The following is a 144,179-nucleotide window of genomic DNA, read 5'->3' as shown; positions in this document are numbered from 1 at the left end:
GAAAACCAGAAGACACACACTGGGCTGAGACTGTGACATTTTGCAGTGTGCAGGGTGGAGTACAGAGAAACACAAAGACGACAGTGACATTTAAAAAATAATGAAGGAAGGAGCAGCTCTCTCTGATGTGTTTAGTGAAGCATCTGCTAAGGTCCTGGGGTGTTGAACAGACACACATGCCTCGCCCTGCGCCCACGATTCCACCCATGCACTCAAGCCCAGCAGGTTTTGAGGTAAATAACGCCGGACGCGCAAGTCAGCCGTCGCTGCGCATTTTGCATGAAGCCTAAACGTTGAAGCCCTCTGGTGTTTTGACTCACATGCAAGTGCTGCCGCGCTCCGATAGAGGAGAGAAAGGTTAGAGGACAAGAAGGTAAAAATGATGACACTTCATGAAATTACTCATAGGAGCTAATGTGTGTAAATGAATCCATGTGTGTATGTAATCATAATTGACATGATGTTAAATAAAAAAGTCCAAATCACGTGACATCTGATAGGCTATTTGCTTGTTGAGTTGAGCAGAACAAAGCTTCTTCCAGTTTAATATTATATCATCAACTTTCAGGTTATAAAGGCAAGTTATTCTTTAACACTTCAATGACAGATATTAATGAAAAGCTCAGAGGAAGTCTACCAATACTGATGATCCCACAATTAACGGGGTGATTTGTGAGACTGTTACCAAAAAAGTTAAACATATTCAGAAATTAGGCCTTAATAAAATGATCTAAAGAATGTGAAGATGTCTGCCTGTGTTTTCTCAGTGAGGACAGCAGACTGACTAGCTAGCAAAGCGCCCATCACATTTCATAATACAACTTTGTACCAAGAGATGGCAATGCCATGCAATACATTAATCAACTTATTTTAATTTTAAGTATTGTTCTAACCTCTGGTCGTTCACTTCAAAGAATTTCACAGTAAATGCAACCACAGCAGACGTTTTTGACATTTGAAAATGGATTGGGTTTGTTTCACTGGGTGTATATAAAGACAAAATAATCCACTGTGACTGTATGATTCCTGAAGAGCAGTTTTGAAGCTCAGAGCCTAACTCCCAGCTAATTCAAAAATATTTTAAGCAGGTCAGTTAGATCACCCTGTACACTTCCTTGTGGTTCCTAGAGTTTCAAAAAGCACAATGGGAGGTAGAGCCTTCAGCTATCAGGCTCCCAGTTTGGCTATGGGAGGCAGACACCCTCTCTGCTTTTAAGGTTAGGCTTAAGACTTTCCTTTTTGATCAAGCTAATAGTTAGCTTCTCCCTCAGTTATGCTGAATTAGGCCTAGGCAGCTGGGACGACCCACTGAGAACCTGTCCTCTACTCTCTTCTCTCTCGCACCAAGATCCTGTCCTCTAATTTCTTTTCTCTCGCACCGAGATCCTGTCCTCTGATTTCTTATCAGATTTCTCCTCTGTTACTACTCATGCATTTGTGTGCTACTACTGTATCCCTCTTTCCATCTTTGTGTCAGGCAGGGTAGCAGGTAATGGTGGTAGGACCCAAGTGCAGGACGGAGAGGGCTGAGGCAGGAGCAGGCAAAAAGGTATTTAATGAAAAAAGACAAAACCAAAGCTGCAGACGAGGCAGGAATTATTAACTTGATGAAACAAAAACTTGAGCTACACACGACGAGACAAAAGCTATGACGACATGAACGACAAGAAACAAGAATCATGGCATGAACACGAGGCATGAAACAAGTACAACCTAACAGTGATCAAAGGGGAAGGCAGGGCTTTATATACACACAGGACAGGAGGGTGACGAGAAACAGGTGAAACCAATCAAGGCGGGGAAGACAATCACAAAGGTGGGAAAATACAGGAAGGAACACAAGACAGGAAACCAAGAACTTAACAAAATAAAACAGGAAACTGAAAAACATGAAACATGAATGAAAATTCAAAACATGAACACAGGAAATCAAAACGCAGAACCATGACACTCTGTTTCCCTCCCCTCCATCTTCTTGTGGGTGTCTCTGGCCTGGAGTTATGTGCTTCTGACCTGTGGTGCTGCATATACTCGTCTGTTGTCCTGGTCTCATCAACCTGCCCAGTCTTCATGGCCTGCAGCTATCCACTCCTACTTGAATGCATCATTCTCCAAGCTGCTTATGATAATGCTAATATTCCATCATCATGGCAGCTAACTCAAGCAGATGGGTCCCTCCAGAGCTTCTGCTCCAGGATTCTTCCTTTTTAAAGGAAGTATTTTTCCGTGCTACTGTCTGTGTTTGTTCTGGGTGTTTCAGGCTGGGTTTGTAAAGTGACTTGAGACAATTTGTATTGTTATTGATGCTATATAAATAAGATTGAATTGAATTGAATACAGGTGGGCCGACTGGCCCAGCGCCTAATTGGTGGTTCTAAATTGACTGTAGGTGTTAGTGTGAATGGTTGTCTGTCTCTCTGTGTTAGCCCTGCGATAGACTGGAGACCTGTCCAGGGTGTACCCCGCATCTCGCCCAAACACTGAGTTTGTTCAGGATTGATCAGCTTTTGGAACAAGCGGGTCGTCCATAAACCAGAGGGTTGGTGGCTTGATCCCCGGAACGTGCCACATGCCGAAGTGTCCTTGAGCAAGACACTGAACCCCCAGTTGGTCCCAGTGCATGGCACCGGAGTGTGAATGTGTGTGTGCTTACAAATGCATAGATGTGTATGTGACTGTAGAGCACATTGAGTACCAATAGGTAGATTGGCGCTGTATAAAAACAAGATCATTTACCATTCATTGCTTCGCAGTCTCTAGTTTTACGCATAATAATTCCTTGATTCTACAATCCGGATCCCTTCGGATCTATCCTGGCAAAACCAAAATCAATTCTCAGAATATGAGTCTGGTAACGGTCATTTAGTTTTCACTATGGGGCATGTTTCAACCGACACAAATATCTGTATGCTTTCTGGAGAAAACTTCAGCTTTTATTTTTTTAAATCTTATAGTCTCACACATGCTATAAATATCTGCATACAACACACAATCTAGTATTTTATTCCAACAACACAACCCAGCTTTCTTTGTGCAGTAAATGTGTCGCTTTTCAGTGTTCAACATCCAATCACCACATAATGTCTGCATGAAAACCGCACAAAGGAGCCATTTAAAGATCTTTCAGATCCATTCAGACCATGGTTTAATAGTCACCTGGGTTTGAATAAAAATGACAAATGAATGTCTTCCCAGTGTTGATTCACGAGATATGTTTTTCCTTTCCTTTAATGTCACAACAATCCGACAAAGAAATAGCTTTTCTGGTTGTGTTGGTGGCTGGCCTCCACCCACATTATACTTTGACTCTACTGTATGCAGGGTTTGTATGCAGAGGTCACACAAAAAGTCCAGGAACATCTCACTGACAATCTGAATCAGGCAAGTATCGTAACTGATGGAGGAGAATGGAAGAATTTGGTCTTTTCCTTTCAGCTCACTCTCCCTTCAGATGTGAGAAGGATCTTAACTAGCTCCACTATCTCACACAGGCATTTTTATGATTCTCAGCAGCTTTATTCAAATCACATTCATTTACAGTCACATAAAGGGGGAAAATTAAACCAATAACTCACGCACACAGAAAGCCAATGCATGCCGCCTCATATGGAAATCAACAGACATAAACGCACAAGGCAACGCGACACTTTTTCTAGATCGGTACACACACCACATGTCAAACGGGACGTTAAATTGAGCTTTCAAAGTTTACACAGACTTGAGTTTTCTTCCCGGAATAACCACATTTTTCACACAGAGCCAAACTCCAACATGGGAGGGTCTCACAGCGGGGACCTGGAAGGATCCAAAAGCTGCTTTTGGAGCACTAATCTGAAAAGCCTTTTAGCGTCCCAGTGCCCATTAGCAGCATCATTCTCTCCAGGAAATGAGCTGGAGGGCGAACACAGAGCTGAAGCAAAAAGGTTGCTTGTTGTTTTGTTTCTTCTTTTCAGTGTTTTTTCATGAATCACAGATGTTTGGTGGCATGTCGTTTAAGGGTCGTCTCCCCCGCTGGTTGATGTTGAAGACAAACTTCCATCTGATGTCCTACAGACCACATCAGAAACGCTCCAAATATCCCAGCAGGAGGCAACTTGTGCGGTCTAGATTTATCATCAATGTAGGTAGACTCTGGAGTCACTTTGTGGAAAGCTTCTAGTCCCAGCAGCTTGGTCGACTTAGGTTTGGTCGACTTAAAGAGACACTTTTCAGCCACGTGTTTTTGTGCTAAACAGTTTTTCTCACCTTTTACATTACATTTTATTCACCAACTACACATTCATCTGTCTTTTTGTTAAGCACCTACTTCTGAGATCACCATTAGCATAATGCAGGGTTTTTCAAAACTGCCTCTGGCTGCATCGAAGGTCCTTAATCTGCGTATACAACAGATAATAACACAGGCACCAGGCACCAGCACGTCAAGAACAATTTTATTCTGCTGCTTCCCTTCAAAGCTAATAGTTATCAAAAGGAAAAGGTCAAGGATCTTTCAGTAAACACCGTATTGATCGCTAACAAAGCCTCCTCTCTCTCGCGCCATTCAAAACGTGGGTGGGTTTTTTTTTTGTTCGTTAGGAAGAGAGAAGAAAAGGCCAAGAGTATGGGCCCCCCTGTCAGCTTTTGGCAGCGGTGCTAACCTTTCAAAGGCACGAACAACGAACTCTTGCTCTTTCTGTGTGCCCCTCTGTCAAGACGCTGTGGAGCGTGTCCCCCACCTTTGACACAGATCCCCTCCGGATGACGCAGCGAGACTTGCTTTCATGTTGTATGCCTTCCTGCTTCGAGTGAATCTACAGCGCAGGGCCCACATGACATGAAATTCCGCATGGCATGCACCAATTGTTCATCTGAACAGATTTTTTTTTCTTTTACTTGTAGACATCAGACTACCCATCAGACTGAGCTAATTAATTTTCTAGAAACTGAACTGACAAAGTTTTCCACTTCCTTCTTAAGTTTTCCTAACACTGAGCATGGACGTTACTTATTGAGAAACTTAAGGGACTCGTGTCACTCTGAGTATGGCCAACCGCTGCTCCTTCGCATCGAAAGGGGCCAGCTGAGGTGGTTCGGGCATCTTGTTCGGATGCCCCCTGGGCGCCTCCCTTTAGAGGTTTACCAGGCATGGGGGGGCAGACCCAGAACATGCTGGAGAGACTATATAGCAGGTCTGGCCTGGGAATGCCTTGTGATTCCCTGGGATGAGCTGGAATGTGTTGCTGTGAAGAGGGACGTCTGGAATTCCTTACTTGGCCTGTTGCCACCGTGACCCGACGTTGGATAAGCGGATGGAATATGAATAAAATGAATTAATGAATTAATTACACAGTAGCTGCTCTACTATACTGATTTTATTCATAAACATCATTGGAGAACACTGAGCTGGAACAGAAAGGAAATAATCTGGTGATCAGCTCCTCATATTTGTGTAACAGTCCAAACAGGACTGTCAGGCAGACAGGCGGCCATTAGCATATTAGCAACCAATCAGGTTATAAACTTTGATATTGCTGGTGCTGGGTGGGAAGAAAACAGGATGGTTTGCACAGAGGGAGGAATAAAGGAGGGAGCAGGGAGGTGAATGAAGTAAGTGGGTGGCAAAACAAAGGCGAAGAGAAAACATGCTTGTTTATTGGGACAGGACTGTATAGCTCACAGGACACCTATCCAACAAGCTGGAGAGGTGGTGAGCAGAGAGACACGAGGTAAACTCACAGGCCTGCTGGCGTTCAGGAAGAGGGGAGGTGTGTGAGAAGACAGGTGGTAAACAAGAGCTCGATAAGCCGGCAGGGAAACAGGTGTTCGGGGACAGCGGCATCATTTTTTTATTCGCATTTGCATCTTATAAATATTTGATAAATTAATAGTTTCCTCCATCTGGTGTGTGTTCTGGGCTGTTGCTTCGGTGTGTGGATGTTCTCTCCATTCCTGTAGGTGTTGAGCAATCTGCATGTTGATTTGACTGACTGACTGACTGACTGACTGACTGACGGACGGACTGACTGACTGGGTGACTAAGTGACTGTGTGAAGTTGCAGCACTCGCTCACTGGGGTCCTCTTTAGAAAGCAGAGAACGTGAAGACGGTCTCTGATTAGAAATGTTTCCTGTCAGTGATAATCCGCTAATTTGTGTACACCAAACAATTAAGAGTGGGAGATGACTGATGAGTGGAGCTGTCAGTCAAACTGTTTTATTCACACATTTCACAGAAAAATGCTCATACCACCAGCAGACACTTGTCACTAAAACAGTTTGTTAATTAGTGTGCGAGGTTAGATGAGACGGGGAGAAGAAAGCCTCTTTTTGGAGCCTCCTGCTGTGCTTCAAATGTGCGATGTGCCACAGCTGGAGTTATCAGACCCACTTTCAACTGCCCTGCTTTTGCTTTGATTTTTGTTTAGACAGAAAAGGCTTTTTTTCAAACTGGCAAGATCAGTTGGGTCGTATCTTTACGAGCCCCGAGCTGAATATCCATGTTAAACCCTTGCTTCCGACGGCATTTGCGCATTAATCTTCCAAAATCTCTTACAGGGCCTGTGAACCGCCGCCTTAAAATGATCAGCAACCGCTGCGGCTTCTGCGTGTTAAGAAAATAAACCAGCCCTGTGATAAAAGCAAAGAGGTAATTAAAAGAGCTAATAGATGTTATTAGCTATTCATCTGCTGCAACTGCATTCAAACTTCCCCTGGAGGAACAGCGATCCTCTCAAACAGGAAAAGTCTTTTGAAACAGGTAGTGCGCGCGTCGTCTTGAATGCCAATTAGCTGCGACTGCTTGGTTCTGTGCAGCTCCTCCATGTGAATCATTTGACAACAGAGTAGCCGTTTTCCACGGCTGACTAATTTAACACAATGCCTGTGAGGGAAGCAGACAAGGGGCGCCACCAGGAGAATGTCATGAGTATTTGAGAAAGGTTAGACGGAGAGGAGAGCGTGTTGCTATCATACACACCATTCATCATCACTTTTATACCCCACGGTCACACAGGGCCCCTGCAGGTGTATATTTGGCTCTGCACTACACTGATGTGTGTGGGTATCAGGGTGGATGTTTGTGCTTCTTTATACTGTCTCACAGTCCTCTTTAGGAAGACCACAGCTTCCGTTCATTCAAATGTCTAAAATGTCTCATAATTTAGTTTTTTTCCGAGAAGTGACATCTGGTTCTCAGTCATCCAGGCCATGGTATATCCAAAAACAGCATTTAAATAGGTACATCTGTGGTTGTTACCCATCAGAATGACTTGAGTTGACTTGAATGGATATAGGAACAACTCAAAAAACATGAAAAACAGCACAAGGTGTTGACCTGGCCTCCAAATTCACTAGATCCCAAACTGATCAAGTATATGTGGGATGATCCACAGAGGCCCCTCTCCTCAAAGGCCCCCACTAACAACATTATGTTGCCAGACACCACAGGACACCCTCAGAAGGCCATTCTCTGAGGAGTTACAACTTTTTTGGAGGCAACAAGGGAGACCTACACAATATTAGGAAGGTGGTCATAATGTTATGCCTGGTCAGTATGACAAGTGACCACATTGTTCTCTGAATGAACTCTGTGCAAGAGAGTAAATTCTATAAAGTCACCAACCAATCTTTCTGGAAAGTGGTCAAAGTCATCATAAGAGAGAAAAACCAAGACAAGACACAGATATTTGACCATCTGTCAAAAGGGATGACCTCATCCCACCAATAAATGATAGCTTGAGTTAAAAATGCTTTTTTTTTCAGTCAAAAACTTAATTAAGATTCCTAGATAGGGTCTCTTTTGATCAAAATCATTTTCTGAAGTATTGGAGATTATGAAAATGAGCTATGCTAACTTTTATGTGTTACGATACAGTTTGATGATTTAAGGTCGTGACCATTGGCTGTATATAATATGGACATCGTGTCCCTACCTCCTTGCATTTTCCTGGGGATACGGGCGACACCGTCTTGCAAGTTTGAAGCCAGAGTCTGTGCAGTACAGTCAGAGAGTGGAGCCACGCGAAGTAACTTCCTCCAGACTCACTTGCGTTTTTGTTTAATTGCTCAGCTCCACCTCCACCACTTACAAGGAAATGTTGGATTATACACTGTACTTATTCAACTCTCACGGTCTTACAGGACTGCTTCATGGAGAGGTTGGCATGCCAACTGGTAGTCATCATGATGCCACATCCTGTTTCTATAGCAAATAACTAAAACGAAACTTATCAGAAAAATAGACGCTTGAGTATGCATCAACATTATATTAACTACCTATAATGACAGAAAACATCCTTGAAAAAAAAATATTTGACGTGTATTTTAATGTTTTAGTTTGGTCTGGAGTTTATGGATGAAAAACATCTCTTTGTATGGCTGTTCAGCTTGGAGATCATCTAGACTGAATAAAAGTGTAGAACAACTGATCAGCATGATTCAGGAGAGGCCAGCTCTGTCTGACGGTTCTAGTGCCTCTTAACTACCTAGTCCCCTGCTAATAGTAGCTTATTGGGTTTTCCAAATTGAATGATGAATTAGGACGACTGTCAGAACGTACTGTAGGTGTGAGCTGGCTATTGTTCATAGTCTTTGTGGTACGTTGGAGTGTGTTCTGGTCCAGACACAGGAGACGTGAGGCGGTATTGCCGTTCGTTGCTGGTAGTTCTTTAAAGTCAGATTGGTGTGTGTGGTCTTCATGTTTGTCAGTGGATGTCCCATTCTGTATCTGTTTGTCTAATCATGTTTTCTTCCTTCTTTAGTTTTCTTTTGTGAATATTTGTTATAGTGCGTGAGTGTATGTGTGTCATGTGCAGGTTACTTGCCTAAGATAAGTTTCTGTTGGTGTGTGTGGAGGTTCCAAATCAGGAAAAACAGGACAGGTACCTTTTTCCTGGTTTGAAGTCATACAAACTGACCGGTGTTTTTGTGTGTACCAACATGAAACTGGGAGCAAAGTCGACTTATGTAAACACAATTCAATGTTCTCACTATAACGGCCACATTTCATAACGGGTATGCAGCTAAAATGATACAGTTAAGGAGCAGCGAGGCAGCTAACATGCATGGATAAACTAATGAGAATGCTAACGAAAGGCAGAGAGCCATGTTTACATGTTTCAAGCTTTAATTAATTCATTATTGTTAGAATCTTTTATAGAGAGAAGATTTCCACACAGCACAGCTCCTTTTGTTAGGTAAAAGAAGACGGAAAAGAGCCAACGGACCGCAGCACGTAGAGGACATGTCGATAAGGAGACATAAGCAGCTCTTGAGGTCCATTTCCAGGACTAATCTTTGTTCTTCAAATCAAACATAAAAGGCAATTCTCCGTGTTAATGAGCTCAATCACTCTTCCTAAAAGCTTCAATAATTTATTTGCTCCCAGATCGTGTGACATCCATAATGAATAACACCCACAGTGAATTATTTACACAGTCATCCTTCGTGGCACAACTTACTGACTGACACAGAGTCACCCTGTGTGTCTGAAGGGCTGTGTGTGTGTGTGTGTGTGTGGGTGTGTGTGTGAGAAGCTCATACCGACATTTGTCTCCACAATGGGCTCACAACTAAGAAGTATGGTAGTGACATCCTGCTTGAAGGAGAACACTACATAAGCTAATTGCAGCAGTTAGTGTGTACTACCAGCTCCCCCATCAGCACAAAACAGGGACATACACACTGAAAAAAAAAAAAACAGAAGTAAAAACTTTAAAGCAGGACATCAGGACTGCCACAATTTCCGGAAATACGTAACATTTTGGAAGATGCAGCACAGATAAAATATAATCCGTACACACAGACTGAACGTTATCTCTGCAGAGCCAAAGTCCACATTACATCATGGGCTCCAACTGGAAGTTTTGAGACGTTAACCACAGTATTAGCCAATCCTGTAAACTTCACCCCCTACAAACCGAGTCAATAAATTCACCTGTCACAGCCTCCCGCCTTCAAATCTGGGGCACAGGAATCCAAATTCAGCGGTCATGGCTTTGAGGGCAACACTGACATGGCTTTGCTGGCTAGCAGGTAATCTCAGTGTTATGTATGTTTGTCTGAAATAAAGAATCCCTGATGCAGCTAGAACATGGGAAGATGTTACATGATCAGTGTTACATGCAGCGTATGTGTGTGCGTTTGCTTGCAGTCTTGTCCTCCTCTGCAGCTCAGGATGAAACTCTGGAGTGCAACTCACAAACTCCACTCTGGGAACATCTAGCAGCTACTCTCAAGGCAAACAACTAATGCTTGTCCCTCCAGATACATACATTTGTAATAAGTTATGTCACAATTTTCCTTCTTCTGCGTCACATTGTCATGTAGGAATAAAGTGTTCTCTGTGTGATATTAACCAAAAGGTGGCAGCAGAATGTGCCGAGAGCCAGCCCTCCAACTGGAGTGTGGGGCAGACAGCTGAACTGCTGCTCTACATGAGGAATCTGACTGAGTCTCTGCACAAACACCAGCTGAAAGGTAAGAGGATGAGCCCGAGACATGTGAGCCTGTACGTATGTGTGTGCACTTACTGTTGAAGCAGTTTAAATTTTTGAATGTGAAAACATCTACCAACATGAAGTTGCAGAGAATATAAATTGACATCTTAATGTTTCCATCATATATTTGTGTGCTTGTGGTTTATAGGTTGTGTTTGTCACTTCTAGCTATTTTGGAGGGCATGTCTTAGATCAGACCAAAAGCCAGTTTTCTTTTTGGTTACGATGTTGCTTCAGTTATGATTCTTCATCAGAGCCTTAAATAATTCAATCTGCTGTTTCCTGTCTTGTTCCAATCAATCAGGGCCACTCATTTTAGTTCAGGGGCCACATAGTGCCCAATTTGATCTCGAGGGGGCCAGATTAGTAAGATAATAGCATATCTACAACCTACAAGTAACTCCAGATTTTCCCCTTTGATTTAGTGTAAAGAACATGTACATTATGAAAATGTTTAACATTTAATGAACTACCCTTTTACAAAACATTCTATAAACAACCTCAAATTTCTTATATTTTATATTACTAGTGCAGTGCCTGTCGGAAGTATACGTATTCCTATAGTGGGAGCCTACAGGTGCTGTGTATGAGGATTAGTGGAAATATTAGAGCGGAGAAAACCTATTTTACCGATATATTTTACATTTCTTATCCAAACAATGTCAAACTTAGCAGTGCACATCTTCGTGCCCGTAGCGAGACACCTGCCCAGTTTCAAATCAATCGGGGCAACGGTTCGCGAGATATGCGTGCCACAGACAGACAGACGGACAGACACACACACACACAGACGCTTCTTGATTTATAGATAGATGGCGGACTACATGCTAGTTTTCCTGCCGGAGAAGATATTGAGCCTATTAGGGTTACCAGGGCAAAATATAATTTCTCCTTGAGTTTGGTTTCTTCTAAAGCCGATTTGTTAACAGTGCTCAAGATTTGTGCGCATGCTCCGCCTCTTCCTCTCCGTTTTTGGTGAATTTCTGAAAGTGGCTGTTTTTGATGCCATGGCAACCGGAGTAGTGGAAATATTAGAGCGGAGAAAAACCTATTTTACCGATATATTTTACATTTCTTATCCAAACAACGTCAAACTTAGCAGTGCACATCTTCGTGCCCGTAGCGAGACACCTGCCCAGTTTCAAATCAATCGGGGCAACGGTTCGCGAGATATGCGTGCCACAGACAAACAGACACACAGACAGACGCTCCTTGCATTATTAGATAGATATTTATCCTATATCTCTTATAAGTAAGTGTAATTTCGACTCATTGCTGCTGTTTGTTGTTTAGTTCTGGGTCTCAGAGTTGTGCTACGTCCAGACCGCTTACGAAGATAGCGCGACCCCTAGTGGAAAGATTAGAAATAGCAGTTACTTTTATTGAAAAATTGCAGTTAATGTTGCAAATTCATCCTGCGGGCCATCGAGTGGACCCTCTGGTGGGCCGGTTTTGGCCTGCGGGCCGTATGTTTGACACCCCTGCTTTAGAGGAACCGTTTTTTAACCCAGATAGCGTGGTAATAGCAATTGATTCAATTAGCAAGTGTAGCCTGGATTTCAGTGATGCAGAAACAGACATTTTATACTCATCATATTGTCACACTCATTGTCCAAAGTTACTAAAACTAAATCGCTCTTCAGACAGAGTCCTCAAGGAGAGAGCGCATCAAAATTACCTCATCTCTCAAGGCACTTTAAGTCCAACGCTAAATGAAGTGGACAAACAGCAGGTTTACGACATACTGAAGACTCTCAAGATGAGATGTTGCTTTATAATGTCTACAGATGGACTTGAAGGCAGCAACAGCAGAGTGGCTTTTTGTATAACCCTGAAATTGAGTGAATAAAGAACATTTTCCCTGCACGGCCGATTTAATTTAATATGGATTTGAAAGGGAATAGAAGGGAAACAAGACACAGAGCACACACTCACAATGGGCATCTAACAGTTAAAATGTTTTACGATCCTCATTTATTAAATATTCACCGATTTACAGAATGCCAAGGCGCAGAGCCGAGGAAATGCCCCGAAGCTGAGGTGCCAAGCAATGGAGGGCTGGCATGTGTCACAGTTGCCAACAAGCGCTACTGCAAATCTCTGTGCGACCATGTAAGTGGTGCACACTATTATTTTTTTTCATCTGTTTTCATCTAATTAATCTTTGCAGAGAGAAAAGTGGGTTGAGTAACAGAATCTGAGTCTTCTTTTACAGGGTTACGATTTTAGTTTTCTCAGGAGGACACGTTTGTTCGACGAATGCAGCGAACAGACGGGATATAAGTGGCAGAGCCAGTACGTTGGAGGGAACAGACTGGCTGTATGCAATGGTAACGCTGCAGTTTATTCATTATCTATCGCCGTGCAAGCGCTGCTGATCAGCAGTGCAGGAAGCCAGCTATAAAGATTCAAGCCAACTTCAAATGAATTTTTCTTTTACTCTGGGAAGTTGTCTAATTACATTTTTATGTTACACAGCCTGTTTAAAGAACATCACACGTTAAGATATGAAATTGAACTAACTGGTTCGTATCTCCTTCTCTAGAAGCATCTGTTCAGGTTTCAGGAACAAACACGATGTATTTTCCCAAAGACTGCTTAACGACGAAGACCAACAGCCAGCTGAAGGAGAGCGTCTTCAACAGTTTTACCGATGAGCTCAGGAAACAGGGCATAGAGGGAGAGCTGCAGTATCTCTGTCTTGTATGTGGAGAGTAGAAAAAAGAACCTCAATAAATGTGTTACTGAAACTGAATGACGTTCTTTGATGGTCTTTGCGCTCCAAATACACTGTAAATTCTAACATGTGATTTAATCAAATAAATTTAGAGGTCCTAACTTAGTCTTTGTCAACCTGTTGTCTACATTTACTAAAAATTAGTTGGCAGAGATCTGGGATCGAACAGTTGGAACAAGTCATTGTTTTTAAGTCCAGTCCCCTTAGAAACAGTAAGTTTTTGGATAAAGAGCTTATTTTCCCCCCAGCATATGGACATGCACAGATAAGTTCACTTCTACTCACTGCCTTTTTACTTGTTTCATTTAAACTTTGAGCAGAAAATGACAAATGAGTTAAGCCAGTGGATGTTATCCAAGCTTGTCAAATTATTTATGTATTTAGTGCATTTGAAATAAAAATAGTAGAAAATGAAGTAGAAAACTGAGTAGAAAATTAAAGAATGCACAAAAGACAAAGAACATTCAGACCAAGATGCAGTCTATTTAGATCATTTGAATGGGCATAACTGCAAATTTAAGAGTGAATCAAGAGTACATCTGATGAAACATAGTCTGCCTCAAACAAGGCTGTGAATACCAAGGGGCCTCTGGGCTTTGGTGTTCTTCAGGATTTTGTTCAGAGAGCATCTGTCCTTGTAAGGGACAGTCTTGGTCCACAGGTTCAGAAAGTCCTTGTGTAAAGCCAGTTCCTTGAGGACCATCTGCACATGTTGTCTGTTAAGCATTCCATGTTTCATTCAGAGTGAATAATGAATTAATGCAGCTCTAAACCTTGAAAAGTCAGTTTTTAAAACTCAGTGGCCCACCTCACTTTCAGTGCAACGTCTAGAGACATTTTGGAGACAGCCGTGAGGAAGCGTCCAGTGGAGCTCCTTCCAGCTGAGAAGGTGTGAGCTGCTCCAATGTTGCCCACTAGATGGTGCAGGTGTGGTGCCATGCTCTCTCTTACAGCAACAAAACGATGACTGAGGACAGACAAAAACAGAAGCATGAGAGACACACAAATCAAGTGACGATGGTTTACTTCACTTCAGTGTTTCTACTGATAATCAATGCAGCCTCTTTACTCTTACCTCAGCTCAGTGTTCAACAGAATGCTCACGATGCCACCGTGTCTGCAGTGTTCCACCATGACATCAAGGTCCAGATTGGTCTGCTGGCGAATGAAGGAGTTTGTAATTTGTGCCAGTTTAAGCAGCAGGGCTCATTCTGTTCCCTCCTCCTCTGGGTCCATGGCCTTCTGGAGGTGAACCTATAGCTCTGCTAAGGTGTTCATTGTTGCAGAATCAACTGCAGAGCGTAGGGGTTCCACCTGTACAGGAACAATGAACGTCATGAGTTAGTGTAAACACTCATAGACACACATAGAAACTGCATGAAGAACTGCACCCCATAACCATGAAGTGTGTACAATACCTCCTCAATGAGGAGCAGACACACTTAATGTAGTTTTGTCTTCAATTGCCTCAGAGTGGTACTGGGCCGGAGCTTGAAGGATTTTCAAACTGTCCACTTTCTTCATCCTGTTTATCTATGTGAAAAGAATAAATGAATCAGACTAAACGTGACGTCAGGAGCAAAACAAATGGCACCAACACAGCTCAGGTTTACACTGCTTCTGAACATGTTGAAAATTAAATGCTAAGTGTATAAAAAGCATTTTTATACTACATGTAAATCTCCTCACTAGAATTGAAAGGATGTATGAATGTCACACTGAAAGGTTTAATATCCAAACAGCTAGCTGTAATGTAATGTAACTGACATAAGATCCAGCACCCCCCCATCCGGTACAACAGACTGCTGTCTAGTGTCAGTGTCTTACCAGTCGTCTGAGGAGAGCAGTGTGAAGCAGTGTGACAGACTCAGGTTTGGTCAAAGTCTTCACAGTCTTCAGCCTGTAGTCAGGCTGGTTGTCTTCATTCTTGTTGGACAGCAAAACACTACTTACTCTCCTTTCACCTCAGTTAAAACACTGAACACAATGTTGCAGCTAAATTGTTTAATAAGAAGTTCAAGAAGAAGACGAATAAATGTTTAACTCTACAGCTTGTTCTACAATTATTCAGGAAAGGCTGAAAAGAACTTACCTGCTGCACTGACAACCTTTGCAGGGTGCACAAAAGTCTGGGGCTGTCTTTTGTTCAATGAAAATAACAGTTGGAGGCGTCTGTTGAGATAGTCAAAATGGTTCTAACTGATGTTCCTACAGCATGTTTACTCAAGTAAAAGTAAAATGTAGGTGATTTGTGATAAAGTAACTTTTCTAAAGACATGCTTTGTTCAGAAAAGTAGCTTTACAAGGAAAACTGTTTCATGATGTGACTCCATCAACAGACACTAAATAACATAAAAGAAACCTCAAGTGTTTCCACTAAAGAGAGTCCTCATCAGTCAACAGTACGTCTTCAGAGGAACCATCCTTTTCTTTTCAGTCTCGCCAACAGCCTGGCAGTCAAGACGCTCTGCTCCTTGATGCAGGAACTGCTCGAGGAGGACATGGCGGGATGGATGAAAACTTAACAGTGCGTTCCAAAAGACAGTTGCCCCTCAGCTCAGTGGATATGTGGGACTCCACAGATCTGAGGCTGCACTCTGAGCTAAAGGAAGACCTTGAGGTCTCATGTCCGTCACCTGCCATTAGAGCCTTCCTGCAAGCAAGGGCAGCCACCTGATTGCCAAGAAAGACTTGGACCCAGAAGTCTACTGCCGGCACAGACGGACTTGTAGGTGATGGCCTGTTTGTGTCTGTTGAAAAGATTTTGAAATAGTTCATCACTTGTGTGTACTTTTTATGTATGTTTACTGAAGTGCGGTAAATGTAGCTGATGTCTCTATAGTAAATGTTTTAAACGTGTTTTATTGTTCAAAGTAAAGTTACAAGGAAGCAATTCCATGATGAATAAGTGTCTACACACAAGGGTCAGTGTTGTTGTCCTGCTGGACTATGTGTTCTCCATCAAGGAGATGGCTGAGATGGCTCTAATCCTCCTGCCAGTTCTCTGTTGTGTCTCGTAAGCTGTGGTACACCACCTTTCCCGGAGTTAGTAGGGTAGTTTGGATGCTATCAGCCTTAGGTTTGATGGGATCTCAAGTTCCTCTAAATACTGTAAATCTTGCATCACATTACAGCATCCTCTCAAATACATCGCGTATGCATGCAGCATTCTCCCATCCTCAGCCTTAATCGCTGTCCAGTTCAAGGCCTTTTCCAGGTAAGCTCCAGTAACCTTCATTTCATTCCCAAAGTGCTCTTTTAAAAGGTGTCTTGCTTCACTATAGCCCCTGCTCCCATCCATGCGCAAACAGCTGCAAACCAAGTCTAGGTCAACCGGAGGTGAACTGCTCAAGATAGTGGAGTCTGTCCTGATTATTTTTAGTCTTGTCTTCAATCATGTGTTCAAATGCATGGATAAAAGACTGATATTCCAATGGATTACCATCAAACAAAGAAATCTCTCTTGCAGGCAACAGAGACAGGTTTTGCTGTGAGACAATGAGTTCTGCTAAGTCATTTTGTCTTTGAATAACGACATCCAAGTTATCATGAGCAGCATTAACAACCACATCTGAGTAATCCTGTGCAACATGAGTTATGGGGCGATTATGGTTTGCAGTTTCAGTTTTGTGTTTTTCAGTTACATTCTTGATTTGAGGTTTATTTTCTGGTGTTTTGGTACCCCTTGTAGGTGCAGGTCTGTGGAGACTTAAGATGGTTTGGTGAAGTGGGGTTTTTGGTATTGCACCTAGATGCACAAATTCTACATTGCTCTCCATTGTTTCTGGTTCATGATGAGAGTCATAATACTCCTCCATGCCATCACCTGGAGCTTCCTGATCCACGTCATCACTTTGAAGAATTTTTATTTTAGCTGCTGATGCTGCGAGGTCTGCCTCCAACTCCATTTGCTCCATCTTTGATTTCAGTTTTGTTTCCTCCGGATGCAAGATGCGTTTTTCTTTCAATGCAGCAGCTCGAGCCATTGCAGCAGCCTGCTCTGCCTTGGCCTTTTTTAACTCTGAGGAGACTGAGGAAGTGGAAGACCGTGTTTTGTGTGATACATTAATGTATCAACTCGTGACTTCTAATCAATCATTTTTTCACCATAGCATATTTACCATAGTAATAACTACAGACAGTCAACTCTAATCTATCCTTTTTTCCTCATTTGCTGATCCGAAAGATTAGCTGAATTGTGAATCAAAACTGTAATGTCATCCAAATTGTGAATTTTGTGATCCACGACATCTATTTTAAATTCCTATGGAAATCGAGTTCTATTTTAATATCTGCTTCACTCCTTTCATTTTGTGTCATTGTATTTTACAGCCACTTATGCAGAGGCCAGGGTAAAGCTACATCAAGCTGAGTATACATCAGACCTGACAGACACCGAAGATTGCTCGATAAAGAGAAAGTAGGTGTTTGTGGGGGAATACAGATTAAAGGTCATTTCCAAAATATAGAGGCAGTAGGTATGGTTCAACTTATATATCTTCATATTAACCTCTCTAGGGCAAGGTCAAAACTCTTCCAGAGTCAGAGGAAGCAACTAGAATCAAGTGAGCAGTCTGATTGAGGAAATTCCACCCACTACCCCTGAAAAACTCCTTGGGCCAGCAGCAAAGAAAATGACCAGCCGGATCACCAGCCCCACTGCCCAGCGAGTTGCCTGTTCCACTGTCCAGCAGGTCACCAGCCCCACTGCCCAGCGAGTTGCCTGTTCCACTGTCCAGCAGGTCACCAGCCCCACTGCCCAACGAGTCGCCGGTTCCACTGTCCAGAGGGTTGCAAGCCCCAGTTGTGAAGCCATGTTCTCTAAACTTCTTACAATTGCAGAAGAAATTAAGGAGACCCAGAAGGTTCATGGTAAGATGCTAAATGTCCTGCTAAAGAAGCAAGATGCATCAATGATGGAGGTTCCTGATGGAGTGGTCTTCCCGCTGCAAACTCAAACAGATGTTGAGGCTCTCGAGGAGAAACTGGGGGACCGCAGTATAATGTCTGCTGTTGTAAGTTTTGTTTGTTTGTTTTTTACTTTTTTTCAAATTGATTTTCATTAGCCTACAAAATAAAAATATAAGTTACATTACAGTAAATTACATAAAGGCTACAACTTCAAATGTTTAGTTGACTTTCTGGCTGAATTTTTTAAATCTTTGAAGGTTATTGTATTAGCAATTGATGTAAGCCTTTTTTTCTCCTTTTGGCTCTCATCCCTAGGTTGCCATGGTGGCAGATATAGGGGGCACAAGTGTAGATGATGCAACGAGGCGAATGATGAAATACATTCTGTCAAACGAGCTGGCATTGGTCTATAACATGTTTGGCCTTCACGGGAAAAATAAGTTTAAGGACTTGCGTCTTTTCAACGTTGTGTATGGTAAGTAAGTTAGAGAAGTTAACATTCTATCTGCAGGGATTAAAGTTCTCAGTTGCCCCGATGGATTTCCGTCAGCTGGAAAAATCAAAGTAAATTAGAGGAAAAACGTCTCACGAGATGAAAATGCAAGGAATCTCTTTGTACTGGACTGCACTATTTTGAGAACTGCTCATCTAATTTCTTTGGTAATAATACTAAAGTTTAAATAAATATATACATATAAATAGCATTTGTATTTCAAATCTGAAGCCTGCATTGTACCATTGAAGCCTCAACTAATGTGCATCAGTTATTGCTTTTAGTGCATATTGGCATTTTAATGTGAAAACATGTTTATCATTTTATTTTATGATTATTTGTACACACCTCACAAAGCTATTCTATATTATGATTATGAGGGAGTATTATATTAAAATGTTTTATTAAGTTCAAGTACTTCATAAATAGTTTCTTAAAAATTTCTAAAAATCCATAATCACCAGCTCCCCCCGTAGGCCATCCTGTCGCAGTACACTCCCTATCTGTACCATCATATCCTCCAGCAGGCCTGTTCTGCCTTTATTTAGACGACCTTTTAACCATGGTCTACTCCGCTGTCCTCCACACAGAGGCTCTGGTCGCATGTTCAACTACAACTTTTCAACTCCTGACTCTATCCCATCCATCTGGTCCTGCTCACGAACTGCAACTTCCTCATTACGTCATCACAACAAACGACAAGTGCACCTATCAAATCTCCGCCCCCTTCCTCAGTCCTCACAACCTATCATGAAGCAACGTCACCTGAAACTGGCTCTGCTCAACACCCGCTCACTTAACAATAAAGGTCTCATTCTGAACGAATTCATAACTGACAATAACCTGGATTTCCTCTGCATCACTGAAACTTGGCACAAACCTCTGGACTACTTTTCTCTCAACCAGACCACACCGACCGGATACACCTACATGGACAAACCCCGATCTGAGGGGCGGGGAGGTGGTGTAGCAGCATTCTACAGGAAGGACATTAAAACATCCACCATCTCCATCCCTGCTGCTCGCTCCTTTGAACACCTCACATTCAAACTCTCTGGTCCCACTCCTCTGGTCACTGCCATCATCTACCGCCCTCCCAAACCAAACCCCTCCTTCCTCTCTGACTTTTCTGACTTCCTCACCCAGTTATCGGCCATCTCACCTTCCGTTCTTCTTCTGGGGGACTTCAACATCCACATTGACACTGACTGCAAATCTGCCACTGAATTCCTGGAACTGCTACACTGCTTCGACTTCACTCAACACGTCAACTTTGCCACCCACAGCCGTGGTCACATCCTGGACCTGGTCTGCTCCACTGGTCTCACCTTACATCACCTCTCCAGCGTCAACCTCAACATCTCTGACCACTTGGCAATTATCATGGACATCAACATCCCCATTCCCACCGCTAAGGACAAACGGACAATATCTTTCAGAAACCTCAAATCCATCTCCCCTTCAGCCCTTTCTGCCTCTCTTGCTAGTAAAATATCTGCTTCCCCCCCTCCGTTAACTGACAATCCCTCTGACCTCACCAAATTCTACAACGTAACACTCTCCTCCTGTCTCAACCAGCTAGCCCCCATCAAAACTAAAACTGTCTCCTTCACCCACTCTGCCCCCTGGTACACTCCTGAACTACACAAAATGAAATCACAAAAACGACAGCTTGAAGGACTTCACAAGAAAACCGGTTTAACTGTCCATCTACAAGCCTATACAGATTACCTTCAGCAGTACAAGGATGCTCTCAGTACTGCCCGATCCACCTACTACTCTCACCTCATTCACTCTGGCTCCACCAACCCCAAGGCTCTGTTTTCTACAGTAAATAAACTCCTCAAGCCCAGCGACAATACCTCCAACTCATTCACCACTGACAAATGCAACTCCTTTCTCTCATTCTTCCAAACAAAAATCGACACCATTTACAACAACTTGTCCTCCTCTCCTGCCCCCACGGCCTGCACTCCCACTCCCTCACCTGCTCCTCCCCTCCTCACCTCTCAGCCTCTGTCTCAGTTCTCCCCCGTGTCACCAGGGGAGCTGCCCAAAATTATGATAGGCATGAAAACCTCTACATGTGTTCTGGATCCCATCCCATCTCACCTCATTAAGGACTCTTTACCAGCCATCTCCACACTCATCACAGAAATCATCAACTCCTCCCTCAGGTCTGGCTCAGTCCCCCGTTCACTCAAACTGGCTGCTATCACCCCCATCCTCAAAAAACCTGGACTCAACCCTGACATCTTGTCGAACTTCCGGCCCATCTCCAATCTCCCCTTTCTGTCCAAAATACTGGAGCGTATTGTCGCCACACAACTCAAAGCCCACCTCTGCTCAAATGACCTGTTCGAACCATTTCAATCCGGTTTCCGTTCCCAACACAGCACCGAAACAGCCCTCCTGAAAGTCACCAATGACATCCTCCTCTCCGCAGACTCCGGCCAGCTCACCATCCTCATCCTCCTGGACCTCACTGCAGCTTTCGACACCATAAATCACACCATTCTCCTCTCCCGCCTTGAGTCCTCCCTCGGCATCACTGGCACTGCACTCTCCTGGCTCAAATCATACCTCTCAGACCGACAACAATTCATCCACATCAACAACTGCACCTCCTCCACTGTTCCTCTGTCCCAAGGTGTCCCCCAGGGATCGGTGCTTGGTCCTCTCCTCTTCATACTTTACCTGCTCCCCCTTGGCAACATCATTCGCCACCACGGTCTCCATTTCCACTGTTATGCTGATGACGTCCAGCTTTATATCTCCACCAACTCCATCACTCCCGCCACTCTTTCCACTCTCTCCAATTGCCTCGCTGACATCAAATCCTGGATGCAGATCAACTTCCTCAAACTAAATTGTGACAAATCAGACCTAATCATTATCGGCCCCAAATCCCTCAACAACACCACAGACAGTTTCTGCCTCACCATCGACAACTCCACCTTGTCTCCATCCCCCAACAGCCGCAACCTCGGAGTCATCTTTGACAGTAACCTCTCCTTTGATCATCACATCAATCAAATCACCAGAACTGCCTTCTTCCACCTCAAGAACATTGCCCGACTCCGTCCATCACTCTCCTTCTCTGCTGCTGAAACCCTCATTCACGCCTTCATCACTTCCAGAATTGACTACTGCAACAGCATCCTCTATGGCACACCATCCAAAACTTTAAATAAACTTCAGTACATCCAAAATTCTGCTGCACGTCTGCTCACCCACACCCGCTCCCGTGATCACATCACTCCTGTCCTCCAGAAACTCCACTGGCTCCCAGTTCCACAGCGTATTCAGTTCAAAATCCTCCTCCTCACACACAAAGCCCTCCATAACCAGGCCCCTTCCTATCTCACTGACCTGCTCCATCGCCACAATCCATCCCGCAGCCTCCGTTCATGTGACGCAAACCTCCTTACTCCACAACTCAAGACCAAGCATCGAACCTGGGGCGACAGAGCCTTCTCTGCAGCTGCCCCCTCCCTCTGGAACTCTCTCCCCAAACACATCCGCGACTGTACCGACCTTCCTACCTTCAAATCTCTGACAAAAACACACCTTTTTAAAATTGCTTTTAATGTTTAGCTCAGTTTATTGTGTTTTTGATGTTATATTTCACATTGTTTTGCTAATTTGATGTCCTTTTTATGTAAAGTGTCTTTGAGTATCTTGAAAAGCGCTTTTAAATAAAATGTATTATTATTATTATTATTATAATGATTATCCATCATACTCTTCATACTTTTGCCAATATGGCCCTGAAGTTGGCCATTGTTTAATTCTAAATGGTGTTTGAAGAGAATATGTTTTTTAATGTTCATAGCTCATACTGTCAACCTAATTTGTTTTACAGAGGCTGTTAAGAAGAAGTCACTGACCGCACAGGTGAACCAGCAGGAAGCAGAGAGGGCACTGTCGAAATGGTTCACTGGGGCAAGAGACAGAGGAGGACGAAGGGCATCCAGACAGCCAGTGCCAAATTAAACAGTAGTAAGCAGTGGTGGAATAGGAGTTCAATTTGTTTTTAATACAGTTACCCTGTTAAAATATTACTTAGTTACAAGTAAAACTACTAAAACAAAGTAAAGAACTTCAACTTTAACTTCAAGACTATCTTGTAATATTGCATTGTATTTTCATTACCAATAAATCTGTTCATGATTTTGTTGGAAAATATTTAACTGAAAACCAGAAAATATTCACAAATAAAATGTTGAAATCAGAGAATGTGGCCATTTTTTAAATTAGAGTCTGACTCAAACTGGTTGGTGATTAATCATTTATTTTTTGATTAATTGTTGCAGCTCTAGGTTGGATGCTTATTCAAATTGTACTCAGTACTCAATTAGGATGTTGTAAGGCAATATTTGTATGTGTACATCTGTAAGAGGTTTGTGAAAGCATGTATCATTTTAATTGAAAATTATTCAAATCCTTTCATTATGGTCAGTGGAGTAGCATAGACCAGGGATCTTAAAGCTGGGACCAAGATGGGTCTTGTCTATTTAACCCAGTTGGAGCCCACCTAACACCTAGTGTAATCCTGCCTTAAACCCACATGGTCAGTTAGCATGGGGCCAACATGGAACCCGCGCACAATCCCATATGGGTGTGATCTGAGAATCCCATATGGGGCCCATTATTTAGCCAACTTTCTACCCACATAGGCCCCACATAAAAATGTTGGCTGGGATTTGATATGCTGTCCAGTGGTCCAACTTTGATTGTGCAATTTCTCTTTTCCATGTCTCAGCATCTTTCATGAAATAATTCAGGTTATTATTCTGGGTTCATACCAGTCATAGTAATCATTTTCCTTTTCCTCCTCTGATAAGAGCTCTTGCACAGACTTGTGAGCATTTTTAAATTCATCCACAGCTCCTTTAAACGCTTCAAATGTGTCACTGACTTTATCAACATTCCCAACATCAGTCATCAAATCCTTTATTTAATTTGTCCTCCTTGTGCATGCTCCCAATCTGCCTCTGCGCAAAGCAATGCGTGATTTCAACATGTCCCCAGACTCAATTTGCGGTCTCAGGTGTGTCAGACATCATCACAAATTACCACACACATTCCTTTAATCTCCGTTTAATTCATCCTTAAACATCCTTCCAACATCCCCGTTTTATTGCAATCCACATCTGCAATCCACAACTTTGTCTCCCATTGTGTTCGATTGTTTGTTTGCAGCGCAACGCCGCATTCATTCATAAAGTCGATTTTACTCACAGCCCGCCGGCTGCTTGAGAAACAATTATAATCATCTACAATAGTCATCATTATCCTTAGCATTTCCAAAACACAAAGAATCAATAGGCTCCAACAGAGAGTCTCTCCAGAACAGCAACTTTTTGGGCTTCCTGCAAAGTTCCCCACCACTCTGCATATCACATTAATGCATCCCTCTTAGCTTTGTCAGCTTTGTTGTACATCCGTATTGCTTCAGTATCTCGGCCAGCGTGTTGTAGTAAATGTAGTAAATGTTAGCGTATCGGTAAAGTACATAGTCCATACGGTCGACCCATAAAAGCTCAAGCCACAAGCATTAGAGCACTAAATACTAAAATACGTTAACGGAGATTCCTACACAAAGACAAAGTAACACTGTACCAGTTAGCAGACAACAGGCAGACAACAGAAAACTTACTAAAATATAAATGACAACACCACGACAGCTAAACACCAGTCAGTTAACATATACTAACATACAGACAGACTGAAAGTGTCCGTTAGCCATATAACAGCAGCATGTTTAACACTGCATTAGCATGCTAGCTTAGCCCCGTGGTTAGCTCCACTCTCCACCGTATAGTAACCACCACGTTAGCCCTGCTATACTGGTTTTATTCTGGCATCAATTCAAAGTGTCGATAACAGCGAATTCAAACAATATACAGATTACGTTAAGAAACCATACTGTGGGCTGTTAATCTCACAGTGTTTTAGGAAAAATAGCGTATTGGCCCCAGTTGGTAAAACAGTCTGGGGAAAAGTGTTTGTAACAAAACCGCAAGTTTTATAGTTTTATTCTAAATTCTTTATTATGGCTTGGAAAAAGTTAAATTCATATTTCTGTACGAATGATTTCTGATAATACATCTGAAAAGACATATTACATATCATTTTAAATAAAACTTAATTCTGGTTGACCCGTGATTTGGAGCCATTCTTCATTTTGGCCCTCATTCGAAATTAGTTACGTATGTCACCATTGTTGCACTTCCTGTGGGTCCATTTTTTTATTTACATTTCCTCGCAGAAAAATCGCCATGAAATAGTTAACAAGCACAAACTTTGAATACTTTCCCTCAGTGAGATCAGTGTGTGACTAGCAGGTTCAGATCCACTAGTTACTAAAGCAGGACATGGAATCCAGGAGCATTCTGTTTTTGTTTGATTCAATTGTAAACATGTTCAAAACTAAATACTGAATTTTTGAACATAAACACTTGTGTATCATCTCCATGACTGATTGGAATGACGGAATGAAGTGTGACTGTTTATGTAACCACAGTTTAATAGTTTGAAATGCACATTGTTTTGTAAGTAATTGTTTATGTTCAGGAAAAAATGTGTGTTGAGTGTTTGTAGCTGTCAAGTTAATAGTGGGGACAGATTCACACCCTGAGTCTGATGGCTGGAGCGTTCATTGCCGTCCAGGCCATGCTGCCCATCACCACTGCTAGAATATTGGAATTATGTATAAAAATAAAATGCATTATTAAACGCATTACAGATAAAGCATTTATAAACTAATGTCTATTAATGCAGGGGCAATGCTTTATAAAGCATAAAGTATTTAGGTATTTACTGCTTTATAATGTGTTACCAAATAAACTAGGTAGGATTTTTGAAAAACAATAAAATGAACGGAAAAGCAAAACAAATGCAGATGCACACACAGAGGCCACAGAGAGTGACTTAATTATTTGCTGTTTTTTAAATCAGGATGGAAACATGTGTATCACATGTAAGGTTTTAGACCTGAACCCAGTTGAACACTTACTGTTGATTTTGGACAAAGATAGTCCTCTTCTGAAGACACTTAAGTGAGAAATGTCTTTTGGAAAAGATGTGTTCAACATTTCAGTAGAGGTTTCTGTCCCTCTGGAAACTCCTCATCTGATGTTTAACCCACGTAGTGGATGAAGTTTTACATGGTTTGCAAGGTTTACACCATCCTTCGCAATGTGATTAAAAGATCCCTCTGATCAGGACAGTCTGTTCTGACTGAGGTGGATACATGCAGCACTTTTATTGTCATTATCAGTGGAATACTAACGTCCATGTAAATGGAGCCATTGTGTCCTCTAGAAGCTGAAGCAACTGATCTCACTTAAGATTTCTGACATAAAAGGAACTTACTTGCAATTAAGTTGACAATGATTAATGTGGTTATTAATAATACAAAAATATCTCCAATAGCAGCTTTTAAGCTGTCCTTAGTCACTCATTATGATCCTGTCTTTGGTGTGAAATTAAATGTAACTAAACAAGGCAAAAAGCTAAATATACAGCAGAGCAGGAGCAGATATATGGCTGCAGTCTTGCATTCACATTAACAAAAGCATGGATCCCCCTGCAAGTGCTGGATTGCTGTCTTCGGTGCTTTCTGTCTTACTCCATTTTACTAATAGTCACTCATTGTTTTTATCCTTGATGGTAAGGCGTGAACGAGAGCAGCAGTTTAAATGAGGTTAACCACTCTCCAAATGGACTGCTTTGTCTGCAGTTCCGTCTGCTCCCCCTCCTTGCCAACGTGTCCAGACGCAGCTAACTGAGGTCAAGGTTAAAAAGTCAGAGTGAGATTGCAGGATCTCATTAGGTAGCCATCGACATTTCACGTCATTCTATTAGGAGACACTCTAATCAGAGAGCGAACGACCCGCGGAATGACCCTCTGGTGTAGGCCGACAGACCGTCTAATCGCCAATTATGGAAATAACCGTCTGTGGGCTGAAGAATTAACAGAGGTAAACTGTAATGTCACAGATCTGCCATTAAGTGGCACCAGAAGAAAATGTCCTCTTTTTCTGTCATGTTTCTTGGTGTAAACTCACTCTGACACTTCTCCATACACGCATTGTTTGGTATCTTAATCATCCCTAACACCCATCGTTTGTCCATCAGTCGTTTTGCATTACACATCGAGAACCTCATGTGAATGTATAGACGTCCACTTCTCCAATGAGAAGATTTGACAGTTCAACAGTGCTTTTATTTTATCAGTCTAAATTATGATTATTGAACATTAGATCATAGTAATACTACACTTTGAACACTAGATGGCAGTATAAACTCACTTTTGAAAGTATTTTTATGCTGGTTTGAACAAATGAGTTACATTTAAATAGAAGTAACTGTAATTTAAGCAATGTGTCCTCAAATTGTAATATTCTCTCTGTGTGTTTTGTTTGAGGTCTTTCAGAGAAACTCTTCATAGTAACTATTAAATCACAAATAAATGTATGATCTCAATATGTTTCTTCTTTTTCTTTCTCCTTCTTCTTTCCAGTCTATTCATCTGTTTGTTTTTAGACAAACAGTGATCCAAGGTAACCTTCATGTATCATCACTGTGACACTCCTAATGCTCCTCACCTCCTCGGCTTCTGTCCAGGCTCTGAAAATAGGAAAAACAAAACCTGAATGAAGGTTGACAAAAAAAAAAAACTGAAGCACGAGGAAGAATATCAGTTGAGTTTTGACCCTTTTACTAAGGCAGGGATTTAGCTGTGCTCTTTTTTGCTCTGGACTGCAAACACAAAGTACAAGTACAATATGGAAAAACTGTGTCCTAATTAAAATAGTTTTATTAACCTGAATAAAAGCCAACCTACCGACTGCAGGAGATGTATTTCTGAGCTGAGGGCCTCTCGCACATGCTCGAGGTCTTTATGTGTTTCCAGCTCTTTCCTCAGCCTGGTAAACAAATAAAAGCCACGTCAGTCACAAACAGCAGTGGGAGGAAAGGACCATTTGTAAAGAGAAGCTTCAACAGCATATATTTCAATCTCCTGGGATTTTTCTTTGTTTGCTTTGCTACGTTCAGTTTTACCATGTCTTTGTGTTTTATTGCTGGAGATAAAACTGATAAAACATTTGCAGTGGTTCAACTTGTGCAACTTCACAGCCAGAAAACCCTGGATAGTTTTTTAGAGCTAATATCTGGGAGGGATTTGTTATAAGCTACTATATCAATGGACTTTATGGATTCTGCTTCTGTTCCCTCCAGTATGTAACCTTCATGGCACAACTGTTGACACACACCAGTAAATGAACCCTGTCTGAGGCAACTGTGGTGTGACAACATTAAGTGGATAAATTTAAGGATAATCCAAAATAAATACATATACACATCTGTGTGATACATGGCATGAGTGAGGAGGGGAGTCTCTCTGTGTTTTAAAGAGCAGCACAAACACTAATAATCCAAAAATGTTCACCAGCCTTTTAAACTGCAGTCAACTTTGCTTGGTCCCCACTATTGTGTATTTGTTTATCTCCCCAGGGACCTGCTTAACACAGGTATAGATATAAGGAAGGCCCCAAGGGACATATTAGTAAGCAGAGAATGAACTGACACCAATAAATCAAGTGTAGAAATTGTCTCTCACACTGAAACCATCCACCTGGAACGCTCTCTTTAAAGTATGTGGCTGCAGCAAAATAAAGAGGAGGAGAGACAGATGCAGGGGGAATGCATCAACTGAAGCATCAGCTTCAGTAATGTTGAACACACATCATACTCTGGTTACAAGCAAACTACTGCAGCACATTTACTGGTCAGACCTGGTATTTAGCTCATCTTTACTGTAGTTTGTAATATGACTATTGTGTTTACACTGCAGCTAAAACTGGAATAAACTGAAATGTTGACTATATAAAAACACAGACTTTAACTTAAAGGAAATGCAGATTTTTCACATTATCACTCAATCAGCAGTTCAACAACGATCTACTGTACTTCAACAGAAAATAAAATAATTATAAAGTATTTGGTTTTATATGTATTATGAAAAAAATAAATCACACAGTGGTGTAATAAAAATACGGGAAAAACACCAGAGAAGACTGTTGTCCTTTTAATATATTTCCAAAGCCTGCCTTTATGACAGTAAAGTAAATCTTCACAGTATAATTTCATGAACATACAATTGTGTTACTCATTTCAGTTTATTTCTGAGAAAACCATCACATTTCGATTCACGCTAGACGGCGCCTGGGCTGTGATTGAACCGTTACGGCAGATGCGTGAAGGATCTATACGGAGCTACACATGAATCGAAGACGAGCTACCCCTTTGCTTCTGTTATTGGAAGTAAATGAAACAATAAAAGAGCCAAACTAAAATTGCATTTTTCAGTCTGAAGACCAAAGGTGGTGTTTTAAACTTGACTCTTCTCTGTAAAACTTACAAATCAGATTTTTAAGATGAGTGAACTGTTTCAAACAGAAATGTAGTGTTTCTCAAGGCAAAACACTAATTTGGCATTTTAGATTTGACGGCCTCTGAAGGTTTTTATTTAATGAGACCTAACAAATAATGTAACAGTAATATGTCAGTGAAGAAAATCCTACATGTACAACTTTCAAACATGTAAATCCTGAGGTTGAATATTTCAGTTACCTTTCTATTGTGCGACTGTGGACAACCTACACCAGCGGAGACCCCGTTCTGCACACTGAACACTTTTTAAATGACTGTAGCACTCATTCAAATTGACATGCATTCAATTTCCAACAATCAATAAGCAGAGAGTTAAATATGCGTTTTAAAGAGACACCGCAGCGGCTGAAGACAGGATTGATGGTTTCAGTTCAGAATGGATGATCATAAGAATGACTGAGACGGAGGCCCTCCTCTCCAAAGCTACATCCTCAGCACTTCCTGAGGCTAATAAGCCCCGGGGTAATGAAGGGCCTAGTGTGTTTAACGAGGCTGATGGATGAACAGGACATGCTACCCACATGCATGATTTAAGCCAAAGCTGACAGAGGGAGGATGGACTCACAAAAAGGTAACATAAAGAGGGAAAAAGACAAGAGAAATATAAATAAAACTGATGAAAGTCAAGGTATTTCGGGCACAGAAAGAACATCTTTGATTCAAAACTGGAATGAATGTGTTTTAATATGAGCTAATACAATATATTGTAATATAATTGTGGAGTTTTGTTACCACTTCACATGCATAGCATTGTAGAGAAGACATTATCCAAAGTAGTGGCATCAGCAGCAACAATGTCCCTTCCTTCCTGGAACACTATTGATCTCCATCCTTTAATTAAATAAAGGAAATCTCTTTGTGTAGAAACATGGTGGATCAGCACTCGCCAACCCGTCATGTTTCAATAGAGGAGATCCCCAATTCATATTCTACTGTGATGAGCACAAAGCTGTTCTAGATGTCTTTAGTGCTGGCTGCTATTCCCTGCTTGAGCTACAATGCTACATTTCATGGAAATGACTGCTTTATTCTTAGACATTTCTCCCACTCACAAGGACATAGACTTACTGCTACAGTATAATTAACTGGTACTGATAGGTTTAGCGACAAACTTGATGAAAGACAATTTAAGAAAAATCTGATATAATGAATGAAAGAGCAAAAAAAAAATCTTTCCATGTGTTTCCACTGAGGCCATGAAAAGTCTTTTAATTGTTTTAAGGATGGAACCCGGTGAAATACCTACTGGAGATGTTGGACAAAGACTCATCATTAAAACATCGTTAAAACACCAAACCAAAACTTGTGTTCATCCATCCAGTAGAGCACAGGTGTCAAACTAAGGCCCACCAGAGGGTCTAATCTGTCCACTGTTTTAGTAAGAGAAGTGGACAGAACACAACATTGAGACCCAGACTAACCAGCAGACGGTGATGTGCCCAAATTGCACTTATTTTTTTTTTTAAGAAATTTATTTTTTTAAGGATAGTTTATTAAATATAAACGTTCTCCTAATTTACTTGTTCTTCTTTGCAATAAAACAAATGGAAAACGTCTGGAGCTGTCATTACTTACAGCTTGCTATTGTGTTATCTTACTGGTCTGGTCTGCTTGAAATCAAACTGGACTGTATATGGCCCCCAAACTAAAATGAGTTGGACATCCCTGCAGTAGAGGACCTGGCACTTGTTTTCACAACACTTCACCAAAGTCTGCTGACCAACACAATCTCTTTAATTAGAAATGATCTACAGTGTGGTATTATACAAAATTGAATTCAATAAAACAACCAACGAGAGCACAAGACGTCTAAAAGTCATAATAGATCTCCAGGAAATGCAACACAAGTAGTTTTTTTTTTACCTTCTTCAACTTTCCTGACAATGCTGACATCATTTAGTAATAGAATGACTAAGGCTAACCCTCCCTTTCACATAGACCAAACACTTGTTTAAACAACGGGTTGTTTTGCTCCACATTTCTGTTCCTCCTAGAAACTCATCACTTCACCTGAAGTTTACCCCATGTGGAGCAAACATGCTCAGAAAGAATGGATTTATTCCAACCAGAGAGAATCAGATCAAGTGTTTACGTGGTTATTTGGAGATTCCAAGATTATCACAGGTTTACAGCACCCCGAATAGAAGGGATTTTCATGTGTTTGAAAATCTCTTCTAATGGGGCCAGTCTGATTTTTATTCTGATAATTGGTGGAGTATCAGTGTCCATGTAAACATAACAACTGGCAGTATAACTTGTAATTAGGAGGACAGAACACCAAATCAGGCTTTACAATAAACCACCAGGAACAAGTGATTTCTTTCCTCACTGCTGAGCATGAAATGAACACTTGGTAAACACAAGGTAAAATGAACAATGTTCCAGTAATTGTTGCAAGCAGAGAAAAACAGGATGAGGCAGGTAGTACCTGATTAGTGGTTGTGTCAAAAAGTTTCCTGCGCGGAAGTGCTAACGATTATATTTTAATGTGTCTGAGGTTTGTAGAAGACAGATTTGTACAGACATCTGAGATAAGTAGCTATCTCCTACAAAGACAGATTTGTTTGCGTTATCAATTTCCTGATCCTTTGTTTTGTGACACACACACACACTGTAAGTATGTGAATAAATGTTTGTGTTCCTCCATATGCTGAATTTATGTGCATAAGAATGATGCACGATTCCACTAAAACCAAAAGTGTATTTATTTGTTGGTGAGTCGCTGGATAAGCATAGCTGTACGCCCCTCATTCATTCTCCCTTACAAAACTCCCAGTATCAATCACATTAGCCTCTGTTTCTTTTTCCCCACTTGTTGACTGAATGAAATACAGTGCAGATCAAAGCCTTAATTAAACTAAATGCTCTTAATGCTCTGTTATTTACACTTCTGGATTTGGACTCCAGCCAGCAGGATAAAGCGGGAGAAACTGGGCTTACTGGTCTATTCAGCACTTTTCACAGTATGATTCAGATCCACTCTTTGTAAATAACACCTTTTATCTAAACGGACACGCAGAATGCTGGGGTGAACAGTGTTTCTTTCATCGGTCCTTTCAAAGTGCAACACTGTAAGAGTGGCCGCAACTATTAGAGCTAAGGCTGAGATGGATTTTAACAGTTATACAGAAAATCACAGCGGTTGTGAGGCCCGGTGAGAGAGTCTTCTCATGACACAAAATACTCAAGTAATTTAACATCACAGCTGCTCAGCAAAGAATACTTTGCAGCTGCACAAAAGCCTCTATGGAATCACACTATTAATGAACTGCTAAATAGCCTAGAGCCGTGTTTATATTTTCTTTTGTTCTTTGTGCTTTTATGTTTTATTTGCCTTCATTTCCCTGCAGCACTGACGGTGGAATCATGCCTCATAAGGCTCATATACCCTGTGACATGATGTAAGTGCAAGTAAATCAGGTCCCGTATGTGTTTAAATGCATAAAGCTCCCTCCACATCCAGGCATTAATCCAGTACTTACCTTAGACAGGTGCTGTCAGTGAGAGGTTTCTGACTGACAAACTGGCTCTCCGATCTCAGAGATTCTGTCATCGCTTCAGCTCCGCTCAGCTGGTGATCCAAGTCTGTAGTCAAAAGTAATAAATGATTTCCCTTGCAGAAGACAGATGCTTTATGTGGGTGCGCTTCTAAGACATGTGCTGAGGCAATGGGACATGTTTTTTTTTTTGTATACAGTTGCTTACTGATCTTACTGTAAGATATTTCACCTTTCCCACCTCCAAAGCTGTTGGTTTTTGACTGACAGCAAAGTTGGATTCAGACCAACATTAGCTATCAGAAGCCAGTTTGCAATATCACACCACTGCGCAGCATATCAGTGTCTGCCTTAAATTTCAAGTATCTATTACTGAAAGTGGATATTATTTAGTCTGCATACCAGAAACCGCTAAATCGCATCTAGACCAATTTATATTTTTTATATTCCAAACATGCTTAATCCTGCATTTGTACTGAGTAGAATGTGAGAATAGAGTATACCATAGTACTACACATAGTATGGTATACTGTATGTGAGTAAAGCCCCTTGAACACAAATTTCAAACTTATCAGTCATCAGTCGCCTTCCTTCCAACTTAGTCATGAAGCCAGAAACTGACATAGTTTATGTTCAACTATTCAACATCTGGGCTCAAGATTCAATCACCTTGGCAGCACACAAGATGGAAAACCGACGATCTGCTTTAGACTGAGAATGCATCTGAAAGAACTAAGCTCTGAACTGAAGAAGCTACTTGGAAGAGTGGCGAAACGTCTTCAAGGAACTCTACAAGTCCAGTTGCATTTCTTTAATGTTTTTGGACATGATGACAGTGTTGGAAGAAAAAGAGAGCAGTTGCTGTAAATAAGAGATCTGCTTTACGGAGACGTAAAACATCTATGTGCGGTTCACCTTTCTGTCTGTTATCCAGACCCTGTAGTTCAAGCAGGAGTGCTCTCTTCTGTGTGTCCATGGAGCTCATGTGACTGTTTCTGCTGCACATCAGCTCCATCTCTGATTGTAGAGAAAAAAAAAACACAGATCTCAGCAAAAAGCCTTAAGAACAACTAAGAGACAATCACCAGAAATTCTTAATGTTTTCTTGAATTTATGATGCTCAACAAAAGAAAACTGATTGAGCTTTTGTTTTGGGGAATTCACTGTACAAACAAACAAAAATGTGTTATTAGTAAGAGGAGCTACACTCCTGATGTAATGAAGTTCTTTCTATCCTACATTTTAAAAAAACACAATAATCGTGTAATAATATCTGCTAATTAACCTTAAAAATGAAATGAACACTGTGTCCTTTTTCTGTCCCCACACTCCAAAACAGCTTCTACTCAACAAAAGTTGGCAAAACAGGTTTTGAAAATGATTTAATGAAATTGGAATTTACAGATGCTTATAGCTCTAGTCACACATTTCAAGCTTTCATAATTTCTCGTTACCTGGATCCAATTATAAAGCATCTGAGGACGTACACTTGTGCCTTTCTTATGATCACCTCAGTGCAGTACATTACTGTATCAGCCTATTTAGATGAATAGATGGCAGATTTTAAAACACCGAAGCTTGTTTCCAAATAAATAGTATTCTCTCCAAAACCTCCCAGTTCCTTTTATTTTGTGGTCCACACAACATCCCAGCAGACTGTATAATCACGGAACATTATTTAATTTCCTCCCAAATAGCAATGAATTTAGTTACTGCTTCCAAATGCGTTCATTCTCTTCCACCATCATTTATATTTTTGAACCATATCCTTCTTGAAATCTGACTGACTCATTCTTGCAATGCTGGAAACATGCCACAAATATTTAATGCAATTCATCTATTTACTAGCACATCCTTTACCTACCTGCTGCTACTACATAAAATAAAGAAATAACTAATGGTTTTAAGAAGGGCAGTCTGGGTCACGTCTGCATTATATGACGTCTGTCTACGGTGACAACGGTACAATAAAGTGTTTTATGACCTTTGTATAATGACTCCACCTCCCTCTGCAGGTCCAGGAGCTCAGTGTGTGTTTGGCACTCGAACACTGTCTCTCTGTTCCCTCGAAGACTGAAGTCACTGTTGAACCTTGAGATCTCTTGAATGAAATTTTCCTCTTCTTCTTTGGACTCCCTCTTTATTTTGGCCTGGTATGAAAAGGAGGATCACAGGAAATGCTCCGAACTATAATACTGATACAGCTGCTTGTGAGGCTACTGCTACATTTGGTGGAGCTAATTTGAAGAAAAGAAGAAAATCTTTATATTGACATATATATGACTTTATATTGATAACTTTAACGCTCTTTCTGAAATGATCAAAGCAATACTTTTCACAACTGTGGCAGCCATTTGAAGAAACACTGGAGCGATTCTTCATTCAGTGGGCTACAGGCTAGCAAGCTGATTGATAAAAGTGAGGATTAAGAAAGTTTTTATAAAGAAAAAAAATAATAATTCTGTGGTGTTCAGTGGCAAGAAGGTTGGGCCAAAATGCAGACACAAGAGGAAGCAAGAATCTGGAATAAAAAGCACTGCAGTCTGGGCACGGAAAATCTAAAAAACCAAAAGCAAGACAAAAACTCAGGTAAACAAGGAAACATACTAGTAAAAAATGAAGCTACAACAACCGTCAGATCACTCAGAGGCAACGCTACAGACAACTGATCTTCTTTTCTATTTCATATCATTTTAAACGTACTACCTTTGAAATTAACAACAACTAAAAATATGGATTTGATTAATCAGAAGAAATGACATGAATTGGTTATGAAAATAAGTTATCAGAATCGCCTGTGGACAAAATCCGTCTGATTTTTTTTTTTACATGCATGACTGTTTACAAGTTCATACTGCATGGAACCAGTATGATTGGAGATGTAAATATTGATTCAGGCTTCCAACCCACTAGACGTTCCCTGAGGTGGCTCCCCCGACAGAGCAGCTCCTCAATTTGCTTCAACATCTGGTCTTCACATTTCCTCGTCAGATCATGCTGCAGCCTCGCCGCAGACAACCGCCTAGCCTGGAGCACAAATTGATGACTGGAAAGTCAAGACACAAAATCTGACAGACAGATGTACAGAGAGGGAGGTGCATTAATAGTGTTCATGTGAAAGGTTGGCTATGTTAATGATCCCAGAGGAGGAGAAATGAGATACATGGAAGTTCTAGCTGGCACAATCATTATGTACTACGCACTATGAAAGACGGATGATTTATCTCATCTTGAACTCCTGTGACTACTTGAAAAACCTGGGTTTCTTTTTTTAACCTAGCTATATAATTAACATAAACGTTTCTCATTTAGTTCTCATTGCTGCTTTACCCTTTAAAAAATATACAGTACACCTCTGTAGGAAAAAAAAAACTGCCAAATGATATGGAAAGGTAAGTTCTTGCCTCAGACATGACTTTCAGCACAGTTTTCAGTTACTTGAACTGTCAAGAAAGATGTGAGTTTATTGTCTCTTATGTGGGAGCAGCTTCCAATTTTTTTAAATACTGTAATTATCTTAAGACAGCTCTCATAAACTGAAAGACGTTACATCAGGAGAGCTGTAAACACACTGTGCAGTAAACACAGCCTGCATCTCTGCATGATATAAACAATCTCAATGCTCCATCTTTGGGAGTTGGAAAGAATATCATGTGTTTTCCTGCTGACAGTACTGAGACTGACATGGCGCTGTATTCAGCACCATTTCGGATTAGACCTAGTCATTTGCGCTTTTGATCGGATGTCCACTTTTACAAGCACAGGAAGAAGTTCGCAGTATTTCTGGAAGGTCAAGGAGCCTGCCTATAACGTTATATCTCGCATATGCTAAAAGGTTTCACTAATGTTATCCGGTGGAAATTAGACATTGATTTTGCAGTGGCACTTGTAATCGATCCTTCGCACTGTTAATGAAACGAATTGTAGAGATTAAATGTTTTAAATCATATAGAGGATCAGCTCATCAATATGCCAATATGCACTTCGTTATCTCATGTGTCGCTAATACTTCATGCAGCTTCAAGGTAAAACGGCTATAAATGTTGTGTTGCTTTTTGTTTTACAACAAAGTCGTTCTCGCATTTATAAAGATATCCTGCGCCTTCTGACACACAGACAAAATAGTAAAATATTAACCAATTTATCCTATATAATAAAGCTGTTCCTGGTGCGAGATGCGCAAAAGAAGACTTATCTGCAGACACAGTTCAAAGTCTGAATAAATGATGTGCCACAGTAGAAATGAGCACCAGGCTGTGCAAACATCAAGCTATTCTATCATAAATCACCTGTTTAAACTTATCGCCCATTGAATTGTACTGTAGGGCACCCTTTTAACAAATGCAAGCTCAGGAGCCGGCACGAATAATTTATAAATCAAAGGTAATCTTTTTAAGCATGTTGCAAACACCGTCACCTTCAGATATAAAATGTATTTGTAATTTAGTGGCATTAAATGAGGGGGGAAAAGAATAATTGAGATGTAGCCTCACCTTTTTATCAAGTTCCTCACTGGTCTCTTCATATTTTGCTGTGGCAATCTTGAGCTTCTCATTGCATCTGATGATGGCCACTTTGACTGAAATAAATCAACCGATTAGCTAGTAATCTGGAAAAGCTGGCGAAACACTGAGCAACATGTCCAATTGAATTAGTTTACCTACCATAAATGTGACTGGATGGTAGTGTGTAAAGAGGGAGGGAGACAAGGTAAAACATTGCTTTGCTTCCGTAACATGTCTTGTTTGAGACTAGTGGACGGAAAACATCGAAAATACATATTTAGGTGTTTTCTGTTTTGTTTTTTTAATTGACCTTTCCTTAAATGGAAAATAAATGCATATTACTGTTATTTTGATTAGACTATACCCAATCATTTCACATTTAAACACAATATTTAAAATAAATAAATAAATTTAGATACCACTACCAGCCATCTCATCTTCAGCAGAATTTACATGCACAAAACTATCCTGTTTTATTCTTATCAAATGTATGCAGGGAAAGTGTTTTGTATTGTGGATATTTTCTGATTCATGGGGTTTCAAGGACATATCCAAAATAACCTAAGGTAAAAAAAAAACAAAAAAAAACAACGTTGTGTCTCATATTTAAACAAAAGTCAAAAAGTAGTCTGAACTCATATTTCTGTTCTTGAAATGCAAATTTACACTGTCTGGCATTACACTGTTATACTCCGCTATAATAGAAGAACAAAGTTCGTTCTGACCAGGTCATTAACCAGATATCACCTCCTTACCATGTTTAAATAGAACATTTCAGAAATCTTGCTAAACAAAAAATAACTGTCGTAATATAAGTGATGAACATGTATACCCATATTCTGCTGAACCCGACAAGGTAGCATTATAACTAGCCCTCCTGTTTTAGCTCTTAGCTTTAGCTTCTTTGTGCTGTAATAAGCTAATTAGCAAACAACAAGAACTCTTACCATCTTTAATTTTTTGTGTCTGTTCAGTTAATTGCTGCTCAGTGACAAGTATTTGTTTAAAGAGGGTGTCTAAACTCATTTGGGCTCCACAGCTGGTTTAATAAGGTAACTAAATCAAAATAACCAATCCTATAACTAGCAGCTAGTTAGCCTCCTAACTCGGTAAGATAGCTAATAACATAGTTAAGTTCATTCCGTCCCATCCTGCACTGCGGCTGGCAACGGTTGGTTGGATTTTTAGAAATATTTCTGATAACCAAACAAACAGCACTGCTTTAATTTATTTTATAATAATGCGACTTAGAGAAGCAGAGTTTTGTAAAACATATAAATAAATAAATAAATACATAATATTTTAAATAAGACTTTTCAGATCAGCTAACTAACTGCCCGTGCCCCGATCCCGGAAGTAGCCTCAGCTAACACTGTTTAGCTAGGTTCATATTAGTTAACAACCTGATTTACTTGTCAAATGGGGACAAATCACCTAGTAAACAGTGACAAATATTCCGTTCTGGATCAGCTGGTGGTAACTTAACCAAGTAAGTGCTAGCTAACTGGTTACCTGCAGTACAATGGCATTGATCAGCCTTGGTCACTGTACATTATATGAAGTGCTGTATTTCAGCACAGTCAGCGTTCTCAAAAGTGATCCATCGAGACAATCAGCGCACGTCTGTCACACTATTCCTGACTTTGACCAATTTTCTCGTTTCACTGCTGAGACAGAGGGGGGGGGGGAAGCTTCTGATCCGGTGCCACGAAGCGCATTACAGTGCGAGACGTTAAATGACCCGAGGACTACATCATTCTGACATTCATTTGCAAAATTAATATCACATATTGATTAAGGCTTTTCATAAATCACCAGACCGAGCCTTCCTCTGACTGGCAGCGTTCCCTTTGGAGACTTTAGAACAGCAGAGTCATCAGATTGTTACCAGACAATTATCCCTCATAGTGGGCCGAGCCTGTCGTTCATTTGGACTCATTTTCTGTGTCTTTCCCCGTCGTGCTCTCAGTAATATAGCTGGCCTGTGGCATACCTATTAAACAGAACTGGAAGTCGTTTTTTTTTAAGAAAAAAAAAAAGTGACTGCTCCATGGCAGGATTGATTGATCTACCTAATCGCGACTTCCTTTTCAGTAAGGGATCATTCACTGGCGTTCAAATAAGCCACCGCATCCCATCTCCGAATGAACCTGCTCTGTCTGCATGTGTGTGCAGGAGCTGATTTACTGCGGTGGGCGCCAGCGTCCTTGATTGATTGGGCCCGTGCTTTAACGCAGAGAGAGAGAGGCTCATTGACATAGTCTGGTCCTACATATTTAGCCAAGTGGATTAGCTTCTGAATGCCATACAGGCAATCAATGAGCTACAGGAAGAGTCCATGATGCATCATCCCTGTTATTACAATCATGATGTATCTGTAGGATTTCCAGCCATCTGGCAGTGAAATGATCAGAAGGATGTCTACATACCATTTTTGAAATACTGAGTTCGAAACACGTGGTGATGTTTTAAAGCGTCACATGGCTTCTCGGCATTATTATTTTTTTTTTAATAGTGGCATTTTCCCCAACACGACCAACAGATGGCGACACTCTCACAGTGTCCGCTCTCCTCCGGGCAGGTTTTCCTTCCTCAGCGGAGCGCTATCAGGCTGCTCCAGCTGACAACTCTCAAAAGCATATTATGTAGATGTTATACGTGCAACGCCGTGTCCGAATACCTAACTGTCCACAGTCCCTTTAGTTGGAAGCAAATGTTGCATAACACTTTTTTTTTTTTTTTTTTTTTGCCAATTGCAAATGGGATTAACATGATGGCAAACTGGGAGGAGCCACGCACATGCTTGAAATATCCAGTGTGCGGCTGAAATATTTCCGTTCACCTTCAGATTTGGACCCAGCCAGCTGTCATGTGTGTGTATGTATAGGCTGCTTCACAGGCTGGCATATTAATCATGCCATAAACACTGGATTCGTGCCCTTTGCCCTCTTCCCTGGCTGCGCACACGTTTAAAACAAGCCCACACACATCCAGACTTAAGTCTCCCAGTCCTGGTTTAATTTCATTCAATGTATGGGCACTTAAATCTGTTTTTATTTAGACGACATGTGGAATGAAATCATTTCATTTTAAACAGCTACTTTTGTGCGTTTTTGAGCTGAAAAGTTGACCAAAGCTGTAAAAGTATAGCCTTGTATTGTTCAGCCTAAGTGGCGTTGATTTTATTGATTTTTCTGTGCTGCCGATGTATTATTGACATTGAAAGGGAGTGGGGAGCTCTATCATTGTAAATTTATGATCAGATTGCCGTACTCCAGTGCGAGGGGGGGAAAGCTGGCACTCTCCTCCTGCTGAACGCGCTAGAGAGCAGTGGGACTCCAGTTGGCTGTGTGCGCTCAGACGCACAGACGCAAGCATCCCACTGGCTGGACTTTTTGCCTCCACCGCTGCTCTGATCCCCTGTCTTTGTCTAGTGGCGGTCGAGAAGACCACCGGCGCGGAGGGGAGACTAAAGAAAGAAGCCCTTCTTTTTTCCCTTTGCCGTTTAGACTACTGAGGAGTCCGAGAAACTGTAGAATCTGGACTTTTTTATTTATTTTTTTTTTGAAGGGGGAATAATTTCTCGCATGAGACGAGCTGGATCGGTTCTGCACAGCAGAGCGCGCACACCGTTTCAATGGATCCAATACAGTGGAAGTACCCTGGGAATTAAACTGCTGTTAAATCGCCTTTAGTTCGCAAATTATAATCCAACGAGTTTTTTTTTTGGTTTGTTTGTTTTACGCGCAGAGGAAAACGATGATCCTCGCAGTGTTGTATGTTCTGCTCCCTCTTTTAGGTAAGTTTACTTTGATTAGCGCCAATAACTGCTCTGTTAAACCAAATCAGTGTGGATTATTTGGTAAAAGAAAGGTTTGTTAATAAGCAGGGGAGTCTCGCAGAGGCAGCGGTCCAAACTGCTCCAAAGCTTAAAAAAAGTCAACCAGGGGCTCATCAAACTGACCGTGAAAGGGTATCTTAAATCGGCAGTTCTCATGATGCCACTAAACTAACTGCGTGGAATAACTATCGCGGATGATGATATTCAGTTCAGTAATCCACGCCGTCACTGAGCAGCCTATAAAATCTCATCTCTGTGTTATTTTAATCCCCGAGACTAAACAGCCGATAAATAAAAAGCACATCGATTTATGTTATTTATTTATTTATTTGACTTTACTTGACTGTGCTCCTCTGTTCCCAGATGTGCTGTCTTACGCAGAGGAGAACCTGCGCGCCAAGGCGAGCTGGCTGGACTGCGTTAGGGCCAGCGACCAGTGTCTGAATGAGCCGGGGTGCAGCAGCAAGTACCGCACGATGAGGCAGTGCGTGGCCGGCGGCAAGAAGAGCAACTTCAGCATGGTGGCCGGCCTGGAGGCCAAGGACGAGTGCCGGAGCGCCATGGACGCGCTCAAACAGAGCCCGCTGTACAACTGCCGGTGTAAACGGGGCATGAAGAAGGAGAAGAACTGCCTGCGCATTTACTGGGGGATCTACCAGACGTTACAAGGTTAGCCTGGACTTTTGGTGGAACTTTATAAGATGCGTAGTCTCCCTCTTGTCAAACTGCATATACTTGGACGTGTTGTTAAAAGCTGGTCACACGGCCCCTCGGGGTTTTTGTTTGCCACATTAAGAGAACACCCTGCAGCTTATATGAAATGGGTCATAGGTTTGTTAATCTGTCCTGTGAGATGAGGAGTGATATGATTAGTTGCTCCTCCTCCTCCTCCTCCTCCTCCCTCCTGCTCAGTGGAGGGGTCACAGTCAGCCCTCACCCTCTCTTTCCAGCTCTGCGATCCTCCCCATCCCTCCTGCCATAAACACAAAAACTCCAAAAAAGTAGCACACAGTCGGTGTGATTATGCACAATCACTCAACATTCATTCAAAATTTGGCCCCCTGACTCGGCCAGAGCTGAGATATACTTTTTGACCTCCTGAATCACTTTCCTTGGGCGTAATGGAGCGTGAAGCCCCTCAGCGCTGTGGCTGTGCCATCTTAAAGTGTTGATCACAGCAGGGAGGGAGGTCGGTGGGAGAAGGGGGGGGGGGGGGGGGGTGCCTCTCAGTCCCCAAACTGCATCCAGCTCACGGCCAGACCAGCGAGTGGACTTCCAGTTGCGCAACACAGCTGACCAACCTGCCTAATCAAGCGTGTGGCTGTGTGCCAGCGTGGATATCGACTGACCCAGATAACCCATGTCACATGCGGGCTAGCGTGGGGGGGGGGCGAAGGGTGATAAACAGACCAGGACGGGGGTTAAAAACAAATATCCAGTATCCATCTCCAACGTGTGCTTCTCTTCCTTTCACAGGTAATGATTTCTTGGAGGATTCTCCGTATGAACCGGTGAACAGCCGTCTGTCTGACATATTCCGCCTGGCTCCCATCATGGGTAAGAGCACATACGTGAAAAAAAAAAGTCTTCTCCGTGGAGGCTGTCACTCCATCTCTTCTTTTTTTTTTACACCCTTTCACTGGTCACCTGTCTCAGCTGAGAGACGGTTAAGCTCCGAGCCGTGCATGCCCTCATGGAAGGTGTCAGGTTTTCTCATCCTCCCTCATCCTCTCCGCTATCTGTCTTTCTCTCCCCTTGTTCTCGCCCCCCCCAGCGACACTGCATGCTGGCTGGAAGTGACCTTGCATGGGGAGCTATAGTTCTGAGTCTCATCAAGCAGTGGATAAATGCTTTCCATGCTAAGTGGAGGGGTTGGGGGGGTTGTTGTCCCTGGCGAGTTTGTCTGTGGCTTGGTGGACAGCTCCCTTTTGCGGCTGTCTTGAGTCCACTTCTTGGAAAGAGTGTGAGTGTGTGAGGGGAGCAGGACAGAACTTTTCTTTTTTTTTTTTTTTCTGTGTGGGAGAGATGCAGAGTGAAGCCTCTAGGTGGCGGTGTTATTCCCTTCTTCGCAGCCGCTCGGACAGGTACCCTCAGTTGGTCAACGCTGTTGTAGGTTTTTAGGCTGTTCTGTTTTTTTTTTTTTTTTTTTTTTTTCTTTTTCATTCAGTCATGTCGCTTCATTATTCCACTGCAGGTGATGAGGGCCGTGTCAAATCCAACAGACGCGCTCTGCCTCCACATTCTCAAACAACAAGGCTGATGTTTTGACCTTTTTTGACAGAAAAAAAGAGCCTCTTCTGTCTGTTTCCTCTGTCATTTTTATCTCACAATAGGCCGATTTGCCGTAAACCGGTGCTTCTCCTCCAGCAGGGTGAGATCATGACGTGGGTGCCGAGCTGCAGATAAACAAAATCTTGGACTGCGACTTCATGACCAATTTGCTTCTGGAGAAGCACTGGCTGAGGAGCCAGTTTTATTTGTTATTTCTGTGTGCGTGTGAAGCCTGTTCGTGTCGTTTGCTGCTCTCTGTGGGACAAAGAGGTGCGCTTTCAAAGGAGAAACGTCGTGGCATTTAGTTTCGGCTTTTAAACACCACCCAGTCCCACAGAGTACGACACCCTTACAGAGTGCAGATGTGCAGCTCATGATGATAGTTGACGTCAGCGGCGGACAGAGCTGTGGCAGATTTCTGGGGTCGTTCATGTAGTGATGGTGACTGCCAGCTTTGCATGATCAGATGATCAATAAATATTTTTTTTAAAATTCTCTTGATTCTTTTACATCAGTAATTTACATCAGGGTTTTTAGATAATATATATTTTATATGCAAAGTGAAAGGTATATTGTACCTAATAAGAAAACATCTACTTTTCTACTTTTTCTTAACTACAGTATGTTGTGCCCACTTCAGATTAACTTGTGACCACTTACGAGCACCACTTTTCTGACCCATCGGTTGGGAACCACCGTGAGTTTTTCTGTGTCGTGTGAAGGGGCGAGTTCGCCGCTGACAAGAACGGAAAAGGCAGTTCAGGAAGGGACGAAGCAAAGAGAGGAACGGTGTCTGATCGTTTGAGGAGAAGCGGGAACGGGGTCGTGGACGGGCGAGAGGAGAAGTTTAATCAGCGTACGTACGGCAGGGGTGAGGCTAAGAGGACGGGCAGCGCAGAAACAGAAAGCACGTGATCGGTCTTTGGAAATTACAGGGGAGAGGTGACAGGAGAGGGATCGAGGCAGAAATGATTAGAGTTTGTTTTTGATCTCTCAGACAGCCCTGCACGGTTCAGCTCCACAGCGCAGCGCCAAGTCCCAAAAAACATACATACTTTGAAGAAGAACCAATATGAAAAGTATTCCCCATGGATTTTCACTTTTTTTTTTTTTGTGATCAACTTTTTATTTTCTTTTTTATACTGAAAAAACTTACAGGTACAAGTCAATAATACAACAATAAATCATAAGCCACGTATTCATATATACCCATACTTATAAACGTACTGTATAGATACATGAAAGTGAACAATAAAACTAAAATAATAATAAAAATAAAATAAAATAAAATAATAATAAATTACATGTGCATGTAATAAGGTCAAAGAAAAAATAACAAAATACATAAATAAAATGATTACCCCAAACACAATCCACCCACCCCCTGGATCCAGATTCCAATAGCCTTAATCACACACTACAGTTAAAGCGCACGGAGGACAGTTAGGAGCGAGTTCCAAGCCTCTATTGCGGATTCTTTGGCTCCGTGTACTCGAGCTGTCGACAACTCTAAATAGACAATGTCCAGGTACGTTAAAATCCATGCTCGGAAGGAAAGTGAGTGAGGAGGTTTCCAGCGTGTGGCAATTAGTTTTTTTGCAGCTGTGATTCCCGCCAGCAAAGCTCTCCTCCCGTCCAGTGTCAGACCCAGCCCTGACAAGTCATTTAAAATTAGTGTGGCAGGCAAACAAGGCAGCCTGATCTTGAACAACTGGGACAGATTCAAGGCAACCATTTTCCAAAATTCCGCCACTGGTGTGCACTCCCAGAACATGTGAAAATAACTGCCGATCACTTTGGAAGAACATAACGTACATGTAGGATCATTTATAACTTTCATCAAATGAAGCTTCCTAGGAGTAAAGTATATTCTATGTATATAATTATAGTGTATTTGTTGATGGTCAGGATTTCTGGATGCTAAACTTACATCAACCCATACTCTATCCCAATTAAATGTAGCTTTCAAATTTGGGATATCTTTCCTCCATGTTTTATCTAATGCCAGAGGTCTGTAAGAGTGTCGCAACACGAACCAATAAAGTCTTGAAACAAAACCACTTGTATTTCTAACAGAGTCGAACAATTTGCGGATTGGGTGTGTTACAAGAGGGCTCTGTAATGAAATACCATTGTTTTTTAAGGTAGATCTCAGTTGCAAATAAAAGAAAAAGGAGGTACACGTTATACCATATTTAATACAAATGTCCTGAAAGGTAAGTAACCCCTTTTCCCCAAAGATATCGTTAAGTGTACAAATGTTTTTTCTTTCCCAGTCAGGAAAACGAATGTGTTGACCTCCGATCAACAATCTATCATTGTTAAATATTGGAGTATGTGGGCCCCATCCAGAAGAACAACCAACTAACTTCTCCACCCTCCTCCATACAAATAATAAATATGAAATTATGGAACCAAATCTTAAACGACATTGGTGGACTGAAATGTTAGAATGCAAAAAGCTAGCAAACGAATATGGGGCTAGTATCTGCTCCTCTAGGGCACGCCATGATACCTGAGCATTAGGTTGAAACCAAGTTAATAAAGGTCGAAGTGTAAAGGCCCACTTATAAATTTTAAAGTTTGGGAGAGACAAACCGCCGGCTTGTCTTTCTCGCTGCATTGTGGTGAGATTAATGCGGGGTCGTCTACCACGCCAAATAAATTTTGTTATAGCTGATTGTAATTTACACCAATATTGAGGGGGCGGAGGAAGGGGGAGCATTGAGCTCACAAAATTGACTCTGGGCAGAATATTCATTTTAATTATAGCTACCCTGCCACGGAGTGAATTTGGCAGGTTAGACCACCTGTCCAGATCTGCAATGATTTTATTAAGTGTATTACCAAAATTGTTTTTAGCTATTGTCTGTACAGAAGAGTAGATATCAATCCCCAGATAAATAAAGTTTTTAGAAACTGGAATGGATGCAGGGATAGAAACATTACACATGGCCTGATTCAAAGGGAGCAAGGCTGATTTCTGCCAATTTATTTTAAAACCGGAAAGCTTGCCATAATCTTCAAAGGTTGACAAAACATGTGGGATACATTGCACTGGGTTGTTTAAATACAATAAAACATCATCAGCATAAAGCGAAATGTGATGGTGTGTTCCTCTAATGGTAATTGGAGAAATTGTGGGAGATATACGGATGGCCTGTGCCAGTGGTTCAAGAGAAAGGGCGAATAACAGAGGGCTGAGAGGACAGCCCTGCCTCGATCCCCTCGATATAGCAAAGGGAGGAGAGCTAGTTTTGCCTGAAAGCACCACGGCTGTTGGGTTTTTATACAGCACCTTAATCATATTAATGAACGGCATGCCAAATCCCATAAACTCAAGCACTGACCATAGAAAGGGCCACTCGAGGCGGTCGAAGGCCTTCATCGCATCTAGTGAAAGAACAGCAGCAGGGGAACTCAAGGTTTGAGCACCATCTATAGCATGCAATAGTCGTCTAACGTTATCCGTTGCCAATCTAGACTTTATAAACCCTGTTTGGTCACTGTGAACCAACTCTGTCATATGGCCTTGAAGCCGCCGGGCCAGTAATTTGGCAAAAACCTTTAAATCTGCATTTAAAAGTGAAAGGGGCCTGTAACTGGAGCACTCGACCGGATCCTTTCCCTTTTTAAGAAGGAGTGAGATTAAAGCCGAATTAACATCTCTCGAAAATGAACCCACTTCTATTGAATATTGGATCATGTCCACTAGCAGTGGACCAATCAAAGGCCAGAAAGTAAGATAAAATTCGGGTGGGATTCCGTCCGGCCCTGGTGATCTACCTTTACGCATGTCTCTGACGGCTGCTTCACACTCCTGTAAAGTAACAGAGGCATCTAGTTTTACAGAGTCATCTTCGCTAAGGCGAGATAATTTAATGTCATTTAAGAAATTATTGCAGGCATGTTTATCAAAATGATTTTCCGAACTATACAGCTCCTGATAAAAGGAGGCAAGAGAAGCATTTACTTTTTTTGGGTCAGATTGTATGATGCCATCTTTATCTTTAATGCAAAAAATATCAGCAAAGTGCTCATCCTTTCGAAGCTTCATTGCTAGGAGATGACTGGGTTTAGAGGAGTTAAAATAGTAAGTTTGCCTCGTTTTGTGCATGAGGAATTCTGAACGGCGTTTCAGAAGAGAGTTAATCTCTTTTTTAATCATTTCTTTCTGTAGGGCTGCATGATCATTAAAATTATGTTGCAAGGTGGCATCAAGAGTTGCATATTTTAATTCTAAAGCTTCCAATTTGGCCGAGCGCTCCTTATTTCGTGTTGAGGCATATAAGGTGGTGTTGCTTCTTATAAAGCCCTTCACTGCCTCCCAAAGTATTCTAGGATCAGAAACAGAGCCGACATTAAACTCCAGAAATTCGCTAAAATTGCTTTCAAACTGAGTTTTAAATGTTTCATCTCGAAGTAAGGATGAGTTAAAGCGCCACCTAGGGGCTTTAGTAGAAGATGGACGAACAGTAACCGAACAATGTATTGGTTTGTGGTCAGACCAGGTAACTGGAATATAATGCGCATTTTGAATATTTTGAAATAAATCTTGGGAGGCGAAGATAAAATCTAACCTCGAAAAGGATTTATGTCTCCCTGAGTAAAATGAGAAGTCTTTTAGAGAAGGGTTTAACATACGCCAAATATCAACCATGCCTGTATCAGCTGCCCACTGGCGTAGCGCCTCGGATGCAAGACGTTGGTCTCTGGTCTCAATGCCGCCCGTTTTGTCCATACTGCTGTCCCAAACCGCATTGAAATCTGCCCCTAGAACTAAATGAAATCCTGTGAGATCAAGCAAAGCTTTAGTTAATAATCCATAAAAAGCGGCATCAAATGCGTTAGGGGCATAAGCAGAAATAAGTGCAATGTTTTTCCCATCCATACGGATTTTGGCAATGGCCATCCGACCCGCATCGTCTGCCCAAGAGTCAATCATATCAAATTTCAGTTTTCGTTTACACAGTACCATTACTCCTCTACATTTAGTAGATGCAGAAGAAGTTGCAATGGGGTGATAAAACTTATTAGCTAAGCGACCCGCATCTTTGGATAAAAGATGTGATTCCTGAATCATAGCAAAATCTATATTTTTCTTGCGGAGAAAATCTAGTACAGTAGTTCTTTTATGTGGAATGTTAAGACCCCTGGCATTGACTGAAATGAGATTAAGAGCAGTCATACGCTAAAAGAAGTTGTAAAAAATAAAAAATAGATGAAGTTGCCTCCATAGTAGTAAGAGAGAAGTCTGGATCCAAAAAAAAAAAAAAAAAAAACACCCCAAAACAAGAAAGGACAAAAAACATCAAAAACACCAAAAAGAGCAAAGGAAGGTGAAGAAGAAAAGTACTTTCAAACCTTCCTGACAAGTCCACAACCGGACAACTAACTCAGAGAACTATGAGTTTCTGGCCACTCAAGTAAGGCAGCAACACCACCAATTATCAAATATCAAAAATAGCAGCAGTGTGAACTTTTTTTTTTTTTTTTTTCCCCCTCTTCTAGCAATAACACATCTGGTTTGTAAACATTATGTGGCACCTTTAGCAGTCTGTGACATCTTTGGACAAGCTCCCCATCCCACATACACACCCCGTGGATCCACATCACTTGTAGCCTAGGCACAGATACAGTATGAATGCACACCTACTGATGTACACATATGGCCTATAGATTATGCCAATAAAAACAATAGTGATGACGCTGGGATGAAGGAGCAAAACAAAACAAAACATTCCCATCTTCAATATAATGAAACGAAAAATGTTCATCTAAATGTCCATCAGAGAGGGGGCTGAAGATATGAAGATAAACATAAATCACGTTGTCTTACCCAGGTCACCCTGACGGGGGATGGGGGGGGTCATTTGAAGTCAGTGTCACTTACAGGTTTTTGATGCATCTCAGAGCCTTCTTGGGGTCATCAAAACGATGCTTTACCCCGCTTGCTGTTGTGAATGAAAGCACAGCTGGATACCCGATGCCAAACGGGATTTTAGCTGAGTGAAGCAGACGTTTACACTCCAGAAAGGAGTGTCGTCGCTCCTGCGTGGCCTTGGAGAAATCTTGATAGAAGCTTATTTTGTGATTCTGCCAACGGACGTCTCCGATTTCTCTCGCCAGTTGTCTCACCCGCTCCTTCTGTTGAAACCTCAGGAAGCGCACGATGAAAGGCCTTGGGGGGGCTCCGGGCTTAGCTGGCAATAACGATCGATGGGCACGCTCCAAATCCAGACCCCCTTGGAAGTCATCTCGGAGGATTTCAGGGAGGGTATCTCTCAAAAACGATATAGCATCTTTATCTTCAACCCGTTCTGGGAATCCATAAATGCGTAGATTAACTCGCCTTTCCCGGTCCTCATACTCAGTTAGCTTGGCGTTCAGCCTTTCAACTTCAGAAGCCGCAGCCGGGGGCGAGTCGCACCGCTGCCTCTCTGCTTCTTCTAGCATGTCCAAACGAGCCTCGGCGCTAGTCATCCTGGTTAGCACGTCAGCTAATTTAGCTTCGACCGCCTCGACAGCTCTTCTCGTTTCTGACACGTCTTTGCGGATGTCTGCAAAGTGTTTGGTTTGGTCGTTGAGGATTTTCGTTTGAGACTCTGATAGTTCCTGAAGAAGCTCATGTATTTTAGCAATGGAAGTTGACTCATCCACGGGCTGCCGGGCAGGCGCAACAGGAGAGGCCGGGTTAGCTCTAAGGCTAGCGTTAGCCCTGGTGCTCTGTTGTTGTTGAGATGCACTTGCATCATTTTTCCGGTTATTCGGCATATCGGTGGTGAGAAAAAGTTACAATCGGCAATTTGTGAGAGAAAAATGTGGGAAAAAAAATGCAAAAGCCGATATATTCACACAAAATGTCAAAGGGTGGTGCCGCAGCTCTCAGCCTAAGCAGCCATCTTACTCGGCGTCATCACGTGACCCCCCGGATTTTCACTTTTAAGTTATGCAAATGGGGGTCTTATGCTGCGCAGAACTTTTATATTGGAGGATATTGTAGTGCAGAACAATACCCTGTTAAACTGCACTGTCTATCCTCAGATCTGTATATTTTCAGTTTTCTTTGGATTCCTAAATAACCTGCATGTTTGTACTGCTATTATTTCATATATTATCATCCATAAAAGATAAAATCCTAACAATAGAACCCCAATGATACATTATATGGCTTTTAGTATAGACGCATAATGGAATTAGAATGTCTATGTCTGTGAAGCACTTATGATTTAGTGATCTGCGCTGAGGCTCCCAGCACGCGTGTCATGTTGGTCTCAGTCAGGCAGGACGGCTCTGTGATCCCAGACTAAAGGAACAATATGCAGCCATGATGGACCCGTAATTCCATAATCGACCCGCGTCTCTGACCGAAGCCACTAATCTCTGGCGACACCCGCGCACACAGTGCACAGATGCGCAGACACACGGCGCGGCGACCCGCCCCCTCCCCCCCGAGCACCTGTTCCCATGCAGCGACACACCCACAGACCTCGGGCTTGAGAGACGTGCGGGGTGTGTTTGCCGCTGACCCTGGACGCTGTTTATGCATTGACTTTGCTGATTTACAGGAAAATCATTAAAGAAAGCTTAGACAAGGCCATCTCAACAAGGCAGGGTTCACGGCGTGCGCAGTAATAATTCCAAGTTTTACGGCGTCTCGCGCAGGATCCTGTTCTTCATCACACCATTAGACTTTCCTCCTCATGACATCATTATCATCCCTAATCACGAGGCGGTGTAAATCTCTGGAAGAGGCTTTTAAAAATACACAAAAAAACATGCTTAATGCAACGTGTGTAAAACACTGAGATGCTAGTCAGTTTAAATGATCAAACACATTTTTATTTAAAATAAAATGCAACAGAAGCTTTTAGCTAATAGAACAAACACACAGCAGTGCCTCTGGGTTAATTTAGCTAATTATTTTGGGATCTTTTCCCGAGGCCGAGCTCCCTTACCTCTGGGGAAGTTCAGTGAGTCACAATCAACTCCCTTCTCTGCACCGGGAAATGAGCCGCACTCTGTGATGGTTAATTCTCAGTGGTGCTGTTAGAGATATGAAATATCGGGCAAATTTTGACAAAAAGGAATCATGCCGGTCTCCGAGGCCTAACTCCAGAAATAATGCCAGCACTGCAGCACCTTTAAGGATTTCAGAATGCCCCCAGGCCCTATCATTATATCTTTCCAAGAAGCGTTACAGGACCAGCGTCCCTGCCACGTTTTTCCAGTGAGATGCAATGTTTCAGGAGATGGCGCACATACGAGTAAAACACACATGAGAGACTTTTCCTTTATTTCTGTTTGGGCGGTGATTTTAACAGGTGTTAAAATAGTTTTAATACTACAGCCGGCTTCATTAAGTGTTCGTACTCAAAGCGATGGCACCTTTAAATCTGGAACCTGCGCTTGTGAACTGTTTAAAACGCATTTAACACATCGGCTGTGGTGGCGGTAAACAAAACTCCCCGTGGGTGAGGCTGAAATGAATAATATGCACCTGTCATGATTTACTGCACTTTTAATTCAGGCTGTTGATTATGACCCTCAGTTTTCTTTTCCCATCAAAATATCCCCGTGTTCGGTCCACTTATCTTTCTCTCTCTGGCTCTCTCCGGCAGCTCTATCTGCTTTAATGCCTGTCGCGTTTTATTAAAGGGCACATGAGTCCTTTCGCTGCCTGTGGAAACACCGCTGCTTACTTATTAGTGGCAAATGTTGCATGGTTACACTGAGCACGTAGATGTAAAGTAAACATCTACGTCTAGACGTGTAGCTCTGTGTTATACCATCATCGGCTGCGTACACGTTTACCGGTGCATTTTGATGTGTAACCTTTCGTGAAATCCTAGAGAGATGCCAGCTTTAAAAAAAATAAATAAATAAAAAAAAAATCAAATCAGCAAACAGAGATGTAGACACCACGCGGAGCAGAAAAACAATCATTTCCTGCGGCACCGCATGGGTTCATATGAGCTTAGAGGAAGGAGAGAGCAGAGTTTGGATGAAATGGCCGCCTTTCTCTTCCCCACTTGCGCCGTGTTTATGAGTCAGTGATCCATGCGGGAGGGAGCAATGCGGAAACCGAGAGCATTATTCTGAGATTCAAGTGGACTTAAATTACTGCCACACCATTTGGCCCGGGGTGCTGGAAAATCAAAGCGACCAAAGAAATGCACAAATACCCTACCTGGAAAGAGTCGTATTACTGTATTCATGAACGATTGCTTTTCTAGGTACCTTTCGTGTCCCTTTCAAAACATTTCTGCTCTTTATTTGCTCCTGTTTCATCTTCTTCTATTCCGATATCAAGTTGCTTTGTGACACTTTCACTATCTGCACATATAGTAAAATATCTCGCTCGCTATCATCTTAAGTGCCAGTATTAAACTAAATGAATCCTTGATTTAAAAGCAACTTCTGCATCCGTTAAATAGGTGATCTGAAGCTCCAAAACATTTATGAGATTCATAGGGCCCGGTTGCCCAGTCCGTGCCTGTTTTATTATTGCGCGGGGCAATTGCTGTTTAGTACTCGTACAATGAGAGGTGGGACAAACGTTACACGGGTCGGAGAGCGATTCGGGCTGTAAACTGACTGTCGGTTTGCCGGTCGGCAAAAGTGGCTCGGCGCAAACCCTGCCGCTGCAGTGAGACGATGGGGCGGCGGCGGTGGGTGAACACTGATAAGAACATCACAGGAGGCGCGACCTATGAATAAAGACGAGTTTATGCAACTGTCATTTTCACTCTGGCCTGCAGACTGACCTTTTGTAGTTGTTTGGCAGCTCTGAAGCGATAATATAGCATTTGGGTCGGTGGCACTTATACGGAACCGTTGTTTGCACTTTAAAACTTTATAGTAAAGCGGCCAGTTTTTAAGAATTTCAGCGCAGAATTTCAGAGCCCTTGCCCCTCAGCGTGTTTCCCTGTCCTTGGGAAGGCATCGCTAACCTATTTACCGCCAACCTCCGCATGCACCAATCTTTCTACTGGCAGCTCCGCAGTAATCAGAAACTTGTGTTCTCTGGCTCTTAATGAATTTACTCCCCGTCGCTGTGTATTGATGTCTGTTTGCTTTACAACTCTCTCCTAAAGCCCTGTCCTCCTCCCAGTTGGCTGGTGCATCGGCTCTCTGTATATCACCCACTCACCGCTCACAAACCCAAATACACCAGATCTCAATATTGTGTCTCTTCCATGTGTCAAGACTTCAAACGCATCTTGCCCTCTTTCCTCCTACTGCTGAAGTCAACCTTGAAGCGTAGCTGCGGCAGCGATCTCCGCACATATGTCGTATGTGTGTGTGTGTGTGTGTGAAAACATCTGTAAGTGCGTGGCCCGGCTGTCAGGCTGAGGCAGCGCTTCAAATCCCCCCGTGCTGACACGCGGGGCTGAGAGCCTGTCAGCACCACTCAACCACTGGCTGCAGAGGAAGTCACTCTCATTATGAGCTGCCAATGTTTAGAGATAAGAGTGTCTACTGCTATCTCTTTCCCTGCTTATATTTGTGTGCCTGCATCTGTGTGTGTGTGTGTTTATGTGAGTGTGTGATAGTCAGGGAGGGAATGCAGAGGAGTTACAGCGGTACAAATATAATTTACTGTGCTGTATCTTTTGGAGAGACCGAGTATCCTGCCTGTTCTCTTAACTTTATTTTTTATTTGTTGCTTGACTGAGCACATTTGCTCTTTTTTTTCTTTTTTCTCCTGCCATTCCCTGCTTCACGCTTATCCACTCAAATGTATTTGTAGTTGGGAGTTTCTCTAGACATAAACAGTGTCACACTGTTTGCCACCAAGCAGATTTAGTGTTTGCAGAAGCTTTTGAAGGAGTACATCACTTTTTTTTTTTTCTTTTAAGAAACACAAACCCAATACACTGCAGTGGAAGTGGCCCACAATTCTGATGTTATGACTCAGATTGGGTACTGGCCTGACATCATCCAGGTCCATCGAGACCTCAAGATTGTTGAATCTTACAAATACGCCTTGCAAAGCTAACAGATTCCACGCTTTCCACGTGAATCGGGTATAAATCTGTTGTCACTGGAAGGAGCAGTTATGTGATCAGAAGCAAACAGGAGATGAAGATTCAAACCATCCAAAAGTGAGATGCCTTACGATATGATCCTGAGTTGTTCCGGGAACTGTCGGTGCAGCTGATGAAATCATGAGTTTCCTGGTTTAGTTTTGGTGTCATCGTCAGACACTTCTGGTCTCATTAACGTACTAGAAACCCCTTTGCATCATTTCCTAGAATACTACTCCCTTGCCACGTAAGCCAAATGACTCATTTCCTTGAAGCTGTTATCATTCAAGCTACTAAAAGAGGTACCTGTCTAATTTTGCATGACAGTCACAAGCTCCTAGAAATGATGTTCCTACATCACTAATTGCATGTCTTACTATATGCCATGGATTTGGGTTGTCTATGTGTTCAGCACCATTCTGGTAGATGCAGCTGTCTCTGAGGAACACTTTGAGGAAATGTCTTAAATATTGGCCTTAACTATCATATGTAAAATTTTTATACAATACGATGTTAAAGTGACTTTACTTCTCTTGAGTTCCTTCAAAGTCTTCATTGCATATATTATAGGAGTCTGGACAAGCATGGAAATCAACAGCAATGACTAGTTGGCGAATTCTTTACATCATGGACTCTCACCTACTTGAAGTCATTGTGTTGTACGGTTGTTGGTCTGTCCAGCACCATTCTGGTGGATACAGTCAGTCTCTTTGGAAAATCCTGAGGAAATTTCTTCAAATTTGATCTCGTCATAAAAGACTGAGTCTGGACCAGCAGGGAAATCAGCAGCAACTTGACCGGCCAGCGCATGCATTCAACCATTATTCAGGCGTTCTAGTTTAATGAATGAAGCGCTACAGTCCTAATCTGTATTGGAGTCATATCTGAGCTAAGACTAGGAAGAGATATTGATTTTGCTTCAGTGTCCACAAACATGTTTCATCCTGAGTCACTGTGGACAGTTTCATCCACAGGACTTTCCTCTTTCATCTTTTAAACTCGCAAATAGTTAAACCAAGTTTACAACTTAAAACTTCACTTCACCCACTTTCTGCTTCCTACCTCAGTACTGACACCTGACCTGGCCAGACCACAACTGGCAGAGATTCATTCCCAGTGGGCTCTCAAAATTGCATATCTATGGTGACATGTAGTTCCATCCCTGCCTTGTTTCTTTAGGCCAAACCAAGTGCAAGCTAGTTTTCGCAACACAAGCCACCATAGCACCTTAGAACTGTCTTTGTTTGAGAACATTCAGCTGTGATTGTGGCATGCTTTGACATTTAACACACCTGTGCCCGGAGACCATTCTCTGGCTAAGTCCACAAGGTCGAAGAACAAATAGAGCTCTGAATGTGTGTCTACAAGTTTGAGCGATGTCTGTCAAGACTTGCACTTAACTGTAAATATCTCAGAAAGCAGTAGCATGGCTGTTATTATCAGAATATGAGTCTTGTAACCTGCCATCTGGATTTCATTATGGGACATGTTTCATCCAATTACAGGAGAAGAAAATACCTCTGCACCCAATTGGATAGTCCTGCAACAAATCAGAGCCATTTTGTTGTAAACATATGAAACTCCACTTAGATGATGCGTTTGACTACGTCACTGTTACTCTTCTGTTCATCATAAAGCCGCCCTAATCAACTTGATTGGCCCTTCAGATATTTGCTGGAGCATAATCAGTTCCCAACAGAGATGCTCCTGACCAACTATGCATTCAAAAAGTTTTGTGGGCAGGAGAAGTTGGACTGGCTTCCATGCTAATAACTTAGTTACATATAAGCTGAGTAGAGGAAAAGCTGAACAACTACAACTAATACTTCTAGAAAAGGCAGCTAAACTGTCTCTCTGTTTGTCTTTATTTTACCCACAGTTTTGTGTTCTCTGTTGTCTGCAGTACGCTGACATGACATGTTTCGGGTATACATCCTTTTCCTGTCATGATGCCTGTCCTAAACTACTCTATGCTGTTGTTTGCAATGCATGAAGAAAACAATGCCACTATAAATGCCACTGTTCCTTCACCTGCGAGGTAGTTTGTTTTGTTAAAGACTCCCAAATCCACTGCTGACATGACTGTCCCTGTGCCTCGAAGCCTAATCAATACTGCGCTGTGTTAGATTGGAAACTTGAGGCTGTGTCTACAAGAATCTATTGATTGCTCTCTTTTTCCGCTGTTCCCTCCTTCTTTTCTGCCCCGGCTCTTCCGTTCTGGCCGGGATCAAAGGCTTTATCCTTCAACAAGGTTTGAGGTGTACAGTTCCATACTGAGCTCTGCTCTCATGTTCTGAGAAAGGGACTGGGCCTGTTGGGGATTCGTGTTTTCACTGACCTTGTCTCGCCTCTGTAAAGCTGAATCTTTTTCGTTTAACATAAAGTGTGCAGTAACATGTACATACATGTTTATTTCATGACAGACGGATTGTTGGAGGTTTGGGAGGAAAGGCGAGACTTAAGGAAAATCATCTTCATTGTGGTGGAAAGATTATTCAGTGGTAGCTGTCAGCTTGCATTGTAAAATGTACTATATTATGCACCAGGGGCAGAACCTTGATTTAATTCAAATCCTTAGGCAAGGTCAAGAGAACACCTTTATGTTCCATGTCTCATTGACTTTAGAACTCTTTAAATAATCCTAAAAGGCATTTTAAAATGGCCATGGAGCTACATGTCAGCTTGCCGCTTAATTCAACACACTGTTTCATAAATGACTGATCCAGCTGTGGGCCATTGGCAGAATAATTCTAACAGCAGACGTATCATCAGGTTGCCAGTCCAATTGCTGGATGTCACACCATGGGCCAAGAAAATCATTTAGTCAAAGGTGACCAGATTCGAGTCCCTCTGAGAGGTCTTTGATTGGATGTGAAGTGGTGGGGTGATTCATCATAGTTAATAAAGGTAGTTGACGGCTCGAATCAGCTGGAGAGAGCATGTGCCAGGTCTGCCTCCCGCCGCTGCTTTATCCTGCATGCAAATATGGACAATTAACGTTTCACATACCCAGCTGCTGACACCTACGCACACAGTTATACACGGATATGCATTTCTATGCAGTCAAGCACAAGCAAAGAATGGGTTGCAAAAACATACATGCATTATAATTGTATATGTATAGGGTTTAAGAAAAACTGATTCTTTCTTGAATGCTGTGTGAAACAGTACTGTATTTAGGCTGATATTATATCCATGTCAAAGTAAACATTGGGTACAGTATAATAAGCTTCCACCAATTCAACCATTTTTCCACTTAACTCTACTTACTTGAATTACTTTCTTTTCTTCATACCTTATTCAGTTTTACAATATAACTTGTATTTTGGCACTGTCTTCCATTGCCACTATAGAAGCTATAATTCTTTTCTTATCCAACGTAGTGTATCATATTGTATCATAACTATAACTTTTCAAAAAAATGTAGACATATTTTTACTTCTAGGATACACTTGTTGTTGTTTGGCAAAACTTGGAAAAGTTTTGTTTAACAGAAATTACTTGCGTGGCCATTTCAGCATGTAGAGTAGTTGAAACCTGGTTCACAGTGACACAAAGTATAGCCACTTAAATGCAGAGGACTTTGTCTTTGACGTCGTCTTCGAGTCAACAATAAAGATTGTTTTAATACAGCGTGCTTAATACGGATGTGTTATAATCACATTGTGTTTTGCTCAGCTGGCTGAGGCATGACCAGAGCACTAGCAGGTGCGCCAAAGCCTCGGCCTTGTGCTAAGCTGCCGCTCTAAGCCCTCAGCTGCACACAGTCAACTCGTGGGATTAACTTGCCTCGGCTCCGGGCCGTCAGGGCTTTCACTTGTGTCGTGGCGTCTTAATAGAATTTCATACCCTTCCAAAGCCTGTTTCATTCTTTTATGGAAGTGGATTTCCACTTTGACCTCTTTTACCTGAGCCTTGGCGTGACAAAGATATTGTTCAAATCTTTAAGAGGTGGCTTTCACCTTTGATTTTTGCATCGTGGCAGAGGTTGTGCAGTTGAGATTTTTTAGTTTCTTCTTTGTTTAAATTAACAAAGGGAGTAGACTTTGTGATTTTGGCTTATAAACTGTTCAACACTGTGTAGTTGTTAAGCTAGAATAATGCAGTGCTGTTGTCTGTAAATAAGGAAAACGCAATTCTGTGTTATGGAAAACGTTCTGGGTTCGAGCCTGCCTGCTGGCTGCGGCCCTTTGGAGTTTGCATGATCTCCCTGTGGCTGGGAAGGTTTTCTCTAGGTGCTCTATCTTCACCCCATAGTCAAGAGACATACATGTTAGGTTAACTGGTGATTCTAAATTAGCCCTAGGTGTGGAGGCTTGGTGGCGACCCCTCCAGGGTACACCCCGCCTCTCGCCCAATGACAGCTGGGATAGGCACCAGCCCCCTACGACCCTGTACAGGATAAGTAAGAACAGATAATGGATGGATCGAATTGTACAGTCGCACAAATTTTCTTTTCCATCTCAGCACACTTTGTATGTCCTTGCTGGTCGATTAGAATTTACACTCTGTCCCCTGTGATCATGTGTTTGACACAGCTACAGTGTGTCTGATTAAAGCAGTGTCTCTCCAACTAACAAACGGCTCTCTTTGGAGAATAATAGCGTTACCCACTTTTTCGCTCCCCTCTCCCTTTGTGCCTCTCCTTTTGATCACAGAATAGCAGCATCCCTCAAAAGCAAACACGGCCTCAAACAGAAACACACAATTGCGATTCAAGATTACAACGCACATCCGTGCTCAAACGTCTCCAAGAGTGCACGCACCCGCTGGCACCCGTGCACACACACACATGCACAGCATCCAGCAGAGCTCTTGTTCCGTGCCAGTCTTTGCTCTCAGAGATGTTAAATGAGGGCATTGATACATAAATTTGCATTTGTTTCATCCACAATCGTCCTCCTAACTAAAAATCTATAACCGAGCGCCCCCAATTTACCAGGCAGCCTCAGATCCTTCTATTCTTGGCTTGTTACATGCAGGGCTAGCGTGACTGTTCAATCGATGTGATTGTGTGTACACTCTCTTCACACATGAGTGGGCTAAACTGTGATCCTCACAACACCAATTGTGCAGTTTGTCAATTGGTAATTTAGGTAAACGCGACTTGGCTCTTTATTTGCAAAGATGTCAGTTGTGGAGCTTGTGCTGCTCCACTGAGCAGGTATAGAGCATCATCTGGACCAGCCTATGGGTTCTTCTGACTGCTTCACATGAGAACTATACTCCCTCGGTGACATTGCAGACTACAGTTCCTCTTTCCTTATTCTCTTCATACTGAACTGTCTTACAGTTATTCCTTTCATACCTAGGATCATAAGACACCTTGCTCCTCTCTGCTCCCTCTGCTTTTGCCACCTTTGCCTACCTAGAAATCACCCAGAATGTGACTTTTGCCCATCAGCGGAATGATCTGAATGCTGTCTTTCCGGTTCCTCTCTGACCTTTCCCCTTTGACCTGTGAGTACCCCCTCTTATCATCGGAGCCTTGACTTCCCTGTGACCTTTGTTAACCCTGATGGATGTTAGTCGGTGGTCCTGAACGAAGCACATCTCTTACAGAGGGTGGGGAATCTTGGAGCAGCTCCGCCACCTCGGCTCCAGACAGGGGGGCTGCCCAGGGCAGGGTATCCCAGGGCAGAGAGCCTGCTCTGGGCAGAGGGAACCCCTCCTCCACGGAACTTCAGGATCCCAGTAGAAACAGAAGAGCTCATCCCAATTGGGCCATACTGGGTAAAGCAACAGAGTTGGTTTTTTTTTTGTGTGTGTGTTTGATCATGCATGATTGTTTTCCTGAGATAAAGTCAGTCAGTTTCATATCAGGTCGTTCTGTACCTGCAGTTCAGATTATGCTGTACCAATTACCTGCAGCTGATTTACTTTGGTATGAACCATGACACCAAATATTTGAATGGTTTCCCAGATCATATTACGTACTTAATACCTATGAATCAAAACTTGTCTGAACTAAACCAAAGTTAAACTGTTCCAGCAGAGTTGTAGTATTTATATCATTAATAAAAGTTAAATTGGATTATGAGATGGTATTTCATTACATCACATGTTTGAGAAACTTAACATCTCAGAGGGACATGAAACTTGGTGAATTGTGGCATCTTGAACAAACCTGTAAGGTTTTTAAGGGAGGGTAGGTTTCCTGTAAGTGCTGCTGTTTAACATGTACAGTAGTGATGACCTGCTTCACAATGACAACTACTTACTTAAATGCTTTGCTTTTTTTTTTTAAAGACGTCTGTGAATCAACTAAGTTAAGGTGCAGTCCGTGATGAATGGTATTTAGATGCATTGCATGGCTCAGAATCTCAGACCTCTTTGAGGTAAACCTTGGGAAAGGATGCTTTCACTAATAATAGAGTCTATTATCCTACCACATTGCTGTTTCTTGTTATATTGGATTATTTGGATAAAATACAGCTTTCTTACCAAGCACTTTGTTACCTCTCAGCTTCAAGTGCTCCCACACAGCTTAAGTATTCAGATTGTTGTCTCCCCTTTAACAGCTGAGGGACTGTAGCATCAATTTCTTGAATCTCAAAATTGAAAGCAGAATATCTATTAAACCAATGAATATCCGAAGAATCGAATCAGTCAGGTTATAGATTTTGGTTCACTTGCAAGCAACAGAGCGATATCTGTCCGTTGGCGTGTCCGTACGTTGGCGTGTCCGTCCAGCGGTCTGCTCAGTCATCTGTGTCAGGGAGGGTTGACATGTCCTTCAGAAGAATTTCCACGCAGCAGATGTGCTTCTCCGTTGAAAAACCCTGGAGAAGGGATGGAGGGATGGAATGGTAAAGTGGCAAGAGACCGTGAGAAGTGTGGGGGGCGTGAAAGAAGCAGAGGATATGTCATATTTTGATATCCCCACTGTGCCATTTTGGCTTATGAATTTCCATTTTAGAGGGCAGTCAATGTCTGTGACTGCTACATTAGTTTTATGGCCAAAGACAGCTTATGGCGGGCTGTGCTGGTGTGAGGGAAATATTCCGTTTTGCATCATGCCCTGCTGAAAAGTTAACTCACTATGTCTTTGTGAATGAGTTTGCGATTCATTGCATCGCAGTCCATCACGTGACACACGAATAGACTGACTGGACTGCAAAGGCTGCACGGGCATTTATCCCTGACAAACCTATGGACATGCACATGCACTAGCACGTACAAATGTGTGGATACACATTTACATGCACAACTAACCGTAAACACAGAAACGCGCAATCACTGACAAACATTTTCTGCTGCAAGTCTCGCTGCAGGCAGGATTACATCAATGAGGTAGTGAGGTTGAATCATGCTGAATTGTGTGTTCAGGCTTAAACTTGAGGGCCAACACGCATCGTCTCTCTCTTTTCTCTCTTGATTTCACAGCCTTTTCACCAGTTTTTGATGAAGAGATGATATCAATGAAGATTTGAATGATCATTGAATACTCCTAGTAGTATGGTAGGCGTGTTGCTGCATTTTAGGAAACAAGAAAAGAAGAGCAGCGGCATCAGATATACCACCAACCAACAATCAGAATGAATTCACAGTAATGGTTCAAATACTGACGCTTGTGTCTCCCTGTTTTGAGGTGTGAAGGCCTGCAGATCTTTTCTGTTGAGATGCTTGCGTGTAGCTTTTGTGTTACTGTTGTAGGGTGTGTTCAGTGTTAAGCGGAGTTTTACCTCTGCAGGACACAGACGGCGTGACCTACACACGTAGCCAGCGCTGGTGCGAGCCATTTATGCTTGTGCGCTCGTCAGTCTGGCTCGCTCTGTAACAACGTCACCAAACGCTAGTCGGCGCTGTGTCTTTTTTGCCAGTCTCGTTCATTTTTTGTCTCTACTTCCTGCTTCACTTCCTGCGAAATTCGGCCAAAATTTCGCCGAACATGAGTCAGACAATCTCTGTATCTCCAAACCTTCTCATTCGACCTTGCCGATTCATTATTGATCCAAAAACAATCAATTTGAAAATTGCGGAGATGGAGAAGCTGCCATAAATACTGAAGCGGAAATACGCTACTACCAAGAGGACCAATCACAGTTCTTGCTCTCTACCAGCCACGGCGCACTTCAGTGACAGTGCTAGGCTCCGTGAAGGCTCTGCGTAGGTGTCTGTGCCGTAGTATAAGCCGCCTATTACTGCCTATTACTGGGTGTCCCACACGTTTAATCATTTTCCAGTATGCCTACAAGCAAGAGCAAGGCTCCAACAAGACTTATTATTGTAGTGTGTGGATTTATTCCTCTCTAATTAACATTTATGTGACTGATTAGGTTGACACGTCACTGCATCCCTGCTTGAGTGATTTGCCATATAGTGTTCTTATTTTTAAACCAGCCTCAGAACCTGAATTAAAACCAACTTTCATGGACAAGTTAACCTCTCTCTCCATGTACAATATCAAGCTCAAATGTATAAGAATAACATTGGTAACTGTTTAGGAAAGGTAAGATTATAGTATTATAGCTAACTGTGCCTTGCAATACAAAGAACGCTGCAGAAAGCTGCAGCATCAGATGTGCACAAATATGGTTTTTATCAAATCTCTAGTGCTTGAGGAGCAAAGTGCAGATGGTACGCTATGGTCCGTCACTGTGTAGTACAGCTCTGAAGTATTTTATGACGGCACCAAAGCTCTATCCCTTCTTCAGACGCTTTAATCCAGACACCAGTTGTCTCAGAGGGACGTTTATGCAAAGGTGGATATGTCGGTCTTTCACTCTCTGCTTGCCACCCCTAAATGTTCCTGTGTGTATGTGTGTCAAAAAAAATGGAGAATGTATTTGTGTGTGTGTGTATGTGTATCCTCAGAGACACTAGCATTCAGATTAATTAAAAACTTCAATCCCTCTGTTCTCTGACGGGAATGTGGATGCTACCGAGGGCTTAACTGTAAAACCTTGTTTCTCCAAAATTGTAATTTAGAAAAGATTCAGCGTCTCAGGTAATAACTGTTGCTGTGATGAGGTTTTGTAAAAGAGAAAGTACTTTGTGAGCTGCCTTTCACGCATTTATATGAGGAAACACAGGCTAAACTGGCATCAAGCTAAAATTTCAAATGTTCTTTTTGAAATAATTGTAATTTTCTAACTTTCTCCGGTTAATAAGCAAAAAGTGCTGTGTCAGACTGCAAAGTGAGCCCTCCACCCCGGAAACAAATGGCACATCATCAACTCACTGACTCTTTGGTGGAGGCTTTATGTTTTTATCCTTTGACTCAAAAGACTAGATTGATGTTTGAAAAAATATATCTGGCAAAAAAAAGCATCAAAGCTCTTCATGTTCATTAAAAAAACATTAATTAAACATAAGTATTGCCATAGGACATCTAGTTAGGGATTGTACCCAAAAGAGACCAAAGGCTCTGTCGTCAAACATCAAAGATGATCATAAAAGAGGACGTCCTTTAATTTCAGGAGGAAACCTGTCAAAAGTGTCCCAGGGACAAACAAACCAGATGGCCCTTTAAACTGTAACAGGAAGGATGATTCAGATTCAGATTCAGAAAACTTTATTTGTCCCCGGGAAGGCAATTCAAGGCACATAACGTGCAAAACAAGACACTTTTAAAGAACAGCTTTAAAAGCTTTAAATCTTTCCAAACCGTCCATAGAGGATGGTTAAATGGTGCAAGCGCTTGAATGAATGAATGATAATGTTATACATCAACCACCATGAGAAACTGCTTTTTTTTCCCTTTTAAACTTTCCCATTGCAGAAAATCTGTCACGTGGAGAACAGCTCCATGTCAGATTAAAAGAAGAGCCGTTCAAAGGCAGTTTCAGCCTGGGCTTTGTTATTTTTTTTCCAGGCAGGTCCAAAAAATTCTTTCTTAAGCTTGGAGAAGTTCAACTTTCAGGTAAAAGGATGTGAAATGGTTTCTTTTGCGAGAAAGCATATCAAAAGAAGAAGAGGTTTTTACTTACTAAGCAGCTGACAGTTTTGAGATAACAGCCAGAAAGAAAGTGGAGAAAGGAGAGCGTATTGTTCACAGAAGTATCTGAATTAGATACACTCAATGTACCAGCTCTTTATAGTAGCGTTATGAAGTGACTAGGTACATTTATATTGTAATGTTACGCGTAATTTAGAGGAATCTGTATTTCACTGCTGTATGATTTCAGTATTTTTTCTGCTGCATTTCTGCCGCAAATGTCCAGACGTTTAAATGTCCAGACTCCCAGCGTTCTGAATCAGCCAAGAAAGCCGACGACAAGGGTCCCACTGGTGCCAACTGTGCAGGACACACCGCAAAAACTAGGGCCAGAGACACTCACCGATGTCCCAGACACCGTCAGCTTGGTATTTTACAGCCATAAAAAGTAAATATTGTACTTTCTAATATTAAATTTAATATATTAAATTGGCAGCTACCTCTATGCCTGGCATAGTCTCACTCAATTTTCTGTTCATTAAAGTTTTGACATGTCAAATTTTCTGGAACTAAAAATAGCATTTTTAGCAGTTCATTTCAGACCTCCTAAAAGGTTTTAAATGCAGGACGTTTACCTGTAATATGTGGATTGTTTGACACTGTCCTCTCAAACTCTGAACTCATCCCACAGCTCAGGAAACCGAGGAAAATCTCTTCCCCTACCACCCGCAACACTTTGGCACCATCTCGTAGCCTTGTCAGCTCGGGAGATTTGGCCACCGGCACGCTGCCTTTTGGATGAGCCATTATCATTAAATGAGAGAGCCTAAATCTCCTCCTGAACCAAATGAGTCATGACTGTCTGAAAGAGAGAGCTTATTTGAAATCAGCATTCTTAGTCAGGGGAGCTTATGAAGGGCCACACCCAGAGCGTTTATCCTCTCATTCCATTCTTCGAGACTCCGCAAAAAATACAGATGATTAATTAGAAACTGAGCTCTAAGCTAAATATATTGTTTTCCTCTGGGTGTTAACGTTTGAAATTTGCATTTTCAGAGGAATCCTTCTGCAACAAAGCTATAACTAGTCTGCAGAAATTTAGAGGAGAAGACAAGGAAGGGAAAGGTGGACCAAAATGGCAGCTGTGCTGATACTTCAGAGTGAAAGATGAAGAAAGTGTTTCAGTTTTGTAAGTGGCTGCTGTAACCCAAAGGTTACTGAGCATCATTCAAACAGTGACGCGATTCAGTGCCTTGGCATGATTCATGCAGCACTGGTCATGATTCATAATGTACAAAAACAATGTGACCATTCTGATGATCGTAATGCATCATTCATGACTGACTGTTTCCACTGAGGAGATAACGCAGTGTCACACTGTCTGATGTCTGATGTATGCATGACATGGTTAAAATCTGTGCTATGATGACAAATTGGTGTCTGACCTAAAATGATAGACTTACAGTAGTACTTTCTTCATAGGGTTTCTGGAAACAAATAGATATAACGGCACTGAGTATAACAGAAATAATGTAGGGTCAATAGATTAAGATATTTAATTGCGATTAATCACATGATTTCCATAGTTAATTTGCGATTAATGCAATGTAATCACACTTTTTTAAGGTTTTAAATGCCCCTTGAAGGGTTTTTATTTAAGTTTTTATAACTTTTATCTTATTAGCATGGACGTGGACAAATATGCTGCTTCATGCAAATGATTCATTATTATTGCAACAACCTAAAACAATGACAAATACTGTTCAGAATATTGTTTTCCAGGAGCCTACAATGTAATTTATCCAGTTGCTTCATCTGGCAGTAACTCTATTCACATCGACAGTAAATGCAGATAACTTAGTTCTTGTCCAGAGAACCATCTGACAGTAATTCTTTATCCATTTCTGCTCTTTTTTTTTCTCCCTGCTTTGTTATTTTTCTGCTTCTTCTGGAATTTTTGTCAGTTTTGACGTTACAGGGCGTATCACTGCCCTCTGCATGGTAACTTCAGATTCTGCTTGCTTTCCACAACCTTACTGCTGCTTTGATCACTTCCTGATTTTTATATGGTCAGGTCAAAGCCATAATAATAGAAAGTGTGTGCATTATTTGCACATTAAGAACAATTTGTGGTGTTAATAGGGACTTTTTCTAGTTCAAAGACATGTATTCAAGTTAAGTTATAAACAGGTGCAGATTTCCAGATGAATCCTCTTTAAAGAAAATAAATTGTTTCATTTAAGTTTAAATAATTATTGTGCATAATTTAGCAAATAAAGCTTGAAATAACACATCATCAGTGCTCAGCTGAACTGAACCTTTCTATTCTTTAAAAATACAGAAAGTCCATATAGTGCTCCACTTCTATTCATTACATTTTATATTAGACAGGCTCATACTGTGGCTTTGAGGCCAATGTCATTGTCTTATATAATAGTAAAATACTGTATATCATGACAATTTTTGGTTATGGGTTCAAATCCAGGCAGACTGGGGCCTTTCTGTGTGGAGTTTGCGTGTTCTCCCTGTGTCTGCGTGGGTTCTCTCCAGGTACTTCAGCTTCCTCCCACTGTCCAATGACATGCTCATTAGGTTCATTGGTGATTCTAAATTGGCCGTAGGTGTGCATGTGAGTGTGAATGGTTGTCTGTCTCTCTGTGTTTGCCCTGTGAGAGACTGGCGATCTGTCCAGGGTGTACCCTGCCTCAGCTGTCATCTCGCTCAGTGACAGCTGGGATAGGCTCCACACATCAGTCAAATTGACGCAGAAGCGACAGCGACAGCAACAGCAACAGAGCATACGCAGACCGTTGGCAGACCCTTGCGCTGTAACTGACGTGCACCTCCCCAGAAACTACTAAGTGGAATGATTGGTCCTCTTAGTAGTAGCGTATTTCCGGCTGCTTCTCCATCTCCACAATTTTTCAAATTGATTGTTTTCACAGGTTATGGCGTCTGTGTCCCACAGTACCCTAAATGAGCCTTAAGATGGCTGTATGTTGTACCCTACCCTATTAAGTGTCCTGCCTGCTCAAAGAGTAAAAAAGCTTTTTATTCTGCCCTGTTTCTAATTTTGGATATTGAAGTTTAGTTGTGGGTGTTTCAGATCTCTTCAAATGTGTTCCAACAGTCCGCTAGTTGCATTTATCTTCCTGTAGCAGTGCATGCTGCCTGATGAATAGCTCATTATTGTTTTCAATAATTTTTGCATCATCTAAAAGTTCACATCAACTTAAAGTTCACATATGCAATAAAAATAATTTGAAAACGAGCAATTCATCAGGCAGCATGCAGACCTTCAGGGAGATAAATAACACATTTAAAGAGGTTTACCACCGAAACCACAAACTTCATTACGAACAGGGCAGGGTCAGTCGGACGACATTATCATTTTGCATTTACTCACGGTCGTCCTTCAGCTCCTTTGCTCGCTCGTGTGTTGTTTGTTCAATCAGAGCAGCACAGGTCACTGAGCGCGCTGCGAGCCCCGGAGGAAACCACAGCGGCCGACTAACCAGGCAGGAGCGAGATACCCGCCGCCACCCGCCACAGGTTACCGGCACCGAGCCACAAACACCTCGCCAAATGTCACACCGTGCGCTTGCCCCCATCCATTCACACTCGCAGTCACTTGTCCACATGCATTTCCAAAACCAGTGATAATGACAAACAGCATTCCGGGAGAGCTTGAAATAACACATAGAAAGCGTATTATGAGAATTCAAGCTGGCATGACCGTACCACCTTAAGGGAATGGAGAGTGATGTGTGCTTTGTGCGTGTGTGTCGATGCTGCTGTTATTCATGGATTGAGACAGACGCGGTGTGACTGGTTTTAAGGTCAAAGAAGGCAGTAAACAGTGAGGCCGACAAAACCGGGGTCAAATCACTCGAGGCTGTCGGATGGGACAGCTTGTTGAGTGAAATTAGTTCCTCAGAAGTCCGAATCATGTTATATTGAAATAAAAGGAGGATTACCCTGCTGATTTGTTATGATGGAGATGTCGATAAAGAAAGTGGCAAACAGAGATCGGAGAGAGGACACAGTGAAAAGGGAAGAGACGGACGCCCGCTGTCGCCGCCGCGTCTCTCATTGTGTCCGTGTCCATCATGCGAGCGCTCTGCCGCGGTCGCTTGCAACTTGTTCCCCATTCATTATTCACAGCTTTGCATTGACTGAGAGCGGGCTACTTATCACGGCCCAGCCAGAGGGAGGGAGAGGTGAAAGGGACATAATGTGAGATTGGACCAGCGAGAGGGCTGCACAGCCAAACGTGCTAATGTGTGTGTGAGTGTATGTATGCGTGCACGGAGACTCACACACACACACCTCGGCCTTGTTTTGCTCGCCGCAGAGAGCCAGGTGTCCTGATGGGTGATTCACAATGCTCTGCTGTCCTGCCCGTGGCGCACATCCTTTCAAATCGCCGACATTGACACACACACACACTCGCACACACCCACACACACACACAAGCGTACGCTGCCTCCGCTCCATTTTGTGGACTGAAAAATGAGCAGGGGGCATTTCCTTCCCGCTGCCGCCAGTACACAGTGACAGAGAAAAGCCTGCGGTGGCTCAGACCCTGGCGGGCAGTTTGACGTGGCACCGCAGAGCTGTTCTGACTCTACGCATTTCACACTCGAGGACAAGCTGGAGGACTTGGCAAAGAAGCGAGAACTTTTGGCGGGAAGTGACGGCACTGTAGCAAACACTAAACACAGCTGGTTTTAAGTGTTGGTCTTTTAATGGTGTTTAAATATATTTTCAGACTTTATCACAGAATGAGGTAACACAGTGGCGACTGAACCAGTGGCTCACTGATGAAATTGTATTTCTACGGTTCTCTACTATATAAAGATACTGCTACCGTAATGTCTAGTAGCATACACCGATCATATATAACATTATGACCACTTTCCTAATATTGTGTAGGTCTCCCTTGTGCCTCCAAAACAGTTGTGACTCATCAGAGAATGAACATGGGCCTTCTGAGGGTGTATATTGGTGTATATCTGCATATGAACAATAGCTGATGGGTTCAGAGATGACTGCTGATGCAAACTCAACATTTCCTGCTGCTGCACCTTCACATTACAAACATTTACCTTAAAACAAATAAAACTGTAAAAGCAATGACATTTATAACGAAAGACTCACAGGAAATGCAGTGTGTTTTGTCAGTGAGTGGAGCATTTACATAACTATTGCTCATCAAAAATGTGTCTACAAAATAATTCAACAGCCATTTGGCTCATTCTTTGACAGCGGATAGGTTTGACATGATGCATGGACTAATAGGGGTAATGGAAAGAGCAGCCACAGTGATTTGTTAGATGACGAGCTGGACACCTCCAAATACACCACCTCCGACTACGTCAAATCATTGTTTTTTTCCCCCATATCTGCGTTCTGAACATGGATATCATGGATTTTCAAGGTGAGGTAGGACCCAAATGCTGGACACTACACGATGAGGCAGGAGTAGGCAAAACAAATAATTTAATTAAACAGAAGGAAACACAAAGCGCTGCTGAGATGGCAGGAGAACCAAAAACAGAAATCAAAACTTTCAAAAAGACAGGACCAGAGCTAGGAAACACAGGAAACACAGGGAAACAGTGGAAAACAGTATGACGCGACAGAGGACAAAGGGAAAGGCAGGACTATATATACACAAGGGCAGAGGAGACACAGGTGAAAACAATCAGGGCGGGGAAGACGATTACAAAGGAGGGAAATCACAGGACAGGAAGGTGACGAGAAACAGGTGAAACCAATCAAGACGGGGAAGACAATCACAAAGGCGGGAAGATACAGGAACGAAACTCAACATGAACACAGGAATCAAAAAAACAGAACCATGACAATGGAGAATGAATGCCTCTACCTTGGGTTTTTGTAAACTTTTTTTGGGCTCCAGTTTCAAATAGTTGTTCAAATGTTTTTTGTTTTTTTTTTCAGATTTGTTGATTAATGCAGATTTGCTCGGTAATCTCTGGCTTTTATATCAGTCAAGACACAAGTCTTCCGGATAGCCACAAAATGACAGATCATGTGTTTCTACTTGCATGAGGGCAGCAGGACTCCCGCCAGATCACTGAAAGGCAGATTGAGCTTTGTGAGTGAGCTGAAAAACGGAGGAGATAATGATGTAAATATTGGACTTTTGGACCCACAGCGTGGTCGTTGAGCTGCAGAACCCTTCACTTTACGCTGCTTGTGGTCAACGATGGTGGTCTGGTTTGGTTTGACTCTCAGTACCCGGCCGTACACTGACACATGACTGTCATAACAGAATATGCTTTATTTGGCTGCGCTGTGGCGTGTGTGGCTCTGATTGGTGTGCGGTGAGACTTGGAGTGTTTGCGAAGCAGTAACCCATTTTCATCAGTCGTAGGCCAAGTTTGTAATCTGTGGCTTTCGTGCAATGGTGAGGTTTCTCTGCTGTGATTTCTCCAAAACCGCGTTACATCAACAGCTGGAAAGTATAGGACCTGAATGAAGACACTGGTTCTTGCTGAAAACAAAGAGAATAAAGAAGAATATGAAAATATCACATTTTATAGTTACGTATGTATGTTATTTTTTAATTCTCCAAAAACTAGAATCCATTATCAAGAAGAGTAAGTTCTGCTGTTTTTACCTGATTTTGCAGAACAGACAAGACGTTGAAGTGAAAATGCACCTTGTGGCTGGTTACATTTATTTAGATGATGGATGAATATGATTTGTGCGTGTGTGGGTGTGCGCGTCTGCTTGCCAGAGACTTGATGCAGTTGTGCTAATGAGTGTAGATGCAAGCTGTTTAGGCGTGTGTGCTCTCGAATTTGCACGTCTGCCAGCAACTCGTTTTGGAATTGCCCTCCAGTGTATTTCATGGGAAATTCAAGTTGTAGACTTTTAGAGAGTTAAAGTCAGAGTTGGATTCGCTGTGCAGCTTTGTGTGTGTGTGTGTCTGCGCTGAGTGGGAGTGTATATGTGTGTGTGTGTGCGGTTGTGTGTTGAAGAAAGGGACAGACAGAGCAAGCCAGCCAGCGAGCGTAGGCTGTGTGCTTAAACTTGAGAGATTTACATGCAAAGCGCCGGTGCTCCTGCATCTTAACTTGGGGAAGTGAAGGTTGAAATGTACTCAGTGCAAATGCGCTTACGACCGGCAAGGAAACCAATTTCATTTACAAGTGGGAACTCAAAGTAATGTATTCCTACACTCAACCACACTCCATCTTAAGATGTTTGACTTGTTTTCCTGACTCGAGATTTACACCCGGGAATAACCAGGCCACGATATGATAAGTTAATTCATCCGCAGCTGTCTGGCTGACGCACTTTCAGACAAAATTAGCCGCCCCTGTGGATACTTACCAATGAATTAAACAGTGAAGTCAATCTCTGACCCCTTAGCTGGTGTTTTTTTTTTTTTTTCTTACTGATATCTCCATTTAGCTTAACCACTTTAGTTTGGCTTTTATCACAGGTCCTCGGCATTTGAAGAACACCTTTCCTCGGGGTGGCATTGGAGTTATGGAGATGAGAGGACAGGGGGAGATGTAACTGCTCCTGCAGTGTGCAGAAGAATGTGAAAGCATGCATTAATGCAGCACTTCGTTTGTTCGACAAGAGGAAATTTGATCCCATTTTTGCAATTTTGCTTCACGTTCGCAAGGGAACGGGGCTCTTTAACTTTTATAACTTTTAAAGCCCTTAACTTTCCAGATTACGATGATGCGCATGAAAGTGGTAACTTCAGGGGGCAGAAAGAGTGGATTTGAAGCCTAAAAGAAGCTGGGTATATATTATTGGAGTTTAATAGCTCAGTTTAAGACAAATTGATGCCCAGTCTGAGAATTTAGGTGAATAGAAACGCGAAACTCAGATATTTAAGGAAGTCAGACCTAACAGATTATACTATGATTATCATTTTTTTCTCTTAGATGTCTGCTTTACCATTTTCACTACAGGTGCAGCCCTGTCTGGCACTAATATTATATATTGAAAGATTGCCATCTGCATGTTCAGAAGTTCGGTTTTGCTTTTCCATTTGTTGACATTTCATTTTAACATGTCTGATTCACTCGGGGCACGTTATATCAGCTCTTCTCGACATGTTATGAGCAACTCATTCATAAAAACTAAGCGGCATCGACAGCTGTGCGTGCAGCATTGATTACAACTCTACATTGTTGTCCGTGCTTTTCATTTACAGTATTTCAGTTTCATATATATCCCTTTTTTATGTCCCTTTTTACTCCCTCCTTCCTGTGTCCCCACAATCCCTCTCTCTCCCTCTCTCTCTCTCTCTCTCTCTCTCTCCTCCTCTCTGCTTTGTGCCGTGTTGTAGTTGGGATTATGTGCTCAAGCTGCCAGTTACGCTAGGCTTGCCTGTGCTCTGCTCTCGGGCCTACGCTGTATTTACACAAGGATGTGAATAAGTTGGAGGAGGGTCTGAAACTATTCCTTGTTACCATTAGGCTCCCAACTGGGACTGAATGTTGGGGATTTAGCTGTCAAATATGTGTTGGCAGGTGCAGTTACATGTCCCATACGGGAAGTTTCTCAATATATTTTGGATGCAACTATTTAAAGATTTCCAGATTAGTGCACATTTTAGTTTACTAAACGTGTGAGTTTTACCCAAAGCCTGAGTCAACTGTAAAAAGAAACCAGTTTATAAAGCTGAATCCGTTCTGCTGAGGAAACTAGACGCCGCAACTCTCCCCTGTGTGTCTTTAGGGGCTTAGTACGGAAAGTCTTCATTTCATAACTATAAATCAGGACGTGGCCAACAGATGCGACGAGCCCGGCCCAACTGTGACTGCAGCTAATCTTATTGTCCACACGGAAGATCATATAGCAGCTCATGTAGCGCCCGGACATAGGTGAAGCTAATTGCAGACAGCCAGCGTGAAGTCTCAGAGGAGCGGTTCATTCTTGAGTCCTGACGCTGCGCTTGTGTCTCTTCCTGTTTCAAGGATAGCGTATCAATCTTAAGTTCCAGAGGCGCAAGTACCACGGTCCGAAAACGCAGTGCGTTCACCGCAGACACGTAACGCCGTTAAGGATTCACACAAAATGTGAGACCCAGAAAAAACAGCTGCAAGTTATGTGGCACGGGAGGTGTTGAAATAGATTATGCGGGGTGAATTTTCTTGCCAAAACACAAAGTCATGGTACCCGTGAGGGGGCTACTAAAAAGGCACATCATCTGCCTTTAATAGAAGCTTTATTTTGAAGCAATCCAGATATGATCAGGTTGTTTTTTTTACGTACAGAAAGGGAGCATAACGTGGCTCTCAGGTGTAGTTTTATTTATGCATTCAGCTACACTAAAGCAATGCTCGCTCAGCCATTTGTCAGCTTTTTTTTTTCCTTTGGTCACAAAGCTGTAAAGAGAAGAAAGAACAAGGCAGTTATTGAATAAAAAAAGTGTAATGTTTGAAATGTTCCGATTTTACCGGTGAACTCAAAGATAAAGCTAACGCTCGACACTTGTCTTTCACTATCTGATGATTCTGCTTTTCAATACAAGCCCGCAAAGAAAAGCCATTAAAGCATCCCGCCTCCGTGTGGACGAGCCTGCGCATACATTGTGGTGAATACATCATAGACGGGAGCGGGGTTGAGAAGAACCAGAGGGAGACTTGGCAGACGACATGTGGACATTACTCCTGACGCGGTGGCGGCCAGATGAAGGCTGCAAATGCGCACAAGAGCCGGAGAGAGAGACGTGAATTAGAGAACAATCCGATGAAGTGAGGCAGTGTCCTGGGTGACCTCGCGCCCACCTCCCCCTGCTGTTCCAATTATCAGCCGTTTTGATTGGTCTTGAAGAGAGGGAGGCCAATTAGAGGGGCTCTCTGCAGGGAGGCTTTGACGCCATAAGTGAGCCACGCGTGCTTCATACACATTTTCAAAAACTTGCACAAAAGAAAAGCGAAATGGCAAAAAGTGAAATGTCAGTGCTGCAAAGAAAAAAACAAGTTTTTAACACGCCTGTGTAAAATTGGCATATTGATGAAGAGAATATGTTAGAAGTTTGTGAATCTATAATTAAAAAATAGTTTATGGTTGACTTTTATAGTTCATCACAAGCCAAGTAAAGTAAGTTCAGGGTCTTCTTATATTCTTTTGGTGTGTGTTTGGAAGGTGCCTGTTTATCTGGTATTAGTGTATTGCTATAAAACCACTGTGCCATTTCTGGAGCCAGGAAAAAATGGCAGTGGACATAGTGTAAAATATGTGGACGGGAGAGGAAACCAATGAATAAATGAAAATAACTCAAATACTGTATTGCAACAAAATGCCATTCTGTACAGCCCTGTACAAATGCAGGCATACAGGCCGGACCATCTTCTTAACAATTTGTGAATAATTTAAAAATGGTCAGAGAGGTGAAGCGTGATTGGGGCTGAGGTGGGTGGATGATGCAGAGGCAGATAACTAGCCACCTCTGAGGGAACCCACCTGTCGCTCAAAGCCGCCACACCTTATATTATGCATGACGTTAAGCCTTGATATGATTTAAACATGTGAGTTACATTAATATCAAGTACCTGTACAGTTGTCACGAATGCAGAAGGTGGACATTTAAACATGGAGGTCTATGGACAGCGGCTCACATTTTGAGGTAGCCTCAGGTGGCCTTTCAAGGAACCCCAGACAAGCTTCAATTGTCAGCATTTGGTTCCATTGGTGTGAGCACTGATTGATGTTACAGGCCCTTCTTGACCTCTTTATGGGCCGTGCTTTTGTGTTCTTGTTGATCAGTTTGTATCGCCTTACCCGTCCACAACATATGTCTGTACGAGCTTTCATCCAGAGGAAGGCAACATCTACTACAAACGCTGATGGTAAAACATCTCCTGTATATATTTTCCCATTCTTTCTTTAAAGTGAAAACATAAACATAATTTCTGTCCTGAATTGATCCCGCTGGGAGACAGAGGAAGTGAGCAGTGGCGGGACGATTGATTCAATAAAAGCTCTTGTTGCGTTTTAGCTGAATTGCGATGCTGGTGCTGATATTGAAAGTGAGAGGAGTCTTTCTGTGAAATGAAGTTAAAAGCAACAGATCGAGGTTGGGAGTGTGTTATTGCTTTCCTGCTTGCCTCTTGCCGGTATAATCTGTTTAGGCGCTGACACTTCGATCTAATCAGCTTCCGTGATTGACGGACGGAGAGGAGAACATTTACGCCTGCGTGGGGAAAGCGGCATGAATCAAGAGAGAATCTAAGAGGCAGAGTCAAACACATTAGACACCCTAACACGGATTCATAGACACATAAATGTCCACAGTCATCCGTACACCCCAACTTAAATGTCAATTTAGGTTTGAATAGCTGCGGATCTTCCTTTGTGCACATTATACCTGCTGCTCACAGGTAAAAGCATGGTCTGACGCAGTGCTAGTTTAATACTGCTTGTCCTCTCCTGTCAGGAAACGTACTCCACAGTCATTTCCATGTGACTGTCTGTCCTTTTAAGGACAGCGAAGGAACACATCTGACATTTGTTTGCCATGGTTACACTCCTGAGGTTCACATTTCACATGCATTTTGTGTGCGACACAAAACAGTAGTTGGAACTAAGCGTCCTGGACCGCAGGAAAGATTTTACCGTGACACAGGAAGTCTGCTAAATCCTCAGGGAGCAGATAATAACCATAGCAACCTCTTCAATATAAAAGTACCGTGCTGGAAGTTGCATAATTACATGTGGTGCAATTATTTGACTCAGTGTTTGAGTCACCGTGAGTCATGGAGAATTACAGTATAATGGCTTTTCTAAGCAGAAAAGACAAGGACTGTCTTACCTAAAGAAATCATACCAGACCACCATTATTATCATCACTAGAAGCATATGCAGGCATGAGAGTAGTTTTACCTAAAGTGCATATAATTTTAGATCCCAGGTTGTAATCTAAGGCCTTAGGACTGTGAAAGCTCGGACAAGAATAGTGTCAACGTTGTTAAACAGTTCAAGATGTTTAGCCATATTGCAACAAAATCAAACACCATTTCAGTCACACAAACATGTACCTTTTGCTTTTTAACATCTTTAATCTTTAACATAGACGTTTTTTGTTTTTTTTGTTTTTTTTAACATCTATTCTTTTAGTCCTTCCCAAAGTGGCAGTAGTCCAACATTAGAGTCAAACTTTACAATAAATGGTCATCTTGTCATGGGTCACAGAGATCGGTTTCCTGTCCAGGCATTTCGTAAAAGCAAAATCACTTCCCACAGTACAGGTTTACACAGGCCAAACTCCACATCAGGACATCAGAACATTAGGATAACTTAGTCTTGTATCCATAAAACTACCATATGGACAATAATCGTAAACTGATTTGATTGTCTTTTTAGTGATCCTTGGCCTCCTATAATCATTGAGGATGTATTCTTTTTGGTCTGCTCACACTGTAGTCCTTCCACCAAGGTTCTGCTTGTGACGTACAATGATGCTTCTCTGTTTTTAAAGTGACTCAATATTGTACTGTTAGCCCCCAAATCCCAAACAATGGGAAAGCAATTCAATATTTTTAGTCTAAGCAGTACTAGTTGTGCATCTTTCATTTTGTTGACTGAAAAGAGTTTCAGAACTTTTGTCAAAAAGACTACTAGACTTGTAGACTACTTTACGCTACAATATTTATTGTGCTTGACACTGAATTCTTGATAAAAACCTTCTCCACTTGAAGTCCAATTAACTTTGTGTTCCAGAACTTGCAACCTTATCAAATGGTCTTTATCAGCAGATGAAATTTGCTCAGTTGTCCTCGACTGTGGCTGTTCAAACATATCATTATTTTAAGCAGTTGATGTTTCGAGTTGCACTTAACTTGCTTGTTCCGGTACTTTGGAAACTTTACCATTTCGTAAACAGCATTTCAATAGCTGTTTATCGTTGTGTAGTTAAGACATTTTCAGTCAGCTATTGACCAAGTTTAATCTATGATCATTCATATTTTAATGTGCCAGTTGATGTCCCTGGTCTTTTTAATTCCCTTTCGACTCCTGGTTCCATTTCCAGCCTTCTGAGCTGTCAGTTGACATTTTAAAGCTGTGCAGTTCCCGTCATGTTCAGAATGTGTGACCACCTAGTTGGTGACAACTGCTCAATGAAAGTATTCCGCTTGCCAATACCCTTGTGATCACTGATAGACCGTGACGTTGATTAATTACTAATCGTCAAGCTCTGGGAGAAGAAAATGATACTCCTCTTTTGTCTTTTTTTCTACTGATAGAAAATCCCGGGCCATTAATCATGCTTTGATAATGTAGTGAAATCCTGCCAGGAGTAGCATTTGTCCTTCTCTCTGTAGAGTTTTATCCCTTCAGCTCATCCTTAAGACTAATGTCATCACATCTAAAAACGCTGACATTACCCTGTCAGCACTTCTGGCAGTAAGTAACTAACAAAAAGACATTTCCTGTGCGGGAAGGGTGATTTTTCATTACTCTCCTCATAGTTTCGCTTTAAGTGATCAATTTATTTGACAAACTGATGCAAATATATTCTCATCAAATTTCGTTTTACAGTGTCTAAGAGCGCTCATATTCATTTTTTAATTTAAATTTGTAATTTGAATCACTTCATCAGTTTCCATGTAAATAACATGATATGTCTATATCATATTTTGAATGCGTACAACATAGACCAGCGACACTGAGTGCACGATTTGTTTTCAACTTCTCACTTGACGGGGAGCACAGTGGTGTGGTGTACTCCGCCTCTCGCCCGATGACTGCTGGGATAGGCTCCAGCCCCCCCATGATCCTTCACAGGACAAGTGGCTACAGAAGATGAATGAATGAATTCTCACTTGACATTGTGTGGCCTTCTATCAGTAGAGACTATTTTTCCAAGATCTTCTCCGTCTTAGTCCTTCAGTGGCAAAAAAAACAAAAAAACAAAAACAAAACACAACTTTCCTGGTCTGGACAGATGAGCCACTCCCTATCATCTCCTGGTCTTATCTGAATTGTTATCTCCTCCAGAAAAACACATCCATACCAGCCCGTACTACATTCCCATCTTTCATATCTCCCCCTCAACTTGCTGCACTTGGCTCTTATCATTAAGTAGAAATAAATCCTTCATACCTTTCCCCTCAGCTCTGATTTCCTCTTCTTGTGCTTGTCTGTCATTCAAGATCCTTTGAGGGTTAGAGCTGTAGTTGTGTCACTTGTGTTGTCACACCATGGTTGAAGACGCAACTGTGTCCCTTTTCTCCACTGTGAAGCAATTACAGTGTTTCTGTAACTTTCATAAATCCGTCTGGTTACATGGGAAGTACAGAAAATACCTTTTCAAATCCTGGTTAGGGATCACTTCCTCGGATGATTCAATTTCAATTGCAGTGGACACACTTCGACATTTCAATATCGCATATGTCACGCTCCAAAGAAAGAAGCTATATTTTTACTTCCAATGCAGGAAGTACATACGAACCCCATCATAAACTGTACTACACAGCAGTCTCTACTACTACTAAATGTGTGGATTAGAAACATGCTCGTACACCATATGTACTGGAGTAGTCTTGCTCTCAGTCAGGCTTTCAGGTCTTTACAATAGTCTCTTTTATACATCCTGTTGGTTTTTCTCTACCTTGCTTTGATGGATTCTGTAGAGACTGTTGGTACCTGTTTGAAACAGTTGGTTGATAATCAGAGAGTCTGAATTTATGTCACATCAGGTCAGGAACCACCTGGAATTGTTACCCACAGTCTGGTTGGCCACAGCTTGTTCTAACCATATATTGTATAAAGATGGACGACAGAACAGCGCCTCAAAAGTGAAGTCAAAGCAAGCAGAGCTCCCCTGGTGACTGAGCTAGCTGCACACAGTCTGTTGTGGTTACCTATCTCTACAATAAATACTTCTGATGTGCTGTGATGTGTTGGTTTAATAAGCGACAGAGGTTAATGTCGGTCTTGTCTTTAATTGTCTGAAATCCATTTAAAATCTGATTTGAATGAGTGCATTTACTAACGAAAGTTCTTTCCTCTTCCTCCCTGCGAACATCTTAATTCATCTCCCGCCCCGCCTTCCTCCCCTCACAAGCTTTTTCTTTCAAAACCACATTTAGCCCGTATCCCTCTCTTTCACCCCCGGGCTCTGATTCAGTTCCATCTGAGCATTGATTTTTCCAAAGAGATATCGAAGTTGTCAAGGCCGGGCAGAAGTGCTCTTGCCGGGCACAAGTTATGAGCGTTATTAAGAAAATGCTCTGGGAAGGAGAGGAGGATGGATGATACGCCACAGACACAATATGTGAGTATGGTGTATGGAATCTTTGTTAAGTCTTCAGCTAATCCTTATTTTCACTATAAGATCTAAATGTGGAAAAAACTATATTGGTAGAAAGATCCTTAGTTCTCATTGGTTATTGTGTTAAACTACTAATTGATTGACTATTTGTTCTAAAGTGAGTGTTTTATATTCACTCTACTTTTGTGATGTTGCTGTGGACGTCTTTGGCCTTGTCTCTCTCATAGGTGTGTTTGTGTGGGTGAACCAATTCATCACCCTGTCTTCCAGTGTGTGAAGGAGGGGGGAAATACCTCTACATTTTCCTCTGGAGGCAGAGCCAGGGCTGATGGATTTCATAGCGTGCCTGCTAGCGATGTGCCTCGGGCTGTGCCGAGCGTCTGTGCGCATTCATGAGAGCAGAACTGAACGGAATTGAACTTTGTCTCCCTTAAGATGGAGAGCCACGGTCACAGGGATGGTGGCAGTTATTTGTGATGTGTGCGTGTATGGGTGTGTGTGTGTGTGTGTGTGTCTGCGTGTAGATATGCTGATGGAGGCCGTAGCTAAGCTCTGCAGTCATTCATCCTCCCAGCCAGTGTGCCTGCTAAGCCCTCGTATTCATCTGAAGCTGTTTACATCCTGCAAGGCCAGGTCTGTCCTGCTCGGGAATCAGCAATCGTTCCTCTATCTCACATACAGACCCGGACGTACGTGTATAGACCCAAACACACACATACAAGCATTGCACTGATTTGCAGAGGGGTGTAATCTGACTAATGTTGTCCCATAACATCACTTAAACCATGTCCAAAATACAAGCTGAAATGATAAAAACTGGACTTGAAGAGTTTCTTGAAGAGGTTTCACCTCCAGCTATAAGTATCCGGCTGTTAATGGACACTAGTCATGCAGCTTTATGATAGAAATGTTGCTGTTTAAACCCCAACTTCCCACCAGTCTCTTAGGACTCAAGAAGCTACTCTGATAAGTGGCAACAAACCCAACAAGTCCACTTTCTCTTGTTTCAGCAGTTTTTTGGATATGCCATGACCTGGATAACTGAGAACCTTCACTTAAACCGTAACTGAATTTGAATCTGAATTCGTCAAAAGAGGCTGTATAAACGCTTAATACTGAACTCAACAGAAGTACGAAAGAAGTGGTGCGTAAAAATTCGTGTCTGTTAAGTTTTTAACAAAATAGCAAAATGGGACAAAACCGCCACGGGAGGCATATACTCGTCAAAATAAATGACAAAATAAGTTGTTTTATGATTATCTCAGTGAAGTTGTGAACACACGGTAAGAAACTTTTAGCTATGTGGCGTCAAGAGACCATGGACCTATAATCAAATTCAGTGATGATAGGAGAAAAAAACTTGTGACGCAAAGTGGGTGGTGCCAAGTTGAACTAATCTCAACTTTGAGGTTGGCGACTGTCTAGCATCAAAAGCTGCCAAAAATGAAGTCAGTCACATAGCAATTGTAAATGAAATGTTGAATGTGGAATATATTGCGTCGCGTACACACAAGTTTTCTCCTCGCTACACTAGCATTGCCTATTTTCTGTATTTAATACAGTTGTCAGGAAAGTGTAAATATAAAGGACATTTTAAGTGCTTAAACAAAATATGATCAATTCTTTTGTTATCGATTTTCAGATAGAAACAGACACATTAAAGTGGGTATGCCAAGACACAAAAAACACCAACTTATTGTTTTTTCTTTCTCCATCTAAGCAAATTGCAAACTGACCGTGTATCGATTTTGGTAACACTTTAATAATCTCATTTTAGACTGAAATTGCACTTTATTCAAACAATACGCTGACAAATTATACTGATCAGGCGTAACATTATGACCACCTTCCAAATATTGTGTAGGTCTCCAAAACAGTTGTGACTCATCAGATAATGGACATGGTCCTTCTGAGGGTGTCCTGTGGTGTCTGGAAACAGAATGACCCTTTGGGTCCTATAGGTTGAGGGGAGGGGCCTCTGTGGATCATCCCACAGATACTTGATCAGTTTGGGATCTAGTGAATTTGGAGGCCAGGTCAACACCTTGTGCTGTTTTTTTTTTTAGTTGTTCCTAAAGTGTTTTTGTGTGTGTGCCTGTGTCAGGCTGCATCCTGCTGGGGATGGCTGCTGCCATCAAGGAGTGTCATTGCTATGGGGTGGGGGTGCCTGGTCTGGTCTAGGTGGGTGCTACATGTCTAAGTAACATCCACATGAATGCCAGGTCCAAAAGTTTCCCAGCAGAACATTGAATTGTCACAAGATGGTCTGATTGGTGTATATATACATTCATCACTCCAAAAGGTCATATTAAACAAAACACTAACAAATCCGTATGTTTTATATTATCCGTATGTTAATTATTTACTTTTATTCATTTAATTTATTTATGCCTGACTTAATACTTCTTTCTGTTTTATTAATTAGTAACATTAACAACAACTGAAATGTGAAATCTGGAAATACCGCGTGTGGATTAAAATTTGCGGATTAAAGCACACTTTTAAGTGATAATATATTTTAAAAGTAATTAGCACTTTGAATGAAAAATACAGCATGTTATCCACCTTCAAGGCAAATAAGATGATACTAAAATAATAACTCAGTAGTTTTTAACTGTCAGCACTCTCTCTCTCTGTTCCTAAAGCCAAACAGAAACCTCATTTTGATCGCAGGCACGGTGAAACACTATGAGGTGGCAAATCTCCGCAAGTGGTTGATTCAGCAAATGGCAGAAGTTAAAGCTGGAGTTAAACATTTGGGGGAAAAAAGCAACATAAGCTTTTGTTTGTCCTCTAGCTGCAGGTTACATTGAGTCTACCATTGAGTACAGGTTGAAAGTGTAGTGTAGTGGGGAAAGAGGCACCTTTGGAAGCAGCTGCAGGGGACTACTGAAGAAGACTACTGCTACGATAAGAAAAGTATTTCACATTGCATTGATATTTAATCCCCGCAGATATTGGGATTTCTATTTAGCGCAGTGCAGGTTCCATCTTTTAAGAATACAAGTAGGGAGTTAGTTTTTATATGCATTTAGCAGCAAAAGTCAACGTTTATTTTCCTTCTCTTCCACTTAGCTTGAGTATTCGGCATCAGCTGTAACATTATCCCGTGTTATTGTTTTTTCTAAGTGCTAATGCAGGCATATTTATAGCTTAATGCCCAAGGGGGGCAGATGACTGGTCTGGCAGTGGCAGAACAGCAATTGTACATTTTCGTAGGTTATTAGGCATTGATTTTACCCCCAGATTAAGAGGCGTCTTAATGCTAAGCAGTCGGAAGTGGCAAATGTTATCAGCCGGTCGGAAAAAGCTGAAAAATCGTACAGTATATAAGATCACACTATCACAGACGTATGCACACTTTGCTGAGGTATATCTGCTATCGTAGGAGCGCACACTTCCAAAAACTCAGGAAACAGAATGTGTGAAATCAAAGCGGAGACAGTGAGGAATATATATATAAATGTATTACTAGAGAGAGAGAGAGAGGAAGAGGCGGATGCTTCTTAAAAAAAATCACATCTAATCAGCATATGAGCAGCAGCCTCTCCAATTAGCTCTCCTTATTATTCCAATCTGTCAGATGGAAGAGAGCGCAGCAGAGAGAAATCAAACATCCCCAGGCCAAGCACATTTAACATCTCCTCTCAGGATGGCAGGCAGGCAGGCAGGCAGGCAGGCACGCGAGCGGCCTGGGAAATTAAACAGAGAGATTTCCAGAGAGAAGCACACTGGCTGTGTTCTACACCTGCAGCTATCGTACGCCGTGATGGAAATTTTGACGGAAACGGTTTGGTGTGTGCTTGTTTTATCTTCCCTCGCTAAATGCTGAAACGGATCCCCGTGCTGGAGGAAGGCCAAGAAAATAATGGAGTCTGAGAGGCAATTTTTTTCACTTTTTCTTTTACAACAGTCCACTTGGAGTGCACTTGGGTGGGATGACTTGCATTTGTCGGCAGAAAACTATCAAAAATGATAAGGACTGCACTTTACTTATATAGTCAGTGCTGAGGTCCACTTTTATTTTATACGGCATGCTCAGAGTGTGCCTTTACTTCAGAGAAAATCTTTGATTTAAGCCTTTTCAGCCGTTACAAAAGTTCAAGAAATGTTCTGCCAGGCTCTGCTGTGGCTCGGACAATTACCATTTTCTGTGACAATATATATGAATTCAGCTCCGCTGGAAAAATTACAGGCTAGCAGGATAGCTGCCGCTGTAATTATATAACTTTCTTGAAACCTGAGGTGTCCGTAAATTAAATTTAATTGACAACAGATTAGAAAAGCGGATGGGAAAATCACAGCCATTTATGGCTTATGGTACTTTGTGACATGAACCGAAGTGGATAATAGTGAATCTTTTATTTCAGAAGCGCGGAAGAATAGCGCTCCCATTATTTTGCACTTACAATGTCTTCGTGCATTCAGAGTGCCTCATACTGTATTGAAGGTGGACAAAGAGAGCCAAAGGAAAGGGAAGGAAGTAGTTACATACGTGGAGCTTGTATAAGTTGTGGATTGACACTCGCATCCATGAAGATTTATTTCATCACAGCGCATTAATTCATTTTTTTTGTGTGTGTGTGTGTTGTTAGCAGTGGTAATACCGTATTTAAAATCTCTCATCATTAACCACTGCAAAAAAATAGATCAATACATTTGCACAAACATAAATCCATTGTCTTGTTAAAGAACTGGGACTAATTTTACCAGGGAACCCTAGGAAATTGTAATAATTGTGATCTTATTCCTGTGTGAAGCGGCCATGTCCATAATTAGTAAAGTAAAAATCACACTATAAGTTACCTACCACATTTCTCCTAAAACAGAGTCCTTGTGATTAAACAAATTCCATGTGAATCGGCATATCCGTGAGTAGGGGCTGAGTTTTTGCTTTTTAAAACGGTTTCGTTTCGTTCACAACTTTTTTTCACTTAAAGGTTATGAAGGCTGAGTTCTACATCAAAGTTTGAGCAGCTGTTTAGGTGGAAAGTCCAAATACATAGCGTGTGCACCCATTCACAGGAAAAAAAAGCTCAAAACTTCCAGAAATCACAAAGGATAATGAGACGGATGGCACGTCTGGCAGCATATTTAGATGTGTTGGATTTCATGAAGTCAAGCATTAACGCGTTCATCACGTCGGTAAAGGTGGAGCTGATTTAAATACTGTCAGGTCTCTCCCCTTGGAACAAAAAGTGTCTAATAAAAGGTCTAATATTAAAAGTAGTAGTAAGTAGCAGAGACATCATCATAAAGTAAAATATGGTACATTGTAAAGTATATTTGAGTAAAACACCATGTGAATGAACCACATGAAACAGATGAGGGGGTATCATTTCTAAAACATATGACGTCCCCAGGTAGTTAGTCCTGTGCGATTGGTAATTATTCTCTGACAGACAGAGCTCTGATTTATTTCGAGTGTGCTTTTACAGAGTGACTTACATATGGTTGCCATGTTCACATTCACACAAGTATTCCACTAAAAAAAAAATAAAAAAAAAATCCGAATAACAGCCCTGTGAGAATAAGACTGCTCCGTGTAACCACTTCAATCAGTGACTCCCGATGTTGGAGTTTGGAATTCGAACCATTTGGTTGGGCTTCATGTGGTGATGGACAGAACAGTAACATCAATGTTGTCAGACGCGTCATCTGAGCATGTCTTTGGACAGTGGGAGGAAGCTGGAGTACCCGGAGAGAACCCACGCAGACACAGGGAGAACATGCAAACTCCACACAGAAAGGCCCAGCCGACCCATGGATCAGAACCCAGAACCTTCTTGCTGTGAGGCATCAGTGCTAACCACCACGCCACTGTGCCACCCATGGACTATCCTGTAGCGTGCAAACGTATCTTTTTCTCTGAATTCTTTCAAACATGCGCCATCTGTCCGGCAACACCAGGCTACCAATCAGAAGGAGTTTTTAGTCAGATTTCGAGGGCTGGTGTACACCTCTGTTAATTTATTCTATCGGAAAATAGTAGCTCCTCAAAACCATGTAAACCCTTGATCTGCTGGTTCCTCTCTGGATGGAATAAATCCATTCTCTCTGAGCATGTTTGCTCCACGTGGGAGAAACATCAAGTTTCCAGGAGGGACAGAAACACGGAGGTAGTGTTTGAAAAGATGAATTAAGCTGGAATCAGTGTTGATAGCAATGTTGGGAATGTGGAATCTTCTTCCACTGAATCATTTCAGCGTTGTCAGTGAATCAGGAACAAATCTTCTTCTTCTTCTTCTTCTTCTTTTTAAATTATATTTCCAGCAGCAGATTAAACACTCCACAGCAGCCAGAACCAGTTTGCCCAAAAAGTTCTTTAGTGATCGATGTTTTGAGGCACGTAAACACATGTATCTGATCGGATCATTTTATTTAGCATTCATGTAAACAGTTCAGTTGGAACTTCAGAGTAATTTAAAACAAGCTGAAGGAATTTTGTCAATTTTTCTGAATAGAAAATAGACGTCCTTCTGTTTGATTGCTATAGTTAATACTTTATCAGAGGACTGGCATTTGTTGCATTGCGTTTTAGAAAAGTCTGAATGAGTAACTGCAAAACACGTGTCTGCTCAGAACATGTTTACAAAGTGTGCACATGTGTATGATAAATCGCAGTTGGGGGTAATTAGGTGCATTTCATTAGGAGGCTGAAGGTGTCACAAAATGAATCTTTTCAAATTAAAATCCAGCTCCAGAGATGGAGAACGGCCGTGTTTCTGAGGCCTTCACTGCCCTGAGTGTTTGTGTGCATGCTATATGTGTGTAAGCATTTGCAGCTGTATGACCCAGATCTGTACAGTATGTTTTTCAAGGTCAGACCGCGTCCAGTCAATAACTTGGGAAACTACGCCAGTCAGTTTTAGCCCGGAGGCTGAAAATCACATTACGGCTAGAAATGTTTGATGGCAAAGACAAAGAGACTGCGTTTCAGGCATTTATTCAATTTAATGTTTTTTTTATACAAGGCGCGATAAAAACCCAGCTCTTCTCTCCTTCCGTGTCTTCCCCGCCATCTCGCAGCCCTTTAACCAGAGATTTATTTCACATTTGTCTCGGGTAAATATTGTTTTCGAGTGTCGGCACCTCAATATCAACCTTATTGAATAATAAATTACTCCCTCAGTGAAATGCCTCCAGGTTAATAGACGTTCAATGAATAAATAACGGGAAAACTCGGCGCTGAGTTGGGGGAACAGGATATGCGGAGTTTTAATGATTATTTTAGGCCAAATGAATGAATCCTTTTGTGTGCTCAAATTGCAGCTGAGTGCACCGGTTGCTTCACATTTTAATTAATGCACTGGGGTCTTTAATATGGATGTCGGTTGAGCCATATTGTGCTGGCAGCGGTTAAAAGGGAATTAATTCTCCGGTCCGACATTGTCTCTTTTAATTGAATAAATAAAGACGTTTCTTTTTTTTTTCAAATAGATTGTTTTTCCAACTGTGATTATTAGAGCCTACTTCTAATAATAATAATAATAAAAGGTAAGTTTGATTATCACTCTTCAATAAATAGCTCGAAGAGAAATGGATATTATAGAGCGCTGTGTTGTTGTTGTTTTTTTTGCTACATTTTCTTATCCAGAGTGAATCTGCGTTGTATTTCCTTCTCTCCAGATATTTCACGACGTTTATGCCTTTCTCATTTGTTCTGCGTGCTTAAACGGCCCCTGTTCTTCTTGTTCCCGTGTCTTGCTGATTCTTTCATTGCGGCCCACTTGTGGATGAAAAACCCGTTCCTTAATCACTCGCTCCAGTCAGCTTCCCTCCGCACCAGAGTTCACGAGGGCGAGCGCCTCCATTGTTCCCCTCAGCCGTCATGTTCACACAGCCTCACCGGCCCATCAAAAACCCAGCAGGTGATTGTGGAGCCATCAACCACTGCCTCCATTTCCCCTCTTCCATCACCTGCACCCCCGACTCTGCCTCCTGTCTCGGAGGAAAGGTGTAGAGGGAGGGCAGAAAGGGAAGGGAGAGTAGATGCACTTCCACCATTTGGATAGATTGAAATCATATTTCACAGCTGGAGACCATGTCAGGAAATGTTATGTCTGAGAAACAAGAGCAGCTCTCGCTTTACAAATGGTCAGGGGAAACATATAATTTAAGTGGAACACAGTGCGGCAGAAGTGCAGCGATAAGTCAGGTGTTTTAGCGACGTCCGAGAGCAGCGCGGCTTGTCACATTTCATTTACTGCATCAGCTCTGATGAAACGTTCCCTCTCGAGCATCAACACTTGACATTCTGAATTTAGATTTTTTATTTTTTTTCCCCCTCTCTCCCCCGGTTGCACTGTTTGATCAAAAACCCTGCAGAGTGGAACGTGCTTCTCTGTGTGCACGTAGGCGAGCGCGGGTTTTTGAGGTATTTGTGTGGCTGTTTACTTTTAATCCTTTGACATAGTTTGTGTAAAATGTTAGCATGTGAAGTTAAGCCTGCCTCTGCACAGGAAGCCGGATGGGCATACCACGAGTGGAGCTGCACAATGCTTTGTTGCAATTTGGAATTGTCTATCCAATTATTGAGCTATTATTATTATTATTATTATTACTGTAGATCCAGCTTTTCACTTTTTAACCTTAAAGCTTGGTTTGCCAGTGTAAAGTGTGTTTGTGTGCGTATTTTGGGATTTTCTAGTCATTCCTGTTCAGGCGAAAGATTTAGCTACAAAAAACTGATGCTGTAACTCTTCAAGTACTCCTTGTGGAGTTACTTCTTGGCTCCAAAAATGACTTATGATAGTTCTCTTGTCTCGCTCCACAGTGTGGTCTTCTTTAAGTCAGCTACTTGGCTAAGTTTGAGGAATAACCACCTCCGCTGCTTGAAGAACCTACGATTGATTGAATGCAGTAGATAAAAGACACATTATGGTCTTCATTGTCAAACTCTGATGGCTTTCACGCCCAACCATCTACCTCAACTTCCTCCCTCATGACTTTTATGGCACTATGTGTGCCTTTGATACCTAGAGAGGGCAATCATTACATGCATGGCTGATTAAGGTCATCCTCAGGAACTCTGGTGACTGTGCTTGAGTGGTTTTAAGCGTTTGACCGAACCTCCGGTACAGTGTTTTTTCAGGTGAAGACGGTCTATCTTATGTCTATACCTTGTTGATTCTGCATGCTACCCCTTGCTGAGTAGATATAAAACGGTGGGCTCCGGCAACAGTTGTTTGGTTCACCTGGCCGTGTTCTAACAGAGGGTTTAGGTTTTGGTAGGAGCTTTTCTGAAAAGGTAATAACTCCACTTCCCCCGAGGAAACAGGCAGACAGCCCATTTCCTTCGCCCGCAGGTCTGCCGGCCCGTATCTCAACGGCGCGGCTCAAACGATCAAGAAACGGATTGCCCGACAACTTGAACACCTGATGAATGGCCGCTCAAGCGAAAACAACAGGGGACCCTGCTCTCTCCCGCCGGCTCTCCGGCTCCCCCCAAGTTGTTTATCTTCTCCGTCATCTTTACAACCTGGGAACATCCACGCTTTTTCACTGGGGTGGAGAGGATCTGACATCTGGCCTGTGTCCAGAAGATGGAGGGTTTGGGTCTAAACACTGACACAGGGAATGGGCTGACCCTCTGATAATTTGGATTACAAGTCAAAATAAACACCTCGTGAGGGTCAGCAGAATCTCTAGGGGTTGCTTAAAGACACTGAAGTATGTGTACTTAAATTCACACGTCTTTGGCATTATTCTGCCTTATTCAGATCCAGACTTTCATATGTGGGTCTCCACTGGAGCAGCAGGGGCTTAAATACTTTCATTAAGACACAGTAGTCAACTTTAATTTCCTTAAGTCACTTTGTTCTCTGTTCAGTCTGTCTTGTGTGGTTCTGTCATTTCGGCGACTGTACTAAATAAAAGGAACAAAAAGTACAAGAATAGAATGGATTCTTGAAGTTGACAGAAAATGCACACCACAGGGGCGGTGACTGTTATCTAGAGTGTTTCTGGCAGATCAAAGGTCACAGGAGAGTACGACGACTCCTCCATCATCACGGGATTGCGCAGGCTTGTTATTCAAACACTGCCGGAGGAAGAGGGCCCGTCACCACGTCTGATGGATGAGGCGGCTGGGTTTACAAGTCGGGCCACTCGCTTGTGTGTGCGTGCACTAGCGCTCCCTGCTTTGTCTTCTTTCTGACAGATAAGGATCTACAGTGTGACGCTGTCCGGGCCCTTGTCTAACAGTTGAATCTGTGGAGCGTCACTTGCTGCTCCACGGCCCCCCTACATCATAACAGTAGTCTACCAAATGGACAAGAGGGAGTTTTTACTCAGTGACAAGAGAACAAATTAGTGGGGTCTCTTGTTAATGCAGGTCACTGTGCTTGGTTCTTTTATATTCCTTTTGTTCTTTGACTGTTATTTTTCTTTGTTAGCTCTATAAAAAGATTGTTCCACCTTATTCCAACCTGGGACTAATTAAAGCAATTTTGACCATCACTCTTACTGGTGATAAAAACTGACCTTTTTCAATGAGATCTTGAATAAAACCCAGGGGGAAAAATGAAATAAAGTAACCACAACAACATATCATCTCTCTCTCTTTTTTTTTTTTTTTTTTTTATCTTCATCGTAGTTGAACACTTAAATACATTTTCACAGCAACATGATCATTTAGAATGAAGAAACTGTGGACCAACTGATCAGCACGATTCAGCAGAGGCCAGCTCTGTTCGATGGTTTGTAGCTTCCTAGCCTCCCAGCTCATGGTAGCTCTTTCAGTGCTGCTTTTGAATATTCCTCCCACACAGTAGCTGGAGATACTGTATGTACCAGTAGTAGCAGTGCCTGTAGTCATTGTGGTGTGTTTAAGGGCAACTTGTTGAACCAGATATAGGTGACATGAGGCCAAATCACAGTTGGCCTTCATTTCCAGGAGTGAGGACCAATATCTTTAAACAATTTCACAAACTGCATTTAGTGTATTTGTGTGCATTAAGTGTTTCTTGGTCTTTGTGGGGTTTTTAAAATAGACTGTATAAATATGGAGAACAGGTCCCCACTTCCTTGCAATAGCCAAACTGATGCTATTTTCCCGGGGATACGGGCAGCGCCATCTTATGAGTTTGGAGCCAGAGTCTTACAGCTCTCACAGTCCCACAGGATGCTTAATGGAGCGTTTGGTACTGGAACTGGTAGTTGCCATTATGTCACGTCCTGTTGCTGTACTGTCAAATAACTAACAAAAACGAAACGTATCCAAACAATCGACACTTGAACGTGCCCCAAGATTATATTAAGTACCTTAAATGACAGAAACCATTTTTGAAAAATATGTATTTGACATGTACTTTAGTGTTTTAGTTTGGCCCAAGTCCCATCCACGAACATGGAGGGGGTGGAGCTTATGACCTATACTGCAGCTAGACACCAGGGGGAGCTCTACTTGCTTTGGCTTCACTGTTGAGAAGCAGTTCCGCCTTCCGTCTTTATACAGTCAACGATCAATCTTTATCCACGTCCTTACATTAATGTAATTCTCTTTGTAAAAAACACAGCAAAAAAACACAGCAGTTGGGTAAGTTACAGTATCCAAAAAGTGTTTAAAAAAGACCTAGACTTAAAGACTTGTAGAGAGAAAAAAGTCAGTTGTCTTTTTTAAAAGCTTTTTGGATACCGTACTATGACCTGGATAACTGAGAACCTTCACAGACATGTAACAAGTTACAGGTTTACAGAATTATTTAGAGAAGAAACTGCGTATTAATTATGGTTACAGAAAACAACTAGTCTTAAACCAGTCTGCGGGTGTTCTGCCCTCAGCCATCAAGAGTGCTCAGGCAATGGCAGGTTTCAAAACTCCTTCTCTCATCACATCATAAATATCCACTCTCATATGCACACAAAAAGTCCTCTGTATGACTTTGTCGTGTAATTTCCAATGGCTCATAGGCAGGTTATAGGAGAATAGTTTTGTACCAGCAGAAACTACATCAGGGTGCCAGTGCTCTGCTTGTAGAAGTCAGTAACACCTACGTTTGACAGCGTTCTAGAATAACACGTGTTAGTGTGATAGCTTCCAGCTGTGTTGCTTCTAATCCCGACAGTGTTTGTGCCATTCATTCTCTACCTGTTGGGCCATAAAAAAGCAGCACGGTGGAGATTAGACTGTGGTATCTTTCCCAGTGCAGATTGCTCTTCTTATAGATTACAACCAGAAGCAGTTTAAAAGTCCTTTACTGGAGAAGAAACTAAGAACCATCACTTCAGTTTGACTTTTAACTATGTGCTCGGAGCTCTACATGGATACAATCAAGAATATTTAACAGCATCCAAGAACCCGAAACAACAATGAAAATATTAATTGCTCCTGTGGCTGTGGCAGTATTCAGGGTTGCTGCAGGATTACAGCAACAACTGCACTGAGCTGCTCCCTCTTTTCGTCCTCCATAATATCCTTTCAACTCTTACGGTCTTAGTTCACGTGGTTGTCTTCAATTATCTCTTGAGGGGTTATATGTGAAGACTTAAGCCCTCTTCTGGCATTAAGTCGATTAAAAGCCATGCAGTTATACACTCGAGTAAACACACTCGCTGACACACTCTAACATACTCCGTGGTTTGTCATTTTGTAACCGCGAAGCTGGTCTAGGATTCGAGAGACTCGTATGTGAAGCTCCTCATTGCCTCAGGGTTCATGAAGCGCCCACCATCTGGAGCGGTCCGCCTCTCGATCCCTCCGTCGTCGTTTTCGCCGCAGTCTCAGTTTTAAAATGCAAATAGCAGAGCACGGAAACTAAAATGGGCATGGAATGTAAGAAATATCCATGGAAGAGTTCATGTGAGGGTGTTGTGTCAGGGGTGGCGGCGGGTGGGTGTGTAGTATACTGCTGAGACAAAGTTCAGTTTTAAATGCATGTGCAGGAAGGAATAGTGAAAAATTATTATTTTATATGTACAGTATATAAAAGTTTGAGGATTATGTATCTGAAACGCGGACACTCCACAGATGGTTGAGGTTAAGTTGGTAACTCATTTTTTAACATTTCAGACTGCAAATAAATATAAAAATAATGATTACAACTTCCCGTACGCTACGCTTTGGTTTGCTGACAACTGTTGAAGCCTCTGGTCTGCCATTTGACCGTCTCCATCTTCGATTTATATATGGACACGAGGGAGGGGCTGGGGTGGAGCGAGGGGCGTAGAGGCCAAGGATAGTTTGTCAGTCGTTCCAGACCAGACATGTCAGTCTAATGTCTGCTTAATTAAGGAATTATCAGAGTAAGTGAATTTAGCTAATGATTAAAAATGTCTGAGTATTTTATGAGAGATGTTTGCAAGGGTCTTTGAAAGGGCGATTTTTGTTTTTGGAGGCCACCACCTAGTAAACATTAGCGGTATTGCACTTAAAGGGAAACTACTGCTTTTTACAACCTGGACCTTATTTCTTGTTTACCTGTAATTTGCTACTGCTAGTTTTTTGCAACATGGCTGAACATTTTTCCGATTCGGAGGTTGTGGACGAACCATGGCACTAGCAAATTACATGTGAACAAGCCGACCTTTGCGGGTGCGCGTGGCTCAGAGAGACGGCGCTCAGAGATGGCATGATGATAACAGGTAACTCCAGACTCAACGGGGAATAGCATTAGCGTATGATAACAAAATATTGGTGAAATGAACGAGTTTCGCGGCAGATAATGCGTTATTTAGAGGCTGCGTTTCGGTGCCCCACTCACTCCCACTACATGGATATACGCTGATCTAAATATCTCCCGAAGAAATACAGATTACACAAAAGTTATATGGGTGAGTAAACGATGATATTTTATGCCAGACATAAGGTCCAGGTTGTAACAAACAGTAGTTCCCCTTTAACAACACTTTCGCATTGGCTTCAGCTTTAAGAAGCCATTTTTATTTTGTCTAACTGCTGAGGATATACAGTATATAACTCTTCTTACAGACTGAGTTGATCTTGCTAGGATTAGGGTTTAGGGTTACCCACATCAGACTCAAGCAGGACTCCTTTAACTGACAGCAATAAAGACACATATGGTAACAAAATGTATTACTTTTTGTTCCAATCTGTCGTCATGCTTCAAGTAATTTTTTGTGAATGTTTCTCCTGTCATTTCCTGCTCCACACCTGACAGCTCCTTGTCGAATTAATGACTAAGTTGTACCGCAGTGCTGACAAAATTTGAGACACGCAGTTTATCTGTGGACGTTCGAGCCTGTGCCTGTGCCTGCATATATGTGTGTCTGAGTAACTTGATCAATTATTAATTGTTTCAGTAATGGGCCCAGAGCCTCTGGAATGGCTCCATGTGTCCCTGATTAATACAGCCACAGCACTTGATTCCGCTCCTCTCATCAGCTTACTGGCACAAGAGAGAGACTGGCAGGAGGAGACGGAGAAAATCAAGTAAAATATTATGGAAATACGGGCGGAAAGTTCACAGGAGTCGGGGCTGGCAAGAGCAAATGGCTGTGGAGCAGTTAGCAAGACAGAGACAGGAAGACAAACAGAAAGAGAGACTTACAGGGAGACAAGGAGCGACAGCGTGAAAAAGAGTAAATTAACAGCCGGCAGAGGTGATGGCTCCATCGGTGCCTCTCCAGGCGTGCGTTCGGAAATGGAGTGGGCCCGACTGTGTTGAGTCCTGCTTAATAGTCTCCACTGCTGTTCTGAAGGTCCTGATTAGCGCACACCACGGAGATTGACTCCGGGTAAAGTGTGCGTTGATGAATACAAATCTGCGACGTGGCCTCGGCCTCAGCGGGATTTGTTGAGTGAGTGAATCTAGCGGGCAGGTAATCAGACTGTTGCAGGGTTATTGGTGGGCTGCTGGCTCGCTGCGTGATGCATGCTGAGATGCTCAGACAGTGTGTTTCCTTCCAGGAGAGTAGTGGTCAATCACTGCTGGTGCACTGTGGCTTCCACTTAGAGGACACGTGTGATCCGCAGACATTTTGTGTTTGTGTCACCCTTTTTAAGGCACAGTGACGTTTATGCACCCTGCACAAGAACACTTACGCTCGGGCTGAATGTTGATGGATTTGTTAAAGACGGTGTTAGAAAGGGCAACACTGTTTAAATATACACCAGCGGCTGTCGCAGCCACTTAGTTCTAACTAAATACAAAACAAAGATCTGTCTTCGTCATGCAGGAAAACCCCTAAAGAAGAGAACAACCCTCTCTCGTACGCGCCATTTTTCCCTGTCAGTCTCTGATTCCATCTGTCCCTGTCTGTCATGGTGTCCCTATCACTCTCTAAGTCTCAGCCAGTGTCTCCAGCGCAAGGCTGAGGCCGATACCTCTGTGTCAGCAGCTGTTGGGTGAAGTGAATGCCCTTTCACAATAAAACAAAGAGAGACATAAGGCGCCTTCCAGATCCGTTGGCTCTTGACCCAAGAAATTATGCAATTTCTACTTCCAGACTTTATATCTTGGATTCTAAGCAAAGAGATTTTTCTGTCCATTGTCTTTCTTTTTGTAGTTTCCGAAATTTTACTACCTCAAGTCCCAAATATTTCAGAGGCTGAAGTCCATATTAAAATACTTTTTATATCACAAAATATGCAAATCCAGTCATCCATGTATGCATATTCAAAAGAAACACTGATTAATTCACTTATTTTCTTTAAATTCCTTAAAATAAAAACTAAATAAAACATCGTTCAGTATCTTTGCCGGTTCAGTGTTCGTGTCGTCAAGGCTCAGTCATCTGAAACAAAGAGGATAATTATTTCACCGGTTCTGGTTTTAATCAGAGCCCTCGCCAAGGGTTAACATGTAACCATCCTTTCTTCTCTTCCCTCCCTCCTTCTAATCCTTCCGTTCAACTGGAGCTCGGTGTCTTCGCGTCGCTCAGACGACGGTGAGGCGACTGGCGCTGAACGCTCCGAGTGTAATGAGTGAATGTGTGCTGTCTATTAGAGCAGATTAGTTCATGTTGCCCCTGAGGCTCATCCAGCCTGAGGCTAATGTCCTGTGTTTTTCTCCTGAGCATGACCACTAGCACAGAAAGCGCTCTTTCGCTCTCTCTCTCTTCTCTCTCTCTCTCTCTGACATCATTTCTACACTCAGCCTCTTTTGTAATAAGTTTCTCAAAAACAGAGCTAAATACACAAGAAAAAAAAAAACACACTTGGAGCTTAGCAAGAACGAGAAACCTCAAATAGTTTTTTTATTTGAAGGACCTACTTTTCAAGAAACTGTGTCTGTGTTCCATAATTAATGCGCTCTGCCTGTTTGAGCTTCAGCTAACATCCATGTTAGTCGTTTTTTTTTTTTTTTTTTGGCCACCTAAAAGAATCCTGGATGAACATTTCAGACACATTTATTTTATGACCCATTCGACGCTGCTTTCCAGAGAATCTTGACAGATACTTGAAATAATCATGAAAAAAGTTCAATTAACCACTTAGCATCTCGTCATATTGCTATTCCCATAACAGATGTAACACGGCGCCCAGTTTTTCCAGTGATTGCCATGAGAGCTGAACACATGAGGCCCGCTTTTACTTCGCTTTTTAACAGGCAGTAAATAAAAACACCCATTGTTTTCAACTGACAGCGCCTCGGGCAGGGCATCAGGCAGCAGTTACTGCCACACGATGGAATCAGCCATGCCGATCAATAGCATCGACCCGGCAGAGGGGCCATGGGATCGATCGGCATCGAGGGGTAAACCAGTTGAAGCGGCGGCTGGATGTGATGAAAGTTTGCCTCGTGATCTGTTTGCCTGTTTACGCTTTCCCGTTTTAATAAAGCTCAATTACGAGCGAGCCGCCTCTCGCGAACTTGTGAGGCGGTGATTTGCGGCCGCGACTTCCAGTGATTCAATTGTGGCGGGAAGTAGCAGCAGCAGATATGAATGTGTTTGGGTGATTTGTTTCTCATCATGTCGCTATGCGCGGCGTCACGGAGGCGCGAGTCGATCCGCCGCGCAGGATGATAGATGCTTTCAATCCCGAGATGTCAAGAGATATGGACGCGCGCGTGTGTGTGTGAGATTGTGTTTTATGCATTAGCAGATAAAACATCCCCCTGTCCCGTGTAACCTCTGCTGTAATGGCTCTGTAATGAATATCCATAAACCACAGGCCGACATCCAGACAGAACACACACACACACACACAGGTAAACATACATACAGTATTTATGTGGCTGCACTTACATACAGGTGGGTAAACATGCACCACACAGACACAGACACACTTAGAGAAGCACCTAGAAGCTTATAAACTGAATATAAACTGCAGGTTAGTTTTCCACTGTAACACTATAAATACACACACACTCTTCTTCTCCCATTCAGTCATAAAGAAGACACCCAGTGGATTTAGATAGACGGGATTTAACAAAGAGGATGAACCAACTTCTGCTAACGTTTGCTGTCTAACCTAAATCTAGGAGGGTCTCTGAGCAAGCCGATAAGAGCAACATCACAGGTAAACACAAATGTCTTGTACGTCGGAGCCTTGTGGCAAGTTTTTAACAGTTTTTAATTTCTCTAATTCGTTTGCAAAATGCACCCAACCGCAACCAACAAGTTGTTATTAAGAGCAAAAGTTTTCACAGTAGGACACAAACATTAGCTGCATTTTGCAAAAATGTCAAATTATTATCAGCAAGTAAATAGTAAACGCTGCTAATGATCCCGTTGAAAAGTGTCTGCAGCTTTGCGGTTGAGGTATGAGTGATAAAAAGCGGTGCACGGTGTAGAGTCTTGTCCATTAAATTCAATGTTTAATTAACGTCACACTTTGGCAGTTGCCAGCTGCCCCTGTTGCTTGCTGATGGCATTTAATACTTACTCGTCACGTTTTTCAGGACTTTCTGACTGCCCTAGTCCCAATTACACATTTTAATGCCGACATAAAATTCAGTGCAATTCAAGAAAACAAGGGACAGTTTTAGAGGCGCTAAAAAACACAAGTGTCATTTACAAGAGGTAAACTAATAATTATTCACTATTACTGTAATTCCAGTATGAAATGAACATGGCATCAGTTCTGCAGGAGCTTTGGTCCGATTTGTCCCTTGATTCACCCCTACCAACAATAGGTGGAGAAATATGGCCTGGTTTGGCCCAGATATTCTTGTAATTTGAGGGCTTATAGCCACTCTTAAAACCTCAGAACCTAATATCAAACATTTTTGATATTCAGGATTTAAAATATTTATGATTATGTAATTTAGCCTTCTGGTTTAATTATTATTTTTTCTCTCACTGCAACCTTACAGCGAGTTCTTCCTCTTATTTTGCATTTTTTCAGTTTGATTTGCTGTTCGGCAAATCAGCATGTTTCGTTTCATTACTGCCACCTACTGGACTGGAGTGTGCATCAGTCGTTCTTTGCGCTGCACTCTCTGTCTTTGTCCACATCTGCTTCCCTGAGAGATAGAATGAGGTGGTGCATTCAGTGATCCCTGATCTGCAACGATAATCTAAATCATAATAACGGTATATTCATTGTACAATAGTCTTGTAGTGTGTAGAGGTTTTAACGCTTCTCACAGTGTCATGTCATGTGGTAACAAGGTAGCACCTAAATGCAGACACAAGGAGGGGCAGGAGCAGGAACCAAATAATCTTTAATGAAAACTTACAAAATCAGAAACAAAAGGTGCCGCTAGATAGGCAGGTAAGATCCAAAACATGGCGCTGTCCAGTAAAAAGAGAAAGCAAGGTACTGGAATTATGGAAAACTGGAACACTGAGAAACAAATGGGTTACTCAACAGACAACTTGACAAAGGACAAACAGGTCAAACGGGACTATATAGACAAACGTGGGCTGAGGGTTGATGAGACACAGATGAAACTAATGATGGAGGAACACCAGAGGTGAAACCATTCATAATCAGAGTGAAAGCACAGACAAGAAGTGAAGCAGGACAAGAAACACCAAGGAAGAGCGTACAAAATAAAACCAGGAAACACAAGGAAATCCAAACAGGGCCACGGAAAATATTCAAAAACTCAATACCATGACACACAGATTTTACAACTCCTGTAGCCTGAGCTTTAGGTGGCCTAATGATGACAGGAATGTGACTGATTCAGGGGAATCATGGGAAATATTGGGCAATGTGCCTCAATCCCACAATCACCAGGTGTAAGGTACAGTTCCTTGTTCCTTTCTGTGCTTCACTTCTGCAATAACTGAGGGAAAAAAACTAACAAAATAAGGTAAAAAGTTAGCAGAAAACACACACAAGTTAACCAACCAGCTCTAAAAACAAGAAGGCAAGAATATGGCTTTCAAGACAAAATAAAAAATCACGTCTACAGAAGTCTAGACGTCTTGCAGCAATTTAGAAAAATGGCCAAATAACTGTGTCAGCATAGCCCGGGCAGCGCATCTTCACAGGCGCTTTCTCCTTCTCTTTCTGTCAATTTCACTCTCACCACGCTGTGATGGATAGAAAAAGCTCATGGATCCCGATTCACTCAGCGGGCTACCTTATAAAATAACTGGAGGCTCTGCGTTTTAGCTGCCACACTGAGGCCAAATGGATGGCCAAAGCACTGGAGGCCACTGTTTATTTCCTTTGAGTGCTTTCTATTTGGTTTTATTTTATTGAAAGGTTCGGGATGGAGTTATTGGATGAAACGGGGACAGTGACAGATGCACAGGGTCTAAAAGTAAAACAGAAAGCGTCGCAGATAAGGAGAAATAACAAGCGCACGGAGAAGTGCAATCAAGGAAGACTCATTTGAACTCGAAACAAAAATGACAAGATGGATTTTTGAGAAAAGTGTCTGTGATGAAAGTACACGCATGTTTTTCTTTTTCTTTTTTTGTGTGTGTGTGGTAACTCTCTTGGTTTGAAATGAGACAGTGTCCACAGTCAATCTAATTAGTGCCCGTCCGAGCACACTGACCCGTTGTTCTTGTGTTGCCAAATAATGAGCATGCAGGGGAAGTCATTGGTCAGTAAATGAGCCTGGGGTCGCCTGTCAAGTCATTAAGTAATCATTAACTAATCTCATTTAATCCTGACCTCATCAACCAACCCCCTTCTTTCTCTATTCCCAAACCCCCATGCACCCAGCAGAACCAGCGCTGTGAAGCAATTGCTTCGCTTCCATGCACCATAGGAGAAATGTTAACTCTGTCTGCTGTCGCTTGAAATCAGCAGTTAAAATGTGAGATTTTTTTTTGTTTTGTTTTGTTTTTCCTGGTAATGTAATCTTAATGATCAAAATTGGGCTGCATGAACAGAAGTAAGAGAGCATTTATCCCTCAGGTCGATTTGTTTGATTCTGCAGTGAATGCGGCAGTTGCACTTATCTGAGCCTGGTTAGAGAGAGTGGTATCAGCTCAACTGCACTTGCTCCCTGGAGTGTTTGGTTTGCAGTGTGAACACGCGTGGCCCACGGACTGATATGACTACGTTGTAATTATATAACCAAGTAGTTTACCTGGTGAGTCTTTGGAAGAGGTACATTAACCACACAACAGCAATAAATGCCAGTGTCCAGACTCATTGCCCATGCTCCAGCATTGATTTGATTATTTCCTGAAATCCAAATTTTCCTGCAGAATTACGACCAATCACTGTTTTCAAGGGTGTGTCAGAACTTTGTCTTGCCCTGTAAACACGAACCGAACCAAGGTTAAATGCAGCACTGTGACACACTGAATCAATTACTCCCTGAACTGGAACAAATGTATAAGTGTGAAAACACTGATAGTCTGTATACGAAACTGATGATGAACAATTTACAGGCCACAGCTAGACCTGGCAGCTTTTTGCGTATCTGATTACACTCAGTTGTCTCATAGCTATGAGAACGGTTTGTTCTTTTTAATTGTTTCTCCTTTTCATTGCGTCCAGATTGACTAATTGGACTAATTAGGTTGACTTTGACTGGGGGTTCAAGACACTAAACCCCCCGTTGTGTGTGTACTTGTGTGAGCGACTCACAAGATGCATCACTGTGACTATAAAATACTTTGAGTGCCAATAGGTAGAAATGTGCCACATAAATACATTTAAAAAGTCAAGAATTTTCTTTTTCCAGTGACACCAGCAGTGTTCAGTCCTTGATTAACTGATTTAGAGTTTCTTTTGTGGTTGTTGATCCAATCTGAAACCTGAGCATGTCCTTCCCCCTATCCCATATTTACATTTTTCTGTCATCAGAAACTGTATTTGTTTTGTGATTGCACCTCAAACCATGGACTGGTTGAAAAGTCTGCACCGTGTTACTGCAGGCATGGTGGTTACTCTGACGGATTACCTCCCCTATCTCCAGCAGGGCTCCACGTTTTGACTTTTACGCCTTTGTGAATGAAGTGACTGTAACTCAAGGGAAAACCACTTTTCAAACATCTAATATTATGTTAACTTTACAAGTGAATGTCTGTCTAAAATGGTTGACTGTGTCCAACCAGCATCAGATCAAATTCTTGAATGAGTTAGACAGCATCCCTACCTTCTCATATAAAAGCCAACTAATACCATGAGACATTCAGGTGCTCTTCCTCTCCGTTGTCTATCTTTCTTTGTTTCCTCTTTTATCATCTTATTGTTCACCCTTCTTCCACTACTCCACTTTTGCTTTTGTCTCTGCTTCAGTTCTTCCCCACTCTCCCTCTTGCGCATGGTCTTTCCTGCTCTTTCTTTCTCCCTCCTTTCCTCCCATCTCGTCCGCCTTTGTCAGCAGCCTGGACGATGTCTGCAGCACTCACTTCTCTTTCTTTTTCCTTATAAGGCTGCTTTCATACTCTCTCTCTACGTCTCGCTATCCCGGCCTCCCCCTGCTACGTCCCGACCCCTCCCACAGTGTTTTCCGCTTTCAACCTGCCAGCGGAGGTAGAGGAGTTCCCATCCATCTTCTAGGCACACTTTGACATGTCTGGATGTTAAATTAAAAACATATAGCCCAAAAGAAGTGGGTCGTACGCACCTGAAGTGTCCAAGACACATCTTAGAAAATGAACATCATCCATCAAAGCTTCCTGTATCTCTGCAAAAGCTTGCAGAGAAGCAGGCTGACATTGGCCATCTCCATTGCCAGTTCGAAGAGGGGGGGTATCAAAAGCATGGGGATGAGAATGAGGAAGTTATTTTACCTGCTTATGCATGTGTATACAACAGTGAAAAGCTGAAGATTTACTGGTTTGATGTGTTATATTCAGATTGTCAAAGCCTTGTCTGGCTTTGTCAGGTCTTTATGCCTAAAGATAAACCACCTAAGAAGAGATGGCACTCTCAGACAGCGTTTGCATTTTTCCAATATATTAATGCAACAAAGCACAAGTGATAGATGAACTCCACAAGATCCAGGGAGGAGTCCTTCTGCAACAATCAGTAACCAGCTCGATATCTGATGGATTTGGATTTTGTTTTCATTCTGTTGAACTTATCTGATCTGTTCTTGTCATTTTTCCATGTTCCCGTCAAGAATGATCTCATGTGGAGATCCTTCAAATTTATTTGGCAAAGCCTTGGCGAGTCCAGTCAACCAGGAACCACTGTATGATTCCATTATGAACACTGACTGGTTTACATGGACACTAGTGTCCCAGTAATAATCTGAATTCTTAGTTTAACCACAGCATGATGCTGCCACCACCATGCTTCACTGTAGAGATGGTATTGGCCTGGTAATGAGCGGTTTCCTCCAAACATGACGCCTGGTATTCATGCCAGAGAGTTCAAACTGTGTCTCATCAGACCAGAGAATTTTGTTTCTCACTGTCTGAGAGTCCTTCAGGTGCTATTTGGCAAACTCCAGGCGGGCTGCCATGTGCCTTTTACTAAGGAGTGGCTTCCATCTGGCCACTCTACTATACAGGCCTGATTGGTGGATTGCTCCAGAGATGGTTGTCCTTCAGGAAGGTTCTCCTCTCTCCACAGAGGAATGCTGGAGCTTTGACAGAGTGACCATCGGGTTCTTGGTCACCTCCCTGACTAGGGCCCTTCTCCCCAGTCGCTCAGTTTAGACGGCCAAGCAACTCTAGGAAGAGTCCTGGTGGTTCCAAACTTCTTCCATTTACAAATGATGGAGGCCACTGTGCTCATTGGACCTTTAAAGCAGCAGAAATCTTTCTGTACCCTTCCTCAGATCCACAAGACAATCCTGTCTCGGAGGTCTACAGACACTTCCTTTGACTTCATGCTTGGTTTGTGCTCTGACATGCACTGTCAACTGTGGGGCCTTATATAGACAGGTGTATGCCTTTACAAATCATGTCCAATCAACTGAATTTACCACAGATGGACATATTTTCCTGTAGTACCTAACCCTGTGTCATTTTGGTTCTGGTAAATTACTAAATGCCAAAGATCGGTTCATCCTTAAATTCTACATGTATCTCAAAATTGCCACATTGTGTGAGCTTGTATGCTTGGACCCTTCCAGTCATATTCAAATGTTATCTGCACACAAAGAGTGACATAAGCTGGAGAGATGATTGACAACTGGCAGATTGAAAAAAAAAAAAAACTGCTTGTCAAAGTACATTGGACAGAAGAAATGTCCCCTGAATGCAACACGCTTAATTATTCAGGTGGTTTATTCAAGAAGGATCGGCACACGGAATAGTGCTTCGTTAAACAAAATCCTTGGTACGTCAGTGATTCATGATTAATTACATATTAGAGCAACATGCACAGCCTTGCTGTAGGGTGCTTGATGAATATTTAAAAACAAATAATAATGTATGTAGTATGTTATTGTCCTGTCACTTAAGTGCATTGTACCTATTGCCTGTTTCAGTCTTGAATATCTCAAAGTCAGATCCATGAATAACCATCTAGTTCTCATTCAGATTAGGGCAGCTCTGTTAGGCTGGAAGATTAAAAAGGTTGTGTGGTTAGTAGTTAAATCTGACAGCTGGTAATCCCGGTGATCTGTTCATCTAGTCTCTGGTGTCTCTCTCTCTCTCTCTCTCTCTCTCTCTCTCTCTCTCTCTCTCTCTCTCTCTCTCTCTCTCTCTCTCTGTCTCTCTCACTGTGCTGCCGGAGTGTGCTGCTGTCCATTGGTATTGATCTGAAAGTCCTGAGCCGTCAGATTGCTTTTAGCAGCTCTCACCTCCCTCTGTCATACTGAAAATTCTGCACAGCTTTTGCCCTGTTTTAAAAATAAAGAGAGATGGCTTATGGAAGCAAGGCCACTGGGCTTCTCTTAAGTGTGTGATCTGGATTGATGTGGGATTTGGTGATGTTGTCAGAAAAGTTTCCCTTTCTCTGGTCAACAAAAAGTGCGGACAGCTGTTAACTGTTCATCAGGGAGACTGTGTCCTCTTTCTCTCTCTCCTGTTAGCTGCTGCTTCTTCTCACTATCGCTTTCTATTTCGTCACCGCTCTCTCACACATGCACACCTGAGAGGGCATCGGCAGGACTAATTATGGACAACAATAACTCCCCCTCAGCTTCACTCCGCTCCCGGCTGCGTAACAAATTCATTGGCACATCGCTGCCACTATTGTAAATCAATCTGACAGACTCGGAGTTGAGGTGCTGAATGCATTCATGCGCCATGTGCCCGTTTGCCGCAGCACGCACTCGCACGGGAGTAAACAGGCGCTCCAGTTGTTAGATGTCCACATCCATCTCCACAGTGGACTGTTTGATGTTCAGAGAGGGAGCACATGTCGGGGACGGGAATGGCAGAAGGGCCGGTGGATATTGGAGGCTGGGGAGCAGGAACAGGCGATTTGAGCTGGGGACCAGTGGAAGGAGGGGGTGCAAACAGAATGTCTGGATATATTAAACAGAAGTATATGGGTACTAAGGGTATTGTCCAGATATGAAGGTGGCAGCTGGTGTAAGGCGGTTAGATGATGCATTGGTTTTGCTGCACTGAGAACTAGAAGCCACAAAACTGCAAACAAGGACAGTGGTTTGGATTTAGCATTTTGAAAACGAAAGGGATTGTGGTCAGTAGTAGCTGCTCTAAAAGGTGTTGTAATAGCTGTGTTGTAGGGACCCATCAAATGAAAATGTCACAGAGCATTAGAATCAAAGTGAAAACCAATCTTTCTGAAAAGCCAGATGGTTTAGGTTGATTGATCCCTGAATTCAACACTCATGGCTATCATCAGTAAAATCTGCTCCGGACTTCCCTCATTGCATTTCGACCCAGCTGCAGGCCATGTTAGGGCATCCACTCCTAAACCACTCACTCTTTGAGCCCAACCTGGTTATTATCAAACATGTTTGATTTTTAGGAGTTAAAATCTGGATTAATGCGTCAGTGTTTTCAGAATAACTAAACGAGTCTACAAGGACAAGGAGTGGCTGACGGCGTTGTGAGGCTAACCTTAGCTAGCTGTACACAGATATCAAATTGAGGCCTTTACAAGGTGTTACAACATCAAAGCAAGTTCTGCTGCTGCTTCTTCTTCTTCTTATGGTTTGATTGGGGGTTGAAAAACCAGCTTGCAGGTGTATTATCGCCACCTTCCAGAGTTCTTCCGGAGTTGTTGTACGGCAGTTTCCATTTTGCTTTCAGTATATCCCTGTGCGATCACATGGGTTGGTGCATTCAGTGCTCCCTGATCTGTCAAAACCATAACCTCTAGCCTGGGTTGTGCCATAATTATTATGCAGTATGTGTAAATTTGAGATTGGAGAAAAAAAAAAAGTGTGTGATGCAACCAGATTTTAAAATCACATAGGATTTTTGTACTCCTGTACTCTGAGCATAGCTTTGTTTTCGTGATTCACAGCGGAGTAAAAGATAGGGAGACTGTGGCAGCTGCACAAAGTACGCTTACTAATGAGCAAACAAGGTAGAGTTTGCTCTAGTATAATCCTCCCATGGCATGACAAGAGGGCAGTGCCATATGCAACACACTCCATCAGAAGGAGCCACACATGCCAGACCTTATTCATTGAAAGGTTAGATTCATTGTGCTCATCTGAAAATGTACCACTGATTTCAGACCGATTTCTGAAGAGTTGTGTGAACCTCGCTGTGATGTCTCACACTGCCACTATCTTGCCAGTGCCTGAATCCTGAAGTCCTGCCTAAATTTGTGAAGAGTTGATATTTGAGAGAAGAAAATCTGTGAAAAGTGTGTGAAGATTTTAAAATCATATATATTTTTTTGTGGTCATAGCTCAGCCTAACATGAAACTAACCGGTGTTTAACCCCCCTGCAGGCAATATAAGTGCTGGAAATGTATGATGGTACTTAACTAAGATCTCTTAGTTTCAATATATTAATCCAGTGCTGACTCTGAACAGCTCATCATGTTTAAAGTAAGTGTTAGCGTGCTTATAAACCAAACAAGGGAATGTGTTGTTTCAGCTCAACATTTTTAGCATGTGTTTCTTATTATCAATTAATTAAAGTATCACATAAACAAAGTTGTGACTCTGAAAATAGAATGTTTCTTTTCTTTTCCATCCATCTACATACTTTTGGATTACTGGGAATCTGGTGTTTGCGGCAAGCTGCTTGCAGTCACATGTAGCAGTATAGCTAGTGTGCAGGGGCTGCGCCCCGGAAGGCCAGAAAGCTGTGTGGGGGCGGTGTACGGTACAATACTATAATGGAATGTGTTTGTGGAGATTATTAAAGAGCCATATATTTCTGCTGCGGCCCCAGAGGGCCTGCTCTCACCGGCTGATCTCCGCGCTGGCAGACGGGTTATGAAACAGGCCTCGCTGGGAGATTCATTGCCAAAGCGGTTCTCGTCCTCCCACTCTGCTCTGCTTTAGCTTTCTCAAGTTTTATTTTTTCCTCTTTCTCTCAGTTTTGGTCTGTTGAATGTGCTACAGTACATCTGATACTAACTGAGCATTCATGAACTCAGAGCTTGTCAGACCTATGTCCCAACAGCTTGCCTGTTGTCTTGACTCACAGTAGAATGAAAAATTTAATGGCAGTTTGACATTTTTTCTTCAGAATCCCCAGAGATTGCCCCCTAGCAAGCAAGCTTACTAATGAGAAAACAAGGTAGAGTAAGCTTACTGGTCATTTAAACTCATCTCATAGTGTGTATGCATCAAACTATATGAACAATAAGGAGCCACACATGCCAGATCTTACTCATTGGCAGGTTGGATTCATAGTAAGAATTCAGAATTCTGCCTGATGTAAAGACAGATTTGTGAAGAGTGGTTTTGAAGCTCAATGTGGCATCTCTGGCCATCGGCATCTTGCCATTGACTGAATCTGCGTTACTCCTGGCTCATTTAAAAAATTTGGTAAAGAAGTGATGCATGAGTGGAGCTGAGGCTGAGGTGGGCAGGTGACGACAAGGCAGATAGCTAGCAACCTCTAAGGCCAGGAATCAGTCACTCAAAGCAGGAAGAGGAAAGTTTAACTGAGGAGGTGGGAGATACATTTGTATGACTCAACTTCGGTGAAATTTCGGCGAAAAGTTCAGTCGTCATTATTGAAAGTGAAGCAGAAAGTAGAAAGCAAAGCACGAAGTGGAAAGTGAAGCAGGAAGTAGAAACAAAAATTGGCCCGACTGGCAAAAAAAGACACGGCACCGACTAGCATTTGCGTGGCGTTTTTACAGAGCGAGCCGGACTGATGAGCGCACAAGTATAAATGGCTCGCGCCAGCAGACTTTGCAAAATGTCAAAATACCCCAAGCCAAAACCAAATAGGGAGAGAGCAGCACTTTAAAATGAAACAGCAGCAATAAGTGCTTATGAATTCCATTTTTTCGCATTCAGTTTGAAAGCTGGGACAGATTAAGAATAAGGAAATCAAAGGGGAGAAACTCAGCTGGGATTCATGCCATGCAGGGAACATCTAGCTCCAGAGGTGTTGAAGGCAGCCGCTCAGCAATGAGAAAGCACACCTCTAATCGCTTGTTGATGTTACAGAAGAGACCGGAGGGGTTCAAAAACGAATAAGTTTGGGCTCGGATTGAGGGCCAGCATAAAGCAGTGAGGAGGGAAACTTTTTTACAGCGTTTGCCAAAGGGTTGTATTTCTACTCCTCCATTGGTTCTGGCACTCATAATCCCAGGTTTGAGGACGAGCAGTTTGGACCAAAGGTGAAATTTCAGGCAAGAAAATAAGTTCTGTGTATGAAATTGGAAGCGCTGATGAGGTACTGAAAGCAAGTTATGCATTCAGGCAGGAACTCCTGTCAAGAACTGGCTTGTAATGTTAGTGAAGCAAGATGGATGAAATGAGGAGAAGGGATTTGTTGGTGGAAGGGATACGCATAACACTGCAACAGGGCAACAGGAGACTGGAAGCAGAAAGTCTTTAAGGGGAGACAGAGAAATAATTGTCTTTGGCAGCTTTTTATTGGACTGTGTGCCAATAAAACTCAATACATTTGACAGAGGGGAAAAACTGATGATGAAAGGTGATGGAGAAGGAAGATATAGATGGAAGGGTGGGATGGCAAGGAAAAAAGAGTATGAGACTGTTGCACTACTGGGATCAATTACTGGGAACTGTGAGTTATGGTATTTGCTGCACCAAGTGCCATGTGGCTTTATTGCACTGGGGCAGTGTTTGGAGGAAAGGCGAGATTATTAACCACAAAGAAAGGAGGATAAAGTGAGGTGGAGGAGGCCAACAAAGAATCAGAAAAGCACCATGAGAAAGAACGAGGCGCATAGTTTAGAAAGAAACAAAAAAACTAGGCAGAGGCCAAGAAAGATGAGTAAACCTTGAGGCTCTTTCTGCACCTCTCCACTTTCTCCATTTCTGCTTGTCTTGCACTTTCAAGCGTGGAGCCCATTAAAGCAGATGGCGGCGGTTACTCAGCGCTGATAATCAACAGAGAGAGGGAGAGAGCAGATTCACGGAGAAGAGACCTCGGGCCTCGTTTATTATGTTAGATTTTTCTATCGGATCTGACGGTGGTGTAATCTCTCAAAGTAGGAAGGAGGTGCAAGGAAAATCATTTAGACAATGAATAATCGCGTGTAGACGAGGACACAACTGATTTAGTTTACAATTTGGAGAAGATCATGGCCTATGACAAACAAAAGACCTAAAGAGTGTTAGTTATTCATAATGAGACAATAAACTTACATAAATTATAATTTTAACACATATATGAGTAAATCTGATTGTGATTTCTGGTTAGGGTTACGATGAGCAAACAACTTTTACAGACAATGTCTCACTTGATCCTCGATTTAATTCAAAAATGATAATATAATCCTTGATGAAATTAACACCATACAGAGGTTGCGCTAGACTTTTTCGTTGTCTGTCATTTTGACTGACAGGGTCATAAAAATCCCGTCATAACCTATTTTTACCCGTCACTTTAATTTTTTAAAATGATAACAAAGACATATTGAATATGTCTTTATTATCATTTTCCATCAATTTAATTTTTTTAAGTTTCATTAACTTTAAGTACTTTTTTCAGAAAAGTATTGACTTTAAATGGTAACAAACAACAACAACAAAAAAGTTTCAGCTGCCGACGGTTAATGCTGCCGACACGTCTTATCCGTACTCGGAACAGGACTGCTAGCGTAAACAGCTCTTAGACGGTACCGTAGGGTTGAAGTGCTTCGGTGGTATGCAAATCCCATTTTGGTAGCCGTTAGCTGCATAGACATAGACATATATACATATTTATTGTATATCTATGGTCTATGGTTAGCCGAGCTCTGACGTGTGCATCAGTATAATCGGTGTACCAGGAAATCGTGCACCGACAAAAGTTTCGCGATGTTTGGAACGCAAACTGCGATGAGAAACAAGAGCCAAATAATAACGTCACTCGCCACCAAATGGTCAGGGGTGTGAATTGCAATCTGTCAAAATGACGGCTGGCCTTCAGATTTTTCCGTCACATTAAAAAAAAAAAACGGTCAGTGGCGGAAAATATTCGGTTAACGCGACCCCTGACCATATGTGCCAGTATGTACCTTGAGATCCATGGGCAGAGGTCTATTGTCTGTTCCAGTGGCCTGGGTGAAAGCAAAAGGGGACAGAGTGTCCGTTCTTAGGGCCACATTAAATCTCTCCTTAAAACATACGTTTGTGTTATATACGGATAGCCTTGCCTGGTTTTAACTGAGTTCTGAATTGTGTTTTGTGTGTTTTACCCTTGTCATTATCTTTGTTTTATGTGCCTCTTTCTAAAACTGCATATTTGTATTTGTTAAGTATTTTCTAAGATGGATTTGCAAAGTGCTATTGTGCTTAGTATTGGTATTATAAAAAAAAGCACAAACCTTTGCATACATGCTGCTGATGTGAGCACATTTTTGGCTCGTAGAGGTTTTGTTTGCATTGTATAGCTATAGTATGATACGCAGTTTGTCTATAACTGTGCCCTTTTCCTGTATATGATGTCTGTAAGCGTCTTACGTGTCAGCATGTTTGTTCTGTAATCCCCCGCAGCCACGTTACCAGGACAAATCCTTGCACATGTATTGTATTTAGGAAACAAAGAGATTGTGAATTATAGGCAGTTGCCCAGTGGAACAGCTTGCAGCCGCCGACGACTGTTTCCACTACTCGTAGCTCTGCGGCAAACACCTGTCATGAGCTTCCTAGTTTCCTATCGCTGACCCTCAAAGGGCTGGATGGAGTTCAGCAATGTGTTCCGCCAGACGATAAAAACGACAATGACAAACACTGCTGGGAACACATTATGACATTATATTTAAAATAGCAAGGACAGTTACACTCTGCAACAGAAGTAGGGCTCATGGCAGGGACAATAGCATGCTTGCATCAGTGACATGGATGTAGTAGTGGCAAACTACTGAAAAACATGGAGTCCACACCGGACTCTGTGGTTGAAAAATACAAAACATCACAAAGGGTCAGAAATTACACTTCATCTAAAGACCACTTGAGGCAGCCTCCAGAAGCAAATCCATTCCCATAGACCTCCGTGTTAAAATGTCCAACTTTACAATAGAAATGAACATTTAGAGCCTGGCACCAAAAAAACTTCCCCATTCCTGACAACTGTACAGGAGTTTGGGGGGATTTCTATATAGCTTATTTGTACTGATCATCCACAACATTAAAACCACTGACAGCAGAAGTAAATAACAATGTTCAATGTTCTGCTGGGAAACCTTTAGACCTGGCATTCATGTGGATGTTACTTATACATGTAGCACCCACCTAGACCAGACCAGGCACCCCCACCCCATAGCAATGACACTCCTTGATGGCAGCAGCCATCCCCAGCAGGATGCAGCCTGACACAGACACACACACAAAAACGATTTAGGAACAACTCAAAAAACATGAAGAACAGCACAAGGTGTTGACCTGGCCTCCAAATTCACTAGATCCCAAACTGATCAAGTATCTGTGGGATGACCCACAGAGGCCCCTCCCCTCAAAGGCCCCCACTAACAACATTCTGTTGCCAGACACCACAGGACACCCTCAGAAGGCCCATGTCCATTCTCTGATGAGTCACAACTGTTTTGGAGGCACAAGGGAGACCTACACAATATTAGGAAGGTGGTCATAATATTATGCCTGATGTTTCAAGGCTTAAAGTTATGCATAATTAGGGGGTGATTGCTTTGAAAAAGGGTGTAAGATGCCAACAGCCCTGAAACACCACTCTGAGCTTCAAAACGGTACTTCAGGAATTGTATGGGCATCACGGGGGGTTCAAGTCAATGACTCCAACCAGCCTGCTGGTACCAGAGGAACAGTGTCCTTTGAATATTTAAGGCAATTCAAACAACTAGTGTTTACGTAGCTAAGCTGACCTCCAATGGTTGTGTGAATAAGTGTCGGAAAAATCTCAGAAGTTTTCTTTTTTCATGTGTTTTACATTGTGAAACTTAACCATTATCTTTTTCTAAACCTAATTGTATTGTTTTGGTGCCTAACCAAACAAGTAGCAAACGGAGAAAAAAAGCAATGGTCCAACATGGGACACAGTCTTCTGGTCTGGTATTTAGCTTATAGAATAAAACTGTCCTTCCCTTCTCCTTCTCCCATTTGGATTTAGACCTTGTCGTTCTTTATGATAGCTGGCCAGCCTGCAAATTTGTGAATGATCACAAATGCCTCTTCTGCTAACACTCACATATGTTGTTTTGGGAGTAATTGGAAATCAACCGACTTTGTTGTTTGTGTATGAGGATGTACTGACTCCACCGAAGTCTTCCGACATGAGTTGTATCTCTGTGTTGGCTCACAGATTTGCTGTGACCCGCCACATTTGGATTTCCCCAAAATCAATTTTGCTAAAGTAGCCAGTGTTCTTCTCGAAAATTAGAACTTAAACACGGAATAACAAAGAAAATTCAAAGTTATAGTAGTTTCAGGGACAAAGGGTTTTCATATCAGCAGATTTTGCTCATTTACCATTTCCAAAAACTAATTATGGGAATTTTAAACAGTCATCGGAAGGCTTCTGAAGGTTATTAAAACAATTGCACTTTCCTCCATAGAAAAAATAAAGGACAGATGGCAAGAGGGAAGGAGAGCCACCGGAAAAACAAGAGAGATGGGGCCACAAGAGAGAAGTTTGGAGATAGATGATGATGATGGAGAAAGAGGAAGGGAGGTAATGATTGGAATTCATCCAATACCGCATGGATAAAGACATGAAAGAGGAGCAGAGTGAGAGAAACAGAAAAGGGAGACCCTGTGTAGTGGAAGTAAGGGAGGTCCAGAGGAGGCATGGAGAAAGAGAGGGAAGGAGAAGAAATGAAAAAGGAGAGAAGATGAGAAGGGGGACTCTGGAGGTGGGTGAGGTCAGGATTCGACCCCGTGGCGTCCCATGGTAATTGAGATTAGGTGGGGGTGGCAGTGGGACTGGAGGAAACAGGCGACATGATAATCAATTTGAGGCAGAATCGGAAACATGAGCCACTGAGGGGGTGTGTGTGCCTCGTTCCCCCTACCAGGCCTCCAGATGGCCCCGGCCCCAACCCTGTGTGGGCCCTGTCAGAGCACGGAGTTTGTGTGATAACGTATGTGTGCGCGTCTCGGTGTTTTGGAGAGACAATGCCATCTGCCAGGAGTGCAAGGGGAGTTCAGCAGATGCATTTACTGACTCTAGGGGCGCAGTTGTTCATGGGATGCATATACATTACTGCAACACAAACACATACGCATATATGCAGATGCGTTTTCCTATCATCATACAGCATACAGACACTGTCATGAAGTTGTTAACAGGTCTATTGTCTCTTCAAAACCTCTGGAGTGTCAAAACCACTTCATATAGCAGTTAAATTAACCCTTACTTGAAACTGTAAAACGATCAACAGGATTTTGACAAAGGTAAAATGACGCCCGATGTTGCGAGTGTGTGCCCTGTTCCTCACCTCCAAAACTGATTCTGACAGAAATCTGAGGGTGTCAGAAAAGGAGTCATATTTTTTTTAGAATCAAAGACCGATGGAAGATCAGCAAGTCATGTGTTCATCCACTGAGGGAGAAAATGAGTTCATGAGGCTGTTGATCATTTTTATTTTTTATTTTTTTTGTGTGTGTGTATGTTATCAGAGTCTAAACGCAGAGGCTGCATATCCACTCTATGAATCTTGGAATCCTTCAGGTACTATTGAAGGTAAACAGTCACAAAAATTTAAATGCTCTTCAAGCGCTCAGGCAGAAAAAGGATAAAAGCCTTTATTTAGTCAAGCATACTGGTTTAAAATGCTCGCTGGTCTCAACCTCAAAGGGTCTTCACAGCTCTTGATATGCTCTAATCCTACAACAGGAGCTCAAGCAGCGGCTTTTCCATTTCCCTCCTCCTTTTCCCTTCAGTAAATATTGGCTCCGTAATGAGGAGTTGTGGATCTTTTTGAAATAGTATTTTATATACAGTTTCTTGATCTTTGTGGCCTGGCTATCCGACTCAGTTCTTATCGAAATATGAGCCTGGTAACACATCATTTGGATTTCATTATGGGGCTCGTTTCAGCCAGTACGTAGAAGAAATAGTTCTACGCCCAACTGGATAGTCCTGCAACCAATCAGAGACATTTAGTTGCAAACAAAGTCCAGTCCATGGATCCATGGTGCTCAGATGACCTGTATGACAACATTGCTGTTACTCTTATGTCCATCACTGCATAAAGCCTGTGATTGATAAGGCATATGATTTGACTGGTCTGGCAGGTCTTTGCAGGAGGATAAATATAAATATATTGTTGTGAGAGGCTGGTGAAGATTGTTTAGGTCAAAATGTTAAGGTGAGACAAGTGTGTACGCGTTAGACTTTTAGCCTTCATTGATGGATATAATTTCTTCAGTTTCTATTAAACTACAAATAATTGAGTTTTCCTAAAAATGTCTTTCCTGTGTAGAGTTTGAGTGTTTCTATTCTGCTGACCACCGCTAATACTGTATGTACTAAAAGAAAGATGACCATCTCCAGAGCCCTTTAATGCTACCATGAAACTGTCATTGCTAACATGCTGTTATTACGGTTATAAGTAGCTTAACTTTTCAGCTGCAGCAGTTTCTTCTAATTGTGTTTCGTGCTGACATAGCTGCTTCTATTTAGAATAGGTATAAATGAAGCAGAGTGTAAAATCTGTAGATGAATATGCAGGTGGTTCAACAAAAGGCTTAATTAGACGTACAGCCTCTAATCTTCTGACTAAACTTTCAAGAACATTTGTCCTAAACTGAAAAAAAAAGAGCTGTAAGTGAGCATTTCCTCTTCCCTGCTTCTGCATGCATAATAACCTCGAGTCAACTCAATAAAGAAAACTACACTCAGTTGCATTAAATGTTGGATGCTGGATGAATGTTGTGGTATTCAGCATCGGTTTCAGTTATCAGAGAGCTGTTGATTCAAGCATGTTTTCATTTTGGAGGGTTGAGTTGTACCGCCGCATGTTCCTATTATTTTGACATTTTAGTCAGTGAGCCAGGCTTAATAACAGAAACACAGTTTAATGCAACCACAAACTCCATCCTCCAAAACATTCATCTGTTTTTACTAATGTATCTAATGTTTTGTCAAGTGAGCGTATATTCTTCTAAATCACCAGTTAGACACAGCATATCAGCACTGGGCAGAAGGTGTACTGGAAATAAAGAGGAGGCAGTTTGTTTTAGGTTGGATGGAAATTATTTTTCTCCACCTCACAGGTATTAAGCACATTTTAAGAGAATCAAAAGATGTCTTCATTATGTAATAAATATGAAAGAATAGTATAGACACCAGTGTTTATTTCAGTTTCCCATAGATTTTGTAAAACTTAACAAACAGCTCCTCAAAAGTGAAACAAACTCAAGTAGAGCTCCCCCTGGTGTCTGGCTGCAGTATAGGTCATAAGCTCCACCTCCTCCATGTTAGTGGATGGGACTTGGGCCAAACTAAAACACTAAAATATACATCAAATAAAAATTTCAAGGATGGTTTCTGTCATTTTGGGTAGTTAATATAATGCTGATGCATGTTCAAGTGTCTATTTTTCTGAGAAGTTTTGTTTTAGGTAGTTATTTGACTCTATTGAAAAAGGATGTGACATCATGATTACAGTGTATAATCCAACATTTCCTTGTAACTGGTGGAGATAGAGCAGAGCACAGTATATAAAAACGTGAGTGAGTCTGGAGGAAGTGTGAGCCGGTCATCAATAACGCAGCTCCACATGGCTCCACTCTCGGATCGTACTGCACAGACTCTGGCACCAAAGTCGTAAGATGACGCCGCCCGTTTGCCCGGGAAAATAGCGTCAGTTCGACCAATGCAAGGAAGTGGGGACAAGTAGTCTATATTTATATATAGTTTATGTAATATCCACACCGCTTATGTTGAAAGTCAAACATATATATAGAAGAAAATCATAACTGTAATGTTACAAGAAAGTCTTCATTTAAATGTCAGCCATTTAATGTAATTATTAACATATTTTTATAGGTATAATTGTAGTGTGGCAGCATAGTTGCATAGATTTTAATTCAGCGCAGAGCCCTTTTCTATTGAATCGAAATGCCAAATGAGCTGACACAGAGAGGATAGAGGGGGCAAGAGTACAGAGGAGGGGGCAGTTGGAAGTCAGTAAGGTGAACCGGGTCGAGGAGAAGGAAGGGAAGTAGTGGGACAAATTGCAGACGAGTGAGTCAGCATTGGCATTCATCCTCAGGACCTCCTCCTCTCCCTTCGCCAAATAATACATCACCGGACCATCAACTCCCACCCCCACCATGCATCGCTGTGTCTCTTTTATTCTCCCTCCCTCCTTCCTCTCCGCCCTCGTCTTGATGCGTTGAATCTTATTAACACGGTTTGCTCGGGACAGCACAACAGCCCATCAGCAGATTGGTTGCTATGCCAGGCTTCATCCATTTTAACTGGTGCTCATTAAGGAGCTATGTTTTTTGCTTCTGAAAAAAAAAAAAAAAGAGAGGTCCATGAAAATGTTAATTAATGGCAGATCAAGGAGAACACTGGAAATTAGTCTGGGCTGCATCAGAGGCGCATACGCATTCTGCATTTACACATAGATCCATGTCTGGTTAGCCAGCAGGGCTGCTGTTTGATGCAGGCTGAGCGGGACGTGAGTCTGGGTCTTGTGTTGAGTTGGCACAAACATATGTACACACGCGAGCTGGCGCGCACACACACACACGCAGACAAAGGCAGACCAATGTTTTTCTAGGGATATACACCAGTATTGAAAGAGCATCATTACACTCTCTCTTTATTTCTGTACAAGCTGTGCTGGAAACACTGCAGCCTGGAGAGCTGAATCGCTATTGTTTCGCAGTGATATTATCTGAAAGTGTGTTCTCAGTATGCTGTGTAGTGTCACTCTGATACTCGATGTCTATCCTCCTGCAGATAATGATATTTGAGAGTCAAAAAGATTCACTGAACTGTTGTCTTTGCCATTAGTTCAGTGCCAGGAAGTACAACATTACTCCCCTGGCTAGCTTGCTTAATCGGTTAGGAGTTGTATTTAATCATTATACAGAATTATCCATCTCAGAATTAAGCAGTGCCACTTAAAATGTTTTTGTGTTTGTGCCTTTATTTATTCAAGAAAATTTGTAATCTGTACATATAGGTTAAGCAATAGCAAATAACTTTTTTTCTGCTGATCCTTTCTCATTTTCCCATGGTTAAAACATGCTTTGGGTGTGTTCTGTTTCTAACACTCAACGAAAGTTTACTTCAACATTTTTCACACTAACCCCACAGTCAGTGGTTTGAGTTCATTTATTCTATGGGGCCACCGCAGCCCCAGGAGTCTCTAGCATGCTAACATTAGCTCGCTAAACAAGAATAATAAGAATACTAGTTGATTGCAAGCGATCATAAAGGGGTCCATGCCGTGGCCAAGTTGTCCCCGAGCGGGACGCAGAGGTATAAGTCACCAGCAGCGCCCCCTACAGACCGTATTGCACAAAACGAGGTATGAGCCAAAACGTAAAGTGGCTTATTGTAGCGCCACCTAGCTGTAGGCATGTGTATTGACACCTTGGCAAAGTGACATGCTTCCAAGGCTTCTACCAGGTTACCAGGTTTGATGCCTCTTGCGAAGAAAAAGAAGAAGAAGAAGAAGAACAAAATCAATAGGGATCCTGCAACTTCGTTTGCATGGACCCCTGATAACTTGTGAAACCCTACGATTGTTTTTGGCGTAGATATCACAGAGACTTGTTGGTTTGGAGGTCAGGTTGGACCCAAATGCCCTAATGCGACGGGGATGAGGCAGGCATATTAAAAAAAAAATGGCTTTAATGAAAGCTAACAAACAGACAACAGGTAACTGAAGGCCCTACACATGGAGCAGGCTCAAATACAAGAAAAAACTAACTGAAAAGAACTAAAACCAAGACGAAACCAAAGAACACGAAGAAACACAGGGGTAACAAGCCGAGCAGGACAGATGAAACATAACAGCACAGGGGTGAGCTTGTAGGACAGGAGTTACACACAAAAACTCGGAAGGATTACAGAGAACAGGAGTTAGGAACAAGAAAACACGACAGAGAACAAAGGGAAAGGCAGGGCTATATATACACACGGTGGGCAGAAGGGTGACGAGACACAGGTGGAACGAATGAGGGCAATGAAACAATCAAAGGGGAAAACACAGGAAGTAACACTGAACAGGAAACCAACGAAGAACTTTACAAAATAAAACAGGAAACTCAAACAGGTTAACGGGAGATCTTCTAAACAGAACCATGACATTTGTATCTTCTTTGAAAGCCTTTTTCCTCTGTGACACTTAAAGTAGCCTTGAGCACTACAATATGCAACTTTTTTTTTTTAATTTAATACTTTATCTAACTTGTAAAGTTATATCTGGCTCCCTCTTATTGTCTTTTTGATGAAACTCCTAAAAGGTCACCATTAGAATCGTAATCTGCGCCATTCTCCCTCTTTATTCCTCCTTTCTCATCCCCCTTTTCCTTTCCTCTTCTCTCCATGTGTTTAGGTGAGCCTGCAGTGGCAAGAGAGAATAACTGCCTGAACGCCGCCAAGGCCTGCAACCTGAACGACACGTGTAAGAAGTACCGCTCGGCCTACATCAACCCCTGCACCACCCGCGTCTCCACAGCTGAAGTGTGCAACAAGAGGAAGTGCCACAAGGCCCTGCGGCAGTTCTTTGACAAGGCAAGCCACTTCTGACACAAGCTTATTAAAAAAAAGGACACACACACATACGCTGAAGGTTTTCCAAACAACTGATATCTTTATGTCCAGCACAAAGGACCTGCCTCCAAAAGGAAGAATGATTTTGAAGTGGATTTTTGAAGTTGGAGCGGTTGTCAGAATCACGATAAATAATCATGTGGGCCTTTTTTTTGGTTCACGGTTTGCTTTTCCATCACCCGGCTGTGACATTGATTCAGTCATCAAGCACAAAAGATGTTTTTGCTGTCTGTTCCATATTGTAAAGAATGATGTGAACCATTGTAATTACAACCCAGCTTCTGCAATGTTCCTTTGGAATTACTTTGCTGGCACTGCCTCAGCTAAGCAATAAATAAAAAAAAAACACAAAGAATGCATGACATTGTTAATCTTGGTGCGATGTATAATTTTGTTTTCTTTTTTCTGTGTGAACGGCCTTAAACTTTAAGTTTCCTTTGTGTAGGAGATAAAACTGTGATTATATTCTTCTATTGCGGCCCGACTGTCATTTGTTATGGCCCTGCTACCATCTACATTGTTATTCAACAGTTATGTCAGAATTTTTTTATTCTGTTGCTGTATTCAAGCAACACTGCAGACAAGAGATACATTTTTGAAATTTTAGTATTATGCTGTATTACCTTTTTTTGTGTTGCTTGTTTTACCTGATTATAAGTGCTAAATCAACAGGTTAATAGAACTTTCATTTAACTTCCCTAGCCCTCCAGCTCGCAGTAAATGAGCTGCAGCGAGTTTGTCTGGAATAATACAGAAGAAAGGGTGGTAAGCATGAGCAGCGATAGCCACTATCAACAACAAGAAATAATAGCTGCGTCATACCTCATCAACTAAAAATCCACAGAATGTCTCTGAAAGCACGGAAAGTACAGTGCGTGGCCCAAACACAATTCCAAAATAGGACATGAGGGTCCTGAAGTTGACTTCACTGCAGCTGTTAATGCTGTGCTGTGATTCCTTGTTTTGCACAGGTTCCTCCAAAGCACAGCTATGGCATGCTGTTCTGCTCATGCCCGCTAAGCGACCAGACGGCGTGCTCGGAACGAAGGCGCCAGACCATTGTCCCCGTCTGTTCCTACGAAGAGAAGCAGAAACCCAACTGTCTGGAACTGCAGGCCTCCTGCAAGACCAACTACATCTGCAGGTCAGGGACAGTTGTATACTTTATTGGACTACCAATAGTAAAGAGATGACAGGCAACTGGGCAACACAGAGTGCTCAATGTGCTGAATGACCAGAACTGCGTGTGAAGAGTTCACATTATCTGGGAGGGAAGGTCACAGTTTACGTCAAGGAACTCAAAATGGTGACTGCCAATCCTATTGTGAAGCTGCCTCTAACTCAAGACTGGAGATGTTGCAATCAATAAAACACGTAAACACAGAGAAGCACCAAGAATATCAAAGCAGAAAGACAGAAGCATTCATTGCAGCTTTCACAGAATGTCACATTAGCTACTAGAAAGTAAATTATTTAAAGTTACAGCTTGGTTGAGTTTGCTAGCTAACAATGTCGCCAAGTCACGTTGGAGATAGCTTGGTGACATCATTGTCAGGGAAGTTTGGACCTGGCATTGAGTGTTACATAACACGGCACCAAGTGAAACAAATGCAGAGGAGCGACAAGAAAAGTTGAAGCCAGCTAAATTTTCGGACGTCAGCTTGTCGTTTCACAAGCTTTCACTGAAAAGGTGTTGTTGCTCTCTCACTGCTGGTGTTAATGCACCAGATGCATGGCTGCTGAACAGGAAATTAATTAGAACAAAGTTTATTGACATTGAGCAACAATGGTTTTTACTCATCAGCATCAGTTTGTTGCTTTATATTGCCATCTTCCATTCAAAATGACCTGCTGCTCTTTTATCTTGAGTGTGAACCATAGACTGTATATAAATATATACCATGCGTCCCCACGTCCTTGCAATAGCCAAACTGATGCTATTTTCCCAGGGATAGGGGAGGCGCCATCTTGCAAGTTTGGAGACAGAGTCTGTGCAGTACAGTCTGAAAGTGGAGCCACATGGAGCTGCGTTATCGATGACCTGCCCACACTTCCTCCAGACTCACTTGCATTTTTGTTTAATTAATACTGCGCTCTGCTCTACCTCCACCAGTTAGCAGGAAATATTGGATTATACACTGTACTTATTTAAACTTTTTTTTTTTTTCAACTCTCACATCCTACAAAACCACTTCACTGAGCAGTTGTCATGGCAACTACCTGTCACCATGATGTTACATCCTATTTCTATAGCGTCAAATAACAAACCAAAACGAAACTTATCCAGAAACGCTTGAGTATGCATCAGTATTATATTAAGTACCTAAAATAAAACCATCCTTGACAAAAAAGTATTTTTAACGTGTATTTTAGTGTTTTAGTTTGGCCCATGTCCCATCCACTAACATGCAGGGGGTGGAGCTTATGACCGATACTGCTGCTAGACACCAGGGGGAGCTCTATTTGCTTTGACTGTATTTTTGAGGAGCAGTTCCGCCATCAATATTTATACAATTTATGGTGTTAACACAGCACAACGTCAGTCCAAACTTCAGTCAGGGTCTTCAGGCTGCCACGCAAGATAATATGACTAGCAGAATACCTGTACCATGTAACATTGTACTGCTTTTTGCTTTGTGGATGCTAAAATGTCAGCTGCTGTCAAAACTTTCCAAAACCAGTTGACAATACTGTACAGTGTAGAACTAGATTTAAAACTGTGTCCCCACTTTATGTAAATCAGTTTCCTGGAAATGTGCCCAAAACACAGCTTTACTCTAATCATAAGATTAACAATCCATGCATTGATACACACGTCTTTACATTGTACAGTAGTCAGTGTAGTCGCCATCAGAAATAAATAGTCTGCTTTCACACCTCAGTTCTCAGAATCCCATGCATGCACACACTGTGCAGGAATGCTGTAGGGCTTCAGCATAAAGAGTTGGAAAAGAGTAATTTTAGTGACAGACATCTGACAACGCCCTCACCAGTGTGTATGTGTGTGTGTGTGTGTTTATTCAGTCTCTAGAGGCTACAGCCAGCAGTCTTGTGGGTCTCTGGGATTAAATGGAAGCATTAGGCATCATAAATGAGCTCCATTTGGACTGTGGCCTCAGGTCTCCCTCCCTCTCGCCTCACCCTCTGTCTCTGCTTAACAGCGAGCAGCATGACAGCAGTATATTCATACTACAACTTCGTGTCCTTCTCTCCATCTTCGTCTTTTTTTTTTCTTTTCTTTTCCCTTTTTGTGGCGCTCTTTATCCACCAGACATACGCTCTGAGCTGAACCACAGGTCTCACTGCGGCGAGGCTTTCTCCCAGTCTATTTGTCAGTTAGCACAGACAGATTAAAGCCATGCATTTCCACAAGTTCCCTCGCCATATGTCAGGTGTAGTGTGCTGCCGGTTGTTGACAACTCTCGCTGTGCACTGCTCTGCCGTGCACCAGACTGCTGTGATTAGACAGAGCACACTGGGAGTGAATGTATGTGACAGTGTTGGTGCATGCTCACAGATTCATGGAGTAATGTGCTTTCCAGCAGACACGTTTCTGACATGCAGAATCTGTTTTTGTTTTTTTCTTCAAGTTTCACATTAGTCTAAAAAAAAATGCATTTGCCAAGTTTGTTAAACCTTAAATTCAATTAGTTTTGGTGAGAAAAACTTAAATTGACCATGAATTAGTTTTGTAAAAAGCTCCCACAGATGGGAGAAAGACAGAGGCTTGTCTTTCTGTTCTTGTTTTCTTTTTTCTTATTATTTCGTAATATTGTAATTGCGCTATTATCCTTATTTTTTATTGGCTTTGCCTTTCAAAGAATAATTAAGTCTTAATTAGGCAATGGATTTGTGTGTGCAGATGTATTGATCTGGTTTCCTGCAGTGTTTTAGGATGGGAGAAAACAAATACTACCACTGCAAAATAATACACTGTAATGAAACAAAACTTTATAATGTGAGTGTCCTGCCACAACTGTTTGATTTGATCTGCAGGGTTAAGGTTCCCGGCGGTTCCACACCAACTTTCCTCCACAAAAGAAATGTAGGCAGGAAAGTTGGTCTGACCTTCTGGCTACTTCCTTGATCTTATTCATGTTTTAGCCATAATTGCCACATTTACCCAGCAACTTTATGAAATCCAAGTTTCTTCTGAAAACCGCACTGGTTGTGAAGAGAATATTCATTCATTCATTCGTTAATTTTCCGTAACTGCTTGTCCTTTTGAGGGTGGCACGGGAGTTGGAGCCTATCCCAGCTGTCACTGGGCGAGAGGTGCGGTGCACCCTGGACAGGTCGCCAGTCTGTCACAGGGCTAACACAGAGAGGCAGACAACCATGAATAGAATATTGATCAGTAGAGAAAAAAAATGCATTTTATTCATTTTGATTAAAGACCTAAAGCAAATGTGTCAGAACTTTTCAGAGTCTGTCCAGGAACATCCACTGGTTTTTGCAGACAGACTTTCTGGTTGAACTGTGAACAGTTTGACTGCAGAATAAGAAAGTATAGCCAACGTGCCAGATCTTCTTCGGTTTGCTTTCACTGTCAGATGCACGATTTAGCCATTTAGGCCGAACATGCTTTGCTCTCAGCATGTGTACCTCCCGCATCCATGGAAAACATCTCAACTATATCCTTTGCGAAAAACTGAACTATTTTGAAAGGTTTGCGTCCAAAAGTGACATTGAACACTTTTGCTTTATGTCGGAGAGCCTCTATATCACACTTAATCTTGCCTCAAATAGGGAATGTCTCAGCAATCCAAACTCCATTTCAATTTCACATGCTGCTGCACCTGGGCCTAAAGTGTAAACAAACATTTGTGAAGGCAGAAGCTGAATGAGAACAGACTTGGTGGAGAATTGCCTTTAGCTTCGTTCATTCCAGGATATGAAGCAGCCGCAGCATACGTAGAAGGGTCATCTTACTCCGCTGAAGGCAGCCATTAGAAAGGCTAATTGAATCGAGAGGAATGACTTCCACCCCGCACTAATTTGGTCCGGGCATTTGGCTGCCCACTTACAGTCATGAGGGCCGTCTGAGTCTGTCATAGAAAGCCTGTCAGACGACCCTGAAGTATTTTTGGTTCTGTGTGTGTTTCAGGTCACGACTCGCCGACTTCTTTGTTAACTGCCAGCCGGAGCCTCGCTCGCTGTCAGGCTGTCTGAAGGAGAACTACGCAGACTGCCTCCTCTCATACTCTGGCCTGATGGGTGAGTCTACACGGACTGTTTTTGGTCAGCTCAGTCTTGACATTTACTCCAGGTTTCTGAGGATCGTTGTTTAAAGATTCATTGACTTTGACAGAATCTGGATCTTATTTTTGTGGCTTTGTTTCTTATACAGCCAGAGTCAGTTGTCTGGGAATAAAAGTTTGACTGGGTAAGAAACAAAAGCAGTCACGTGATCAAGTAAGTCACCTTAACTGATTAAAATGAAACGTGGACGCTTTTTAAAATGACAGTAATGTCATTTCACTGGCCAGAAAAACCAAGTCTGAGAACTGTGAACAACATTTTGAGTCATTATCTGAATTGATTCAAGATACCAGGAACAAAAATGCAGTTTAGACCATACAATGAAAGCTTAGCAATTCTCCCTTACAAAAATGAGTAACTAAAAAGAAAATAATAACGCTTTACATTAAATTAAAGGCTCTGATTGGGTGGAGGACTATCCAATTACATGCAAAGGTGTTTTGGTTTTAAAAATTGACTGAATCAAATCGATCTTGATTTGAAAAATTTGATTTGCACAAAAGCAAAGCCACATGAAAGATGTGAAACTAGAGGTAAAATATTTCTCTGGAGCCAGTGACAACATTAGTTTTGTTAAAATCCCATTCATAACTAAGTAAAATTGTTTTGAAACTGAAATATCTCTAAATGAATTGATATTGAGTTGAATTGAATCCAGTGAGGGCCTTGTGAAGCCCCACAGATGTCTCGTTACCAGACTCATCTCGCAATATTTATTGCAGACATTAAAAGACTGTCAGGAGTGCTCTACACCTCCATCCCACAGCTCACACGCTAATTGTTCTTGTGGGTGCAGATGACATAATACTAGTTTAATTCCTAGTGGAGCCTCTAGCAGTAACAGTCCAGAGCCAGAACAAAACCTGTTTCACATCATGTCCTCACCGCAGCATTGAGCTGTCCTCCGCCGATCCCCAAACTGTTCGCCAATACACCAGACCACACATACACACACTCTCCACACAGCACCAGTTCATCCTGCCTGCTGCAAAACAAAAAAAAGGCCTGAGTGTTGGATCACAGCCAGCGCCAGGGAACAATCCATTGGGGGAGTGAGAAATCACTGACTGAAGCTGATTTGCTTTCCCTCGCAGAGAAAAAGCCTATTCCTCACTCCAGCTACCCAGCATTCTGCCTCCTGCAGAACACTCCACCGCAAGGCCTCTCTCCTGCACATGGAAAAGAGAGGAAGAGAAATAATTGTAACAGTGGTTCAGTTTGTCATAACACATTTACCATTCAGCGCAGGACGACGACGATAACTGACTCTTTAAAAGTTTTCTTTTTTTTTTTTTTTTTATTTCGCGAGCTGTTTACGGCTCAGCCAAAGACAGGTGAACGCATTAATGAATGCTCTGTCCACCTGCTGCAGGTACTGTGATGACTCCCAACTACCTGCGCCAGCCCAAAATCAGCGTGTCTCCCTACTGCGACTGCAGCAACAGCGGCAACAATAAGGACGAGTGCGACAAGTTCACTGAGTTTTTCACGGACAACAACTGCCTGCGTAAGTTTCCCCTCAGCAGGCCCACTTTGAGACCAGCTCGTTGTGCTTTTCTACTCTTTCCACTATAGCTTTACTCTTCTCTTCTGAGCTCTGCTCCTTTACTGTTTATTTTCATATTTTCATCCACTCTGCTCTGCTGGTCTTCTTCCTGTTTCGCACTTTTATTCCCTCGTTTCTTTTCTTGTCTCTCCCTCTCCAAATATATCCCATAGCTATGCTTGCATTGTTATCTGATGCATTATAGAGAATGTGTGTGTGTGTGTGTGTGCAGGAAGCCGCAGCAGAACTCCTGCTCCAGATCTTTGACAGAAAGCGGCTTTTTCATCCAGCCCTCTTACACAATGACTTAAACTAACAAACCCCCCTCAACACACGCTCTCTCTCTCTTTGTTATCTATACAAACAACCCTAAATACAGCTACAGATAATTACGTCTCAGAGCCGTTCCTGCGAGGGCCACAGTTGCTGTGTGTTTCTGTGTAAGCAGAGCTAGTTGTGCTCCTTCTGTTTTGATAGTATTCTCAGTGTCGGTCAGTTGCTGCCATCCTCCAATCCATAGTTTAGCTGAAACTTGATTCTTCATTGATTCCTGTACGGAGGTCAGAAGACCGGGTCAAACAGAAAGTATCTGAGCTGGATGAATATTTATAACCCCCTACGCACGGCAGGCAAGTCAACTAAATGGTAGCAGATTAAGTGCAAGAAATTCTTTAAATGAAAAAACCTCCAGATTCCAAAGAAGTGGGTTAGCATTACTTTCCTGAGATAATCTGCAACGTGTGCTAGTGGTGTGCTCAAATACACAGCTAAAGGTTTAGGGTAAAACTCTCATATTGAACCTTTTATCAATTCTTTCTCTCTGGCATTTTATTGTCATCCACACTTAATAGATACTTAATAGATACAGCTGCAAACAACTAATAGTTTCACTTTGGCCAGTTGTCTCAGTTGGAAAAAACTGGACCTAATCTCTGATTTAATCTGTGCATCCAATTTCAGATCACTGTCAAGTCTTACACCAGGGTTTGTTGCTGTCTGTGTCAAATGTTTATTTAAAGGCCCCGGATGAGCATGGACCTTGGGTGCATCACTAGGCCCAAGCATGACCTCAGTCTTGTTATTGTTTAGACGCAAAAACATTTATTGCCAGCCTTGCCTTGATTTCTGCAAAGCACTTTAGCAGTCAGATTGCAGAGTAATCATAATCATAATTGACAGTCATCAGTGTAAAAAAGGAATGCAATGCCATGTTTCTGGAGAATTGATCCAAGAGGATGCAAGTAGGGTGAAAACAGAAGAGGGCCAAGTATAGAGCCTTGGGGCACTCCCGACCTGAGAGGTGCTGTATAAGACTCAGCGGCCCCAACACGGACGCAAAAACTTCCCTCAGTTAGATAGGACCTGAACCAATCTAAAGCATGACCGCAAATGTCCATCCAGTTCTCCAGCTGAGACAGTTGTTAGGTCTAGCAGAACCAAAACAACACAATGACCGGAGTCAGTGGCTAAAAGAACATCATTAAAAACTCTCAACAGTGCTCACTCAGTACTGTGGTGGGTATTAAACCCAGACTGGAACACCTCAAGAATATTGTATTCATCTAAGAAAGACTCCATTGATAACTTGATCAAAGGTCAAAATAAAACATTGCTGTTGTCTAGGTTATGGTGTTTCTGCATGTCAGTTTCTGAAAAAAGGAAACTCTCAAACATCACTTTACATATCAACTTTGAGAGTCAGAAAGATGCCTCTAAACTGGGAACAAGAAGTTTTCAAACTGACTAAAGCTTGATTTGAAAGGAATTTGGATATGTCAAGAGGACTTGCTTACTTGGATGAGTGGCAATACGTATTCAACTATACAAGTCCAGTTGCCCTTGTTTTGAGCTTATTGGCTTAGATTTTATTTATTTGTTGTTGTTTTTTTGGGATATACACTGATCAGCCACAACATTAAAATCACTGAAGGGTGAAGTAAATAACATTGACAATACAATGTCCAACTTTTGGACCTGACATTAGTGTGAATGTTATTTAGACATGTAGCACCCACCTAGACCAAACCAGGCACCCCCTCCTCATAGCAATGACACTCTTTGATGGCAGCAGCCATCCCCAGCAGGATGCAGCCTGACACAGACACACACACACAAAAACAGCACAAGGTGTTTACCTGCCGTCCAAATTCACTAGATCCCAAACTGATCAAGTATCTGCGGATCTGTGGGATGATCCACAGACGCCCCTCCCCTCAACTCATAGGACCCAAAGACCCCCACTAACAACATTCTGTTGCCAGACACCACAGGACACCCTCAGAAGGCCCATGTCCATATTCTGATGGGTCACAACTGTTTTAGAGGCACAAGAGGGACCTATACAATATTAGGAAGGTGGTCATAATGTTGTGGCTGATTGGTGTATTTTCTTGGAAGTATGTTTCTGGTCACAGGGCAAATGTGCAATGCACATATTTTAGGTATTTTTTTTATGTGATTTCTGTGATTTTATGTGTTTTCTTAAGAGAAATTGGTCTGTTGGTGTCAATATACTTGATATTCATGAATGTCCATATGTATATACAGCCTCCACCACTTTTTTCATCTAATTAATTTTCTAATTGGGTTGGTTTCTCGCCAGACTGCAGCCAGTTAGTTACCTAAGCTTGGTGCAGTGAATGTAAATATTTTCTGTACCCTTAATATACATCCAATCCAATATTCACTGTCTTTTATCTCAGTTTTTGGTCTCCTCCTTCTCCTGTGGGAAATATCCAGCTCTTCAGCTGCTCCATGTTCCACAGTGTTCACCAGCTAGTTGCTGATTGCTGGTCTGCTGTTAGACTGCTGGAGACACATTTTGGCCGCTGCGATGCGTAGTTACATTTCCGGGGAGGTGCACGTCAGGTTATCCAAGGAAGTGAGGTGCGTCTATACAATAAGCAGTGGTGCTGGTGCGGAAGAGACACATTGGGAGGGAGGGTCATAAAACTGTTAGAAAACCTTTTATTGGATGCAAAATGAGCATTTTGGGATTTTTTTTTATTGATTGACCGCTATAAACCTCTAGAAAACAACTTTTTTGTCATTGTTAGACCAAATAATGGTATAAAGTTGATGTATATTGCAACACAAATTAAAAAACAGTGTATCAAATAGCATTTTAAGGGGACTTTAAATTGTCTTTAGGTGTACATCGACTGAAGTGATGAATCAGTCCTTTGTTGAGTAGCAAACATTGACCCCTGTCTCTCTTTTGTCCGTCAAGGTCTACAGTTGATTTGTTAATGATTCAGTTGGGTATTTGATTGATCAAGCAATCAAGCACAACTGTGTCAAGCAGTCAGATGGTCAGTGTGTTCCCTAAATGTATGCAAGCCCTAGAAAATGGTATGTAGATAATGAGCTGTAGTCGGTATGAGGGGACTGAGTTGCTGCTGGTGGTTCGGCTCTACGTGAGCAAAGTGGGCTTTTGGATTTTCCTCTGTCATATTGACAGTTAGCAGATGAGAAAACACAGACAAGATGCAGCCTCATTTTCACCACCTCTCCGCTCTTTTACTCTCTCATTTGTCTTCTCCTCTTCTATTATCTCTTTTCCCCTCCCTCTTCTTGTTTTCTCTGCTCTGTTGTCTTTTTACCAGTCAGGGTTAATGAGGTTGGTCTGCTGTAGATAATAAGGGCTGCTGCAGTCAGTGTGCGTCTGAGCCTGAGTGTGTGCATCGCTGTGTGTCTAAGTGTACGTGGGAGACTTGTAACATACGTGTCTTTGCTTCAGCATGTTGTCTTTGGGAGATTTGCACTATCAAAGCGGGGTTAAGTGGGTTAAAACAAGCTCTCTGTCTCTCTCTATCTGTAGGGAGTTGAGTCAAGTCACAAGTTGGGGAATACGCCTCTTGTGACTCTTTATTATTAGTCTCTATATTTTCTCTCCCTCTGTCTTCACAGCTCCCTTATTTCTCCCATTACAAGCCCTTCCCCTTTCTTGTTCTCCTGCCTCGTCTCGCTTCTTTCGGCCTGTCCCAACTCTTTGTCTCCTTCTCCCTCCTTTCCTCTCCCTCTTTCTGCTCTCATTAAGCTTGCTCAGCAGTAACTAGAAGTGACAACTCTCAACTGAAGATCCTGACACACGCCAGCTACAGGGTCATGACTAAAGAGGAACTAGAATATAGGAATATAGAAAAGAGAGATGGCTTTCTTTTTTAGGCTATGGGATAGATCTTTTATTTTTTATTGAAGAGTTTACATGCCAAACAGACACATACTGTATTTGAATTTATCAGCAAAAACATGAAGTGCAAACTTTTTGGCTTAAATTCAAACTGTATGTTTTATCTTTGTACTTGTCCGCAGCTTGTCCTTTTGCAATGTCTAGTATTAACATTGGAAATGTATATCAAATGCATTTTCCTGCATTTTTATCCTTTACATTTTCTTGCAACTTATCAGAGTGACTGTGACCCACCAGCAGCCTTGGAAGTCACTGAAGCTTTAATGTATTCAAAGCCTTTCAGTCCCCATTTCCTGAATATGAAAAGGTCACGCCATCCGGCGTAATTCTAGTGTTACAACAAACCGTGTGCATGTAAAGTGAGATGAAGTGGTAATGTAGACATCTGTGAGAGACAAACTGCTAACACCAAACTCAGCTGCAGCAGTGGGAAGATGATATCATGTTTGTTCAAATGTGCAGTGCTGTTTGCACTGATGAAGGTTAAGTGGATGTTTGCTTTAGAGTTTTGGAAATGTGCGAGTTGCGACCTTGGAAGCGAGACATTTTTGGAAGGTGAGTTGATGCATTTGCTATTTAGTGCAGGCGAAGAGGCCTGTTCAAGACCAGTTTGGGTTAGGTACTATATCTGAGTTTGGTTGGTAATGTTTGGATAAACTGCAGGTTTAAGGTTAGCATCCATGAAGAGCCTCACATGTAACATGTCACATGTATAGAAGTACAAATATGTGTGAAGATCAGTGTATCTTGGTGTAATTTGGGAATATACACTGATTATACATGCATATCTTGCTCAGTGTTTGAACAGGCATCAGAGGCCGTGAATGGCTTTTGTGTATCCCGTGTAAACAAGAGCATAGACGCCGTTTGCTCTGCTCTAAATCTGTCGAGGAAAGCCACGGCCTCTGTGTCTTTGAATTTATTATACAAATACACTTAAGGATTAGCAGCATGACCTCAAAGTAGTACCTCAAGTTTTAATCTGTACAGAGGGAGGCAAACTACTTTTTAATTCCTTAAATTAAGGGCCTGTTCAGACCTTGCATTATGATCCGATCTGGGCTATTTGATGGCAGCTTTAGGTATGTATGTTCAGACCTGGCTTTAACATGTGTCTCCAAATGTGTCTCCAGATCTGATCTCAGTTTCAGGCTCTGTATGCAAATAAACCCTGACATCATGTGGGGTGCAGTGGAATATTTTAACAGCTGATGTTTCTAATGGATCTCTGCCGCTGCTCCAGAACTGAGAACATCGTTGTTTTATGTGTGTGCGTCATGACTTTGGCTTCACACGTTATGTGGCTTCACCCTGACGTTAGTTAGACCTGAACAAAACTGGGATTATAAATCCAACCCTGGAAGTTTCTATACACGCTGTAATCTCTGTTAATAAAGTTAAATAAAGACACAGTGGTCATACATATCATCTAAGCATATTGAAATCCAAATGACGTGTTTCCAGACTTCAGGCCAGCTCATCAGGTCAGCTCGAGTGCTAAAAGTATATTGTGGTTTACAAAGTAAAAATGAATATGCCAAATAGTTGCATTTTTGTGAGAGGCTTTTGTGGTATTTTGGATAGATTTCAATCTCTAAATAAACTAGGAAGTGGTATGTGAATCTGTTGTTTGATACGGGATAACAGATGTACAAACACGGAAGTGTCATAGAGACACCAGGCAGAAACATACACATAATTTCATCTAACTACAAAACAGAACTGACATCCTGCAATCCAAACTGTTTCATGCACAGTCACGGTGCTGTGTGTGTGTGGAACTTTAATTAGGCCTTAGGTGAGAAGACAGAAAAGAGCCCATCAACACTTACAATATGCTCATCAGCCTTCTGCTGTCTCTGCACAAAGCTTCCAGTTACACAATCACATGCACCAGCACGTTAAAATTAAATATGCACATGCTGACTTATAAGTAAAGTTGCACACATCAGGCCTGGAAGTTATTGAAAAGTGACTCATTTTGTGCCCAATAATGTATCTCAGAAATTAAAGCCAGCACAATTTGGTAGCTATTTATAATGTGTTTCCCAGCACTTGTAAAATATTAAACAACAATATTGAGAAAATACAACTTGGTATTACTATGTATTAGTCATTATCAAATCTGATTACTGGAGTAGTTTGAGTGCTATAGCTTCTGTATGTCTGTCTGCACTCTTTTTTTTACTATGTTTCAATTGTCCCTGAGATCAGTTTAGCAAAACCGATAAAGTACCCAGCTTTACCTAGTTCAAGATTAATAGTCATGTTTATTAAATATTCAAAGAGGTAACTCAAAGTTCTTTCTAGGTCAGGATTGGTTTGGTCAAAAGAGTTCCACAAAAGGAAGGGGGAAATGAGAGGAGTAAGATCATGTTGTTCAGGAACTCTGAAAAACCAGAGTCTTCTTCGATGACTCCAGTATCCAGTTGCACAAATTTCAGTGTAAGATATAGCTTTCCTCTCTAAGACATATGCAGTAGTCTAATGGCTGTCTGCCAGAGCTGCAGTCATGAAGTTAAGCTGTGGAGGACACTGAGGGTATTTCAGACCTGCTGAGAACACTGATCACTTAGGTTATTATTTCTTTAAGAAATATGTAGAACTAGGTCAGCAGGAATTATGGAACACTATCACGCAACCTTTTAGAAAACACCGTATGGGCAGGTCACTCACTGGAGAATACCCTCTATCAATCACCCATCACTGTTCTCAGCATCTGGAGGTTGCCATCAGGTCTGCAGGTACTCAATTTGGCTGCGCAACACAACTTAGGACTTAAGGATACCACACTGCAGACGGTTGGACTTGGCAACTGGTTAAGATTCTACGGGACCTCTTTAGGACATCACAACAACAGCAGCTGCTGTGGCTCAGTAGGAAGAGCTGGTTTTCCAGTAGGTGAAAGGTTGTCCACAAAGCAGAGGGTTAGCGTGATGATCCACTGTGGATCACAACAACTCTTTTGGACCAACTAGAGCGGGTGGCTCAGAGGGTAGAGCGAGTTGTCCAGTAGGTAGAGAGGGTTGTTCACATACCAGGGGGTCAGCAACACTAGGGGCGACAGTGTCTCTGTAGGCAGGCGGGAGTTTCAGTAGGTAGGGTGGGTAGCTTAATAAACCAGCAAAACCAGAGGGCTAGTGTTTCGATCCTCTCTGGACCCTATGATCAAATAAAGTGCTTTGTGTACCAATAGGCAAAAAAATCCCTATTTGAATACACCGGAATTGGTGCTGGCCCCCCTCACTGTTTTCATTTACATACTACCCCTTGATCCTCCTTTGGCATGACCTCGGTCTTCAGTTGTCAAAGAAAACTGTGAAAACCAATGACCTGACCAGATCCTGCATATATGATGCTGTGCATCATATATACATACAGTAACCCCGTGTCTTTGACTATACATATGAATATTTCGGCGGGGTTAAGGAGCTGTTATACAGATCAGCTTTTCCTTCCTTTACCACCGTATCAGGGTCATTCGGTGTTGGAAGAAGAAATATCATCACGTTCAAACGGCAGCTCTGTAAAGCTCAGCTTTCTCCTGATGTGTGTGTGTGTTTTACATCAAAGCCATAGAAGCCTATTAATAGGGCCGCTAATGGACTCTAACGGTAAATAGCCACATCAGCACTCAGGTTTTTGACGGTGTGGTCAATTTATAATGGAGGGAAGCGATAACAAAACCTAAGTACCTCCTAACGTTCCTTTAATTGTGGTTTAGACTGGTGCAATATAGGGTTTTATTTTAACATGGCGACGAACAAGCATGTGATTCATGAGAAGACCCAGTTTAGGTCTAAAATGACCTGTATGGAAAAATGTATTATTTGGAAAAATGGTTTATAAAGGCTATAAAACAGAAAAGCAACACCAAACTCGCTTCTTCTTAAAGAACTATTTTTTTCTTGTCTTGGCCATGTAGGTAACGCCATCCAGGCCTTTGGGAACGGAACAGACGTCGGAGTGTGGCAGCCGATGTCCCCTGTCCAGACCACCACCTCCACCACCACCCCCTACCAAAGAAACCGCAACCCCAACACCATTGACAACAACATTAACACCGACCCTGGCATCTACCACTTCTGTGGCAGCCTACAGGTGAGACACACACACAGCTTTGCGGTATTTTGCATTCAGCAGACGACTGTGTTCGAAGGTGCGAGGTTTCCAGGCGATCGGAACAAATCTATTCAGAGAACATGAAGACAATGTTCTAAAAAAATATTCCTTTAGAAAGTTTTTGCAGATTGCTTAAGTTTCAAAGTTACGGATGCTTTTTTGATGTGACCCGTTGATCTTTCATCCGCCGCTTCTGTTTCTGAGGTATACCTCACTGCCTCTCCATCCTCTGGCTTGCTTTCAATCTCTTTTCACTTTCAGGCAGCCCTCATTTGTTTATCTAGTATTGCCGCAATACCAACTATTTCAAGTTAGAGCAGTGAATCAAATACAACAAATAAAGGGAGCATATAGGCAAATGCACTCAGAATTAACACTGAACTCTGCAGCACCATTTTTTAACTTTAGTCTTTTACTTCTCCTGCTGCACGGCTGGCTTCAAAGTGGTACCTTGGAGCCAGACATTTGCTGAAAACCAAAATCAGCGTGTGAATATTAGATTAGATTAGATTAGATTAGATTAGAGCAAAAGAAAAAGTTTCTCTACTGGGATGATAACATAATATTGTATGAAATAGTTCCAAATATAGTCTAATGTGTTACCCACTATCTCATCTAGCTGCAAAATATTAAAGTATATTAGTGCATTTTGTGGCGTAACTTAACATTATCGGAATATGCGTCCAGTAACGTGCCATTTTCAAGAAGAAAATACCTCTGCACAAATTCACAACATGTATTATGTCTCTGTTGCTGTTCTAACCATCACCACATAACACCTGCTCAAATTAGCATAATCAGTTCCCAACAGAGGGGTTCCAGAACTATTTTGCTGCACGTTGTGGATGGGGAAGTTTGTGTGGCTTCAAGGCTAATTAGCACACTGATAAAATACAATTTAGCCCTCATCTTTTGCAGCGTCAGACCACTAAAATGTTCTCTAAAAACTCTTTTATCCAGCACCTCTTTCCCATATTTATTCTGGCCTGATCTGGTGAGTGTGCCATTCATTCCCTGACATACTCATGCGTATACGACCGTGAGTGCTCCTATAAATGCCAGCTGTGCCTGATACCTTGAAACTCTATCTCTCAGTTGGTGGAGCCCCTCCTGCTCGACAGGAGCCACAGTTATCTGGCTGATGAAACAGAGGGATCACTCGCAGCAATCCTGAACACCTGTGATGGGCTCCTCCTGGGTCAGGGAGGAAGTGAGGATAATACTGCCATTACCAGCAGAGCGATGGCAGGGCCTCAGAGAGCCATTTCACATATAATACCACTGTTCACTCACATTATTGTTTGGAGACACTTCCAGAAAATCCACCTTAGTCGTTATTTTTTTGAAAACGGCATGCTTAACTATAAATGTCGTATTTTTATGTTTATCCTATATTCATATGATGCTCCACGCTTCGTAGTCTTCATATACTGATGTTTCTCAGTAGTTTTTTTTTTTTTTATTACTGGTTTAGTTTGAGCCCCAGTCTGCAAATACTAAAAGAATAAATGTCCACTTTGTTTATGATGTAACTGAACACAATAATGTGCCACTTTTGACCCCACAAATTTAAAAGCAGGATTAATTGAGGATTGTGGCACTCCTAGGCAGCAGAACAAGACGCAAACAAGTTATTCACATATTATAACCTAATAAATTCTGCCGGCAAATCTTTCCATCCTCCTTCCTCTTGATGTGTTCTTAGGAATCGATGAGCCCGGTATTTACTTTTTCTACTTTTAAGAATTATCCCCACATCATCCTCACTGCTTGACGACATCATTTTGTCATGAACAGAGAATAGATTAGGAGAATAGAATGTGTTAGTGTTTCTCTGCGTTAAAAATACCCTTCAGTAAATATGGATTTGTTGTGCGCCATTATTGGACAGCTCAGTAGAGAGAGACAGGAAGTTATGGTTGAGCCAGAGGTGATGGCATGCAGGAAATGGCTAAGGCTGGACTTTAACCTGAGCCACTGCATTGAGGACTGTAACCTTCTCAGTTTATGGCAGCACCCCCTCAAGCAGGTGAGATAACACCTTCAAAGTCTCTAGCCTGGTGTAGCATGTCTCACAGATACAGAGAAAAAAATACACAATAATCCTACAGGGTAGTCCTCCAACCAATCAGAGCCATTTTGTGGTAAACCAGTTCAACTCCACGAGGCTCAGATGACGTGCATGACTACGTAGCTGTTACTCTACTGTCCATCACTGCATAAATCCCACCCACATGATCTGATTGGCCCAGGAGATTGTTGCCGGAGCACAATCAGTTCCCATCGGAGAGACTCCAGACCAACTTGTGTGCGGGAGGCATTTGAGCTGGCTTCCGTAGTACAAAGGGCATCTGACTGAATGTTATGAACTTGCTGTTCATCAGCCAGCCCCTTTAACTTCTAGTTTACTTTTAGAGCTATGTATATATATATATATTTTTTTTTTAATTTTATTTTATATCAGTTCTGACACTTATTGTGTTACGGAAGCTAATTTTTATTTCCGTAGAGAAATTACATTATTTCTTAAATATCAGTTCACCATTATACACCTGAATAGCCTCCCATCACTTCCAGCCAATACGGAACTGATAGCAGGCTACAAACTTGTGTACACTGTCGTTTAACTGAACAATCTGACTGTTTTCTGAAAAAAAACAAGACTACAATCGAACAGCGCTGCCCCACAATCATGCAGGGTGCATGCTCGAAGACATACTGCATACTGCAGTCCTGCAAATCTAGTTCACACGGACACACACTGTGGATAGATACAACTACACACCCAGCACATAAGTGCACTCGCTCACTGACACACACTCACATACACAGTCTGTACAGATAATGAGCTTCGGTGGAGTACTGGAGTGTGTGCTGTTGGCACTGCTCTGATAGCATGTCAAATACAAGTTAATGAGAGAGTTGTTGTGTTTAACCACTGCTCTAGAGTGTGTGTACAGCAACTTGGAGTGTAGTTGTGTGCGTCTGTGAATTCATGCGTGTGTGCGTGCGTGTATGTGTGTGTACGTAAGCATCAAGGAAGAATGTGCTGTTGTAATGACACACTCGGGGGACAGGGCTGTCAGAAGACTCACTCCACTCTCCCCATTGATCTGTCTCTCTTTCACACACATGCAGAATAATAACTGTTAAACAGCGAGTCAGAAGCTCTCCACTTGCACCCAATGGGAGTCCCGCAAAACTTCGAGGTGCGCTTGCTTACCTTAGCAGGAAAGAAAAGAATCAAAAAGCAGAGAAGAAACGTGGAAGGTGGAAGCAGCACAAAGCTCCTCAGCTCCAACTGACATCTTTATTTAAGCAACTGTAGGATAACCAGCCACAGACTTGTCTGTTTACAAAGTCAGTGACTTGTCAGTGTTAACCAATCGAGTTCCCTGGAAAGCGTTTTCGATAAACTGAATTAGAAGAGATCCAGCTTTTTATTTGGTCTTCAATTCCTGTGCTCGAGAGTGTTATTTTCCATCTCTTTAATATTTTTTCCCCCCACTGTGTGCTGTTGCGTGATGTGAATGTGTAAAAAAGCCTCCTAAGTTTTTAGAGGAAAATTAAAACACTAGAATTACTGTGTTCCCTTCTCATCGCGGCGCAGAGCTAGCTGTGCACACAGCGTAGCCACCGCAGATAAAACAAGGCAGACAAACACACGTTGGCATGCAATTTTTAAACCGCAGGGCTCCATCAGCTTCTTCTTATGAATATAGTTGACTCCAAAGCAGGCAGGAAGCGCCCTGGACAAATGTGGAAATGTTCCACATGCTAATGTGACTTTTCAGAACGGGCAGGTATTAGGCAAATCTAAAACACATGGACACAAGGCAAATTCAAATATGTATTTGAATTTGTTGACATACAAATCTTTTTGAATTTCAATGAGCGTCACAGTTGTTTAATATGACAGGATACTTACAGCGTAAGCAGTGCTCTATGGTTTTTCGGTTTACTGTATGTACAGTGTATTATGATGTTGTGTCTGTCCATCACCAGCAAGATTTTGGATTCTGCTCCAGTACGATGGAGGTCAGCTGAATGTTATCTGTGGATTGGATGAAAAAAATCTGATCACTCTGGGTAGTCCACAGTCAGATTTTGACTGAAGGACCTATTTATCTGATCTGAGAAATGGTCCCAAAAATGACCGTTGAATTTTATCAGTGTAATTCTGTAGCCACAGAGATACACTTTATATGTAAACAATATGCAAAAGCAGAAGAAGAGCATTCTGCTAGACAAATGGCTAGACAGTAAATGTGGAAGGTGAGAAATAAATGTGGCTAAATGTCTGTGGTTGTTAGTCTTTAACCAAGATGGATATAAAGAAAACAGCAGCATGAAATGATTGCAACAAGACTAGACCCTTAAATTCCTCCTTCTAAATTGCTGAATTTGTTAGTTTTGAGGCATTATGGAGATTTTGCGACAATAAAAATGCGCAGCGGCAGATGGAACCACGCTTCCGTCGACACTCAAAGATTCACATTCGTGTGATTTAAATTTCCGAATGTTGCTCTCGTTCCGTGCCTTCAGGATTTCAGACTTCAGCAACGAGCTGTAAAAGTTTATAGTCACTCTCGATGATGAGATGTGAAAATGTTAATGCGTCCAAGGAGTGGCTCTAACCACAGACCGGGGGGACTCATCATGAATGCGAGCCGATGCTGGTTGTGTTTAGTCATCGTGTTCCGTTCTTACGCTTTCCTGGACCAGACTTGAAATTCTTGGCTCGCCCTTGTGTTTGGGTCTTTATGCATAGGCCTGCAAATAACACCGTGATTTATACACATCATTCCACCCGAGCTTCGCCTTCCTTTTTTCCAGTTTAGCACTGAAGCAAAGGTGTAATAACAGAATATGCCTTCTCACTTTCTGCATTACTATGCCCGTTACATTCTGAACACCCCTATTTTTAGTCTGCATTCACTATAGTGTATACCGGAGACATTTATTATTCTGTCACACCAACAGCCTGCAAGCACACACACACACACATATAAATACCCAGAAGCCAAAACTGGAGTTATATTCACTTACAGCATCCATCCTGAATACAGAGATTCTCTGTGCAGGTCATTAGCAACAACAAATAAGAAGAAACTATCATTTCCTAGACCAAAAACTACTGCAAGAAAGACTCAAACTGATAATCAGCTACTTAATTCATCAAACACACAACAAAGACAACACAAGAAGTTCAAATGCTGATTACGAGGCCTGCACTGCAAATCAGCCAATCAGCTCATGGTGCGTTTGCAATCAGCAAAAAGTGGCAGTCACTTCAAATCAGTTTGGATATTTACCAAGGAGTCCAGACGCAGAGGACATGATGAGGACATGACGAGGATTACTAATGCGCTGCACTGAGAAAATGTCACATGATATGTTTAAGTTGAAGTGCGGAGGTCTGGCGTACTGTTACCTTCCTCAGAGTAAACTGCTTTATGTGGAAACAATTTCTACTGCACCTCATTAAAAAGTTCTGTGGCAACGTTCTGCAGGCCCAAAGATGGTCTCAGTGCTCTGAGCTGAGAGTTGATTGTTGTCTCCTCTTATTTAAAATACAATAATATGTAATGGTCTACTGTATACATCACCTTTTTTACATACTGTAAACATTATAGTCCCCATGAATCCCCATAAGGCCTCTCTTCCCGAGAAAAGCGTACTCTGCTCTGATTGGGCCGCTTGAATGGCCTGAGCAGTCACTGCCCATATATGGTCACAACAGTTGGGATAGCTGCTGGTGAACGAGAGACAAGAGGAGGGGCTTAAAAGTTCGAGACAGTGTTTCACTGGATGCAAAACTAGTATACGCCGCTTAGTGCAGGATGAGTCATTAGCACTTTTAAATATTTTTTGGGGGAAATTAAGGTCATTGAGAACACAAAGCAAAAATAAAATAAAAATGTTTGAAACTCTGAATTTGTTTGCATGGGGACTTTCAACTTCCTGTTCTCTCTAAATTGCTTAAATCTAAGGCACGTGCACATGAATGTTGTCTCAGTCCTCAGTGCTTGTGCAGGAAATTGTAGACAGGAAGTTGTAGGCAGAAAGGAACGGTGAGGAGTTTTGGGGAGGCGGATTGTGTGGGAGCACTTCAAGTCACAGTTAAACTGGCTTATTTGTGTCTGTAACCTTCATTGTCTTAACCAAACCTTTTGGTCGTGATGGTGTAGAGTTTGCTCAGATAAGGGCCAGCAGTGAGCATGAACTCCACCACAACGTATATAATTAAACCTCTCCCAGTATCATTTTTTGTCTAAATCCACAAAAAAAAAAAGCTTCGGGTGCAGGCAGAGATTCAGGTTGAAGCATTTTGTTCAGCAAGAAGACAAAACCAAAAAAAAAAAAGCGATTCTTGTTGAGCTGCTCCCAGGAGACAGCTGAAGAAACAGCTTTAAGCATCCCCCTTTTATTCTCAGATGTTCCCCTTTTTTCCACCTTTTTTTCTATTTATTTATTTTTTTTTTGCAAGCAGGTCTACTTGCTTTTCCAAGTTTATTGGTGGATTTTTCAGAAACGTAATTAAACCTAAGACCTCATCAGTTAATCAGGGTTTTGTCTGTCTTTGCTTCAAAGATCGACAGTATTTGAAAATGTTTAAATGACGCTCAGTAGCATGTTTGGTTGGTTGGATAAGACACGCTGTAATTTAAAATTCCACTATTTATACAGAAATCTGCAGCGAGCATCCATCACAGAGCAGCCTCTAACCTCCATTTACGCATCTGGAAAGTGTGTTTGTGGGGACAGAGTCAAAGACAGCGTGTTTGAGAGAGAGACCCCCACAAAATTATACATCTGAGGTGAGATCACAGTCAGAGACTTTGCCTCCTCCTCCTCCTCCTCACTCTTCTTCTTCTCCTCTGAGTGTAAATATCAGAGGCTGTAAAAGTTTAACAGGCTCTCAGGGTAAACTCTGCAGGGTGAGTGTAGCTTTTCCATTTTAGCCTCCAATCTGCTTTTATGGCCCGGTCAGAGCGCAGAGCTTTCATAAACTGGCGGAGAGGATGTGAGCGGTTGAACACTTGCGCGTCTGTGTGTTTCACCTGTCGTGTAAAACGTATCGACGGAATATTTTCAGCCTAATTAGATTGTTGATTGCTCCATCGATTGTTGATCGCCGCCAAATAATTAGCGCTGATGCTCTCTGTCGACTGTCGGCCCGTCAGATTTCCACGAACAAAAACATGACTGCACATATTCTCTCGTGGCTGTGTTGTGTTGTAGTTTCTGATTCTTTTAATCTTTCTGTTGCAGGCTCAGAAACTGAAGTCCAACTCAACTGTTGAAGGCGTCATCTGTGTGGTAAGTTTGTAGTCAGTTATTAGTAGAGTTAAAATCAATGGGTGTCGTTTGAATCCAAAAAAGAACCAGTTCAGAGCATGTAGAGGACTGAGACAGATAATCGATAACAACAACTAGTGTCCACATTTTACTTGGCATCTCATGACCATTTATTCTGCTGTCTTCTCAAACTTTATTCTAAGAAGTACTTTTTTAAAAAACAGAAATCTTTCATTACGGTCATCTTCAAGTTAGCTTTAATGGAAAATAACAGTGGAAAAACAACTGGAGAGGCAACTTGTCCGTTTTAAGAGAGCTTCAGGTCTCTGCAGGCTGATTATTGCGGTGGTAAATGTCCATGTTAAAGGTTAAAGGTGCTATCAAGATTCGTGTTTAATTTTGGACCTGTAAAAGCTTCTGTCGCCGGATAAAATCTCAAACCGTTACACCGTTTTATTTGAGAAAACAATTTGATGTAAGGCCTCGGAGCGATCCAATCATCACAAACTCCAATCCGACCCCGCTGCTAGAAGTCTCCGACCCTGCCTCTGACTGTGATTGCCACGGCAATCCTTCCTCCCTTCTTTGTAAACTCGTCTTCTTTGTAGTTCCTTTGAGGCTGAAATGGGATCGTTGCTTATCTGGTGGCTTTTAAAGTTCACTGTAAATGTCATTGTACAATAATAAGGCACTGTTATGCACTGGACTGACATTTAATAGAGGCAGGGCCAGGTCTGAGGGAGATGACCCAGCCGTTAGCTTGCAGCTTTATTAGCAAGCCAAAGAGCGGCGGTGAAGCGCGGTATGCACACGTAACACGTGCTGGCACATGCGGATTCCAGCACACACACACACGGACAGATGAACATTTTAGCTTTTTGTGGCATTTTAGCTCTACGAACGTCATTTTTATGTTTTACTGTGTCACAGCAGAGGAGCTTTTGTCGATGCCATTTTCAAATTAAGCAGCTGAATGTGAAGTGTCACATCCTGGAGTTATACTGCAACGTGAAGTGTGTTGAACAAATCGCCAGAATAGAGGCTTTCTGCAGAGCAAAGATAAATAGACCCAACCACCTAAAGAACAATGACTTGGCGTCCTTTTCTGTTATTGTTGTTCACGTTGATCGCCATTAATCAAGCTGTCTGGAAAAAGATCCCAGAATCTGCTGTGGAGAAGGTCCAGGTGCACCTGCCACGGCTGATTCATGAAAGCGTCTCAGGCCACAATCTGGACATGCAGACCAGGCGGAGCAGCCTCTCAACATTCATATTTTTCAGTGAAGTGGATCAGAGTTACCTTTAGATACTATACAGGTGAAAATGTGCTTTAGATTTTAGCAAACTGCTGGGGTATAACTGCTGTTACTGAAGACAGAAAAGCACCATGGATCCTAGTTTCAGAAATGAGTAGACGGAAGCTTCCTTCTCATTTTAGATGTCAGATGAGGACGTTTGTGGAACAACTGTCACTGCTTGATATTAACCGTTCATAATTTGGTGGGAAATGCTCCAGCAGACTGTTTTAATGAGTCCAACAGACTTGTTTGAAAACAAGAAACCCGCAGGACAGATGTGATTACCAGTTGGACGTCTGCATAAATAGCATCACGCTAGCTCTATAATGATGACTAAAACTCAGGTCCCAGGTAAAAAGTAGGCATTGTCAATCAGCCAGGGGCAATGTTCTTCGGTTGCTCTGTTGAGTTGAGTTCCCTGTTTTCCTTCCCCGAGGACTAGCACTCTAACAACCCATTAATATCTAAAGGCTCCAGTCTCAAGGTGCCAAGGGGGGTGGAACCTTTTTTGAGGACAGATGTTCAGACTATGTTGTAAATTGATTGCAGATTCCATCTCCTCTGTTCAGAGAAGGATTTTTCCAGTTTGACATAGATGGCTTCCTTTACTCTTCTTTCAAACCATCTCTCTCTCTTGCCTTTCTGTATCTCAGGACCCTCAGATAGACGGTCCAAGCACGTCCAACGCCATCCTGAGAAACTTGGGGACCACCAGACGGCCCTCTGTCCTGGCCTCCCTGCTGCCCCCACTGCTCTGGTTGTGGTACTGCAGCCTGCCGGCGCTCCCCTCGCTGAGCGACTTGTAGCCTCAACGCTTCACAGCAGCAAACTAGAACGGACTGACAAACACAGATTTGTATAAAAGAAAAAAGAAAAACAAGAAATTATATCCTTTTTTTTTCAGTAATACCTGTTGTACTTTCATTTTCTCCTGGATTTTATCTCTGTTTTTACTCCTACTTTGACTTTTTTTTTAATGAATTTTTGGAAAGGTTGTTGTCTTTTTTTTCTTTTTTTTTTTAAAAGCACTACAGCCGTATGCTAATACAGTGATCTACTATACACGTTAACTCAGTTTTGGCTTGTGTGTTCATGTGGGGTTAGTTAAAAAAAAAAGTGTATTAAAGCTTCTCACGACGCTCGCTGGGGCAGAAATGAGAAAACACTCGAGGACTACATTCCAGTAAACCACGGCGGGTGGCGGTACACAAAAATGTAAATTAACATCCATATTCAGAGTTGTCCGGTCAGTTTTCACCCACGTCTGTTTGTGTGTTGAGGCTATAGGTGGGATCTTTCGCATAAAAAGTCACAGTCGGTTCACTGATGGCTTCGTGTTTATCACTTGGGCAGTCTTTTAGGTGTTATTCAGTCTCCTCTGTGGTCTGTGTATGTTTTGATAATGACGTGATCTGGTACTTGACTTTTATTTTGAGCTGAATGAAAGACAAAAAGAAAAAAAAAGAAAAAATGGATGAACACCAACTTAAAAAGAACTTAGAACATCTGCGCCCAGACCCTCTTCACCGATCGTACTGAACACATGTTGCCGCCGGCAAAAGCACACATGCAAAGTCCCACAAACACACAGTGCACATTTTCACACAGTCAGACTGAAACACACACAAATGCGCGCGCACACACACACACCCACACACACCAGGCTCTTGGCTCCCTGTCTTTCCAGTGTTGCTCAGAGATCACTGGACAGTACGCTGCTGTGGATGGCTGAATCCACTCCGCTCATTAGTGATTGTACATACTCGTAACGGTCCAAGCCATGTTTGGTGTTGCTTTACTGGAGGGGAGAGAGAGGGAGAGAGAGAGAGAAGCTGCTGAAGTATCACCTGAATGGTCCAGTTTTATTTTTATTTTTTGATGAACTTTACTTCGTTGAGCCCAGGAAAACAAGAGCTGACGACAAAATCTGGCTTATTGTAGTGTAATGAACAGCGACTCGTGCTCCAGAGCTCAAAGCATCCTCCTCTGTCAGTTCTGTGCTACGACTTGTTGCCTCAATTGTGAAGCTGTCACAGGGAAACTGACCGTTTGCCAAACAACCCCTACATTAGTCACTGTCAAGCTTTATATTCCGGCACAGTGTGCGCAGCTTATGGCAACAGAGGAAGAAAATCTAATAAAAGTACTGTTTGGAAGAATTTGGAAAAGAGTAGGCTCCTCTGTGTTAATGGTGGTGAGATTTATCTGCTAAAATATCAGCATTTGCCGCTAGCTAATTAACAGATGGCAGATTAGAAAAAGAATCATGTACAAGAAAAGAAACTGCTAACTCTGCATCACGTCTATGTAACGTCTGCCAAACAGTCCTCATCAGATAGTAATGCAGGTAAACGCACTGTGGATGTATGTCAAGATAGAGGTTGGAAATTGATAAGATTGGACTCTTGTTTTGATCTAATATAAAGTAATATATAGCAACACCAATGTGAGAAAAGAGAAATGTCTTCAAGGACTAATGTAATTTGCATAAGCAACCTCAACCCCGAAAGAGAACAGAACAACTCTCATCAGAACGAGTCTGGTAATGGTCCATTTGGATCCCAGTTTCAA

General features: G+C 42.1%; 2 protein-coding genes across 2 annotated transcripts; one reads left to right on the top strand and one right to left on the bottom strand.

Moving 5' to 3' along the window:
• Positions 1–27,205: 27,205 nt before the first annotated feature.
• On the bottom strand, positions 27,206–38,228 carry LOC311500811 (coiled-coil domain-containing protein 172-like). The gene is made up of 8 exons (XM_084562412.1): positions 38,032–38,228; positions 37,073–37,158; positions 35,490–35,606; positions 34,564–34,729; positions 33,495–33,596; positions 32,565–32,667; positions 27,473–27,554; positions 27,206–27,255 (listed from the first exon to the last, which is right to left on the bottom strand). Exons 1-8 carry the CDS (start codon positions 38,108–38,110, stop codon positions 27,220–27,222), a joined length of 771 nt encoding a protein of 256 aa, XP_084418538.1. The 5' UTR covers positions 38,111–38,228; the 3' UTR covers positions 27,206–27,219.
• Positions 38,229–40,843: 2,615 nt separating this feature from the next.
• gfra1a (gdnf family receptor alpha 1a) lies at positions 40,844–143,713 on the top strand (the record flags this gene model as incomplete). The annotated part of the gene is made up of 11 exons (XM_084562143.1): positions 40,844–40,883; positions 41,289–41,594; positions 42,402–42,482; positions 59,789–59,959; positions 117,669–117,847; positions 118,858–119,030; positions 122,994–123,103; positions 124,521–124,655; positions 132,812–132,987; positions 140,284–140,331; positions 142,262–143,713. 11 exons carry the CDS (start codon positions 40,844–40,846, stop codon positions 142,412–142,414), a joined length of 1,572 nt encoding a protein of 523 aa, XP_084418269.1. The 3' UTR covers positions 142,415–143,713.
• Positions 143,714–144,179: the final 466 nt, after the last annotated feature.

This window comes from Chelon labrosus (genome assembly GCF_963514085.1).
Source record: "Chelon labrosus genome assembly, chromosome: 15".
Lineage (NCBI taxonomy): Eukaryota > Metazoa > Chordata > Actinopteri > Mugiliformes > Mugilidae > Chelon > Chelon labrosus.
Note: the sequence above shows the minus strand (reverse complement) of the source record. Positions and strands in the feature narration are given on the sequence as shown.

Coding starts and splice junctions, on each gene's coding strand:
- LOC311500811 (XM_084562412.1), bottom strand. CDS start 38,110: ATGAGTTTAGACACCCTCTTTAAACAAATACTTGTCACTGAGCAGCAA. Junction 35,607..37,072: donor GTGAGGAACTTGATAAAAAG/GTGAGGCTACAT, acceptor TTTGTGCTCCAG/GCTAGGCGGTTGTCTGCGGC. Junction 32,668..33,494: donor TCTGGATAACAGACAGAAAG/GTGAACCGCACA, acceptor TTTTGACTACAG/ACTTGGATCACCAGCTGAGC.